This window comes from Macaca mulatta, chromosome 13 (assembly GCF_049350105.2).
Source record: "Macaca mulatta isolate MMU2019108-1 chromosome 13, T2T-MMU8v2.0, whole genome shotgun sequence".
Lineage (NCBI taxonomy): Eukaryota > Metazoa > Chordata > Mammalia > Primates > Cercopithecidae > Macaca > Macaca mulatta.
The window spans coordinates 72,642,136-72,786,314 of record NC_133418.1 but is presented as its reverse complement, the minus strand read 5'-3'; the positions used below and the strand labels follow the sequence as shown (position 1 = coordinate 72,786,314).

Sequence of the window (144,179 nt, the reverse complement as noted above, 5' to 3'; positions counted from 1 at the left end):
AAAATATAATTAATCAAAACAGTTATCTGCTTGCTTTTGAAGGTTTTGTAAGAAAGGGTTGGCAATGTAAGGATAAGACCCGACTAAATGAGCAAAATAGAATTATACTACATAAAGTCCAGTTTCTTTCTTCATTAAAACAATTATCTAGAAAAGGTTATTTATTTTCTCAATAATCTAATTTTTATTGTATCTGAAGCCAAAATTAGCAGTGAAGATAAGAACAAAGGTATAATCATTGGTAAGGTGGTAAGACTTTTTCCTACTTTAAACTTGAAAAGTCATGCAATTTCTGTGTCAATATACATCTAGATAACCTTTATTATGCTCTTATTATCAACCTCTTCTATTAAATTATCTTCTCCTATATTTGGCTGGTTCTTACTAGTGATATTTAGCTTGTAACTATAAGAAGTAGGATGTAGGAAGGAGGGAGAGAGAGAAAAAAAAAGAGAAAGGGAAAGGCTCTTGCCTTTACCATATCAGGGAGAAATACAGTTTTTTATGCTAGGTTTGTAGTACTGAACAAGACCCTATTTATTTAACATAAGGAGGAGGGAAAAGGAAGATTGCTTTTAAAATTAATTCAAAATGAATCATAGCTCTAAAGCTCTGTAAGAAGATGCAATAGAAAATCTACATGTCTTCTGGATAGGCAAATATTTCTTAGAGTATACACCATAAAAGATAGATGACATACTATAAAAGTTTGATTAATTAAAATGTATTAAAATTAAGAAATATGCTGATTAAAAGATATGATAAGAAAAAAACAGGCAAGTCACAGACTGGATCTACATTGACATGGAAATCATATAGCTTTTCAAATTGAAGATATGAAAAAATCCTTAATATTCTATCTAATGATTATAACAATGTGCTTATGTTTATGAAGAAAGAAACTTTAGAGTTTATAGAGTCTATAGTCTATTTTGCCCATTTAATCTCGTCTTATCCTTCTATTACCAAGCCTTTCTTACAAAACATTTTAAGAACAAATGAATTGACACGATGTATTTCTGACAGACAACTTATATTCAGATTACCTAAATAATAAAAGTTTTAAACAGATGTTTTCTAATAGAAGATAGACAGATGGCCAAGAAATACACAAAGATTCTCAACTAAATAAATAGCAAGAAATTTCAAGTTAAAATCACAATGAGCTACTACTTTACATTCACTACAATAGTTAAAATTAAAAAGATGGGCAATACCAAGTATTGGAAAACATTTTATCAGTTTGTCATAAGGTTATACCTACCCGTATCATGACTCAGCAATTCTTCTGCTATCCATTTACCCAAGAAATATGAAAATCTATGTCTAGATTTGCACACCAATTCATGGTACCTTTATTTAGAATAGCCAGAAACTGCAAGTAATCTGTGCCATTTGTCAGTTTATTACCTCTCAACTACGAATACACTGTTCATTCACTGCTCTGTGAAAATAGGGCTGTGTGCTTTAAATATTTCTCTTTCGAATAATAACACAATGTTAAGATTTCTCAGTAGAAGGTGCCAGAAGAAAGCACAAGGTGAAAGGACACGTGTTGATTTCAGCAGGCCCCTCTTACCAAGCTCCTTCTACTTGCAGTTTCACTAGTGATGGGCACATGGAGAGTCTAGCTTTTCCAATGTCCAGCCCCTGCTGCATACATTTCCCCCAGTGCCCAGCCCCCAGAATTAGGGGCTTCTCCAGGCACAACTTCTTATAATGACTGATAGCCATCAGGGACCCAAATCTCCCACCATACCTCTTACCTGGGTTGGTGAACTGATATCAATAGAGTCCCTCCCCAATGAACATCTTCACCTATAGCCCATCAGTTGATTTGTGATGAGTTCCAAACGTAGCATCTTTCTTGGCATGGCTTCTACCAGCACCAGAGAGGGTATATTTTCAGCAAGTTCCATGGGTGTCTCACTGTCTTCTCTGTCATCCAGTGAACCACGTCTATTTCTTCTCCAGTGAAGTCTGGATCTCAACCTTTGATGAAAGAATTCCTCTTCCTTGGGTACTCTATTACATCCCTTGGGATAGTTTGACTTTTCCACTGTCTATGGTTCTTATATTCATTTGAGGTCTCTCTACTTCTTGCTAGCCAATCACATGTTAATTCTATTCTTTGTTATATTTAATATTTTTTCATACTAAAACTTTCTCTGTTTAAATTACTGTTTTTTCCTCCTAGTTGGACCCTGACTGAAACACAACTAAATTGTCTACCAATTTAACAAGTGAATAGACAAATACATAATGGTATGTGTCTAAAAGTGACTACTACTTAACCATAAAAAAGAAGAATGAAGTAATATGCAACAACCTGAAAAATATCTCAAAAACATATTGAATGAAAGAAACCAAATGCAAAATAATTCTTACCATAAAATCCCATTTCTATAACATTTTAGAATAGGCAAAGCCAATACATAGGGAGAGAAAGCAGGTCCATGGTTGCTTGAGGCCATATATAAGGGGAGGGGGAGTTAACTGTAAAAGAGCACAAGTTTACTGTGTAGGGCGATTAAAACATTGTATTTGTTATTTATTATGTTGGTAGTTGCATGAGCATATGCATTTGTCAAAAGTCATCAAATTGAAGCAGGTGCATTTTATTTTCTCTAAATTATACCTCAATAATTTGGTTAAAAATTAAAATAAAAATTATTATCACACTAGTAAATATTCACTTACAGTGTTATATTAAGTATGATTGAAAGTCATGGTAATTGACTCTTCTACATCCATTTTGCCCCAGATAATTAGTCTAATCTCTTTGCATTTTGCCATCAATTTGTTAGAGAATAGGCATGTGATTCAGGACTGGTCAATGAATCATGAGTTGAATTATTCCAGAAGGGTTTGTGGAGAGAGTTTTCTAACTCCTGAAAAAGTGACAGTAGAAACATAATCTTTCTTTTCTTTCTATGTTCTCATGTCTGGAAATGGATTCTGTGAATGCCTATAAACATCTGATGGGATAAACAACCACAAATCTAACTCACAGACAGCTAGAAGTATGTATTGCTCATGCAAATGGGGCAACTGGCAGGGCAGCTCTGTTAATGTTGGCTAGACTTAGTTATATATCTGAGGATTGACTGGGCTATTGGTTGATCCAGACGTGCCTTGCTTAAGATGTCTGGGGTGACTCCATGTGTCTCTCATCCCCCAGCAGGCTGGCCCAATCATATTCTCAAGGCACAAAAGCAAGTCCTTTTTTTAAAAAAAACCCGTAGTTTATTTTATTAAGTTCTGGGATACATGTGCGGTACATGCAGGTCTGGAACATAGGTAAATGTGTGCCATGGTGGTTTACTGCACCTATCAACCCATCACTTAGGTATTAAGCTCTGCATGCATTAGCTGTGTGACATATGCTAACAATCTGCCAAAGCAAGTTGCACATCCAAATCAATATCAAGGTGCATATGCATAGAGTCCATCTCTTGATTAAGAAGCTGAAATGTAACTTGATAAATGATGTAAAGAAAGGATGAGACAAAAATGTAAGCTTTTAGTCCAGCTAATCTGCCAATTAAACTTATGCCTATCCTGTTCTAGATCTGTACTTGTCTCATGCAAAGCTGATATACATCTATTTCAGTCTCAAAATTCTCATCAAACCTTCCATGCCCTGCTCAAATGATATCCTCACCATGAATACATCTCTGATCTTCCCAGCAGGAATTAATCTTTCCCTGTCCTTTGTGTCTCCATGTTACTTTCTCCATATCTATAATTCAGCACTCCTTCTTGTACATTATTTTACTTATTTGGGCCTCTTTTCTCCCACCGTCTCAACCACTATACATTGCAAAATCTGACAGGTTGCCAAGATATTGAAAAATACTAGTAGACTTCTAACAAGGGAATTCTCTAAATTATTATAGAAGAGAGAGAGAGAGGGATGACATGTTTATGATTTCTATCCTTCCTCTCTGATTTTAGAAGTCCTTATGAAAATTTTATTTTCACTAATTTACTTTGAAAGCAGCCTCTCAAATCAAGGGTTACCAACCCATGGTGCTTGCACAAACTCTGTGCAATTTCTAATTTTGGCTTACCTTGATTTCCCAAGGTGCTACTCTGTGACAGAGTTTGCATTTTCCCTCCTCCCCTTCTATCACTTTCCCTGGTTTCCCAAGCATACTTACCATTGGGATAAACTAAAAGTCATTTTCTTGTAATTAAATGCATTCAAAATGTAGTTCACCAAGCATAAAAACTCCCCTAATCTTCTATCAACAAAAGCCCAATAAGGCAATCTGTATGAATGAGTTCTTAAGTTTAAACCCCACAGGTCAGGTGAGTGGGTTTCACAATTAGTTTTAAAATCACTGAAGTAGGAGACAAACATTTTACATACTATTAAAACATAGTAAAGTATTTGTAAAAGTGAAATCATGTAAAAATGTCTGACTTAAGGACATAAGTCATCAATAATGGCAGTAGGTACTTATGAAGCATCTACTGTGGCTTGGCACTGAGGTAGAGATGATAGGAAAGCTAAAAATGAACACGCAACCAATTAGCCAATATGCTACGTTCAGTGATGAGATGTGGACGAACACTTTACATTATCACTAAGGTGATTATAATCATTAATTTTCATATCTGTTAGCTTTATTCTTCTACTTCTGAAAGCCACTTGTGATTCTCTGAACACACATCTTCCTTTTTTACTGAGAAGATGCCAAAAAGGATCAATAACATCCTATTCCATAAAGATGCTGCTTCTTAAATGACATGATCAGAGTGATTTAGGGTATTTAAATGAATTGGTCCCAAGCAAGACAAAATATGGATTTTACCACTTTGAAAGAATTAAAAACAAGTTACTCTGGTTCTCGAATACACTTTTTCTATTACTGTGTGTATTAGTCTGTTCTTGCAGTACTACAAAGAAGTAACTGAAACTGAGTAATTTGTAAAGAAAATACGTTTAATTGGCTCACCGTTCTATAGGTTGTACAGGAAAAATGGCTGGGGAGGTTTCAGGAAACTTTTGATCATGGCAGAAGGGGAAGCAGGCATATCTTACATGGCCAGAGCAGGAGGCGGAGAGCAAAGGGGAGGTGCTACACACTTTTAAACAGCCGGATCTCATGCGAATCCACTCACTATTATGAGAACAGCAAGGAGCAAATTTGCCCCCGATGATGTAATCACCTCTCACCAGGACTCTCCTCGAACATTGGGGATTACAATTCAACATGAGATTTGAGCGGGGACACAAATCCAAACCTTATCACTGTGCATTCTGAAGTTCAATTTACACTTTGATTTATTATTATTTTTTTAAGAGATGACTGCTGCTTTTCGAAGGATCATTTTTTATGTTGCAATTTTGATACAAAAACACAGTGAGGTAGTATGAATAGATGCTACTATACTGGGTTATCCCCAAATTAGAGATGAACAGAGGGACAAGGATTTACGTGATAAGCCCAAGTTCACACTGGTATGCCCGGGAACAAAAGTGAGAGTTTCTAGTTTATGCTCAATGCCCTTTTCAATACAAAAGAGCTCTGGTTACTTTTATCAAAGCAGAACACCTGAGAATCTAATTATGCACTAAAAGTCTCAGACAGATGGGTTTGTGCTCTTTTCTTATATTTTGAAATTAAATCATCTCTGGATTTTATGGCAAAATATCCTTATCAAACACTAATATTGTGTATACAGTGTACATATTTTATTCGTTTTGTGGCTACCTTAGTCTCAACATCTTTAGCGAAGATCTATTTTCACTATATTGGCATTTTCACAAATAAATTAGTTAACTCGTGAACCTGAAGAAAATGACTGGATATAGAACCAAAAAACAATTCAGACAGAATAACAAAATGCTAATTGTTTGATTATGATGATAAATTTAAGATGATGATTTTCTATGATCAAGGGCAATGCCTCTGAAAACTGGCTGTCATAGTTCAGTCTAGGGTTGCTTTTTATTAGGTGTGGCTTGGGCTAAGTTATTAAACCTTCTTTATGTCTTAGTGTACTACTTTATAAAATTATGACAAAAGTTAATACCTAACTCATAAGCTTGTAGTAGATTAGATGAACTAATGTATGTAAAGCACTTAGACATGTCATGCATATAAATAAGTACTCAATAATAGTTGGATATTTTATTATGGCCCTAGTATGAAAGCCCACAGGAATTAATTATAGTTATTTTTTAAACTACGACTGAGATGTTCTTTTTCCATATATGTTTTACAATCTGTCCTATGTCTTTTTATCAATATTCTTTTACTCTCAGAATTTATGAAGATAAAACAGGCTTACAGAAAATTATGCAGCCCTTTATTTTTTATGAAAGATTGTGAAAAAACTTCTAGAGGAATAACCATTATTTAATGTTAAATGTTAGAATTTGAAAATCTAATAAACTCCAAGTTACGGAGAGTAGGGGTGAGTTGTTATTCTTATGCAGTCATCTCTCCTTCCCATTCTTTAATCCCCTCTTTTAATTACATTCCTCATTTTCATTTTATTCTTTTTAATATTTTTATCTCATCACCTTCCTTCTATATCATTTTGGTATACTCTAATGTCCTAGAGAATAATAAAAAATAGGTATTATTATTTTTAAATAAGTGTATATTTCTTTTTCTTACTTTTTATAATGTGTATACTACTGAGTATATGTCTCTTACAAATGATTCCTTATTTCTATTTGACTCTTGGCTATCTCTAAAGAACCTATAAAACTTTGCCGTAAATAACCTCCCAAAAGGGTAAAGTCTAATTTGCACTTAAGATGAAGGTAATCTTGATTTTACTAGTTTTTTTCAGCTTTTCCAATTCTTACTCCCACTTTTATATTAAAGAACTGCCATGATGTTCATTTGGCATTTGTTCTTCCCTTGAGAGCCTAGGAGATAACACTTACAAAGTAAATGATAATTTCCTGTTTCTCTGTTACTGTCTAGACGATCCTGTTCCTTGGGGGTCAGTAAAACACATGGTCAAATTGATTTTCTGAGGCCCCCAAATCTAAAGTCTTTGTGGTATTTCAGATAATCCTTTGATGCCATTGTGGTTTGTGAATGCTAAATGGTATTTTTGATCTATGCCAGTACTCATCCCTAGTCAGAATGTCATTAACTTTCTCCTTTGCTGCAAACTTTCATAGAAAGCCACATGGAGGTGATACATCAATTTGGAAATAGTTAATTAGCAGCCTGCTTCTCTTTGCAGTTCTCTTCAACAAGGTCATACACATTAACAGACATATTTTGTGGCACTAAGTCGCCATAAAATTTAGTTTGACAATTTTATTTCAGTATGGGTATTGGTCTTTTCCTTAGTATGTTCAATATAAAAAAAAACTGTGTAAAGATGTCAAACATTCAGCACATTAATAGAAGAGTAAGGCACATGCCTTAGAAATGAGAAAAATATACCAAAATGCTCTTTCACTGCTTCTACATTAAAAATACTAACTTGAGGGAAAAAGTCATGTTTTTATAAAAGATGGTTGAAAATTAAAATATATGTGATATTGTTTCAAAAATGGCTATGGCATAATTTTCAACCCATAAATAATGGGATTTTAAACATAGATGTGTGTGCTTTATTGAAAAATCAAGAAAAATTCTCTCATGCACTTGTCATTAAGGAGTGTATGAAACTGACACAATCAACACAGACAATAACCGGTAGTGATAACAATGGCTTCATACAGTGACATATACAACTATCATTACTGAGAATAATGACAAAATTTATGGTGATACATAGATTCTCAAGAGTCTGAAGAATTTAATATTTTGCCACATATCAGATATCTTACTCTAGTTCTCTTTAATTAACTTATAACAATCTAACATTTCTCAAATTTGCTTAGCTTTTTATTATGTTTGTTGACACAAGAGAGTTACATGAAATTAATTCATGAATACACCTATCAGAGGAAATTATGCTTATATGATGGGAAAAAATAAGATGAATGAGCGATGAGTGATGAGCGATGAAATGAGCAATGAAATGGGGATTATTACCAACATTCTTGGTGCTGAGACTTTATCATTTTAACAATCAGTTGCTGGTGCCAAGTGGAACAGGTTAGATACAAAACGAAAATTAGGAAATTGCTCATGTCTTCAATATTCTCAGCATCTATTTGGAGGAAAAATATAGAAGTGAGACTACTTCTAAATTGCATGATTTATTAGAGGCAAAATTGGATTACAGAAAAGTGGAGGTGTGACTGGAGTAAGGTAGATGAAAAGATTAATATGAGTGGTGAAACTTTCTAAGAAATAGTAATGTATTGCTAGGTTTCACCTAGATGGGGAAGTAGAATGATTTCATATTAGGAGAAAAGAATGCTAGAGGCAGTAAGAAAAAGTGAGAGTAACTGTGGTACATTCTGGGTATCTTACAAGAAGTTCCAGTTTTATCCAAGGGAGATTTTGATACCTAGAAGAGAAAGCATGAAATTTGGAATTCAAAAGGCCTCGTTTGAATTTCTTTTCTGCCTCTTACCATCTGTGTGACTTGAGCAAGTTAATTAATATCATTTAGTCTTAATTTTTCTCATCTGCAAATTAGAAGAAGTAACAAATAATTTAAAAGTATTTATAGGGGTTATATGAGGTAACAAATTTAAAAGTCCATAACAATATCTGAAAATATAATAGGAAATTCATAAATATCTTCTAATGATCCAAACTTGAATTCGTAGACAAAAATGTCAAAAACTGAGCTTATGTTTTGGTTATAGATTGGGAGATTCAACATAGTAAAAACGTCAGTTGTCCTCAAATAAATATAAAGGTTTAACATAATTTTCATCACATTCCCAGCAAGTAGATATAGATCATCCTAAAATTTATATAGAAAGGCAAAGAGGCTAAAATAGCTCAAATAATTGTAAAAGAGAAGAAGAAAGTGAGAGAAAAAAGTGTAACTAATTTCAAGCTTTTTCATGTACTACAGTAATCAAGGCTGTGGCAGTGCAAGAGGGACAGACACATAGATCTATTGGAATAAAATAGGTATTCTGGAAATAAGCCCAAAAATTTATCACAGAAATATGCCCAACAAATTTTTGACAAAGGTTCAAAAGCAATACAAGAGAGGAAGAATAGCATTTTCAACAAAACAGTACTGGAACAATTCACCATCAATAAGTAGAAAACTTAAACTTTTTAATTTAAAACTTATATTAAGTGTTCTGTGTTATACAAAAAAATAACTTTTAAAATGGATCAATGACTATTGAGGTTTAAATGTGTCCCCCAAAGTTCCTGTGTTGGAACTTACTCCCCAATGCAACAGTGTTTAGAGGTAGATCCCAATGGGAGAAACTTAGAGCCAAATAAGCCTCTATTGTTTATAAATTGCCCAATTTCAGTTATTTTGTCGCAGCAACACAAAATGGACTAAGACAATGATTTAAGTGTAAGATATAAATTTATGAAAAATTTAGAAATTATATAGGAGAAAATCTTCAGAATTTGGGATAAACAAAAAGTTAGAGTTTATACCAAAAGCATAAAAGGAAACATTGATAAACTGAGCTTCATCAAAATTTAAAACTCTCACTCACCAACTACTTGGTTAAAAGATAAAAAGACAAGCGATAGATAGAGCCAAATAGTTGCAAACCACATATCCAACAAAGGACTTTTACTTAGAATACCTAAAGGAGTCTCAAAACTCAACAGTAAAACAAAACAAAACAACAACAAAAAAATTCAATAAGAAAACTTCCAAAAAACTTACACAGATATTTCACAGAAGTGGATACACAGGTTTGTATAGGGAGCAAATTAACACATGAAAAGATATTCAACACCATTAGCCGGAAGAAAAATTAAAATTAAAACAAGAAATTATTACATATCTGTTGTAAAGGTTAAACTTTTTTAAAAGTCACAATGCCAAGTTCTCGCAAATATATGGAGAAACTATAATAGATCAGTCATAAATTGCTAGTGGGAACATAGTATTGCAGCTATTCTGAAAAATAGTTTTCCAATGTGTAAACAAACAAACAAACAAACAAAACTAAACATGCAGCTAACATACAACCAAGCAATTATACCACTGGGCTTTAACCTAGACAAAAAGTTATGATCACACAAGAACTTATACATGGAAATTTATGGAAGTTTAATTCATAATACTACCCAAATAGAAACAACTCAGATGTCCTTCAAAGGCTAAATGGTCAAAAACAAGCAAGCAAATAAACAAAGGAAAATAACTTAGGTACATCTATATAGTGAAATACTACACAACAAAGAAAATAAGCAACAACTATTGTTATGTGTACCAATGTAGGTGGTACAATAATGTACCAATAATGCTGAGTAAAAAAAATCCAAAAAGACTACAAAACGTATTATTGCATTTATATAACATTCTTCAAGTTACAAATCATAGAAATAGAGAATGGATTAAGTGGTTTCCTGGAGTTAAGTTCTGGGAATTAAGGGTACGTGGTATATAGTGACAACAAGTTGAGTATGGCTACAAACGGTCAACAGTCAGAATGCTCCTGGTGATAGAATGTTTTGTATATTGACTATATCAGTATTAATATCGTGATTGTGATATTATAAGCAGAATCTTACCATATACATTTTTATAACTGCATGTGAATCTACAATTGTGTTAATTTTTTATTTTTTATTTTTTTGAGAGGGAGTCTCGCGCTGTCGCCCAGGCTGGAGTGCAGTGGCCGGATCTCAGCTCACTGCAAGCTCCACCTCCTGGGTTTACACCCTTCTCCTGCCTCAGCCTCCCGAGAAGCTGGGACTACAGGCACCCGCCACCACGCCCGGCTAATTTTTTGTATTTTTAGTAGAGACAGGGTTTCACTGTGTTAGCCAGGATGGTCTCCATCTCCTGACCTCGTGATCTGCCCGCCTCGGCCTCCCAAAGTGCTGGGATTACAGGCATGAGCCACCGCACCCGGCTGTGTTAAAATTTAAAAGTTCAATTTGATTACAAATATATTACAAGAGTTATTTAATTTGTTGTTTTCTATTTCATCTAAAAGTTGGGCCATTTCAGTTTGCAGAGTAGCTCTAATCCAAAAGTTTACTCCGTTATACAGTTCCTTTTCATTTTTTTGTTGTCTCATTCCTGATCCTTATTTCCTTTTCATATTCCTTCTCTGCATAGCAAAAGCTTGATTGCTGCAATATTCACATTCAAACACTCACAACAAGGAAGTAAGAAAGATACAGTGAAAAATTTCTGCTTATGCAAGTGTGGTAGATTTTCTTATTTCATGATGATTATTTGTTGCCTCTTATATCTTTCCATGTTTCCCTATAGGTATATACTTCAGCCATTTTTACTTTAGACTTAGCCCTGTGACTTTCTTTGGTCAACGTAATGTAGCCTCAGCTTGCATTCATTCCTTACCTCGTATTCCATCCATCCACTAGAGAATTGCATGTCCCAGATAGTGTCAGCTCCTCTAGACTTGGTTTCTATAAGGAGAAGACAAAAGGTGGTCATCTTTAGCTGATCCATAGCTCTTTTGAGATATGATCAGAAATAAATAAATCATGAGATATCCAGACAGTTTGTTACCATGAACAAATTGTGTTGTTTCTTGGTTGAGTGACACAAGTAAGATGGATGTTGCTTGCCTATTTCCACTGAAGATCATACTAAGCTACAATAAGAAGCTATTTCTCACTAAACTTATGAGAAATAAGTTTTGGAAAAGAATTCACATACTCAGGAATAACTAAATCTGGTGAAAAAGAAGGAGTCTTCTACTAACCAATAGTCATACTGTACTTTTGCTCCACTAATCCATCTCCAAACTATATGATACCTTATGTTTTTGAAGTGTGTTCTAGAAGTGCTATTATTCCTTAGCCAAATTCTTTTAAATGTTCATAGTAGCAGGCAGAATTCAAAATTAGGGCAGATAAAAGAAAAATGATGAAATTATGTGAATTATTGAATAATTATATGAATAATATTAGAACAAGCTCTTACGATAAAAAAAATGAAGAACTGCATGTATGAGAAATGCAAAAATTCTTTTAAAGCTTATATTTATAATAGTGATTTGAGAAATAATTTATTTATGTTTTTTCTAACTGCCAACAAGTAAAACGCTCTGCCATGTATCTACTTAACAGAAAAAGCTTTTCAGTTGTTGACAAAGAATGTAAATTAGCCAAGTTAACTCAGGCTTTTAGAAAGCTAAACTGAAATCTCAGAAGTCAAATTTTATATAAACTTTAAATTGGCAGAATATGTGAAATCTTTTCCCTTTCTCTGAGAGGTGATGCTGCTTTTATTAGATGAAAACGCAAAAGGAAGTAGATGTTGCCAAGTGTTATAGGCATAAGAGTACAAGAACATAAATGCTGGAAACAATATCACAGCTCATTTTTTTGATAGAATATAAGGGGAAAATTATTAGCAGGTTATTCTTCAATTTAAGGCAACAAAATCAAATACATATAAGGCTTTTCAATCAGTCCTGAAATAAATGTCATCTTAAAGGTTGCAACATTTAATTTTTTAAGAAAAGAAACAAGTTTTTTAAAATGTTAGTGAAAGAGATAATCTTAAAGGTGGATAAACAGTAGGTAAACAAAAATACTTTTGCTTTCTGTCTGCAGCTACCACTCCACACTGAAAACAGTCTTAAAAAAGAGGTATAATGAGAAACATTCTTAAATAATATGAAAAATACACACACACACGGCTACACACACATACATACACATAACATACACACACACAAGTAAAATACTCTGCTATCATCTGCTTATCAGAGATACAGTTTATACTAGTTTAAGATAAATACATTTGTATGTTCTTTCATTAATTTAGATTTTAAACTAAGTTGGTGCTACACCCATCCTAAAAGAGTGAGAAACAAATATTGTTATATTGAATTAAAACAATATAATTGCACTGAGAAATAAAAAATATAAATACAACAAGACGGTTTACTTACATAATTGGCAGAATATAGTAAATTTAAACACAGAAGTGTACTAATAGAAAAGCTTAGGAAATCTTTTCCTTTTAAAGACAAATTTTAGAAATTATTATATTATTTACACACCAATTTTAAGCATAAAGACAAAAATAGAAGATCAACCTTTAAAATGTCATAACAGCAACTCCAAAGAAGAGATCAACAATAGATTCAGTGAAATACTCCCTCAAATGTGTTACAGTTGTTAAAACTAATTGAAGATTAAAATTTAGCTCCAGCGTTCAGGCAAATGCAGAACATTTTAACTTAAGATAGTAGAATATTATATAACTAGTCTTGGATCTAACTCTGTCATTTCTGGGTAAACGATAAAAGTGTTGAGCAAATGCCAGTGAAACATCATCTTTATGAAAAGTTTTTAAAGAGCAGTAAATCCATATTTACAATGTTATAGTCATTATAGAGTGCTGATATGTAATAAATTTTATATTTCAAAATCTTACTGGAAATGTTAAATAAGAATAGTTTTGTATTGCACTGCTTGGCAGAAATCCCATTCAAGATAGCATATGTTAGGACTCTGTCATGACTCAGCATTCATATGTTTCTTCTTAAATCATATAAAAATTAAGATGAGAGATGTGAGATGAATCATCTCATTTGCTGTTTATTCCTCATTTTTATGTGAAAAATAATCAAATACTTGTTGAGGAAACATGCACAGCTTTACACTAAAATTTTATATAGAATATAGAAATGACTGAAATTTATTCCTAGTGTTTAGTTACTTGATGTATAATAGAAGGCATAAAGATAAACCACACATATGAAATAAAATTTATTAAAAAAAAAAAAAGTTTCTCCCTGATGAAGTCAAGGACTATACCTTTTTAATCTTTGTTTTCTTGGTATACAATATAAGACATTTATTCAATATATGTTTGCTAAATAAACTAATGAAAATGATACTTGGATGTAAACTTTCGATTTCTCCATTATTGGTTGGGGGAGTATCTACACATAGTAGCTGAAATATTTCTGCAAATAATCTTTACCACTTCTCCAATTTTTTTTATTCAATTGTTTCTATCATTGTGAACTTACATTTTTTTCTTATATACATTGGGTTATAATCTATGACTGTCCTGTTAATTTTGTTGTTCACATTTTTCCAGACTAACATTGTGAGTTCTTCCAAATTGATTCTTATATCCTTTTAACATACCCCTATCTTATCTTTTTATTTTTTAAAGCACATCTTTATTTGCTTCAGGCCCATCTTATGTTTTCCTTTTTCCAGCAGTGGAATCAGCCGTTTATCCAAGAACCCCTTGGTTCTTTGTAGTAAATCAAAAATAAGACAAAATAAAAAATTTAAAAATGCTACACATAGGCAAAAATATGACCTGATACTTCTCAAAAGAATATTCACTAGTAAAAGAAATGCAAATCAGTATCACTACACACATATAAGGAAAGCTAAAACAAAAAATGACAGACCACGTATCAAGCTTTGGTTAGAATGTGGAGCAACTCTAACTTCAGACACATTGCTAGAGTAAACGAAAAGTTAAACAGCCACTGTGGAAAACGGTATGGCGCTATCACATGAGGTTTTATACGCACTTATCGTACTACTCAGAAATTTCATTTTTGAGTACTAACTCATGAAAAATAAACACAAAGGCATACACAAAGACTTGTATACTGAATGTTCATAGCAGCATGATTTATACTAGCTAAAACCACCCAATATACACCATCTGGTGAATAAACAAATTTGAGATACTTATACAATGCTATGGTTACTAGCAATAGAAAATAACAAAATATTGGGCCGGGCACGGTGGCTCACGCCTGTAATCCCAGGACTTTGGTAGGCCAAGGCAGCTGGTTCACCTGAGGTCAGGAGTTCAAGACCAGCCTGACCAACATGGAGAAACCTCTTTTCTACTAAAACATACAAAAATTAGCCGGGCATGGTGGTGGGCGCCTGTAATTCCAGCTGCTTGGGAGGCTGAGGCAGGAGAATCACTTGAACCTGGGAGGCAGAGGTTGCAGTGAGCCAAGATCACGCCATTGCACTCCAGCCTGGGTGACAGAGCAAGTCTCCATCTCAAAAAAAGAAGAGAAGAGAAGAGAAGAGAAGAGAAGAGAAGAGAAGAGAAGAGAAGAGAAGAAAAGAGAAGAGAAGAGAAGAGAAAAGATTAATACATGCAACAGCACGGAAGATACTCAAAAATATTATGCCAAGTGAAGGAAGTCAAACACAAGTGACACATGCTACATGGTTCCATTACTTGACTTTCAAGACAAACTACAGTGACAGATACAGATTAGTGGTTGTCTGAAGTTGAGTAGTAGAGAAGGGATTGATTGCAATGAGGCATAAGGCAACTTCTTAGGGTGATGAAACTATTTGATATTTTCATTATATTGGTGGCCAGATGATTTTATATAATTACAGATGATTTTATATAACTAAAAAAATTTACCTGATTCTAGAATGTTTTCTACATTATCTATATTTTAAATGTAGATGATGTTTATTGCATATAAATATGTCAATAAAGATAAAAGAAGTTACCTGTAGCCTCTCGATAATAAAATTATGTTAATATCTTAAGAAAATGTACGCTGGATGTCACTTTACCTATATTCCTAAAAATTTAATCTTTCAAATATCTTTTGGAAAGAGGAAGAGAGAACTTTTTTAAGCTGTCCCATTCTATTTATCTGCTATTCTTTATAGTCAGACTTCTCAAAAGACATGCATTCATACACTTTTCACTCCACTTTTTTGTCTTATTTACATTTTAATCTACTGCCATTTGGCTCCACTTCAATGAAATTCCACTTATGAGTGTTACCAAAACCCAAATGTTTAGGGACAATTCCAGTGGACTCAAACTCTCATCAGTATTCAACCATCAATTGCCCCTTATATTTTCAAACATTCTCTGTCTTTGTTTCCATGACACTGATTTCTCCCCACCTGATGGCTGATCTTTACAATTGTCTTCCAAAGATCTGTATTCACTGTCTAAGTGCTGAAGTACTTAAGGACTCATTACAAGGCCCTCTTCTCATTATATATTTCGCCTTTGTTCATTTCAAATTAGAATCTCTGACACAGACCCCTCCTAGCTTTAAATCCAAATATCAAGTTATCTCCTTAATATTCTTGACATGGATATAACATTCTCAAAATTAACAGTGACACAACTTAATTCTTTGTTCTCTTCCCACCCTTTTCCTCACCACCCCTCTTTTCTATCGCCATATTAATTTATCCCATGCACTTCCATCTAACCAAAAGCAACACCATATACTTTAGTAATCAAGCCCCATACTTACTTTCGCCATTTCCTAGTGCCTCATAATCAGACTATCAATAAATTTATTTTTATATCATTATAAAATATATCCCATATCCCTTTGGTTTTCACCCTTTCACTGCTACAGGCAAAGTACAAACAAGGTATTGAAACAATAGATTCATAATCAGTTTTTCTGCTTCTACTCTTGCTCCGCTTCATTTCATTCTCCAGAAAGTGGCCAAATTAATATTTAAAACACATAAATGAAATTAATGTCATATGCTATCCTACTTTAGCACTTACAATAAAGTTAAAACCTCTTACAGACCTATGATGCACAGCATGAGCTGGCTTTTGCCTTTCTCTCCAATCTCATCTCATCTCACAGCCTACCTTGTTCGGCACACTTCAGTCACACTTCCTTTTTCTCAGTTCATGTGCTATTCCCAGGTTTTCCCTTCCCCCATTGTGTTGCTTTGTTTGAAATATATACCCTGCTACTGTTTGCAGAGATTTCTCTGTCTCAGCCTTCCATTTTCAGCTTACATTCCATCTTTAGAGAAAAAAACTCAGAATTTGTCCTTTCTTTCACACCATTCTGCTTATTTCCTTCAGACCACATCATGCAATATATAAAACTTTATTTGTGTCTTTACTTATATATTGTCAACCAGTCTTGCTAGACTGTAGGCTGCGTGAGAGCATGTATATGTATATATGTATATGTATCTTGTTTCCCACCATGTAGTAATCATCTAACATTGGGCATGGTCATGTTAGCTACTCAGTAAAGACTTGTTTATTGGAAAGTTTTGTGTAAATGTAAAGAAAATAAAATGTTTCTAGACAGTACTATATATTTTTTCATTGTAACCGTTATGAGTATTTGAACCATTTTTTCCAAATATAATAGTGATATTGTATATTATGACTCACATTCATTTTTCTAAAATAACATGTAATTTTCTGTTTTACCTTTTATAAACTCAGTGAATGATTTTCGTATGATATTCAGTGGATTATTTAAAGTTTCCAAAATCCCATGAGAATGGAGATGGGAAAAATGTAAGTAAGAAAGAGTAGAGGGAGTGTACAAGAAAGAAAAGAAAGGCAAAATGAAGAAGGAAGTAGAGAAGAAGGCAAAAGGAAAGACAAATAAAAGATGCTACTTAATTATAGAGGGTTAAAATGTGAACATTTTTAAAATTAGAAAAATAAAACATGGTTATCTAATATACATGTTCTCTAATGCCAGTTGGATTTGCTCAACATTTTCCCAAAATAACCAAAGAAAAGTTTAAAAGTAGTATAAACTTTAAAAATAATAGCTCTATTTTTGGAAAGGGCAAAGGCAAGAGCTGTTAATGTTGCCACAGTATTGAGATTCTTTGGACATGTACCAATTTTTTTAGAGTACTTGACAAGAAAAGCTAATTCCATGCATATAGTTCTCCAAATTTCATGTGAAAGACCTGAAAATATGATCCCTTGTAAAAGTGTACATTTTTAGACCAATGGACCTGTGATCAAAACCATCATTATACAAGCTATAATCACATTTCGTTTGCAGCAGATGCAAATTATCCTTAAAGGTTCTTGGCAATGCATTTATTTGGAATAGGGACAAACTCAGACTTTCAAACACAGGGTTTTCTCTTGTGCATTCCCCTCAGTTCCCCATCATTTGTCTTCTATTTTTGCTTATAAATAGATCAGGAAAGACTTCCAAATCTTACTCTTTTTTAAATATGGGTAAGAATTTTTGTCTACAATTGTCTGGAGATAACCATGATCCCCCTCTTCCCCGCCCAAGAACAGTAGCTTTTGTTGTTTTAGAGGAAAAAATCATTTTTGAAATCTTTTTTTTAGGATAATAATCTGAAATAATGTTACAGGCCTCTTCACAAATGTTGAAAAAAATGATTATTCATCTCTTTAGCATAATGAAGTATAATAGTATACTTAGAGCATATTATTATAAAATGATTATACATCAGTTTACTAAATGTATACACTATATATAATAGTACTGTGTTGAAGCACTACCATATTTTCCTCACTAATAATTTGAAAATTCATGAAAGATATTATTAAAGTAGCAACTACTACTCAATGGGTGTTAACAGAGCAAGACCTGTTTTCCCTAGTTTCCGCTGAATTAGTAAGATACTTAATCTACCTCCAAAAAACAGAAAAAAAAATATAAAATTTTGACTTGATGATCCCCCAAATATGTCTGTTTTGGCACTATCAATGTCCAATGAGACTTCTTAGCACTTAGGAGTCCCAGGAGACACTATTTGAGGCTATTTTGCCTGTCTTCAGATTTTAGTCCAGCACTCTCCTCCACTACAGGAAATCCTGAAGAAAAGGGAAGATGTCTCCAATGATGATGAATATCACTTACATGAATTCCTGAAGCTACCTGCTGCTGAAAGAGTGGCCAGGAATAACCTCTCTAGTGTAAAAGCAATAGTGTATTCATATTCCAATTTTTAAGTTAATGTGCATTTGGAAGTAATGTTCCCCAGAAAGGATCAGTTAGTCATTCACTGTCCACTGTTGGTTTTAATAATAAATGCAGCATGATGAGAATAAATTACTACTATTTTGAAGCACTGTCACATTTTCCTCAGTAATAATCTGAGAATTCACTGAAAATGCTATTAAATAAGCTACAACTGTTGCTTAATTGACAATAATACTTCATTTATCCAATATTACTGAAAAATACTGTATTCCACTAAAGATTTGTCAAGTAACTGAGGCTTAGCCTTCTAATCAGCCGATGTCATTGGTAATAGACATCTTTTTGAAGTGAAAAGAGGAGTTGTCTAACATCTTGAGCCACAGAAGCAACCAATCGTGTTTATTTAATGAGGAAGAGGTTTATCTTACCTATTATTACAGCAGCAGTTGTGCTTGGATGCTGCATAGTGAGACATGGAGGCCCTGTGGAGTTGTGCAATCTTTCCTGCTTCTGCACTATGTCACTCTAGATGTTTCTGGCTATTGGCTTTCAATGACTGCTTTTGTACAAAAATTTAATTTTTCATCTATGTTCATGTCTTGTAGTTTTATGTTTGTTTCTATACATTTGTGTCAAGTTTCACCAAGGTTTGGTAAGGGAAAGAAAAAAAACCACATGAGAAAAAATATGATGAGATACTGATAATACCTTTATATAACCTGAAGGATGTTGTATTAGTCTGTTTTCATACTGCTATAAAGAAATACCTGAGACGGGGTAATTTATAAGGAAAGGAGGTTTAATTGACTCAAGGTTTCACATGGCTGGGATGCCTCAGGAAACATACAATCATAGTGGAAGAGGAAGCAGTCAGCTTTTTCACAAGGTGACAGGAGAAGGAAGAGCAAAGGAGGAACTTCCAAACATTTATAAAACCATGAGATCTCTTGAGAACTCATTCACTATAATGAAAACAGTATGGGGAAAACCACACCCATGATCCAATCACCTCCCTCCCTCAACACATGGGGATTACTGGTCCTTCCCTTGACCCATGGGAATTATAATTTGGATGAGATTTGAGTGGGGACACAGAGCCAAACTACATCAGATATATCATGACAAGAAGAGTAAAATTCTAATACTTTCTGGCTTTCTAGTTGTGAGAAAGTCTCTTATTTTGCAACATGACTGAGTTTGGGCAGGATGATCTGGTATCCCTGCAACTAAAAATGTGTGTATGTATGGTAATAGACGTACAAAAAAGACAGAGTATTATGACAGAAAGATTGTTAGCATAGTTCAAAGCAGTAATAGGGAGCCAGGTGAGAGGGAGGATCAGATAGGCAATCATCAACAAGATACTCTGAATTTAAGAATGACCACCACACAGTAAGAGAACTGGAATTTGGAGGAAAACTTCAGCTCTGTGAGTTCTGTCTCTCCCTAATAAACCTACCCTACTCCTCAGCAAACACACAAATGAATTAGAACATTAATAAATGTAGTGCCTTAGATTAGAACTCTGGAAGCCATGGATTATAGAATAAGAATTTTTTTCAGTAGTTCACGTGAATTCAGAATCCATTTCTAAGATAGATTCTTATTTAGGGGACGACATTTAAATATATTGTAGATTTTTTTTCTTTTTTTTCTTGAGATGGAGTCTCACTCTGTCGCTCAGGCTGGAGTGCCGTGGCACGATCTCAGCTCACTGCAAACTCCACCTCCCGGATTCAAGCAATTCTCTGCCTCAGCCTCCTGAGTAGCTGGGATTTCAGGTGCCCGCCACCAAGCCTGGCTAATTTTTTTGTAATTTTAGCAGAGAGGGGGTTTCACCGTCTTGGCCAGACTGGTCTTGAATTCCTGACCTCATTATCCACCCGCCTCAGCCTCCCAAAGTGCTGCGATTACAGGTGACAGCCACCGCGCCTGGCCTAGTGTAGATTTTTGAAGTCACAGAAGATTGTATTGTGTTTTAGTCCAAGACTGGATAAGGGAGGTGAGAATCCACTGCATTTTTTTGTGAATAGTGTTTTCTTGATCAGAAGTGTCAGAGAGTTTATTTTGGAAAACATGATTTTTGAAGGAGATGAGACTAAAGAGAAACATGGGTGATAAAATATAAAAATCAACTTTAATTTGCTTTTTAATTTTTTTAATGTTTTAAATACTGAATTACAAATAATTTATTAGAAATGTGTTCCTATTTTAGTATCCCAGCTAGTTTTAGCCAGTCAGTTTTTACCCTTGTAGTAACAGAGATATAAAGAATCAAAACTACCCTACTATTTGTATAAATGTGTTTTATAGATTATTGGCACTAGAAATAACTGATATGCTTCTTAAAAATGCTGTTATTTCTGCCTGTCTCCAATAGATTTGTATTCAGTAGCTGAGTTGTAACCCAAAAATGTATGTGTTTAATAAACAACCCAGTGTGATTTTTGCGATTGAAATTAGAGAGTCACTTAACTATATTTTGTAAGAGGTGATATTTAACCAAACCAGATGAAGAATTTATTCGTACCATCTCAGAGAAGAGGTTTGATATATAATTATATGATGCAGATAGGTAAAGAGAAAGTATTTTAATTTCCTTAGGAAATTTTCGATTGGATATTTTAGCACCATTTAAATGGAAAATGGATGCTGTTAATTTCAAATGGGTCTCATCTAGTCATTGAAGGTGATCCAGCTGAATCTCTAATTATAAAATGTTTGATAGCAATTAATTAAACTGAGTGTGTAAAAGAAATAAAATGGTATATATTTGGAATTTATAAATCATGATTGTCATTATTTGAGACTCAAATTTTTCCAAATAGGTTCTAATTAATAAGGTTATAAAATATGAGAAAACTCCCTCCAATATGTTCCCTTTAGAGATTTTAAGGCAACAAATTTTACACATAATATATAAAATTTATATCAATTTTAATATAACTTAATTTCTATGTATATTTCAGTTTTACATGTCAGCATACATCCAAATGTCTTATTCTCCTTCTGTAGTATAAACTCAGGTTTTTAAAAAATATATATTTAATGCATTTAATATGTTATCCTTGTGGTGTTACTGAAGATAATTTAAAAAAACAGTAGGGGAAATTATCCCTGAGTAATTGCTGTATATTTTCTTGTCTGCCATAAATAGAGACAAATGGGGTGGGAGATTCAAAACCTCAAAAAAACCAAAATTAGAATAGATGTATAGCAAGATATTTTGTGTAACTATTTTGTATATTTCATATAATTGATTATTACATTCACACTCACATGAAATAAAATATTCCTTACCGATGAATTCATGAATTTCTGTAGGAGCATGTAAAATAATCAGGAAAGAAAGAATAAACTCTACATTTAAAGACTTGCACATTTCTTGTGGTTTTATGTTTATTTCTGTACATTTGTGGCAAGTTTCACCAAGGTTTGATAAGGGAAACAAAAAAATACATTAAGCATTTCAACAGAAGATACTTTGTATAAGGTATCTAATATCTTTTTTGTAAAATATGGCTCAAACTTTTATTGATGGGGCTTTGTAAGGCTGTTGCTGGTACCTGGCTGGGAGTAGTGGGGGTGAGGGATAGGTTGTTGATGAGACTTTTTATAGGAATTCTTAAAAAGGCTAACATCTACAACCAACTGTCTCCGCTAGATGAAGTGTAGTTGGCTGAAACAAACTTCTGCTAGTGAGAGAAACTCTCCCTGCTGATACTGTGCTGAAGAGAAAGTACAGTTACTTCTTCCTGCCTGCCTTCCAGTCCTCTATACCCTCTGTTGGCAAAAAGTAACTGGAAGCCAGATAGCAAAGGTTTCTGGGGAATGTAATTTGCAGAGTTCAGTCACAGCACCATAGATCACAAAAGAGTGAGTCTGAAACTAAATGAAAATAAGTAGTAGCTAATGGATGTTGTCTCCATGAATGTTCAAAAGGACACTATTGTATATTTGTGATTATCCTTATGTAAGTGTTCTGAGATTAAAAAAATAAATAAAAGGCCAGTTAGGACAGATGGACATGTAGAAGATTTTATACTTCCTGCAAAAGGAGAAGAATAAATTCTTACTGTAACACTGGCCACATTTTTCCTTACGGTTACCTGACTGCACCCCTACCCCACATTAAAAAGTGAGTTTTCTATGTGATCTTAATATTCCTGGTGCAGAGCATGTTTGGGATACGTTAAGTGTCAGGAAATGTTGAATGAAATGAGGACACGGATTAACTCAGAATGTCATCTCAGATTTGAAGATAATAATAGCATATCTTTTCATAACACTAAAGGAATGAAATTTTCTGCTGTTCCTTCCTAGTTTCTACTTTTAACTAAAATGAAAAGAACACTCTTCCAATTAAATATTAAACAAATTCAAAAATATTGCAAGTAACATTTAGCCAAAATGAGAGGACTAAGGATAAAAATGTAGAAACTTTTTGTGCTCATTACTTTTGATTATATAACACTGAAAACAAATTGCTTATTTCAAATTTAGTAGCAGAATTCTTTATATCTGCATGTCCATCTATATGCAAAGCTTGGTGTTTATTGTGTGCAGGTTAATCAGCTCTTTGTTCCTTTTCTCCCAAGCAGTCACAGTCCCATTTTTTTTCTTTTCCATTACATTTGACTCCTAAGTCACTCTGCAAAGAAAACTTTATGCCTCCTTCCACATTTTTCACATTGAAACAATCTTCACGACCACCATATTTTTCTTTATTTTTTTTCTTACTGTGACTTGATTCTATGGTAAGCATGAACTCATCCAGTTTGAGTTTGAAACCAGTGACTTGTCTTGAACTTTAGAGCTCTATGCTCTATCTAGGTACCGTAGAATCTCAATTGGGAATTCTGTTTGCATCTTTTTGACTAAAATTGACAAGCATAAAGGAAACAATATTAAATAAGTTGATAAATCTATCCTGCCTCTGTTGTCCTAGTGATTTGTCTTTCTGATGTTATGATCAAACATTAGTAAGGCATATAAAGAACATAGATAAATGGGTTTTAAATATATTTTGTGTAAGATTGATCCTTACCTTTGCTCATATAGAATATTTGAGGTAGCACTGAAACTTTCAGTTACTATGGCTGCAAAGTTACTCTAGAACTTAGTAGCATACAACAAATTAAGTTCACAGATTCTGTGGGTCAAGTGTTTAGGTATCCACATCAGGGAAACATGTCCCTGGTTTACAATATCTGTAACCTCAGTTGGTATACCAAACCACTGGGGCTGGAAGAGCTAAAGTCTGAGGACATCTTTCTCTTTCTTTATATAGGCTTTCCAAGTGATCGCTCCAGTATGTCAACAACTAGAAGCCATATGTTTTATATAACCTAATTTCATATGCCCTGCATACAAGCATAGATGCTACCTCTTAATAGACAAGTATCAACATCATGTTTTAGTAAGTCCTATGGTTTCAGTATCCCCTCCAAAACTCATGTTGAGGCTTAATTGTCCATGAGGCATTATTGAGAGGTGTAACCTTTAAAAGATGTTTAAATCGTGTGGGCTTTACCCTCATGAATAGATCAATCCACTCATGGATTAATGATTAACAGGTCTGTGAATTAACAGGTTATCATGAGAGAGAAACTGGTGGCTTTATAAGAAAAGAAAGAGAGACCTGAGTTAGCATGTTAACACTCTCAGCCCCCTTGCCATGTGATGACATGTGCCGCCTTAGATGCTGCAGAGAATTTTTACCAAAAAAGGCTCTAACTAGAGGTGCTCCACTTTGGAATTCCCAGCCTCCTTAACTGTAAGAAATACATTCCTTTTCTTTACAAATTACTCAGTTTAAGGTGTTCTGTTATAAGCAATAGAAAACAGACTAAGACAGAAGGCATGAAGGATGAGATATAGATTGGAGTGGCCATTGTTGGAAAATACAATCTGCCACGGAAACTCATAATATTATCTGCTTACATGAGCCAGATACTATGCTAGTTCTCAAGAGGTTTATCACACTAAAAAAATTATGTATAGTAGTTGTTAATAGCACCTTTTATGATATGGAAAAGCTATGATTTAGAAATGTTAGGAATTTTTACAGTGATCAGTTCATTTGTAATGCATTTATTAAGCTATGTATTTGGCTTATTGACAGTATTTTAAAAGCCTCTCTATCTGTCCCATGATGTACAAAGTATATAACAGAAACTCAGTCTACAAGAAACTTAAAATGCAGTGAAAAATAAATTCCCAACGAGTATTCTTATGAAATGTATGTACTTTTCATTAAAGATGTAGACAAGGTATTCTGAATTTACTGGCTAAATATTGAAGGTTGAACTGAACTTAGCCAGTTAAAGTAAAAGAAAGAAGAATATAAGGAAGGAAGGATAAAAGGTAAGATTAAAAGGTAAGGTAGCTCATTCTAAACAGATAGGACTAAATCAGAAAGACTTGGTGGGAGGAAGTAGGAAGCATGTCAAGTTTCAGTAAACCTAAAGTAATTTGTACGGCAAGAATGGACAGAAGGGAGCAAGGGAGGAAGACAGTGTTAAGATCTTCAACACGCACATGAGGGAGACAGGCTTCATCCTGTAGGCTGTGGGGCAGGGAACACAGGATTTTGACAGAAGTGTGGTGAAATCAGACAGATCCCTGTAATTTCTATGTGGGTAATGAATTTAAAAGAGAAGGAAATGGGCAGGGGATAGGGAAGAGGCTGGTAGAGTTTGTGAGACCAATGTTTGTGCATTTGGGGTATGCACGTGCACGCCTGTATGTGTGTGCATAGGCGTTTGTGTGAGAGATGGGAGATATAAGTGACAGTTATGTAGAATATAGAGGAAACATTGCTGATTCATGGAGAGAGAGGTAATTTTAGAAATACTTGTCTACCTACTCTCTGATAAGGACTGTGTTGTTCGAGCCAGGGCACAGCAGTGATCTCACCAGGAGCACTGAGAGAAGCTTGGCATGAGTCCATCAAATCCTGTTCTACAAGGTGAAAAGGACAGACATCAGTAGATTGAGAGACTAGAAAATGAGAAGACAATGTAATGAGTACTGACACTTCTTTTGTATAAAAGGCAATGCCTTATGTCTGTGGGTCCGTGAAGAATGTGCCTCATTGGCACATTCTGAGAGGCTATAAATCTGCCACCAACACCCACCTTCCCTGAGTGAGAAGTGTCTTGAGTGTTAACTCTCTGGCATTTCTAGTGTGCCCTACAAGAGGGCAGATCACACTTCAATTGCAGATTTGCCTGTATGCAATATCTCCGGAATGTGCTGGCATTCCTGACAACTTCAGCAGGTGACCCTGTGGAAGGCTGCAAGGCTGGAGGCACAGAAGCAACCATGTCTGAGTTAGATGGAGAAAGCTAGGGCAACCACTACTCAGGTTTTCAATAGGATTTTTTTTTTTTAATAACTTCTTTGTGTGGGCTTGTCTTTTAAGAGAAATAAAAGAAAAAAAAGTTGTCTAAAGTGACAACTTCAGACAACTTCAGAAAAGTGCCTGAACTGTTTCTGGGTAGACAGGGTCTCAGATATGAGTAGGCTTAGATTTAGGATGCTGGGGCTAGGGAAAGAAGTGATTGAGCCGGCCCAGAAAACTGGAGCAAAAATCAAGTGGAATTAAAATATAGGGTCTAGGGTCAAAGGCTTTATAAATTAAGCTTTAATACAAAGGTACAGAAGAGAAGAAAGGGGAAAATCTGATATAAGAGTGTAAGCAGAGAAAACACATGAAAGCAAACCACTTCTGCAGAGAAGAGGGAATGGAGACAGTGACCAGGGAGGCCCTACAAGGTCATGGACACAATCAGGAAGGCATTTACCGTTTTCTTTTAAAGACCCTGTACTAAGAAGCAAAAATTGTTCTTAGTGGTAGACTGTAGGGTGCTGAATATTTAAGAAGAAAACAACTCTCATTCAAATAATGCATTTAGAGAAAGGTAAGGAAAATTTTCACCGAAGGACATGGTGAGGGTGAGTACATTTTCCAGGAAGTGTTGAAACAAGATCTGTAAGAAAACAAAATAAAACTTATTTTTTCTCCTTAGTTTTGAGCAGGAATAATCAGGTATACCAGTAAATCAAGATAAAGACCAGAAATAGAACAAGGATATGTGTGATTATGTCATTTCCACTGAAAATGGTATAAAATCAAGATAGAGAACTGAAATAGAATAAAGATACGTGTGATTATGTCATTTCCACAGGAAACAGTGTAATGTTCTCCATCCTCCTGCCCTCCACTGCAGCCCCAAGCCCTCCACAATATGACATTTCCTAAATATTGGCCACTGCATTGAAGACTCAGGTCAAGTTTTTTTTCACACAGACTGGCAACATTGTACTGCTCTGTTGAGTAGACACATTTTAGATAGTTCTCTGCTTGATTACTTTATCCGACAAATGTTTACTTCCATTTGAGTTGATTTCTGAAAGGGAGGTTGGGAATCCAGCTTTTTATGCCACCTTTCACAAACTAGAGGGCAGTCTTTTTATAGAGCTTGTAACCCTTGACCGTGAAGGCAGGAAGCTCTCAAGTAGGCTTAGGAAGTATTGAGCATATAGGTGAGAGATGGGCAGGAACAAAGAAATCAGCTCTCATAAGACCAGATGGCATGGGGTGAAGGGCTAAGTGGAGAGACAGGATTAGAGTTTTAGATGGTAAATATTATGCTTCTCCATTTTTTTCTGCAAAAATTTTTAATTTTTTCCCATTTGGTTTTGGATATCCTCTTCTATGTGGTTGGGGCAATATAGATGATCACTGTTAATGTCCTCAATTTTCTACAAAGTTGTAAGAAAGCAGTCTATTTAGAGTGAATGGAGACAGATTGGAGGTGCAGTGCTAAGATTTTAGAAATTATTGAGAATATTGGGAAAAATATCAATGAGCAGAATAATTTCAAGAATTGTCAAGAAAAGCTAAAAGATCTCCTGAATTTGGAGACATTTAGTTCATAGCAGTTCCAATTTATCTATTTCTTTTTTATTTGTTTACTTGTTTTTGTTTCTTTGTGGTTTTCACTTTTGGTATTAGTTCAATGAGTTGATATTGGTACAGAGAGAAAAAAAGTGGTTTTGAAGAAATGAATTTACAAAGTTAGAAGGACCCCAAGGAAAAAGTTACTTTTTTGGTATCTGATATGGTTTGGCTCTGTGTCCCCACCCAAATCTCAGCTTGTAGCTCCCATAATTCCCACATGTTGTGGGAGGGACCTAGTGGGAGATTAAATTATGGAGGTGGGTCTTTCTTGTGCTGTTCTTATAATAGTGAATGGGTCTCATAAGATCTTATGGTTTTAAAAAATGAGAGTTGTCCTGCACAAGCTCTCTCTTTGCCTGCCACCATCCATGTAATATGTGACTTGCTCCTCCTTGCCTTCCACAATGATTGTGAGGCTTCCCCAGCCACGTGGAATTGTGAGTCCCATTAAACCTCTTTCTTTTGTAAATTGCCTAGTCTCGGGTATGTCTTTATCAGCTCAACATAGAGCTCAATCCGTGGCTTCAGAGGGTGTAAGCCTCAAACCTTGGCAGCTTTTACGTAATGTTGAATCTGTGCATGAACAGAAGTGAGGAATCGAGGTTTGAAAACCCCCATCTACATTTCAGAAGATGAATGAAAATGCCTGGATGCCCAGGCAGAGGTTTGCTGTAGGGGCAGGGTCCTCATGGAGAACCTCTGCTAGAGCAATGCAGAAGAGAAATGTGGGATTGGAGCCCCCCTACAGAGTTCCTACTGGGGCACTGCCTTGTGGAGCCGTGAGAAGAGGGCCACTACCCTCCAGACCCCAGAATGGTAGACCAATTGACAACTTGCGCCATGCACCGGGAAAAGCTGCAGACACTCAACCCCAGCTCATGAGCTGCCCAAGACTATGGGAACCAACCTCTTGCATCAGCATGACCTGGGTGGGAGACATGGAATCAAAAAAGATCATTTTGGAACTTTAAGATTTGACAGCCTGCTGGTTTTCAGACTTGCATGTGGCCTGTAGCCCCTTTGTTTTGGCCAATTTCTCCCATGTGGAATGGGCGTATTTACCCAATGCCTGTATCCCCATTGTATCTATGAAGTAACTGATTTGCTTTTGATTTTATAGGCTTATAGGTGGAAGGGACTTACCTTGTCTTGGATGAGACCTTGGAGTGTAGACTTTTGAGTTAATGACTTTGGGGGGCAGTTGGGAAGGCATGATTGGTTTTGAAATGTGAAGATATGAGATTTGGGAGGGGCCAGGGTTGGAATGATATGGTTTGGTTCTGTGTCCCCACCCAAATCTCATCTCATAGCTCCCATGATTCCCACATTTGTGAGACAGACCCGGTGGGAGATGATTGAATCATGGAGGTGGGTCTTTGCCCTGCTGTTCTCATGATATGAATGGGTCTAGTGAGAACTGATAGTTTTAAAACATGGGAGTTGCCCTGCACAAGCACTGTCTTTGTCTGCCACACTCTGCATGAGATGTGACTTGCCTTCTGCCATGCCTTCTCCTTGCCTTCTGCCATGATTGTGAAGTGTCCTCAGCCACATGGAACTCTGAGTCCAATTAAACCTATTTCTTTTTAAATTGCCCAGTCTTGGGTATGTCTTTATCAGCAGTGTGAAACAGACTAATACAGTACCCTTACACATAAGAGATTTTAGGGAAGCTTTTGCTGCTGCTGTTGCTGTCACAACCTCCATCAGCATCATCACTATTGCTATTAATATATTATCTTAGTTGTTTTGTATTGCTTCTTAATCAATAAGAATTATATTAAACATACCCTACTATTTTACAATTACATGACTAAAAACTACAATTGAATTTGTCTCTTTTTTCTGTCATTATCTGGTTCCATAAGTCTAAGTTACTGGATAAAGGCACATTGCTAGAAAGCCCCAAAGCCAGGATTAGAATTCCATAGCTTTTTTTTTTTTTTCCCCACTATACCAGAGTATCTAATCACTTATTTTTCAAGAGTCCTAAATCCTTACAGGTCTCTCAGAGACTTGCAGAACTATTTCTAACACAGAAAAAAAATTATAAATCAGGACTTTCCAATGTGTGTATGAGTTGCAATGAGAAACCTGTGTGACAGTTCCTCATTGTTACTGTTATTATTGATGAGTCTTGTTATTATAAATGTTATATATATGAAAATGCAAGTGTATTTTGTTCACACAGGAGATTAATACAAAGACATTTTCTCACTTATTAATGTGTTTTGAAGTTTTTTATATATTAGCATATATAGATTTGCTCCATTTATTTTAAGAACTGCATAGAAACCTACCATATGGTAATACAATGACTAATTTGTTGATTATTCTTTCCGTCTTGAAACACTCTACTCCAGACTTTCACAACACTTCTAATTCTTCGGAACCTACTATCATGTCTGCAATTCTACTTAATATTGAATTAGCCTTGGATAATTATTCCCTGTCTTCCTCTATATATACCCTCTTCCTGAATAATACCCAATAAACCAATGGCTTTAGATATCACATCTTATCCAAATGACTTCCAAAATTCTATTTCCAATGGTAGCTCCCCTTGCAGGCCGAGTCACTGGTAGCCATTTCTGGAAATCCAGATTAGAGCCTACTCCTCTAAAATTTTTAAAACCCTTAATTTTCCTTAAAATCTCAGTTCTGTTTGAAAGACCTGGCATGTTTGTTTTATACCAGGGCAGAAAACTTACTGAAACCAATATTAACTATTCTTTATTACTGTGTCTTTCAACTGGCTCTGATCTTGAACACCTTACCCTCAAACATTGCAGAGACTCCTTCATGGTATCCTTTAGCTTTCAGCTGAATTATCATCTTCTCAGAAGAGTTTTCCATGAATACCCAATCAAAACTATTCACTCATTATATAGTTGTCATATTGCCTTATTTATTGCATTAACAAAATTTACCATTATAAAATATGTTATTTCTCACAATTCTAAAGGATGGGAAATCCAAAATCAGGACAGTGACAGTAATTGGTGAGGGCCTGCTACCTCATAGAGAGTGCTGTCTAGCTGTGTTCTCATATAGTGGAGGGGGCAAAGGAGCTCTCTAGAGCTTCCATTATAAAGGCACTAATCTCATTCATGAGGGCTGTGCCCTCATGACCTGCCCAAGGGCCCCACCTCCTCATACCATCACCTTGAGGGTTAGGATTTCAACGTATGAATTTTGGGACACAAACATTCAGACCTTACCAGCATCTTTACCAAGAGCATCTTTGCATAATAGGGACTGCAAGGTAGCAGTCTAGAAGTAAGATTTGAGGAGTAAAAGAGCACACATACTTTAAATTTTAGTATTTATTACCTAATTTCTTTCATTAGTTTCCATTGCAATGAATAATATGTGAGTGTCCATTTAACCAGCATGAGCCACAAAATAAATGTCAAAATTTTAAATCGTTGAGAACCTGAAAGATAAAAGGGTTTTCATTATAATATATTTTCTTATCTTTTAAATTCTAAGTTAGGTTAAACATTTATGCTGATTAACATTTTGTAGTTATCTTTATAACTAGATGTGGATCACTTATTTTCTATATTTTTGTGTGAACTCTGTTCATTAAGACAATTAGTGTTTGTCACATATTTTGCAATTTTTTAAATCTTTTGATTTTGCTTTAGATAACATTTTTCCTTGTGGGTGCTCTTATATTTTTTAGGCATTAAATTTATTACTTCTCTTTTTGTGGGTTTTGGTTCAATTATTATTCTCACAACAGTATTTTTTGATAGATTTTCTGTGTTTATTTTTTATTGTGGGAATCTCAGCCATGTGACAAATTTGTATAAAGATACAGCTGTGTGCTTTTGAGGGTAAAATTTTTGCTTGATTATGTAAAGGCAGTCATTCTAGCATAAAGTTCAGATCAACTTTAAATGAGTTCCTATTTTCTCTGACTTTATTTCTCCCTTTGTTGTCCTTCCACTTTTATTATGTGCAAATGACTCTTTGTTTATATTATTTAAAGCTTAGCTGTGAGAAATAATCAAAATAACGGTAGCATAAACAATATGAAAATCTATAGGCAATCAAGAGCTAGTTTGTACTCTATTCTGTTCTATGAACTCATTGGGCACTCAGGCTCTTTTCAGTTCTTTTTTTTCTTTTAAAAATATCATTAGGGTGATCTTTGGATCACTCATGTGGACTAAGTTGTAGACAGATATCTATGTTATGGGAATAAGAATGGAGAAAAGCATGGTTAAGAAGGGCCTGGGGCTGAATATTAGCACTCTCTGTAAAGGAACACTTGGAAAGCTTCTGCAGGACATTTCTGCTTTAGATGGCATTAGACAGAATTTAGTAACATGTCCACATCGAGTAATTCTAGAAATTGTCTAATCTCATTGACCATTTTACTTGCAATAAATGAAAAAAATAAAAATAGTTAATTTTGTCTGACAAATTAATTGTCTTTCTTTAAAAATTTTTTTTTCTACCAAGCTATTCTAGGTTTTCTGATTTCCCCTCAAAGGCCCAGGTGATATTTACTGACAATAATGTATTTTTTTAAATTTATTTAAGCATATTTATCAAATTTAAGCATAGTCAACACAAATGAAAGGGCCAGAATTAACTAGTATAATGAGAAACTCATTTTTAATTTGAGTATATGTATCAACCACCCGCTTTTTTTCCCAAGACAGCTCCAGAATATAACTAGTAAAACACATAATAATTAAAACAAATTAATAAACTGTTTGGAAAAAAGGATATCCTGTACTAGACTATGATCCAATTTAATGTTGTAACAAATTGAAATTATAGCTTTCATATGACTTGCTTAATTTTGTTGATAACATTTTGATATGGCTATAATTTATGGGCACTATCACATTTATTTCAAAAAGTAAGATAAAATATATACAGCTTGTTTTGTTCCCTAAAATTTACACATAAACTTTAAAACAGTTTTGAAGCAGAACTACTAAACACGCTTTTCTATGTTGTTGGGAAATCAAATAAATTCTCTCAGCTTCAGTTGCTTCACTTACATCATGGGAACATTTCACTTTAAATCCTTGAATATTTGCTTTATAACTAGATTATCTTTTACATTCCTTCCAGTAATAAACCTTTTGTTCATGTGATTTATGAGTTACATTTAGGTATAATTTTCTGTAAGCACTTTTGCTAATGTCAATATAAAATGACTACGCAATTTATTGTAACTCAATTTTCAATTTTCCCAACTGAATGAGGCAAATAATTGAATGCTTACAAATATCTTCATTTTGCATTCTGCAACTGTGCTAAATATTCACCTGTAGTATCCTAATTAGAAGATATTATTTCAGGAACTAATGCTACAGGTTTAAAAATAATGACTGCTATTCTTGTGTCTCACTTGTTCATTTTATAAAATATTCAAAGGCGTTTGATCACATAGAATTATATTCTGCCAAACTTGTGCTTCTCAGAAACTCACTTGGAGACTAATAAATATTATTTCTAAGATAGGTGTAGTTTGAGTTTTATCATTTGCTAACAATTTACTCAGCATTAAAATGGGGATCTACCTCAGGGCTACCGCACTGAAAGAAGGGGAAATCTATCTGTACAATCTTGATTGTCCTGGTCTGTGTTAAACAACTCTGAGTGTGGAATGATAAGATTGTTACTTGCTCACGGAATTTACTAGAGAACAAACAGGTTATTCTCAGGAATCTACTAACATAATTCCTTTTTTAGAGTTTGGGCCTCTAATAATGAGGATATCTGGGGAAAACTACAGGAAGGTCCTGATGTCTGGATGTCACTTCCTTATTATTTTATTATCCTTTTGAGATTTTAGATCATTTCTCACTGTCTTTTCACACATAAGCTAATTTAGTGTGCTTTAGATATAAATAACTGTCAGTTACATGATAGCAATGAATAAACTATCTTAGAGACCCAGATTTCCATACCTCAGTGTCAAAGAATACACAATTCAAGATTATATACATTTATGTTTCCAAAATGCTTTGTAAAGTTTAAATGTAAGCATTAGGTAATAAAAAACTAATTAAAATATTATTGCATGTCAGTGTCATATAAATCATTGAAATGTGATTTCTGATTTCATGCAACTTTGACATAAAATATTTCAAAAATAACCTTGTTCAGAATGCTGAACTCAAAAATAGTGAAAACATAAAATAATCTCTAAGAGGGTTATTTTTCTTCTTTCTTTGCCTTCTCCCCAGTATTCAGTTTATTAGCAAGTCATTCTGACCAGAAAATATAGATTTTCTGACTTCCTAAGTTTGTCAGACTCATTTTATTTGTGAAGCCTTCACAAGTGTAAAGTCAAATTTTTTAAATGTGTAAATGTTTGCTAAAACAAGAAACACCAGGATATGGTGAAGTAGAGTAATATATAACTTGCTGGAAATAAGAAGTGAGGCATAATATCAGGCCAGAACCAGGAAATACTTCCATGAATGCATAAGGAAATGCAGTACATATAAGCTATGTTTTACTCAAAGGTAGCAGAGCACTGAAAGGTAATCAAGTGAACAACACAATACTTAAGCGAGATATGTATGATATTCTCTAAACTGATTTTTCAAACACTTGTTTATATTGTAATTCCTTTCTGTTTGACACACAAAATTCCATTAGTCAAATGTGCATCTCAAGCACTTAAAGGTTGAGTACTGGTATTCTATAAACGTGAAATCTAATTGGAGAAACAGTAAATATTTTACCAACAATACAAGGCATTGGTTTTAAGTTGCAAAGTGAAAGACACCAATTGAAGCTGGAAATGTAGAAAAAGGCAGATCAATGTGGGTTGCTCTTATTTTGTTTGTTCTTCAAAATACTGTAGTGTAGTGATAATTGAATACATTTTTAAGGAATTAATTAATATAAAAACATTTTTATTGGTAACAGAATAAAAGACATTTCTGTGTTCTGTGTAGAATAATGTGGCAAAGGCTTGGTTTTAAGCCTCAGAGTCATACTGAATGGCAGTGAATATACATATGATTTAATAAAAACAAAAGTGAAAGCACAGAACCAGAAGCCATATTGAGAGACAGGACTAGCTGGATTTCCTAGGCCGACTAAGAATTCCTAAGCCTAGCTGGGGAAGGTGACCGCACCTACCTATAAACCCGGAGCTTGTAACTCAGATCGCACCCAACCAATCAGGTAGTAAAGAGGCCTCACTAAAATACAAATTAGGCTAAAAGCAGGAGGTAATGAAATAGTTAAATCATATATCACCTGAGAGCACAATGGGAGGGACAATGATCAGGATATAAACCCAGGCACTGGAGCAGGGAGCAGCAACCCCCTTTGGGTCCTCTCCCATTGTATGGGAGCTCTGTTTTCACTCTATTAAATTTTACAACTGCACCCTTCTGGTCCATGTTTGTTATGGTTGGAGTTGAGCTTTCACTCACTGTCCACCGTCCACCACTGCTGTTTGCCGCCATCACAGACCCGCTGCTGACTTCTACCCCTCCAGATCCAGCAGGGTGTCCACTGCGCTCCTGATCCAGATGAGGTGCCCATTGCTGCTCCTGACTGGGCTAAAGGCTTGCCATTGTTCCTGCACATCCAAGTGCCCAGGTTTGTCATAATAGAGCTGATCACTAGTCACTAGGTTCCATGGTTCTCTTCTGTGACCTACGACTTCTAATAGAGCTATAACACTCGCTGCATGGCCCTAGGTTCCATTCCTTGGAATCCGTGAGGCCAAGAACCCCAAGTCAGAGAACAAAAGGCTGGTTGCCATCTTGGCAGCAGCCGCCACCATCTTGGGAGCTCTGAGAACAAAGACCTGCCAGGAACAATATGGAGAGAATAAAAAGACATAAATAGACATATATAGCGTGTGTGCGTGTATGTATTATCAGCCCTTACACATATGAAGAAATGCTCAAATTCAATCACAAATCCTGGAATTTTAAAAACTAAGACACTAAGAAACTTTTTCTCCATCAGATTGCTGAAAATCAGCAATTATTTGAAAAATATATTGATTTACATTTGCTCTACGACTTAGTATTTTTAGAATGCTTCAATTTTGTCAATTGATAAGTACAAAATAGTAACTTCTTTTGGTGTTTATTAGCATTTTTCTGATTGCTTTTGAGATTGAATTTTTTCAAAATTTTTATTAGCCATACATATTTCCTCTTTAGTCTAATGACTGTTTATGACTTTTGGTCATTTTTATTCTTTTCCTTATGTGTTTATAAGCATTTACTAGGACACTAAAACTTTTGAGAGTTATATCCATTGAAAGTATCCCAGCCGGGCGAGGTGGCGGGCGCCTGTAGTCCCAGCTACTCGGGAGGCTGAGGCCGGAGAATGGCGTGAACCCGGGAGGCGGAGCTTGCAGTGAGCTGAGATCCGGCCACTGCACTCCAGCCTGGGCTACAGAGCGAGACTCCGTCTCAAAAAAAAAAAAAAAAAAAAAAAAAAAAAAAAAAAAGAAAGTATCCCCTTCCACTTTCTAGCTCTATTTCTTCACTCTAGCTGAAGTTTTCACGGTCAATTCTTACCTTTAAAATATTCAGATTTATCAGTCTTTTAAGATTAGTGCTTTTTGTGTGTGGTTTATGAAAACTTCCCAATGTCTAAATTAAAAACATATATATTTTCTTGTGTTTTAATATTTTTATTTTGACATTTAAGTAGAGTGGTTGGGTAAAATACCGGACATGAGTTATATTTGATTCCAGATAAATGACAAAGAACTTTTTAGTGTTACTATGACCCGACTATTACCTGGAAAACACCCATACAAAAAATTTATCTGAAATTCAAGTTTAACTACTATGGTCTATTTTTGCTTACTAAGACTGTCAGCTCTACATTTAAATCTTTACTTCCTCTCTCCCTCTGTGTCTCTCTCTCTCTCTCTCTCGCTCTCTCTCTCTGTTTCTGTGTGTGTGTGTAATATAAGGTAGAGTCTGATTTTCATTTTTTTAATTTTGTGTGCTATTTTTCCTGCTTTATTTGTCCTCAGTCCCTTTTTCTCTAGTTGTCTGACATGCTAAATTTGAAGTCAATACTAGTTCCTGTATTAGTCTACTTTTGCATTGTAATAATGAAATAGCTGAGGTTGAGCAGTTTACTTAAAAAATGTTTAGATGGCTCACTGTTCTGTAAGCTGTACAGGAAGCATGGTGCTGCCATTTGCATTTGGTGAGAGTCTCAGGGAGCTTACAATCATGCCAGAAGGCAAAAGAGGAGCCAGCACATCACATGGCGAGAGACAAGCAAGAGAAGAGAAGGGGCGGTTCAGACTTTTGTAAACAGCCAGAACTTGCATAATCTAACTGAGCAAGAAAACTTATTCATCACCAGGGGGATGGCACTATGCCATTCATGAGAAATCCACCCCCCATGATTCAGTACCTCCCACTAGACCTCACCTCCACATTGCAGATGACATTTCAACATGAGATTTGCAGGGGACAAATATCCAAACCATATCAGTTCCATATATTTTAATTTAACAATACAGAGGTAGATTGTCTAGGCTGGTGGGGATGTTACCATCTTCAACTCTTGTCTTCACATTTTGTCCAAATGACTGGCCCAGCTCTTTGTGAAGTCTATACTTAGAGTGGCAGGAATGAAGAAAACAAGGGAAAGTATATCCACATTCATTTTAAGACCATGCATTAGAAGGGAAACACATCATTTCTATGCATATACTGCTACCCAGCATGTAATCACATGGCCACATCTGGACAGAAAAGAGGTCATGGAACATTAGCTGCACAGTCAATCCTTATTCCACTCTATCATATAGAAGTAGGGGAAAATGGCTTTTGGAGAAGTGTAATAATCTCAATCGCAGTCTTCTTTTTACAGTATCTTTTGTGACACCAGGGAATACCTGTAAGCCCATATTTCACTTAAAAATCTATTATCTCAGATTCAGGAAACCCACCCTCATATCAGCATGGCGTTTATACCTTTTAACCTCTAGGTAAGTAATCATTTCAGAAACATTTCACATCTTAAAGTTAACTGAGGTAAGAAGCAGCATCCATACTCAGGCCCTTAAAACTATACAAGCATGATTTTCCCTAGAACTTCGTCTCTTACATTTTTTTAAGTGTACAATGTTTCCAGATCAGACACACTCCAATGACAGCTGATAATTAGATTTCTAAATACTTTAATTTTATCTCAGGCTGAGCTCTATCTTAATAATGTAAATTATTTGTAAAGCTGGTATACCTAATCTCGTTAAATAAAAAGTATCTTTATTATTGAAGCAACTACAAACTTAGATGTTTATAAAAGGTCTCTTACAGGGTTTCAAACAAAATACAACAAAATACATTTTGTTTGAAACCTACTTAACTGTATTCATTCTACTGTCAAAATTACTCCTTAGAATCAGGGATTTTTCCCTCTGTGATTGAATTTATCAACTGATAAGGGCTCAAAGAACATAATGAAATGACTTCCTCTGAACACTTAAATCTGAGGCTTACATGCTCAAATGAACATATTTTAAGTGTCATCATTTTCACTTTTTAATATTTACTACAAATATGATACTATACTAGACATCATGATAAATATGGAAATGACTCTTACGTCATACCAAATATCCAAGTAACTAATGTGAAATCAAAAGGTTTTAGATGGCCAACTATTATAAGAGAGGTAGTAATTGCAATGTGGGGAGAGTGAGAAAGAGATTATTTGTGGCTTTGAAGGTATCTTGGGGAAAATGCAATTTGATGAGGGTGTTGAATGATTGATGCATAGGATGTGATATGGAAAATGTTCATGACCTTCTAAATCAGAATTTCATAAAATCTCTTCCGTGCCCTAGTAATTCAAAAAGCAGATAATTCCTAGACAAGCTATCAAAATGAGGTAAAGACATCCTCACCTACCAACCATCACATCATGGGATTAATTTTATTTTGGTATTGGAAATGTTATTTTACACAGATTCTTGTTATTTATACAAAGTTTAATTAAATCACTATCAAAAATGTTTAAGAAAATTGAATACATATTGAAGGTTAACTTATTTGGATAATCTTGCATCATAACTGACAATGTAATAGTATTAAATGTATCCATTTTTAGAGGATTATTTTATTTTGAAAATATTTTTGTTTCACCTTTATATTTGAAAGACATTTCACTAGATTTAGAATTCTAGAATAACAGGTTTTTTTTTTTTTGTTTTAGACCTTTAAAGATGTCATTCCTTTGTCCTGTGGCCTCTATTACTTCTGACAGGTATTTGTCCATTTATTTATTTAGTTAGTTAGTTAGTTAGTTACATGAGTAAGTTCTTTAGTGGTGATTTGTGAGACTTCAGCGCACCCATCACCTGAGTAGTATACACTACACTCTATTTTTAGTTGTTTATCCCTTGCCCCCCTCCCACTCTTCCCCCAAGTCCCAAAAGTCCGTTGTGTCATTCTTATGCCTTTCCGTCCTCATAGCTTAGGTCTCACATGTCAGTGAGAACATACGATGTTTGCTTTTCCATTCCTGAGTTACTTCACTTAGAATAATAGTACCCAATCTCATCCATGTTGCTGCAAATGTCATTAATTCATTTATTTTTATGGTTGCATAGTATTCCATCATACAACTACACCACAGTTTTTTTATCCACTCATTGATTGGTGGGCATTTGGGTTGGTTCCATGATTTTGCAATTACCAATTGTGCTGCTATGAGTGTGCAAGGATCTTTTTCATATAATGACTTATTTTCCTCTGGGTAGATACCTAGAAGTGGGATTGCTGGATCAAACGGTAGTTCTACTTTTAGTTCTTTAAGGAATTTCCACACTGCTTTCCATAGAGGTTGTACTAGTTTATATTCCCACCAGCAGTGTAGAAGTGTTCCCTGATTACCACATCCATGCCAACATCTACTGTTTCTTGACTTTTTGGTTATTGCCATTCTTATAGGAGTAAGGTGGTATCTCATTGTGGTTTTGATTTGCATTTCCCTAATCATTAGCGATGTGGAGCATTTTTGCATGGTTTTTAGACATTTGTATATCTTCTTTTGAGAATCATCTATTCATGTCCTTAGCAAACTTTTTGATAGGATTGTCTGTTTTTTTCTTACTGATTTGTTTGAGTTTGTTGCAGATTCTGGATATTAGTCCTTTGTCAAATGTATTTGTTGGGAAGATTTTCTCCCACTCTGTGGGTTGTCTGTTTACTCTGCTGACTGTTCCCTTTGCCAAGAAAAGCTCTTTAGTTTAATGAAGTCCCAACTACATATTTTTGCTTTTGTTTTGTTTGGTTTGCTTTTTCTGAGATGGTGCGATCTCAGCTCACTGTAACCTCCACCTCCCCTGTTCAAGCAATTCTCCTGCCTCAGCCTCCCAAGTAGCTGGGATTACAGGCATGTGCCAGCATGCCCAGCTAATTTTTGTATTTTTAGTAGAGATGGGATTTCACCATGTTGGCTAGGCTGGTCTAGAACTCCTGACCTCAAGTGATCTGCCTGCCTCGACCTCCCAAAGTGCTGGGATTACAGGGTGAGCCACTGTGTCTGGCCTTTCTTTTTATTGCATTTTCTTTTGGGTTCTTGATCAGTAAATAAATCCTTGCCTAAGTCAAGGTCTAGAAAGGTTTTTCCAATGTTATCTTCTGGAATGTTTATAGTTTCAGGTCTTAGGTTTAAGTCTGTGATTCATCTTGAGTTGATTTTTGTATAATGTGAGAGATGAGGATCCAGTTTCATTCTCTTCCATATGGCTAGCCAATTATCCCAGGACCATTTGTTGAAAAGGGTGTCCTTTTCCCATTCTGTATTTTTGTTTGGTTTGTCAAAGATCAGTTGGCTGTAAGCATTTGGCTTTATTTCTGGGTTCTCTATTCTGTTCCATTGGTTTATGTGCCTGTTTTTATACCAGTACAATGCTGTTTTGGTGACTATGGCATTATAGTATAGTTGGAACTCAGGTAGTGTGATGCCTCCAGATTTGTTCTTTTTTCTTAGTCTTGCTTTGACTATGAGGGCTCTTTTTTGGTTTCATATAAATTGTAGAATTGTTTTTTCTAATTCTGTGAAGAATGATGATGGTATTTTGATGGGGATTGCATTGAATTTGTAGATTGCTTTTGGCAGTATGGTTATTTTCACAATATTGATTCTACCCATCCATGAGCATGGGTTGTGTTTCCATTTGTTTGTGTCATCTATGATTTCTTTCAGCAGTGTTTTGTAGTTTTCCTCGTAGAGGTCTCTCAACTCTTTGGTTAGGTATATTCCTAAGTACTTAATTTTTTTTTTGCAGCTATTAAAAATGGTTGACCTGTTTATTTGTTTCTCCACTTGGTCACTGTTAGTGTATAGAAAAGATACTGATTGGTGTACATTAACCTTGTATCCAGAAACTTTGATGAATTCTTTTATCAGTTCTAGGAGCTTTCTGGAGGAGTCTTTAGGGTTTTCAAGGTAAACAATCATAGTGTCAGCAAACAGGGACAGTTTGACTTCTTCTTCACTGATTTGGATGTCCTTTATTTCTTTCTCTTGTCTGACTGCTCTGGCTAGGACTTCAGTACTATGTTGAAGAGGAATGGTGAGAATGGGCATTCTTGTCTTGTTCCAGCTCTCAGAGGGAATGCATTCAACTTTTCCCCAATCAGTATTATGTTGGCTGTGGGTTTGTTATAGATGGCTTTTATTACATTGAAGTATGTCCCTTGTATGCCGATTTTGCTGAGAGTTTTAATCATAAAGTGATGCTGGATTCTGTTGAATGCTTTTTCTGAATCTATTGAGATGATCATGTGATTTTTGTTTTTAATTCTGTGTATGTGGTCTATCATATTTATTGACTTGCCTATGTTAAACCATCCCTGGATCCCTAGTATGAAACCTACTTGATCATGGTGGATTGTTTTTTGATATGTTGTTGGATTAAAAGTTAGCTACTATTTTGTTAAGGATTTTAGCATCTATGTTCATCAAGAATATGAGTCTGCAGTTTTCTTTTCTGGTTATGTCCTTTCCTGATTTCAGTATTAGGGTGATGCTGGATTCATAGAATGAACTAGGTAGGGTTCCTTCCTTCTTTATCCTGTGGAATAATTTCAAAAGTAGTGGTACCAGTTCTTCATTGAAAGCCTCATAGAATTCTGCTGTGAATCCATCTGGTCCTGGGCTTTTTATTTTTGGTAATTTTTTAACTACCATTTCAGTCTTGGTGCTTGTTATTGGTCTCTTCAGGGTATCTAATTCTTTCTGATTTCAGCTAGGAGGGTTGTATTTTTCCAGGAATTTATCCATCTCTTCTAGGTTTTCTAATTTATGTGCATAAAGATGTTCATAGGAGCCTTGAATGATCTTTTGTATTTCAGTGATGTCAGTTGTAATAGCTCCTGTTTCTTTTCTTAATGAGGTTATTTGGATTTTCTCTCTTATTTTTTTGGTTAGTCTTGCTAATGTCTATCAATTTTATTTATCTTTTCAAAGAACTAGCTTTTTGTTTCATTTATTCTTTGTGTTGATTTTGTTTTCAATGTCATTTAGTTCTGCTCTGATCTTGGTTATTTCCTTTCTTCTGCTGGGTTTGGGTTTGGTTTGTTCTTGTTTCTCCAGTTCCTTGAGGCGTGGCCTTCACACGTCAGTTTGTGCTCTTTCAGTCTTTTTGATGTAGGCATTTAGGGCTATGAACTTTCCTCTTACCACTGCCTTTGCTGTATCCCAGAGGTTTTGATAGGTTGTGTCATTATTATTGTTCAGTGTAAAAAGTTTTTAGTTTCCATCTTGACTTCGTTTTTGACCTAATGCAAATTCAGGAGCAGTTTAATTTCCATGTATTTTCATGGTTTTGAAAGTTCCTTTTGGACTTGATTTCCAGTTTTATCCCGCTATGGTCTGAGAGACTGTTTGATACAATTTCAATTTTCTTAAATTTATTGAGGCTCATTTTATGGCCTATCATATGGTCTATCTTGAAGAAAGTTCCATGCACTGTTGAATAGAATGTGTATTTTGTGGTTGTTGGGTGAACTCTTCTGTTAAGCCCATTTGTTCCATTGTTTAAATCCATTGTTTATTTGTTGACTTTCTGTCTTGATCACCTGTCCAGTGCTGTCAGTGGAATAATTTCTTCACTCTTACTGTGTTGCTGTCTATCCCATTTATTAGGTTTATTAGTAATTGTTTTATAAATTGGGGAGCTCCAGTGTTAGGTGCATATATATTTAGGTTTGTGATAGTTTTCTGTTGGACAAGGCCTTTTACCATTATATAATGTTCCTCTTTGTCTCTTTTAACTGCTATTTGTTTTGTCTGATATAAGAATAGCTACACCTGATCACTTTTGGTGTTCATTTGCATGAAGTACCTTTTTCCACCCCTTTACTTTAAGTTTGTGTGAGTACTTATGTGTGAGGTTAGTCTCCCGAAGGCAGAAGAAAGCTGGTTGGTGAGTTCTTATGTATTCTGCAGTTCTGTATCTTTAAATGGAGCATTTAGGTCATTTACATTCAATGTTAGTATTGAGATATGAGGTACTATTGCATTCATTGTGCTATTTGTTGCCTGTGTACCTTGGTTTTTTGGGGTTTTGTTTTTGCTTTTGAATTTGTATTTTTGTTTTATAAGTCCTGTGTGATTTATGCTTTCAAGAGGTTCTGTTTTGTTGTGTTTCCAGAATTCATTTCAAGATTTAGAGCTCCTTTTAGCAGTTCTTGTAATGGTGGCTTGGTAGTGGCTAATTCTCTCAGCATTTGTTTGTACCGAAGAGACTGTATCTTTTCTTAATATATGATGTTTAGTTTCACCGGATACAAAATTCTTGGCTGATAATTGTTTTGTTTGAGGAGGCTGAAGTTAGGACCCCAATCCCTTCTAGCTTGTAAGGTTTCTACTGAGAAATCTGCTGTTAAATCTGATAGGTTTTCATTTATAGGTTACCTGGTGCTTTTGTCTCGTAGCTCTTAAGATTCTTTCCTTCATCTTAACTTTAGATAACCTGACGACAATGTGCCTAGGCAATGACCTTTTTGTGATTAATTTCCAGGTGTTCTTTGTGCTTCTTGTATTAGGATGTTCTAGGTCTCTAGCAAGGCCTGGGACGTTTTCCTCAATTATTCCCCCAAACAGGTTTTTCAAACTTTCAGGTTTCTTTCCTTCCTCAGAAACACTGATTATTCTTAGGTTTGGTTATTTAACATAATCCCCGACTTCTTGGAGTCTTTGTTCATATTTTCTTACTCTTTTCTCTTTGTCTTCGTTGGATTGAGTTAATTTGAAGAACTTGTCTTTGAGCTCTGAATTTCTTTTTTCTATTTGTTCAATTCTATTGCTGAGATTTTCCAGAGCATTTTGCATTTCTGTAAGTGTGTCCAATGTTTCCTGAATTTTTTAATTTTTTTAAGCCACATATTTCCTTGAATATTTATTCCTTCACTTCTTGTATCATTTTTTGAATTTCCTTGCATTGGGCTTCACTTTTCTCTGGTGCCTCCATGATTAGCTTAATAAGTAACCTCCTGAATGCTTTTTCAGTTAAATCAGGGATTTCTTCTTGGTTTGAATCCATTTCTAGTGAACTAGTGTGGTTTTTGTGGGATGTTAAAAAGCCTCATTTTATCATATTACCAGAGTTAGTTTTCTGGTTCCTTCTCATCTGCATAGGTTCTGTCAGAGGGAAGGTCTAGGGTGAATGCTGTTGTTCAGATTCTTTTGTCCCATGGGGTGTTTCCTTGTTGTAGTATTCTTCCCCTTTTCCTATGGATGTAGCTTCCTGTGAGCCAAACTGCAGTAATTGTTGTCTCTCTTCTGGGTCTAGCCACCCAGCAAGTCTACCTGGCTCGCGGCTGGTACTGGGGGTTGTCTGCACAGAGTCCTGTGATGTGAACCATCTATAGGTCTCTCAGCTGTGGATACCAGCACCTGTTCCAAAGGAGGTGGCAGGGGCGTGAATGGACTCTTTGAGGATTCTTCGTGTTGGTGATTTAATGATCTATTTTTATGCTGGTTAGCCTCCTGCCAGGAGGTGGCACTTTCCAGAAAGCATCAGCTGTGGCAGTATGGAGGGGAACCAGTGGTGGGCTGGGCCCTAGAACTCCCAAGATTATATGACCTTTGTTTTCTGCTACCAGGGTGGGTAGGGAAGAACTATCAGGTGGGGGCAGGGATAGGTATGACTGAGCTCAGACTCTGCTTGGGCAGGTCCTCCTGGAGCTGCTGTGGGAGATGGGGGTGGGGTTCCCAGGTCAATGAACTTGTGTAGCTAGGAGGATTATGGCTGTCTCTGCTGAGTTATTCAGGCTTCAGGTAGGCGGGTGGGGGAAGATGGCAGTCACAGACTTCACCCAGTTCCCATGCAAACCTAAGGGCCAGTCTCATTCCCACTGCATCCCTCACTAACAGCCCTGAGTCTGTTTCCAGGCTGTGGGCAAGCGGGGCTTGAGAATTTGCCTCAGGCTACCTGCCTCCCAGCTGTGAAAGAAAAGGGCTGGGTTCTTCCCGTGCCTGTGGAGTCTGCTCACCAAATTTGCGCCCTCCCCTGAGTTCTGGCCAGGAGGTTTCTCGCCCCGTTCAAATTGTTACAGAGTTCAGCTGGAGATTTCCTTCTCCCTGTAGGGTTCCCCACCCCCCAGCTCCTCTGGCCAGTCTTCTCGATGGATCGCTGTGGTGCCAGGCAGGAATGACCTGCCTGGGGATGCTGCGAGCTCCCAGGGCCTTACCCACTGCTTCCTCTACCCAGATATTTCACTCGACTCCCTAAATTCCTTCAGCTCCAGGTAAGGTCAGAAACTTCTCCCTCAAACAGATCTTCAGTTTCTCCAGTGGGCTTATGTATGTGTTTGCGTATGTGTTTGAGAGAGGAGGATCTCCCTGTCCCTCTTCTGCAGTTGGGGAACTCACAGTATTTGGCGGGGTGATCTCCCGGGTCCTGCAGGAGCAGTCTGCTTCCTTCAGAAGGTTTGTGGGTCCTCTCAGGATTGCTGGTTTGTTCTTACAGTTGATCTAGAGCTAAAATTCACACGCAAGCCTCTGCAAGCTGCTCTATTCATCCAAGTCGGAGCCGCAATCTAGTCCTCCCTCCTGTCCACCATGATAATCTAGAGGAGAAATTTATCCAGGATCCAAATAAAAAGGAGCTGGATTCTCATTTGTAAATTTTTAAATCATTTATAAATTCCCATGGCAGATTTTCGTCTAAGAAATGCTCAGGATTAGGCTTATTTCACTGATCTTTCAAAATTAGGGAATTTTTTCAGGCCATCTTATTCTCGTAACCATGTAACAGAGGCAAAGGCTAAAGACGGATTCTATGACAAAACGCAGTAAAATAAGAGCCTTTAAATTCAGAAAGAAAGCTTCAGTCAAAAAATTAAAACATAAAGCAACACAAAAAACTACAATTAATAAGACCACCAATTTGATCATAATCTTCTATAAAAAGTTGTATCCACATCCGCCTCTCGTGTACATATTGTATTTACATTTCTGTCAGCACCCTACCTTCAGTAAAACATTATCTATCATCAACTGCATTGTCAGTGGATTTTTTTGTCTGACTTTTTTGTTAGGTTCAGAGGGTACATGTGCAGGTTTGTTACATGAGAAAATTGAAAGTCACTGAGGTTGGGGGCATAAATGATCCTGTCACACAGGTAGTGAGCACAGTATCGGATGAGTAGTTTTCCAACCCATGCCCACCTCCCACCCTCCAGATCATTCTGTCAAAAAGACACATTCATTTGTATGCTCGTTGCAGCACTATTTGCAATACCTGAGACATGTAATCAACCTAGATGCCTATCAACAGTGGAATGGATAAAGAAAATGTGATACATATACTCCAGGGAATACTATGCAGCCCTGAAAAGAAGTGAAGTCATGTCCTTTGCAGCAACATGGATGCAGCTGAAGGCCATTATCCAAAGTGAATTAACATAGGATCAGTGAATTTTAATGACGAGCAAAAACTACATTGATTTCGTTATGTGACTTTCAGTAGGAATGGCACTCCTCTTCAGTGAGGGTTGCTATGTTCTGCCCATTCCTTTTTATGCTAGACTTGGAGAAGCTAAGAATTTGTTTTACAAGGCTATAATTTTCATCTAAAACTGTGTCACCTGTCCCAAGCCTTAGAGGTGAGGGCCAGCAGGGGGAGAAAGAAAAAGGTAACTTCCCTAGTAGTTAGAGCCAGAATACAAATGGAAATGGAAGAATTAACTTTAGGAAAAACGAAGTCAAAAGGAAAAGAGGTAAGATTGAATGCAGGTGCCAATATAATGTTCAGGTGAAGGTAAGCAGAAAGTTTTAGCAAATCTCACCTGACAGTCCCTATTTTCTCTGTGAAGTAGAAGCAAGGATATGTCTCAGCATGAAGGTAGAGAAGATGGAGGAAACAGAGCAGGACCTGCTTTTAAGAGTCATTGTGGGAACTAAGAGGGAAAATGAATAGCATAATTTGTATAACTGTATGATCTAGGATTGAGTGATTTGTCCAAGCAAAAGTATCAATGTGAGAGAAAAACATGAGAGACAGAATGTATTTTGGAGTCATACTGCTCTGGTCTCAGATATCTGCTTTTCTTTCTTTATAGCTAGGTTTTCTTTGGCAAGTTACTTAACATGTAAACTCCATGTTCTCTGTTGGTACTAGTGGAATAAGAGTGCCTAGGTTATAGGGTTATGTGAGGATTAAGTAAAGGAATGCAAAGTGCTTGTCATATTGTAGATGTTGAATAACAAAAGCCACTGTATTAGGAAAATAAATGGTCAATAATAAAAGTGTAAATTTGTGAGTATTCAATGGATTTAGAAGAAAAATACAAAATGAAAGTGAAAATACCAGATGAAAATGAATTAAAATAATCATTTGACATTAAGATAATTGGGTTTATAGGCAAGATAAGACTAGTAGTAGTTTGTTGCCATGATGTAACAGCTGATTTTATTCTATCAGTTAATTTCAAGTAAAGTCATAAGTTTAGCTTTAAAAAGTATACTTTCATTTTTAAAGAGCTTTTTGTTTGTAAAATATGAATGTAGAAGTAAAAATATCTTATTATTTAAATTTTATATAAAGTAAGTAATTAAAAATTCAATTTCCTCACTCCCCAAACTCTTTTTGCTGAGCTCATTTAATTCTTCATTGCAAAGGAAAACCAATTTTCTTTTCTCTATCTTTTATCAACAATTATATCTAAAAAATTTGCTGTTTTTTGAATCATTCTCCTCTATACTGAGGGCTGGCGAATGACCACCTATAGGCTAAATGTAGTTTTTATAAATAAAGCTTTATTAGAACACCATGACCCTCATTCATTTACATATTGCCTATGGCTGCCTTCATAATAGGACAAGGTTGAGTAGTTTTGACTAACCACAGGGCTGTGAAGCCTAAAAAATTTACTGTCTGGCCTTTTACAGAAAATCTTTGCTTACCCAGGTTTACTTTGGCCTAATCTGTTGCTTACCTTTCTTTACTTAATTTGGTGTTATGGTTGTCTCTCTAGGTCAATATATAGGTGTGTTTTATTTAAATTATTTCAGATTATACTCTGAAATTATTCATGTTAATTTGTTTAATCACCATTGGAAGTTTAAATCGTTTTTAGTTTTGAAGATATACTAAAGTCACATTTACTAAGTACATATTAACAATTGCTAGAATGTGGTATATATATTTTAGAATGTTATAAGAAAGTAACAGCTTTCTCTAACATATTTAGAGATACTATGTTCCATGAAGATTCCAGTTCATTATAAAATAAAAAGTAATGAAACCATGAGGAAAATTCAAGTGAGTAAAAATAGTATTATGAAAATGACTATTAAATTAAAATAAAATTAAATAATGACTCTCAAATTTGAAGGGTATTGTATCATAGAGCATATCAAAATTAGTGATTACTAGTTATTTTCTCAATAGAAGTCCTGCTCCCCTTTTATTCTTATGGATAGAACTCCAATTTAGCTATGTTCCATTTAAACATACTTGGTATCCCAGTCTTCAGTGCAGTTAAGGGCGGCCTTGTAATGCTGCTTTCCAAGTAATTATGGAAAGAAATGCAGACAGGACACCTACAGTTCCAACAACCATCTGATAACCTTGATTTGAGAAGCACAGTTTTAAAGGCTTATATTTTGACATATGATGAAGTGGGAAGCCAGAAAATCATGTGTCCTAATCAGGCCCTTCAGCCATAGTATTAGCCTTAAATTTACTTGTCCCTGACATTTTGTGGTATGGGGCAATTTAGCCCCTACCTTTTAAAAGCACAGTAGGAGAACTTTCTGTTATTTGAAACAGATGCAGTCCTAACAAGCAACCAGCAATCCATAATGTGCTACAGTAAGTTTCGTTTAGTCCAGAATTAACTTTCTACGTAAGCATGTTATTTTCCCCCCAATTACTGTAAGAACATTGAACCCAGGAAGTTTTTATAAAGTCGGTGTGTAATACATATATCCACAGCTTTAAATCCTATTTATACTTCACCACTCCCAAAATTTCTGTTTCTCAACCAAAATTATCTTCTCAGATCAAGCTTTACATAACCAACAGATTTTTGTCATTTGGATGTCTGACACAAATTTCAAATTTAACACATGCAAAAACTCAGTGCTTAATCTTACCTGCCAAATCTCTCTCCTCCTTCAGTCTTCGAAGTCCCTATCCACTCTGTTACTTAGGCAGAAACTTAGGTCACTTCCTGTTCACACCCATCATTACCAAAATTCAATATGTCACCAGAGTCTCCGAAGTCGGCTTCCAAAATCTTTCTCATCCCTCCATTTCAGCATCATAGAATATGCCATCAACCCCCACCACTGCGTCTGCAATTCTCTCCCTAAATGACACACTCTGCTTTTCCTTTCTGCTCCCTTCATTATATTCTCTATACTGCCATGATCTTTTAAAAATATAAATCTATTGTTACCCTACTTTACTTTCAAAGGTTTTCTATTTTACTAAGAAAAATGGGATCTAAAAATGCCCTGCATGATCAGCTCCTGCCAACCTCTCCAACCTTATCTTGTATCATTTTCATACTTGTTCTTTATGTTCACAGCATCCTGTGTTCCTTCAGTTCCTAAAACACTCTCCGTCCTTTTCTACTCATCAGACTCTATACATGCTGACCCCCTTCATTAAATGTCTCTCTAGATAATTTTTACTTTTTCTTTAGGTCCCTTTAGTTTTATAGAAAGATGTACTAAATTAACATTAATTAAGTACATATTAACAATTTCCAGAGTATGATATATATCTTTTAGAATGTTACAAGAAAGCAAACAGCTTTCTGTAACACATTCACAGATATTATGTTCCATGAATATTCGAGTTCATTATAAAATAAAAAGTAATGAAACCATAAGGAAAATTCAAATGCATAAAAATAATACTATGAAAATGACTATGACAAGAACTAAAATAAAGTTAATGGGCCGGGCGCGGTGGCTAACGCCTGTAATCCCAGCACTTTGGGAGGCCGAGACGGGTGGATCACAAGGTCAGGAGATCGAGACCATCCTGGCTAAATGGTGAAACCCCGTCTCTACTAAAAAATACGAAAAACTAGCCGGGCGAGGTGGCGGGCGCCTGTAGTCCCAGCTACTCGGGAGGCTGAGGCAGGAGAATGGCGTAAACCCCGGAAGTGGAGCTTGCAGTGAGCTGAGATCCGGCCACTGCACTCCAGCCTGGGTGACAGAGCGAGACTCCGTCTCCAAAAAAAAAAAAAATTAAAAAAAAATAAAATAAAATAAAGTTAATGACCCTCAAATTTGAAGGGTATTACACCATAGAGTATACGAAAGTTAATAATTACTAGTTATCTTCTAAACAGAAGCCTCCCACCTGTTGTATCCTTATTAATAGAACTCCCATTAAGTTATGTTCCAGTTAAACATACTCAGTATCCTAGGTGTCCATGCTGCTAGGGATGGCATTGTAACACTGCCCTAGACAACTATTACTTTTTCTTTAGTCCTGGTTTTAACATTATTTACTTCCTCAGATGGTCCCTTACTGTATTGGTCCATTCTCACATTGATATAAAGAACTGCCCAAGACTGGGTAATTTGTAAATGAAAGAGGTTGAATTGACTCACAGTTCCGCATGGCTGGGGAAGCCTCAGGAAACTTACACTCATGGTGAAAGGGGAAGCAGGCAAAATCTTACATGGTGGCAGGTGAGAGAGAGTGTGTGTGAAGGAGGAACTGTCAAACACATAAAACCAGCAAATCTTGTGAGGACTCACTATGATGAGAACAGCATGGGGGAAACTGCCCATATGATCCATTCACCTCCCACACATGAATATTATGGGGATTACAATTCAAGGTAAGATTTGAGCGGGGACACAGAGTGAAACCAAATCACTCACTTATACTCAATCTAAATTAATAGCTTCTTCCCATCTGTCCCTACTTACACAGTTAGTACCTTTGATAGCTCGTAGCACAATTACCTTTTCCTAAGCAACACTTTATTAAAATGGCTGGGGCCATCTCCATTTGCTTCTTTAGTTCTTAAAATACATAGTAATTGCTCAGTAAAAATATATAAATGATAGACAAATGAATGGCAGAGTGAGTTTCCTAAAATGTCTTGTGAATGGCTATATTAAAGAACTTCAGAACAAAGAAGTCACAATGAATGATATGAAGATATTATTCATTTATCTGGAATATTTTAATATTATAAAATCAGAATCCTTAAAATTTCATGGAAATATGATATTCAGTATTTGATTCTGGCTGCCTCTCTTTTTCTTTCTTACAGACAGTTATAAAATAGTTATCACTTAAGAGGTAAATTTATAGTTCAGGAAACTTCCCCTGATTACTGTGTACAGTGCAGCCTATGATTTGCCGTCAAGCTCCTGGATAATGGTAACCATGTGAAATGGGGTTAAGGACATGGTTGAATAATTGGAGACACTGACCTAAAATTTGCTCGCAAAATATGTTAAACATTTCAACAGACTTATATTAAATAAAATTAAAATCATGCAGTCAGCATGAAAATCATCCCATGTTCTCTGAATTCATGAATTTAGCAGTATTAATTCATCCATTCACACAAAAAGTATAAAAGGAGACTAAAGGAACACAGTTTAGGATTGTAGGTTATTTCAAATGTCAATTTTGACAGAGAATGAATGTATGATACATTTGTCCTACTTTCCGAGTGAAGCAACAATTTCTTTTGTTTAGTTTTCCCATACACACATAGAAAATATCTTCTTCAAGTTACGGTTTATCTTACGTGTATTGAATGTTATTGATGAATATGAACCTTAATGTGATCTAGGTAAAATGTTGGCTAAATTGATTCATTTATCCCCTTCAGCATTTGGTGCTGTGTTATAAATCTTCATTGTTTCACATTTTGTTGGTTTTTACCTTAATGAAAAAAATAGGTTCAATTTCTTTCTTCATAGTAAATATTTTCCTCATTCATATGCTTTATTTCTTTGGAATAATAATTTCTAAGAATTATGTTTTTGTTAGGCATTACTAAAATGTATTATTATGCAATCTGATTTAGTCTGCCAAAAGGCCAAGTTTGAATTACTTCACTAAATAATCCAACAGATATTTCCCTTTATAGATAGAGAATATTGACTGTAATGACGTTTTTGTAAAGAACATTCACAATAAAATGAACAACTCAAGAAATGTAAGCAAGCTATGTAGATGTAAGAGGCTAAAAAACATAAGCTACAGTATTTTTTTGAGACAGAGTCTCACATTGTCATTACTGTATTTCTAAACTGATTATTATACCTTTTATGCATGAATTCACTTAGATTAATGTCTTTATATTTTTAAAAGTAGTTTTCATTTGGGATGGCTACTGTGAAAGATTTTATCCATTTTTCTTTTAGATTTACAAAAATCAATACAGGATTAATATAAGGAACTTAAAATATAGAAGCATACAGCATGAAACTTAGGGCCCCTCATCATTTCACTCTCCTCAACCAGGCACAATTTAAGTAATTCAAATTATCCTATTAGAGATTGTGTTAAATGTTTGATTTTTTTTATTTCTAGATAAATCAGAATAATTATGATAGAGAAAAACTGCAAAAACGTAACTGCCATGAGCAAATGTACATTAATTTATCAAAGCATGTGACATCTACGGTTCTGGCTTTCTGCTAAAAGTTGAAATCAATGATAGCAGATTTTCCTCCATGAGTCACTCTCTCCTAAATTTCTCTGTAAACTCTTCAGCATTCTAACAGAAAGTTATGTGGTCCTTCAGTAGTCTTTATCTCAGTCATATATGTGGGTGTAAGTATATATTTGTGTACAGTGACAAACATGTATGTATACAGAGAAAAAATGTACATGTGAGTCTCCTTCTAATATGTGTGTGTTGTGTATTTGTGTATATATGTAAACACATACTCACATATATATATGTTGCCATTAATGTACCTAAATCCAATTCAACTCTCCCCAAATTTTCATTCAGAAAAACACTTTTTCTTCAGAATAAATGAGCACACTTTTATAAAAATAGAAGGTCCTAGGCTTTCCTTTCTAGTTCCCTTATTTCATGATAAATAATACCTCAGTTTCTTACTTATTAATCTCTTCATTGTTTTGACATAAAATAGATTGTAAATGTTCTCGCTAATTTATATTTTAAAACAAGTAATAGATTATCAAATATTCTCTATGGGAAAAAGAAATTTTTTAAGTGAGGCAGTATTCTACAGGATATAATTTTGAGTATCTTTTATAAAGTCTATTAAAGTAAACAAAATAAGCAAACATTTTTAGTTGGAATCTGTGTAATCATTGTTGATGACAATCAGCAGTTTCTTCCTTCCTTCTTTCCTTCATGCCTCCTTTCCTTTTCTCCCTTCCCTTCCCTTCCTTTTCCCTTCCCCTTTTCCCTCCCTCCCTCCCCTCCCCTCTCTTCCCTCTTTCCTCCTTTCCTTCCTTCCTTCCTTCTCTCCCTCCCCACTCCCTCTCTTTCCTGCCTCTTCCCTTCCCCCCTTCTTTTCTTCTTTTTTTAAATTTTAAATTAAATTACTAAGTCCTACCCTTAGAGGAATCAGGTGATATCCATAATGCCAACTCTTGCAAATTTTACATAGTTGAAAGGCAATGTTTCAAAGAGTTTTATTAAACTTAAGCTATAATTGCCATGCCATTATATGGGGTTCCTTGCTATGGCATACAAACAGGCCAATAAAGAAGTTGTGACCCTAGCAGGATAATTGACACTGTTAGTCTTAACAGCTATAACTGCTGCTCTACAATGAACACACACAGGAGTGTGTTTTGTTCTAAAGAGAGTCATTGAGAGATATTTTCATGTTTGTAGGAACTGTGGCCTCAAAGTAGACAGGAACATTTGGCTTAGACCTCAGTGATGAAGGTATGTATGATTATCCTCAGAGGACTATAAACCTAATACATCAGTAATTGCAGCTTTTGTTTGGTTTATGCTCAATAAAACCACTTTGAGATATAAAAAATTTCTTTTTTAACCATGTTATTGAGGAACAATATACATAAATAGGCTGTACTTATTTCATATATACTACTTGATGAGTTTTGAGATAAGTACACACCAATGAGATCATCACCATAATCTGTGTCATAAATATATTCATCACCTCTGGAAGTTTCTTTCTTCTTTTTTAATTTTTTTTATTTTTATTTTTATTTTTTTCACGATGGAGTTTCCTCTTGTCGCCCATGCTGGAGTGCAATGGCGCCACCTCGGCTCGCTGCAACCTTCACCTCCCGGGTTCAACAGATTCTCCTGCCTCAGTCTCCCAAATACTTGGAATTACAGTCACCCACCACCACGCCTGGCTAATTTTTGTATTTTCAGTAGAGACGGGGTCTCACAATGTTAGCCAGGATTGTCTCGAACTCCTGACCTCAGGTGACCCACCCACCTTGGCCTCTCAAAATGCTGGGATTACAGGTGTGAGCCACTGTGCCTGACCTCTTTCTTTCTTTTTTGTTTATACTATCACTTTTTAATGATAAAAAACACTTAACATAAGATTTACCCTCTTAGCAATTTTTTAAGTATAATATTGTTAACTGAAACACTGTGTTGTAAAGTAGATCTCCAGAACATATTTATGTTGGATAATTGAAACTTTCTATTGTTTGATTAATACCTTCCATTCCCCCCTCTCCATAAGTACATTTTCATTAGTACTCTTATAAGATGCTCATTTTCTCTGTTGTATTGTATTACATTTTATGGCCATAAAAAATAGCAAGTTTTCTAGGGAAAGCAAGATAAATGTTTCTAAGATGTTCAGTTACACACAATGCTACCATGAAAATTCTTGTATGTGCTTCTTGTAGCTTATAAGCAAGACATTCTCTGAAGTTTTCAGAGTCATAAGATATATATATTTTCATTTATATGATAACACTATATTTTTTTCCAAAGTGATTATTTCAATCATTTCTACCAGCAGTGAACAGTTTCCAATACTCTCCATCTTGACAAACATCTGAGCTAATTCACTAATTTAATTTTCTTTTATATTTTTGACAAATTAATTTATTTTCTATTTTGTCTCTTTGTGGTTGCAATTTGCATTTTCTTGATTACTAACGAGGGTTGATCTTATCTTTTTAGTGCATATTTGTGTTTATGATTCCTGAATTATCTGTTTATGTTTCATTTTTGCCTACTTTTGTCTTTTTTTATTTGCATAATTTCAATTTATCCAATATAAATTTGCTGGTTTATAGTTTCAAACATTTTTACCCGGTTTGTAACTTTTCTTTATACTGTTTTTTGTTGTCACGTCTTTTAATGAACAACAAAAAAAAATGTATAATTTTACCTTCCTGCATTTTTCAAGCATTTATTTTGTAATTTATAGTTTGTTTTTTCTCTTAAGAACTTTTCTACATGGTAGTCATACAAATATTATCCCCTATACTCTTTTAAAAGTCTTAAAATTCTGTTTTACATTTGGATCTTTATTCAACCTGAAATTAATCTTTGATTAAGGTGTGAGTTAGAAATGCTCAAGTATTATTTTTTCTATTTGTATAATAAATTATGTTATTCCTCCTTTGGGTAATTTTTTTCTTGTTTTTTTTTTATTTTTTTTTATTTTTTGTTTTTTACTATTAATGCTTTGTGATATTTCCTTCCAGTTTTTTACCCATCTCTTTAAAAAAAAAATACATGTTTACATAGATAACAGAATACTGTGTCATAGATAGTATTACAGATTATTTTTGCATAATCATATAACAAGCATTTCTTTATAGTTTTACAAAGTCTTAAAAATTCAGTTTTAATTGCTTTAAAAAAGCACATCATAAAGATATTTCAAAATTGTATTACCTTTCATTTTCTTGCTATTAGATATTGAAACTATCTCACATTTGCTTTTTTTATTACACATATTTAAGGTGTACAATATGATGTTTATATATATGTAGTAAAGTGATTACTAAAGTCAAATAAATTATATTCATCTCTTTACATTTTTTTTTACTTCCTTTTGGTAGTGAGAGCACCTGAAATCTATTTTCTTAGAAAAATTTTAGTTTATAATACAGCATTATTAACTCTCAACATCATACTATACAGAAGCCTTGTACAATGTTAGTGAAAAAGTAGATTAGTACAGCAACTATGAAAAACATTATAGAGATCCTGTACAAAGTTTAAAATAGAAATACCATTTGTCTAGCAATTTCTTTTCTGGTATATGCCTAAAGGAGTTGAAATCAGTACCTCAAAGAGATGTCTGTGCTATGTTCTTTGTAACATTTTTCACAATATCCAAGATATGGAAACAACCTAAGGGTACCTTAAAAGATGGTGAATAGTCTCTCCACCTTGAAGAGTGACAAGAAGCTCCATTTTGAATTATCAGAGCAAAGATCCTTTTCCCTTTGCTCTTTAGCTCTGCCATATTTCATAATAATTTTTTTTGTATTTCAAGAAAAGAGATACACATATTTAGTATAAGATAGCAGTTGAGCCAGGAGAACGGACTGTTCACTCAAAAAAGTGTTATAATTTAAATATAATATTGGAGTAATAAATTTCTTTAATTTTGTTGAATATGGAATATGGAACATGGAAAGCTTCCCCAGAAAGAAAGAGTCTGGATCATTTGCTAACCCATCAGTGTCGTAAGTTAGAAAAAGAGTATGTGGAGGTAGATAGGCTATTATTGAAATGTGGCCTTTCTGAACTTCAATTGGGAACTAGAAGAAAATAACAAAAGATTACTGTGTTCATCGAAAAAAAAAGTTATAGTTAGTGTGGCATACAATGCATATAACGTGGCATATAATGCATATAATGCAACAGATAAGCTTTGGTAGACATCTATTGTTTTAACTTCCATCTAAGACCCTCAAACAATTTTAAATGCTGATTCCAGATCTTGTAGTAAATACTCAATTACTTTTCAATACCTATTAAATTAAAAACAGGTAGACATTCAGATTCCCTCACAATATTGAAAGGAACATGTTTTTCAATTTCTTAGATATTTGCTTGTGCCAGGCCTTTCTTAAACCTAAAATATATCTTCCAAATTTTGCCTGAAAAAAAAAATCCCACCTAATCCTTAGCAGTAGCATTCCTGAACTCCATTACTGTGGGATATAGCATCACCTTCTAGATATCTATATCTCAATGTCACTTTAACTGTTTTCTCCCTGATTGTCTGTTAGCTTTGTCACCAAATAGACTAAGCTAATTGAGAGCAGGAAATACTTTTTAATTGATACTTTATTGTATTAGTCAGGGTTCTCTTAGAGGAACAGAACTAATAGGAGATATATATATATATATATATGTATATCAAACATGGTCCCACAATAGAGTGTCTGCAAGCTGAGGAGCAAGGAGAGCCAGTCTGAGTCCCAAAACTGAAGAACCTGGTGTCTGATGTTCAAGGTTAGGGAGCATTTTGCATGGGAGAAAGATGTAGGCTGGGAGGCTAGGCCCATCTCTCCTTCACATGTTTTTCTGTCTGCTTTATATTTGCCAGAAGCTGATTAGATTGTGCCCACCAGATTAGGGGTGGATCTGCCTTCCCCAGCACACTGACTCAAAGATTCATCTCTTTTGGCAACACCCACACAGACACAGCCAGGATTAATACTTTGTATCCCTCAGTCCAATCAAATTGACACTCAGTATTAACTATCACATCTATACTTATATGTATTTATAAACTGTCTATAGATAAATATTTATCTATCAATAGGAAGAGTGTGTGAGAAAGAAGAGTGAGAATGAGAAGTGAAAGAGCAACTCTGTACCAGCGTTCAGCTAAGTGCTACGCACACACACATGCACACACATACACACAATATTTAAAGGTAAATCTTTGCTGTTCAGTTAGTGTCATTAGGCTGTACTACCCTGTTCATTAAAATTCATAAAATCTTAGAAACATCAGAGCAATAAAAGGGCATCAGGAATCATCATGTCTAGGGGATTCAGGAATAGCAGTTGTGGAATTTAAACATGTACATTTACGGGCCCAGTCACAGAAGTTCTAATTCAATAGTGTAGTGGTGAAGGCCTAACACTTGCATTTTGTTTAATTCTAAAAGCTGACGCTGATGCACACTCTTACTTGAGAAATTCTGATCTCTTTGACCATCCCCTTCCCACCCTTCTTATAAATTAAACTACTATCATGAGCAGTAAATCATACCAGGTCACTGGAAATTTTGAGGATGGAAGTAGAAGTCAGATGTCTTGTGACATCTTGAAATGATCTTTCTTTCTTTTCCGCTGATATTAGCTTCCTAGTACAGGAAACTAACAGCAATCTGATATTTCTTGATTTCTTCCTATTTTGCTACTACCTTTGTAATTTTCCACAGGCAATGTCATTTTTTTAACTGCAGCCTTGAAGTTTTGAGGCTGTCAAAATCACCAGGCAAGAACAGTGGCTCTGTGGCAAAAGTTGATTCTGGAGATGATGCTTCTGATTACACCTGAGGGAAAATCCGTGTTTTTTTCCATTGAGATATGGGGTTGCGCTAGCATTTTCTTCTGTCTCAACTCAGATAAAAATATGAAGACAAGCAAGATAAACTCACTGTTTCACAGACAGAATATTCATATGTATGTCTTCTAAATAGGTACTCTACCCATGGGAAAAAGGAAACACTAAATTCCATAGTATAGCTGGAATGACTCCAATCTCATTAGATGTTGTCACCTTTGATTAATTTTCCCCATTTTCTAAAATTATTAAATATGTAAATTATTCCATAAACTCATCTTTAGCAGAATCAGGGTAAGATCTGCTTAATAATGGTTATAATGCATTTCAGATATGGACTCTGTAATTAAATATATATATATATATATTTGTGAATTGTTTCTTTTATTTTGAAACAGCAAATCACAAGAAATAGCTAATTCTACCCATATCTTATTAAACTCCCTGAAAGTGAATATTGTGATTGTAATTATTGAAGAATTTGATATCTACAAACCTGATCCTGGCACCTATGAAGGTATCTTGAAAGGAGAGATAGGACACAGATTAATGCACAGAGCCAAGATAACTACCTCAAAATTTCCAAGGGGAACAGATTCTTCCTATAAAGTTAATAATCCTAGAAGGAGAGCTCAATCCGTAAAGGAAAAGTTAAAAGAAGATATTTGTAAGCTTTCATGTTTAAAGTTAAAATTCATCATGGATTCCTTTTAATAATCTCATCCAAAAATAGAAGGAAGTATTAATTCCATTATTACTAAATTATTATTGAACTTGGGGCAATCAATGATTTAAATCAAGCTGGGCTAATTGAGAGTGAATTATCATCATCCTCTGTGAGAATATTGCTCATAAATTACTTCTGAAGTCCAAAGAATTATTATGCATTTATTCTTATAAATTATGGCTTCATGGTAAACTGGATGAGATTTTAATATTTTAGCATTCATTAGATTGTAAAGGCTTAGAGCCAGCATAGTGATCAGCAAGCTTGTTTTGTCCTCTAATGAGAATAATTCTGTTACAGTTAATTGCTATAATTATCACAAATGTATATAAATTCAGATTAACCTATAGAATTAAAGTTAATATTTAAACTGCATATTTTATCTTAGAATTAAAGAGTACAGGTTTGGTTTCTGCACTTAAACACTTAATATAAAGAACTTTAACATGTGCAATGTGGATAATCATTTTATTTTAGACTTAGCATGCAAAGTACATAATTAAAAGCTAACTTACATAAGCTTATGGAAGCTTATCTGAACTGTTACTTAGTCTGTGTCATTATGTGCTCATTTGTTTTCACACTTGTAACCAGTAAATAATTCTGCTGAATGACTGCAGCAGCTGGAGGAAAGGGTAGCTTCTCTAGAGGCACAAACACTTCATGAGAACGAAGTGAAACCTCATGTAGATGAAGCGCACATCTAAGCAAACATAGAATATAGAATTGTCTCTCATCTGTTCTACAAGTCACTCATTTATTTATTTAACAAGTATTTATTACTAATTAACTTTATTTAACAAGTATTTATTACTAACCTACTCTTTGGTTGGTATTTCAAAACCAACAGATGAAGGAAACTAACGTTTACTTTCTGTCCTCACAGACATCCTAGTCTAGGAAGAAGTACTCATAATCAGTCACTTGTTATAACTGTCTGTTAGAAATTATAGATAGTGCTATGGTTTGAATGTGTCCCCCAAAGTTCATGTGTTAGAAACTTAATTACCAGTGCAATTATATTCAGAGTAAAACCTTTAAAAGGTAATTAGATCATGAGGGCTGTGCCCTCATGAATAGATTAAAGTTATTATCACAAGAGTGGGTTAGTTATCACAGGAGTGGGTTCATGATAAAAGGATAAGTTCTCCCCCTTCCTCTCTCATGCCTGTGCACACTCTCTTGCCCCTTTACCTTCCATTATGGGATGACACAGTCAAAAAGGTCCTTCTTGACCTTGGACTTCCCAGTCTTCAGCACCGGGAGCCAAATAAATTTCTGTAAATATAAATTATCCAGTATGTGATATTCTGCTATAACAACACAGAACAGATATGGAAGTAAATACTAAGTTGAGATCCCAATAGTGAATAGGCATTATCTTTATGAAGAGAACAGAGGAGAATTTGTATGCTAGGTAGAGTGACAGACATTAGACTGGATAGACTTTGCCACTTTTAAAGTTCTTTTTGGTGGACAATGTATTAGGGCACAGAAAGAATGAAGAAGGATAACCTAGGCTGAAAAGCCAGCAATGGCTGGAAAGGGTAGAGCTCTGTGAACCAAGTTAACGATTAGGTCATGTGAGAAATGAAAGCAGCTTAGGGCTGTGGTGTAGACATTCAAACTAAGGAGCATGTAAAAAGATGTGAAATCAAAGGGTACCAGAATGTGCACTCCAAAATATGCCACTTTATATTCTGTAAGGGATAAACATTTATTTTTCCTTCTACCCTTCTAAGATATGCCATCTAAGGATGATTTTGAGCTAAAGGCAATTGAGAATCGGAAGATACACAAAAAGCTCTTTAGCTCCCCCTAACCAACTAAAAGTAAAGTTTAAATTTCTCCTTCAGTAAAGGAAATTGACATTTCTAAAGGAAATTTTTATTTGTACAGCTGTCTCCCCTACACTAATGGGGCCACTCCAGAAGGCAGGCTTATCTCGTGAGAGACTCTTACTAGCATAACAAGAGAACTCTTATTTACTATCAGTCTCTTCCCCTCAGCTTCCCACAATTTACCTCCCTGACCTAGAAGTTCAAAATCCATTTTCTTCTGGTTAGCCTAAAACGTATATAACCCTCAATCACCTGGCCACTTCTTTAAGCAACAGTTTTTTTTCTGAAGTCCCGTGCTTATATTTATAATAAAGTTGTTTTCTTTCTTGTTAATCTGTCTTTCATCAGTTTGAGTTATGGGCCCCAGTCACTGAATCTAGATGGGTAGAAGAAAAAAAGACTTTTTCACCCCTAGAGAATATAATTAGTAAATACAGTAGTAGAGTTTAGTCGTCTTTTACTCAATGCTCAGAAAAGTCCAGTTTGGCAAATGTAAGAGCTGGTGGAGTTTGTTCAAATTCACTCAAAATGTCCTAGAATAAAATTAAAATCCAGGTATTTGAGTAACAGTGCCTGAGAGTGTCTGTTCATGTGTGTGCACTCGAAGGTACATATCATGATAAATAAAAAGCACATATTGAATTTAGCACCTTGAAAGTTACCTTTGGGAATGTCATTGCTTTGTTTGTTTTGGTTGTTTGTTGAAGTATGTATGTACCCGAGTCAGACATTTTTGGTTTGAATCCTGGCTTTGACATCTAGCAACTATGTGACCTAAGGACTGTAACTGAACTCTTTGTTTCTTCACCTATAAAAACTGCATAACCTTATTTCCTAGGTTATCAGGAAGTTAGGAGCATTAAATGAGTTAGTAATTGTAAATCACTGTCTGGCCTACACTATATGTTCAGTATATGTTATTGTGCCAGTGATGATAATGGTGATGACTATGATGGTGGTGGAGATGAAGGCTGATAAGCTAGCTTTTATAGGTTTTAAGGGTAAAAGAAAGATAAACAAATACAAATTAAAAGTATAGGTAACTCTTTTTTTTTTTTTTTTTGAGAGCGAATCTCGCTCCGTTGCCCAGGCTGGAGTGCAGTGGCTGGATCTCAGCTCACTGCAAGCTCCGCCTCCGGGGTTTACGCCATTCTCCCGCCTCAGCCTCCCGAGTAGCTGAGACTATAGACGCCCGCCACCACGCCTGGCTAGTTTTTTGTATTTTTTTTTTTTTTAGTAGAGACGGGGTTTCACCATGTTAGTCAGGATGGTCTCAATCTCCTGACTTCGTGATCCGCCTAACTCCGCCTCTCAAAGTGCTGGGATTACAGGCTTGAGCCACCGTGCCCGGCTGGTAACTCTTTTCATAACTAAATTTTTGAAGTGGTGCATGAGATCGGGCTCTAGTTGGTAAAAATAATCTGACCTTCCCCAAAGAAAGATATCTGCTGTTTGCCTTCAGTTTCTTGGAGTTAATTCTTTTTTGTCTAGAGGACTTGGGGTAGCCAGACAGAAACAATGTGATTTAGGGTGAGGACTGGCCATGCCTGACAATCAATATATGTAACAACGGCATTGGTTCAGTCCAGAAAGGCAGGGATAACTCAAAGCAGGGAGGGGGCATCCAGGTCACAGGTAGGCGAGAACAAATGGTTATAGGTGTCCGACATGCCTCCTTATATCTTCCTCCTGTTGGAATTCAGGCAACCTGACCAGCATTAAGACTAGAATAGAGAACTTAAAACTAATAGACTCTTTAAGTCTGATAAGAGACACTCCCTTCTATGGATTCTGTCTTCACGATGGGATCCTTGGCCTCCACAATTCTTCATCTTAACCCATTTATGCCAAAGGTTGCAAATGTTTTCTGTGAAAATCAGAACTTGGCAATGACCTTGAACAGCAGGATACAAATAACTCCCACAAGCTTAGCGTTCCAATAATGGAACACTAGGCATAAATGAGTTAAACCAGATATTCCCTTCTATTGATTCTAGATCTTTAGACAATAACTTAACTCTTTAAACCAGTTGCCAGTTAGCAAATTCCTGAATCAACCTATGACCTGGAAACCCCTTCACTTCAAGTTATTCCACCTTTCTGGACTAAAACAATGTACATCTCACATGTATCAAATGATGTCTATGTCTCCCTAAAATGTATATAACCAAGCTGTAGCCCCACCACCTTGACCCCACGGTTCTCAGAATCTCTTGGGGCTATGTCGCCGGCCATTGGTTACTCAAATTTGCGTCAGAATAAATCTCTTCAAATATGTTACAGAGTTTGACTATTTTCATTGACACAAATCATCATCTTTTCTCAAGAATAAACTCACTAAATTTTGAAAGAATTATGAGAACTATTGAAAATTTAAGTACTTTAAAAATTGTTGTTTTAATATACTTGGCTTTGATATACTCCTTTAAATTACAAAGACATTATGAAAAAAATTACAAAGAAATTTGTGCATTTAGAAATATTACCAAACACTCTGCTCTTACATCCTGATTACGTGCTTAAATTACTTTTATTTTAAAGGTAACCACCATTCTCCAGATTTCTAAACTCAGCCTTAAGTCTAAGTGGTTTCCTCTCAAAATTATTCATTTTCAATGGCTTCCTCATTTCTGAATTTTTTATTTTGTACATGTCTCGGTTGACTGAATTTATCATTGATTTTCTTCAATAATATCTGTGAAAGGAAAACCTCCAGTCCCCAAAATTACTAAGCTAAGGAAAAAAGTCAAGCTGGGAACTGATCAGAGCAAAGCTGTCTCCCATTCTATTCCAACTTCTCCCTCTGCTCATTGAGATAGATGCATATCTGATTGCCTCTTTTGGAAAGGTTAATCAGAAACTCAAAAGAATGCAACCATTTGTTCTCACCTACCTGTGACCTGGATGCCCCCTCCCTGCTTCGAATTGTCCCCGCCTTTCTGGACTGAACCAATGTAGTTGTTACATATATTGATTGATGTCTCATGTCTCCCTAAATGTATACAACCAAGCTCTGTTCCGACCACCTTGGGCACGTGTAAGGACTTCCAGAGGCTGATTCACGTCCTCAACCTTGGCAAAATAAACTTTCTAAATTATCTGAGACCTGTTTCAGATGTTTGGGGTTCACACATCTAATAAATGCAACCGTCCAATAAAATGTCTTCCGATTTACTTCATTCACAATTTGCTGATATAATATCTAAGATGACAATTTATTTTCTCATAGTTTTGGTAATAACATTTTCATCTAGGCTTAAAAGTTGTGCTTAATATGATGCCAGTCTTATCCTCTAAAGTAAAAATTATTTGATGAACATATTTTTAACAGATAATTTATTCATTTCAAATAGAAAAATGTTAGGTAGTTTTCAGACTTTAAAGGGATGAAGTTGAATGTAATACTCATTGATCTCTAGCTAACAAATTTCAGAATTTCAACTATCAGAAGTAAAGAATAAACTACTAGGAGGTATTTGAAATTTATTTTCAATAAGAATTAGAAACAGTAGCAGCAAAAAGTACAGGAGTAGTCTGTTTTCACTCAGCTGTGTCAGCATTGGGTTTATACTTGACAATTTCTGAAATAGGTTGTGTGTCAGCCAGAGTGATGTCAATCAGTTAAAGGTCTCAAAGCTGAGAGACAACTTGCATGGGAAAAGATCAACAGAAAAATCTGAAACATCAAATACCTTTACTCTAGTTTCCTTTCAAACAGCATTATAACTTCAATTGTCCCCACAACTTCATAGTCATTACCACTCAGAAAATAAATTTTAAATGTATGACAGTTATGGTTAACAAAACTAAATCAAAATCAAATCAAAACAAAACCATGAAGGTACTTCCTAGCATTACTTAATAATCTATAGTCAGAATTGTCATGCGCGTCTGTGTGAAGAGACCACCAAACAGGCTTTGTGTGAGCAATAAACCTTTTTAATTACCTGGGTGCAGGCGGGCTGAGTCCGAAAAGAGAGTCAGTGAAGGGAGATAGGGGTGGGGCCGTTTTATAGAATTTGGGTAGGTAAAGGAAAATTACAGTCAAAGGGGGTTGTTCTCTGGAGGGCAGGGGTGGGGGAGTCACAAGGTGCTCAGTAGGGGAGCTTTTGAGCCAGGATGAGTCAGGAAAAGGAATTTCACAAGGTAATATCATCAGTTAAGGCAGCAACAGGCCATTTTCACTTCTTTTGTGGTGGAATGTCATCAGTTAAGGCAGGAACTGACCATCTGGATGTGTACATGCAGGTCACAGGGGATATGATGGCTTAGCTTTGGCTCAGAGGCCTGACATTCCTGTCTTCTTATATTAATAAGAAAAATAAAACAAAATAGCATTGAAGTGTTGGGGTGGTGAAATTTTTTGGGGGGTGGTATGCAGAGATAATGGGCAATGTTTCTCAGGGCTGCTTCAAGCGGGATTAGGGGTGGCATGGGAACCTAGAGTGGGAGAGATTAATCTGAAGGAAGATTTTGTGGTAAGAGGCAATATTGTGGGGTCGTTAGAAGGAGCATTTGTCGTATAGAATGATTGGTGATGGCCTGGATGCGGTTTTGTATGAATTGAAAAACTAACCAGAAGACACAAGGCCCGAATAACAGAAAGAGAAAAAAACAGGTATTAAAGGACTAAGAATTGGGAGTACCTAGGACATCCAATTAGAGAGAGCCTAAGGGGGTTCAGCATAATTACTTGCTTGGTGAGTTTTTATGCTTTATCCAAGTTTTTGCGGTGTAGTTCAAGTTGGGCTGGTGTCTAGAATGAGACTGGGACCTAATAAAAAGGAGTGTCCACGCAGGAGCTCAAATGGGATATAACCTGTAGCATTCCGAGGACAGGCCTGAATTCTGAGAAGGGAAAGTGGTAAAAGTACTGTCTAGTCCTTTTTAAGTTGGTGACTGAGCTTGGTGAGGTGTGTTTTCAAAAGACCATTAGTCCGTTCTACCTTTCCTGAAGATTGAGGACGGTAAAGGATATGAAGGTTTCACTGAATACCAAGAGCCTGAAAAACTGCTTGGGTGATTTGACTAAAAAAGGCCGCTCTGCTATTAGACTGTATAGAGATGGGAAGGCCAAACTGAGGAATTATGTCTGACAGGAGGGAAGAAATGACTGTGGTGGTCTTCTCAGACCCTGTGGGAAAGGCCTCTATCCAGTGAAAGTGTCTACCTAGACCAAGAGGTATTTTAGTTTCCTGACTGGAGGCATGTGAGTTAAGTCAATTTGCTAGTCCTGGGCGGGGTAAAACCTTGAGCTTGATGTGTAGGGAAGGGAGGGTGCTTGAGAAGTTCTTGAGGAGTAGTAGAATAGCAGATGGAACACTGAGAAGTGATTTCCATGAGGATAGATATCTACAATGGAAAGGAAATGAGAGGTTCTAAGAGACGGACTAGCAGCTTGTAACCTACATGCAAGAGGTTATGAAATGACGACAAAATAGAATGGGCCTGTGAGGCTGGAAGGAGATATTTTCCTTGATCTAAGCACCATTTGCCTTGTGTAGGAAGAGATTGATAGGTGGAAGTTTCAGCGGGGTAGTAGGTGGGAGTGACCAATGTGAAGGAGAAAAACTGACCGTGAGGGACAGAAGCTGGAACTCTAGCTGCCTTTTTAGCTAACTTATCAGCATAAGCATTGTCCTGAGTGATGGGATCTGATGCCATTTGATGGCCCTTGCAGTGAATGACTCTAGCTTCCTTTGGAAGTAAAGCGGCTTTGAGAAGCATTTTTATTAAAGAGGCATTAATGATGGAGGACCTTTGCATAGTGAGGGAAATCTCTTTCAGCCTACATAACAGCATGGTGGTGCAGAATATGGAAGGCATATTTAGAGTCAGTATAAATATTGACACGTAGTCCTTTTGCAAGAGTGAGGGCCTGAGTTAAGGCAACTAGTTCAGCTTGCTGAGAGGTAGTGGAGGGTGGCAGAGCGGTAGCCTCGGTGATAGATGTGGAAGATACTATAGTATAGCCTGCCTTTGCTGGTGAGTGGCGATTAGGCCTGGTGGAACTGCCATCAATAAACTAAATGTGATCAGGGTGAGGAACAGGGAAGAAGGAAATATGGGAAAATGGAGTGAATGTCAGGTGGATCAGAGAGATGCAGTCATGAGGGCCAGGTGTGGTATCTTGAATAATGTGGGAGGCTGGATTGAAGTCCGGTCCAGGAACAATGGTAATTGTGGGAGACTCAACAAAGAGTGAGCATAGCTGAAGGAGCCAGGGAGCAGAGAGTATATGTGTCAGGTGGGAGGAATAAAATAGATTTTGGAAGTTATGAGAACTGTAGAGAGTGAGTTGAGCATAGTTTGTGATTTTGAGGGCCTCTAAAAGTATTAGGGTGGCAGTGGCTGCCACACGCAGACATGAGGGCTAGTAGGCTAAAACAGTAAGGTCAAGTTGTTTGGATAAAAAGGCTACAGGGCACAGTCCTGGCTCTTGTGTAAGAATTCTGACCCCACTAACCATGCCTAGGAAGGAAAGGAGTTGTTTTGTAGAAGGGATTGGTGTTTGGGAGATGAGCCTGACACAATCAGCAGGGAGAGCACGTGTGTTTTTATGAGAATTACACCGAGATAGGTAACAGATGAGGAAGAAATTTGGGCTTGACTGAAGTAATGGGGGCTGTCTGTGAAGCCTTACGGCAGTACAGCCTAGGTAATTTGCTGAGCCTGATGGTTGTCAGGGTCAGTCCAAGTGAAAGTGAAGAGAGGCTGGGATGAAGGGTGCAAAGGAATAGTAAAGAAAGCATGTTTGAGATCTAGAACAGAATAATGGGTCGTTGGGGGAGGTATGGAGGATAGGAGAGTATATGGGTTTGGCACCATGGGGTGGATAGGCAAAACAATTTGGTCAATGAGGTGCAGATCCTGAACTAACCTGTAAGCCTTGTCTGGTTTTAGGACAGGTAAAATGTGGGAATTGTAAGGGGGGGAGGTTACAGGCTTTAAAAGGCCATGCTGTAGCAGGTGAGTGATAACAGGCTTTAATCCTTTTAAAGTGTGATGTGGGATGGGATACTGGCATTGAGCCAGCTAAGGGTGATTAAGTTTTAATGAGATGGTAAGGGGTGCATGATCGGTCACCAAGGAAGGAGTAGAGGTATCCTATACTTGTGGATTAAGGTGGGGAGATACAATGGGAGGATGCGAAGGAGGTTTTGAACTGGGGGAAAAGGCAGCAATGAGGTGTGGCTGTAGCCTAGGTATAGTCAGGGAAACAGATAATTTAGTTAAAATGTCTTGGCCTAATAAGGGAACTGAGCAGGTGGGAATAACTAAAAAGGAGTGCATTAAAGAATGTTGTCCAAGTTGGAACCAGAATTAGGGAGTTTTAAGAGATTTAGAAACTTGGCCATCAATACCTACAACAGTTATGGAGGCAAGGGAAACAGGCCTTTGAAAAGAAGGTAATGTGGTGTGGGTAGCCTCCATATTGATTAAGAAGGGGATGGACTTACCTTCTACTGTGAGAGTTAGCTAGAGCATCTGTGTGATGGTCCTGTAGGCTTCCGAGGCAATTGGGCAGTGTCAGTCTTCAGCTGCTAAGCTGAGAAGATTTGGGAAGGAGTCAGTCAGAGAGCCTTGGGTTAGAGTTCGAGGGTCTCTGGAAGTGGCTGCCAGGTGAGTTGAACAGTCCGATTTTCAGTGTGGTCTCACACAGATGGGACACGGCTTAGAAGGAATCTTGGACTGTGGACATTCCTTGGCCTAGTGGCCAGATTTCTGGCACTTATAGCAAGCTCCTGGGGGAGGAGGTTCTGGAGGAACCTCTGGTAGCTTCAGTTCAGACATTTGGAGTTCTTGTCCCCTGGAGATGTGGCTGGGGTTTCTCTCACAGTGGAGGCAAGGAATTGCAACTCACAAATGTATTGCTATTCGGCTGCCTCTACTTTAAGGGGTCACGACATGGAGATAAGGGGTCAGGAGGTTCTTGCCCTCCAGAAAAGTGGGAAAGGGGTTGGGAGGTTCTTGCCCCCTAGAAAAGTGGAGAAAGGGTAGAGACAGGAAGAGAAGGGGTTAGGGGGTTCTTGCCCCCCAGAAAAGCGGTACTTGCCGCTAAGGGTGAAGGACCAAGGCAGGTGTCCTTGCGTGGTCAGACACCTCTGAAATGTGGGTGAATAATCAGGCAGGTGTCCCTGCGTGGTCAGACACCTCTGAATTGTGGGTGAATAATCAGGCAGGTGTCCCTGCGTGATTAAACACCAAGGGAAGACTGTCTTTCTGAGTCTGACTGGTGCCGCCGTTTGGGGTCTACAGATAAAACGCATCTCCTTTGTCTCTACCAGAAAAGGAAAGGAACTGAAATTAAGAGAAGGGAGAGATTGAAGTGTGACACCAAGATTGAAAGGGGAAAGAGGTTGAGGGATAGGGAGAGAGGTTGGAGAAGAGATTTAAAAAGAGGCCGCCTACCAGATTTAAAATTGGTGAGATGTTCCTTGGGCTGGTGGGTCTGAGGACCCGAGGTCATAGGTGGATCTTTCTCATGGAGCAAAGAGCAGGAGGACAGGGGATTGATCTCTCAAGGGAGGTCCCCTGATCCGAGTCATGGCACCAAAATGTCATGCGCGTCTGTGTAAAGAGACCACCAAACAGGCTTTGTGTGAGCAATAAAGCTTTTTAATTACCTGGGTGCAGGTGGGCTGAATCCGAAAAGAGAGTCAGCAAAGGGAGATAGAAGTGGGGCCGTTTTATAGGATTTGGGTAGGTAAAGGAAAATTGTAGTAAAGGGCGTTGTTCTCTGGAGGGCAGGGGTGGGGGGTCACAAGGTGCTCAGTGGGGGAATTTTTGAGCCAGGATGAGTCAGGAAAAGGAGTTTCACAAGGTAGTCTCATCAGTTAAGGCAGAAACAGGCCATTTTCACTTCTTTTGTGGTGGAATGTCATCAGTGAAGGTAGGAACCGGCCATCTGGATGTGTACCTGCAGGTCACAGGATATGATGGCTTAGCTTTGACTCAGAGACCTGACAAAAATGTAAATGATTGATCTTTGATTTCTTGCTCATTTAGTAAATAGCCCTGATAATTTAGGTCACTTAATCTTTTTCTCTACTCTTAATTGTTCTTATCTACCACACAACAGATTCAAGGTTTTTTGAATTGCATTCTACTCATACCTAGGTTTTGTTTTTGTTTTTGTTTTTGCTTTTTTAAATTGAGACAGAGTCTCACTCTGTCACCCAGGCTGGAGTGCAGAGGCGTGATCTCAGTTCACTGTAACCTCTGCCGCTGAGGTTCAAGTGATTCTTCTGCCTCAAACTCCCAACATACCTAAGTATTTTGCTGAATTGCTCTGGGTGCTGAGCTGAGCAAAGTTAATAAAATAAAACTGAATGTGGATTTAACCACTTTTTCCATCTTCATTAGTTTTGTAGTTTTAGTCCTGCTTGTTAATCTTATTCAAAGGAGAATGTAAGGTCTAGTAATAAATATAAAGTGCAAGATTCATTTTAGCATTCAACTTCATTATATCAGGTTTTTTTCTTATAATACAGAATACAATTTTGGCATAGAAATCATATGGAATATACAGTTACTTAATCAATCAGTCATTTGTAATACATTTTCTTTTCACTCTCCATGCTTTCCTGAATACTGGCCTCAAATCCATTATTCCTTAGTATGTGACATCTTCACGAGTTTCACTCACGTCCATGTGAAAAGACCACCAAACAGGCTTTGTGTAACCAACAAGGCTATTTATTTCACCTGGGTGCAGGTGGGCTGAGTCAGAAAAGAGAGTCAGAGAAGGGAGATAGAGGTGGGTTGCTTTATAGGATTTAGGTAGGTAAAGGAAAATTACACTCAAAGTGGGTGTGGTTCTCTGGCAGGCAGGGGTAGGGGTCACAAGGTGCTCAGTGTGGGAGCTTCTGAGCCAGAAGAAGGAATTTCACAAGGTAATGTCATCAGTTAAGGCAGGAACAGGCCATTTTCACTTCTTTTGTGATTCTTCAGTTACTTCAGGCCATCTGGATGTATGCCTGCCAGTCACAGGGGATATGATGGCTTAGCTTGGGCTCAGAGGCCTAACAGGGAGATACCATGATTGTTTTCAGATTTTACTGAATGTAGTACTTGTCTCAATAAGAAGGCCTTTAAGGTTGAATACTGTGTCTGCATTTTTATGGTGTTCAATATACGAACCATACAAACCATACAAAGTAGAAGTTTGAGATTAATCACTGAATCAAAAAATATAATGAAGAAAAGCCATGAATTCATGTCCATTGGCTACATGAGTCAGTATGAAGCAAGAATTAATTCTCTCCTGATCTAAAACTTGAGCTGAGAATTATGTGTAAAACATGCACTGTGGGAAAATATTGTGCGGACTCCTTTGCCTCTGGATTATTATTTATTATTTTTATATTAGTAGTAGTGCAAACTAATTATTGCCTTTATATTCTAAAAGACCAGGGTATGAGAAATAGAATTTATTCATTCTAATTATGCATATTAAAGCTGATGAGATTACCAAAATATATTCAAGAGATACAGTAGGTGTTCCTCAATAGCTGAAAAGTTTAATATTTCATTTTTGAGAAAGCTTAAGATTACGGAAAAGCTCTTCTTCTCAGAATGTTGTTAATTGCAGTTGTGGTGCAAATGTTTTATTTCCCCTGTGTCCATCAACTTTGCAATGTAGCCTCACAGTCCATTACAACTGGATCAAGTTGACTTGGCCCACCGCTTGACACTGGACTATACAATATGACTTGACTATACAGTGAAACTATACCATTCTCCAATGGTGTGTTAGATTGTGCACTGGGTTTTGCTCTCTTGTATCTCTGTCATCACCATGAAATCATGCCCAGACTAATCTACTGAAAGATGAGAGACATGTGTAGCATAGCCAAATTATCAAAGTAGCCCTAGCCAAAACCAGTGTAAATCAGCAAACATTCAGCTGTTTTAAGTGAGCCTGCAACATAAGACCAAGGCTAAAGAAAAAGGGAGTGAGCAAAATTAGATCAGAAAACCTGACTAGCTGATTATAGCCTATATTGTCAACATGGGGACTAGTGGTTTAAGTAAATGCTGAATATGCTAAGCCACGGAATTTGAGTAATAGCTAACATGGGAATAAAAGTCCTAGTGTTTACTTACAAATCTAGACACAAAGTGAGATGTGTTTCCCAACACTACATCTTTTTATCTTAGGAAGTAATTATAATATTTGTTGTAAAATTTAAAGTAATATTATGATTTAAAACATAAAATCAGTCTTGTATTGAAATAAAAGGTATTTAATTTAATAAAAAGCATTTTTTGTATTGATCCTAAAAGGCAATTTCAGTTTTAAATGAAAAGAGCATTTTTAAAAGAGCATTTTTTTGTATTGATCCTAAAGGCAATTTCATTTTTAAGGGAAAATTACTGCACTACAATGAGAATAAAGCAAAAAGGGGTCCTAGAATTTTATTCCTGACATGAATTATTCATGTCAGGAAGATGATGGTCAAGAAAGCTCCAAGTCCTCATTTCCTCATGTACACATAAAATTAAAAACTACAGATGACTAAAATAATTTTATAGGTGCTCTGGAAACCAGTCAAATACCTACAGCAATCAAGGAAATACCCAATCAAGAAAAAGCCATATTCAAAATGGTAGGAAATTTCATGATGCTTCTACCTATCCTTGTTCCACCATTCCCCAGTGTGCAAGGTATAATACAGTGGAAACAGCCTAATATCCAGTTCTCTCTGTCAGGATGGAAGAAACAGTGAAACTTGATTGAAATGTTCCGGCCTGTCTGTGGGTTGCCCTATTGACTGGTTTCTCTCTCACCTAACCTGGGGGCTCAGACAGTGAATGAGGGCATCATCTGAATCTCAGGCTGGAAACTGCAAAAAGCCGTGATGCTCACTGAGGCGCATGAGAACTGCAGGAAAACTTCAGACCTGCAGCTATCTGGTAGTAAGACATTATAGGTAGAGGGATACAACAGAGTATCTAAGATCCTTAGAAGAGATTGGGATGAGATTTTTGGGGGGGATTAAGACATTTAAAAGCAGTGAGGGAAATAAAAATGAAATCATAGATACATACATAAAGCACATGCACAGGCCCAGACAGGACCCAGGCCCCAAAGACCCAGTAAAATTTTAAGCATTTACCCCAAGCTGATCTTCAGACTCAGGGACCTGAAGAATTACTGAAGGTCTTCTATGCTACTCTACGAAGACTAGGAGAGGTAGCTATTTTTTTTAAATGGTCAGTTTTCAACAAAAGACCACAGTACAAACAAAGAGGGAAATACAGCCTATTCAAAGGAACAAAATAAATCTCCATTAAAAGCCTTAGAAGAAACACCACCATAATACTTACTAGAAAAAGAATTTTAAAAAACTGTCTTAAATATGTTCAAACAACTAAAGGAAAATACCGACAAAGATCTAAAGAAAATCAAGCAAAAAATATATGTAGCAAATAATAATATCAATAAATATGTGGAAATCATAAAAAGAAGAGCCTAACAGAAATTTGAGAGCTAAAAAAATAGAAAAAAATCACTAGCAGGACTCAACGACAGAAATAGGCAAAAGAAATAATCAACAAATTTGGAGGTAGGTCATTTTAAAACTATAAATATGAAGAACAAAAGAAAACTTATTAAGAAAATAATAAAGCCCAAGGGGCTTATAGAATATCATCAAGTGTACCAAATTTATATTAGGTGAGTGCAAAGACATTTGCAGTTTTTATATTATTGGAGTCCAAAGAAAAGAAGAGAGAAAGGGAACGAAAGAACATTTGAAGAAATAATCGCTGAAAACATCCGGAATTTGACATAAGAGATGGATATACAAATTCAAGAAAATAAACTTCAAAATAGATGCAAGGAAAATCATACTGAGTAACATAAACAAACTGTTGAAAGAGAAACCCAGAGAATCTTGAAAGAAAAAAGAGAAAATGATGGGTTACTTACAAGGGATATTCAATAAGCCTGTCAGCAGATTTCTCAGCAGAAACAGGCCAGAGACAAATGTGATGATGCATTTAAAGTACTGAAAGAATAAAAAGAAATTCAGCTGAGAATTCTATTGTTGACAAAGCTGTCCTTCAAAACTTAGGGGGAATTTAAGAAATTCAAAGATAAACAAAAGCTGAGGGAGTTTATTACTAACTAGCCTTTCCCTACAAGAAATATAAAAGTGATTTTTTCAAGTTTAGATAAGAGGGAAAGGGCCAAGACAGTAACTCCAAGACATGTGAAAGCATAAAGTTTTTCAACAAAGTTAAATACACAGGCAGGTATTAAAGTCCTACTGCAATTTTGGTTTGTAACTTAACTTTTTGCTTTTTTACAAGATTCAAAAAGCTAATTCATCAAAAATGATTACATATCTATGTTGATCGATACACAATTTATAAATATGCAATTAATGACATCAATAAACTTGGTAAAGGGATAGAGCTGGGAGGAAATAGAGATTTGGCTGTAATTGAGTTGACATCAATTTAAAATCGGTGATCAGAATTTTAGGATGTTACACGCAATCCCCATGGTAACTACAAAGAAGAATATATAAAGTATACACAAAGAGAAATAAGAGGCAAATAAAAATATTTCACTACAGTAAATCAATACAAAGGAAGGCAATAGGGAGGACATGTGGGACAAAATGACTGTAAGACATACAGAAAACAAAGAACATAATGGCAAAAGCATCTAGTTCCATATGACTAGTTACTTTAAATGAAAATGGGTTTAGTGTCCAAATGAAATGTCATAGATTGGCAAAATAAATAAAAGGATCCAACTCTATTTTGTTTACAAGAGATTTACTTAGATGTGAGAACATAGCTGTAAAGTGAAAGAATGAAAGAGGTATTTCATACAAATAGTAGCCAAGGTAGAGCACGAGTAGATGTTGTAATATAACACAAAAGAGACTCTAAGTCAAAAACTTCTACAAGAGACAAAGAAGAACAGTATTAAGTGTTAATTCCTTAAAGTGCTAATTCATCAAGAAAATATTAGAATCATAAACATATAGGCACTAATTATCAGAGATCCAAAATATATTAAACAGCATTGATAAAACTGAGCAAAATAGATAGTTTTACAAAAATAGTAGGAAACTTTAATACTTCATTTTCAATGATGGATAGAATAACCAGACAGAACATCAGTGAGAGAAAATAGAACCTTAACAATACTGCAGACCAATAGGAACTGACAGAAATATATAGTATACTCCACTCAACAAAAGAATTTATGTTTTTCTCAAGTGTTTGTGGAACATTCTCTAGGATAGATAATATATTAGGCAGCCAGGTGCCATGGCTCATGCTTGTAATCTCAGCACTTTGGGAGACTGAGGCCGGTGGGTCACCTGAGGTCAGGAGTTCCAGAGTAGCCTGGCCAACATGGCAAAACCCTGTCTCTACTAAAAATACAAAAATTATTTAGGTGTGGTAGCAGGCATCTGTAATCCCAGCTACTTGGGAGGCTGAGGCAGGAGAATTGCTTGAACCCAGAAGGTAGAGGTTGCAGTGAATATATGAATGGATTTATCCATTCCATATATGAATGGATTTATCCATTCCTTATATGAATGGATTTCTATTAAAAATAAATATTTTCCTCTCAAAGAGACCTGTCAAAAGAAATCTGAAGCTTTTTCAGATAAGTGGGACATTTCTTTCTTGCAGAAACAATTCCAGAACACTTAAGAATTTGAAAGACTAGATATGCAATATTCTCCTGTGTGTTCGTGTGTTTGTGTGTGTGTGTGTGCGAGTCTGCCTTGCTGTTTGTCTCTCTACATGTGTATGTGTGTGGCTTTGTGCTTTGCTTTTAGAATTTAAACCACTGAATATGTGAGTGTTTATGTTCACGGACAACCATTCAGTTTCTTAAAAACATGGTCAGGGATCTTAATAATCACATTCTTTTTTATGGTTTTACTCTTTTTTTTTTCTAAAATATTGTCTTAAGTGTCCATGGAGAGAAAAGGATTCCAGAAATGTATCTTGAGCCAAATACTCACATTAACCACTTTCTTTACTTCATGTAGCAGTTATTGCTGCAATAGGGCTGAATGACTCTCTGAAGTACCAGAACATCAGAAGGAGAAACTGTGGCTGGGTTCCATGGCTCATGCTTGTAATCCCAACACTTTGAGGGGCTAAGGTGGGAGGATTGCTTGCCAGGAGGTCAGGACCATCCTGGGCAACATTAACTGGGTGTGGGGGTGCAGTCCTTCAGTCCTACCTACTCTACTCGAGGGGCTGAAGTTGGAAGATTACTTGAACCCAGGAGTTAGAATCTCACCACTCCTCTCCAGCCTGGGTGGCGGAGAAGACCCTGTCTCTCACGCACACACAAAAAATTAATTAATTAATTAATTAAGGAGGAGCAGCCGAAAATGTAATTTAGCCTGAAACAGTAGACCCTAAATGTCTAATACACATACACATAAAGTCCTCATAGGAAATACTTTTCTATGCTAGATAAACAAGATTAAATAAAAATTATCTGTTTATCATCTAATTTATCTCCAAAATGATGTAAGATACTGTGTAAAAATATATAATCTATATCCAAATTACTTATTTATATGTCTTTGAAGAAAGTAAGAAAAACTTACTATAAGAGAAATATATTAAGGCAAGATTTAGACAAATGCATAGAACATTTAGATATAAACTAAGATATAAATAAATATTTTCTAGAGTTTAGAGTACAGACCTGGAAGTATGTATATATTGTTGAGTTATAGAATGCAAGAAGAAACAGGTTTCTGCACAAATATTAAGGACTTTGGTCTTCATCCTAAAAGCAAGATGACAACATTGATAAAATTAGCAGAAAAATGAGATATATGATTAGACACAAGTTTAAAAAGCTACTCTGCACATGACCTGAGTAAAAATTAAAGATAAAAAAGGTCAAAATGAAGAAATAATTGAAAAGAAGCCAGTAGAGCCCACTACTTACCGCAGAAAAGCACTGCAAATTTGTATTTGTTGAATGGGATTGGGGGAAAGTGAATCATGAAGGTTAGACTACAACTTTTTGGCTTGACACATACACACACACACAAGAGAGAATACAACTAGTTAGTTAAATACTAAGTGGGAAAACAATTAAATGTATGTTTCTGTTACTGAGAAAGCTAAACAATAGGGTATTTTTTTTTTCCTTTTTGTCCTTCTGTAGACTCTCCAGCAGTTTTGTCCCTTTTGCTAGAAAACAAAATGTCTTGATACAGTGTCTACTAACTGTGCATGCCTCCCCACTCGCCCCCACCTCTGCCTAACTCTTTCCTTCTTGCAGAGTCCCAGGAGCAGGTAAATTAAAGCAGAGTCTTCTGACTGCGAAATTAAAAGTAGTAATAATGAGGCTGGGTAAGCTGTAGTGTATTATTTGTCTGAAAGAATGACACTCCCATCAGAAAATGATCTTCAGTTCTATTCAAAAAACTTAGCTGTAGTGAGAAATCAAATTAACAGCTTTGTGGATGCTTTGCCACTGGGAGAGCATACATTAATAAAAAGCAGAAAGGTTTGACATTTAAATATGGATTTTATATCTGAAGTCCTTGTTTCCCTTCATGGCTGCAGTTTCATACCTGGTCCATAAAGCCCATACCAGTGATTATGTACCTTAAACACTACACATCACATTACTATTAGTGCACTTTCCAAGAGCTTGTATGTAACTTTGTCTGCAATGAAGTTACCTTAATATAAGCATTAGCATATCTACATACAATACCAAGATTTGGGGCAAAAAATGTATAAAGTTAAAGAAAATGCATATCAACAACAACAAAAGCTTCCAAATAACAAGTGATTGATTCTTTTCTAAGCTTCCAAATAACAAGTGATAGAGCTTTTCCCAACAATTGGAAAAGGGATGTTAGTAAAGCTTGGATTGACTAGAAATGAACATCTGTCACTACATTGCAATGGTCAGTAATCTCTCATGCTTTTAGTTGAGCCTTCAGGGAACAGAAATTATCCTTTTAAATTAACAAATAATAATTTCACATATTCATGGGGTACATATGATGTTTTGACACATGTAAAGTATAGTCATCAGATAGGACAGAAATGATCTTTAATCAGTATCACATGTTAAAATGTAAGCCCATGGCCTTTTTCAGTAAACAAGTAAAATATTTCCAGTTGCTCAGAAATCTACTTTTGCAAATCCTTTTCTTTAGCACTTGTTCTTAATTTATCATGCCACTTGCACATCTCATATACTTGGTTCACACTCATATTATCTGTATTAGAGTTTTGTAGTTTAAGAGAATCTTTGTGTGCTTATAGTGACTTGATTCCTGACAAAAACTCTATAGAAGTAGTACATAAATGATAAAGTTCTGATGCTTTTGTGATCAATTTTCTTCAATTTTATCAACTGTTGAATTTTGCCTCATACTGAACTCACACTTTTTTTGTGTGTGCATGCATGTTTTAGCTGTGACTGTGGCTAAACAATAGAAACACTTAAGGAAGGGGACTAATAGTTAAAATGAAAATTTAAAAAATATTGCATTGGTGGTAAATAATTTTTCACATTTGTCAGTGCTTAAAAAACTGCACACTGAAAATAGAAACTTTTACTGAAAGTCAATTACACATCAATTAAAAATAAGTAAACAAAAAAAGCAGATTTTTTAGTAGATTTTGAGCCAAATGGCCAATTTCTCATTCAAAATATTTTTCACCATAAATATGTATGTGTGTGTTAATTGTATGTGTCTCTGTCAACTCTGAAAATAACAATTACCCTCCAGATAAGTAACTTGACAATATATGGAAAGTTTTTATGGAGTCTCAATGTGTTACCACATACTCCTTTTCTAACAGGTCCCAGTGGATTTGATAACTGCTTATTTGTTCAAGGTGTGTACAATTGGCTGTCTGTACTTGGATGTAGAAAGCATTTGTAGATTCAAATAATTAAGTCAAAAATATTTAAGAAAAAATACGATAAGACAACAATAAAATAATACAAATAAAAATACAGTATATCAATGTTTTACATAGCGTTTACATTTTATTAGCTATGATAAGTAATCTAGAGATGACTCAAATTGTATGCAAGAGGGTGCATAAGTTATATGCAAATACTACACCATTTTATACAAGAAACGTGAACATCTGTGGGTTTTAGTATCTGCATTGGTCCTGAAATCAATCCCCTGCTAATACCGAGGGACGACTGCATTTTCAACTATGAAATCTCGATTGTAGTTCTCCTCTTTTTACACCAAACAATCCACAAATAAACAATTGCTCTTCTTAAGCTTTTATCTCCCTCACAACTGCAAGCTCCTTGAGGAAAGAATCTGAATTTCATTGCTATTTTTCTAGGGTTTAACACCAGGCTTGTGAATAATGCTTAATATATGTTTGATAAATAGCTTTATGCACAAATGAAAGACAAGGGTATGGAATTATGGAGACTATTATAAATCTCATAATTTTTCTTCTTTTGCATTACTGTCAATTTGTACTTGTAAACTATTTTTTATATAAAGTGACATCTTAATTGTTAGTGTAGCATAATTTTTGAAAGGAAGTGCCTTAGAATTACATACAACTGAGTTTTTATTCTAGATCTGCTTAAAGGTATGTGGGTATTTAGTGTCTATAAACATTGGTTTCCCCACCTAGAAATAATTATTGTCATAAAAGTAAATGCACTAATAAAATGAATCTCCTAAGTAAATGTTATAATAAAAATGAATCTCCTAAGCACACTGCCAGGCACTTGGCAAATGCTTGATTCAAGAAAGACATTGTTATTTCTCCCATGAAATCCACTAAAAAACATATTTCTATACAACTAAAGTTTTATGAAAATAGAATGTAGTATATTTTTCCCTTCACATTTTTTTTTCTATAGTGGCTTAATTTTCATTCAAAATTTTTACACAGACGTTAATAGTCACATAAAGAAGAGTTATCAGCAATCTGGTGTTTGACATATAGATATCTTAATGATAGTGAATATCTGCCATTTATTTCAATTGCTACATGTTTATAATTAAATACAGTTTGAACTAGATTTTCAACCCTCAAAATGGTATTAATTGCTAATCATTTCATTCATTTGTTTAGATAGAATCAATTCTTGAAAAGTGCAATTGAAATTCAAGGAGCAGATAGATCCTTATCTATTAAAGAAAAGTGGACCATGCTTCTTTGTTATCTCAGTTACCATAAGAGTAAAATATTCCTAGCAAGATGTCTGCCTTTGGAGGAGGCAAATGAAGCATGTGAGAAGGAGAGCATCTGGGTAAAAGGTACAGAGCTTGTGACACTTTATGTGAATATGGAAATTAGACCTTTAGCTTTATATCAAGCATTTAATATTCTCATACAACTCCCAATTTCTCATTATGAGAAAGAAGAAATTCAGAATCCAGAGCATTGGTTCTTAATATTGGAAGCATTTTACAATTATTTAGGAAACTTTAAAAACTACTTTTGTATGTCCTGTCTCTAGAGCTTCTGATTTAATTCACATGAGGTGTGGCCTGGGCACTGGGCTTGTTACAAGCTCCTTGAGTGATTCTTAAATGCATTAAAGTTTGAGAACCACTGACCTAAAGAAAAGGGAATGAGGCCGAGTTCAAGTAAATACTACAAAGCTTCTTCCCCAGTACCAGTTTGGAATAAGAAAAGCAGTAAAATATGGTGATTGCCATGTGAGTAGCTGACTTTAGTTTACATAGTATGTTTCTTGATGATGTAACTTGACAACTTTCATCAACAAAGTTGTGACATATTGTCTAAAAAGCTTATTTAGCTCACTCAGACTTTTCCTTTTCTAAATTAGCCTATTCCAAAACATATTAGTCTCCAGTGTGACTATAATTTGGGCAATTTAAAGAACAATGTTTTCTGTCATAAGTAGTGGACACCAGAGGGGAAATTATGATATTCGAATTATAACTTCATCTCTACAATAAGACAGTATAGCTAATCTTTCACCTTTAAAACATTGTAATATTCTTGACAACATACTAAACAGTATAGTGTGAAGTGGATCTACTTATTTCTTCCCTGATGTCAGAAAAAATTGTCTATTTTAGAAGTGATATTCATGGTAAAAATTCCAAATATATGGGAATCATTACAATTCTTGTTCTCCACACCTCTGATTTCTGTATTAAAGTCCATTAAAAAGCACGAAGGTGATGTATAGTGTGCCCTCAAAGCTTTCAGAGTGAATAATATCCAGCTTTTCTGGTGCTTAACACACTGCCTGGTGATAATGGTAATGATGAATTTCTATGCAGACTCCCTGAGATATTAGGAAAATGGTTTCCCTTAACTCGCATTAGATGCTCAAGTTTTACATCAGTTGGCTGTCTTTGAGAAATACCCCTTAAGAGCCAGAAATATTACTTCGCTTAGACAACTGTAGGTATTTTGCAAACAACACACCATGACTGGGAATTACAAATATAAAGTAAAATAAATAAATGTGCTCCTTGTAGGTCTGGGCTTCATGTTAGGCAGAGAAATACTAACATGGTTTAAACTAGAGCTGTATCTCAATTTTATGAGCACCTGATTTTGTAGCCACAGTAAAGTGTTTGAGAGATTTATATCCACATTACTTAAAAAAATTTTCCATACTCTCAGCTTGCCAATAAAAGAGTCTTTATTTGAGAAGTTCAGACTAAAGTTGGGATGGATAAAACAGGTAGAATAATGCCAACATAAAGAACAACAAAATAATTGCAATGTGTTCAATATATCTAACAACTAGTAGCTCAATTTTGTTATTTTACTCGGAGAGGTATAAAACACACAAAGATCCTTTATGGTCACCCATTTTGTAATCTATGTCATTTCCCTTCATCTCTGCTGAAATGACCTTAGTGGATTCTTAACATTTTCACATACAAAATACTACCATAAGGACGTCATTCTTCCTGCCTCTTCATTCACATTCATCTTGTATGCTACTGCTAGAGTTTAAATCATATACATTATTCATCTCATCTATTTATTAAACATACTTTTATTAAACATTGTTTAAGTTCCATACACTATATGAAATATATAGAATATAATGGTGGGAAATAAATGACAGTTTTTCTGCCTTCAATGTCTTTATAGTCTCAACATAAAAAATTGGTTAAAAAAAAAAAGTACTACAAACTTAATTTCAGAACTCCGTTACTGCTCATAGACCCATTGATTTTAATATTGCCCAGTTACAGGTTTCAATTAGAAAATATGAAAACTAATACTGTTTCCAATAGGATTAACGAGAGCAGTAAGAAGATAATTTTTGGAAAGTATCTGGCACACTGGAGTGCTCTAAAGCTGGCATTTGACTTTGATGTAAGTTTTCAAGTACTCCTATTTTCTACTGGATAAAGTCATATAAGAGCATGTCAGCAATACATTTTTCACACAGTACTTTTATCATTTCCCTATAAATGCCTTCAATTTAATCTGATTGGTCTAATGTCCATCATCTTAAATATACTTGTACATGTTTTCATTTTTAGTTTTGTTTATCTTCCCAAACTACAACTGTTTCCATCTTCTGTGAGATTCTTCTCCATAACTTGATGTAAACTATGTTCTTTCTTTGACCTGAAAGTCTGTGTAACTACTTTTCTGTACCTGTTCCTTCTCAAATCATATACTTTGATAATGTCATGATGAATCCTGCTACACTATCCAAATACTAACCTTTTCTAGAGCAGAAGCAAGCACCTCTCTGCACCTCTTTTACTAGTGTATGTATGGAAGGAATTACAAGGTATCTGTTGACTGACCCATTACACACAAAATAATGATTAAAATAAAATAGTGAACCCACTTTGTAACCTGATGTCATATGGTATAGAGTGAAGAAAAATGTACTAGTTTGCACAATAAAAAATGCATTGAAGTTGAAATGAATGGTCTGGGTCTAGAGACCTATGTCTATTTTTAATAACATGACATTGTCTAGATGTTTGCCCCTCCAAATCTCATGTTGTAATGTAATCCTCAATGCTGTAGGTGGGGCATGGAGGGAGGTGTTTAGGTCATTAGAGTGAATCACTCATGAATGACATAGTGCTGTCCTCATGATACAGAGTGAGTTCTCATGAGATCTAGTTGTTTAAGAGTGTGTGGCACCTCCCCACTCTCTCTCTCGCTCCTGCTTTTGCCATGTAACATGCTGGCTCCCTGTGGCCTTCTAACATGATTTTAAGTTTCCTGAGGCCTCATCAGAAGCAGATGCCAGCACCATGCTACTTATAAAGCCTGCGGAACTATGAGCCAATTAAACCTTTTTTTCTTTATAATATACCCAGCCTCAGGTATTTCTTTATAGTAATAAAATGGCCTAACACAGAATATTGGTACTGAGGGGTGTGGCATTGCTATAAAGATACCTGAAAATGTGGAAGTGGCTTTGGTAGTGGGTAATGGGAAGAGGTTTGAAGAGTTTGGAGGGCTCAGAAGAAGACAGGAAGATAAGGGAACGTTTGGAACTTCTTAGAGACTTGTTAAATGGTTGTGACCAAAATGCTTATAGAAATATGGACAGTGAAGGCCAGGCTGATGAGGTCTCAGATGGAAATAAAGTTACTGGAAACTAGGGTGAAGACACCCATGTTACACTTTAGCAAAGAGCTTGGCACATTGTGTTTATGCTCTAGGGATCTATGAAGTTTGAATTTAAGAATGATGTCCTACAGTATCTGGTGGAAGAAATTTCTAAACAATGTGTTCAAGATATGGCTTGGCTGCATCTAACAGTCTATAACCAAATACAGGAGTAAATAAATGACCTAAATTTGGAACTTCTATTTGAAAGGTAAGCAATAACAGTTTGGAAAATTTGCAGCCTGGCCCTATGGTAGAGTAAAAAAAATCTAAACAGGCTGTGGAGCAACCACTTGTTAAAGAGATTAATATGACTAAAAGTGCTAATATCCAAGACAATAACAAAAAGGCCTCAAAGATATTTCAGAAATCTGCTAGGTTGTCCCTCTCATCACAGGTCCAGAGGCCTAGGAGGAAAGAATGGTTTCAAGGTCTAGGTCCAGGGCACCAATGACCTGTGCCACCTTGGGAGGATGCTCCCCACATCTTGACTGCTACAGCTACAGCTGTGGCTCAAAGTCCTCAGGTACAGCTCAGGCTGACACTCTGGAGGGCACACCCATAAGGCTTAGTGGCTTTCATGTGATATTAAGTCTGCAGGTGCACAGAATGCAAAAATGAAGGAGGCTTGGTGGCTTCGACTTAGATTTCAGAGGATGTGTGAGATAGCCTGGGTACTCAGGCAGACTACTGCTGCAGGAGTGGAGCCCTCACAGATAATCTCTACTAAGGCAATGACTCGAGAAAACATGGGTTGGCATACCCACACAGAGTGCCCACTGGGGCACTGCCTAGTGGAATTGTGAGGAGGCTGCTGCCAGAACCCAGAATGGTACATATACCAGCAGCTTGTACCCTGCACCTCGGAAAGCCACAGACACTTAATTCTAACCTGTGAGGACAGCTGTGGGAGCTACAGCCTACAAAGCCACAGGGGCTGAGCTGTCCAAGACCTTGGGAGCCCACCCCTTGCAGCAATGTGCTCTAGATGTGGGCATGGAGTCAAAAGAGATTGTTATGGAGCTTTAACATTTAGTAATATTCCTGCTAGGTTTCAAATGTGCATGGAGCCTATTTCCCCTTGCTTTTGGCCAACTGCTTCCTTTTGGAATGGTAATGTTTATGCAAGGCCTGAACTACCATTGTATCTTGGGAGTACATAACTTATTTTAATTTTGCAGCCTCATAGGTAAAAGGAAGTGTGTCTCAGGTGCAAATTAGGATCTTAGACTTGATGCTGGAATAGGTTAAGACTTTTGGGGACTATTGGCAGAGGATGATTATATTTTTCAATGTGAAGAGGACATAATATTTGGGGGCCAGCAGTGGAATAATATAGTTCGCATGTTTTTCTTCTGTCCAAATCTCATGTTGAAATGTAATTCCCAATGGTGGAGGTGGGACCTGGAAGGAGATGGGTCATGTGGGCAGACTACTCCTGAATTTCTTGGTGCTGTCCTTATGATAGTGAGTGAGTTCTTGTGAGATCTGGTTGTTTAAAAGTGTGTGGTACCTCCGCACTCTTTCTCTCTTACTCCTCCTCTTGTCATTCTGGCTTTCTGTGGCCTTCTGCCATGATTGTATGCTTCCTGAGGCCTCATCAGAAGCAGAGGCCAGCACCATGTTTCCTGTATAGCCTTCAGAACCATGAGCCAATTAAAACTTTTTTTCTTTAAAATTTTGCAGTCTCGGGTGTTTATAGCAATGCAAGAATGGCCTAATACAAAAAACAACAAAGAAATGTAAAATAATGCATAGCTGAAGAGAAGGGATCATTAATGATGCTTTGGAGAAGATAATCATATTGTATGTTCCTTTCTTGGAACATCTGTATACCTGCTACAATACAGTGATATGCATATGTTTCATATGGACATGCCAAACTTCTTAATGACAAAGGACTTGTTTTCTTTTTCCCTTATGTCTTTTATTCTCTTTCCCCTTCTCTCAACAACATACACTCTTCCTTTCTCTCTTCCTGTTATATAGTAAAGTCTTTGGCATGTGGCAGTTGCTCAATCGGCTCAAGAATTAAGTAGCTAATGGTTGCGGAGTGCATGAAAAGAATGAAATTTTTCTTTTTTGTTCTTCTTTTTTTTTTTTTTTTTTGACAGTCTCACTCTGTCACCCAGGCTGGAGTGCAGTGGCCTGATCTTGGCTCACTGCAACCTCCATCTCTTGAGTTCAAGCGATTCTGGTGCCTCAGTCCCCCAAGTAGCTGGGACTACAGCCATGGTGATGCCAGGCTTTTTTGTATTTTTAGTAGAGACTGGGTTTCATTATGTTGGCCAGGCTGGTCTTGAACTCCTGACCTAAGTGATTCTCCTGCCTCAACCTCCCAAAATGCTGGGATTACAGGCGTGAGCCAGCATGCCCAGCCAAATCTTTCTAGATTGAAACATTCAAACCCAAACCACTGTTAATCTGATCCTTATTACAAATGTTAATGTCAAGCTAAGAAGTTTGCCTGAAACTCATGTGTAGGGGTTATTTTCAGTAGAGATATTGGACTTTTAAATTTTTTTCTCAAGAAATTCCAGAATAACTTTCCTCATGTCTTCTTAACTTGCTTGTTAACAAGCTGCAATGCTCGTCATTATATATAACAGATTATTTGGGATGTCTTACTTTTACTCACCTTATTTGACTTCTCATTTTGAAGTCTTCTAAAACTAAAAAGAATCCTGTGCTATCTGTAAAATGAGACATGAAAAGTGCTCCTTCAGTTCAAGCATCAAATCCCATGCTCTCTCTATAGCCAGTAAACTGCTAAGTTCACTAACCCCATCAATATGTTAAGCATTTACAGGTCTGTTAAATATTTAGGGACAAAAATATTTGTTGTGTTATTTTAAAAGTAGTTGTAGAAGTAGCCACAGGTCTTCTAAGCTTGCCTCTTCCAGTGTGATACCACCTCCTCCAAGCCAGAGATAGGGCTACATGATCTGTAGTATTCTCAATGGCGTTGGATCCAAGGTAGAGCCTCCATCCCACAATTGGGACAGAAGAAGAAAGCATTAACTTCTTTGCTGCATTTGCCTGGAATTTAATCTTACCAATAAATTGCTGATGACACTATGAGAAATGCTGGCACCTTGATCACAGTAGTAGAAAGCCCTCCTACTGAGAGCTGGAGGGAGAGAAAACTCCGTGTTCTTGGCCACACCAGATTGGAGTACAGTTTCTGTATTGCTGAGTTGGGAGCACAAAGAAAGTAGGTCTCAATTTACATACTACAGATTTTCACTGTTCTTATCAAGTTTTAGTTGATTTTCTTGTATGGATGTTTCTTCATCTGCTGCGTGTGCATAAGACCATTTCCAGAGACTTTAAAATGTTTGTTTTTGCTGTTTATTCATTGGAAAGTATGTCCATGGAGCTCCTCATGCTCTCATGCTGGAAGTGAAAGCCTTGAATCTAAATATGAAAAGTAACAATTATGGATGGTTATTTTAAAAACTATTTTCTATAGAAATTACTGTAATCATAGGGCAATAAAATTGATTGAATCTCAGCATGATACTTTATGTGAAGAATAAGATTAATTCCTACTATGAAATGAAAAAAAGATGCTGAGATTTTAAACATCTGAGCTGCATTTTTAATAATTTCTCATTCTAAATCAATGTCTTTTACCATTCATAAAAGCAATTAAAATTTTTCACTTTACTAAAATAAGTTACCACATTATTTCCAAAATTTAAAAAAAAAAAAGAAACATTTTTAAGTTTACAATGTAAATTATAAGTCAATTCATCTTTTAAGACTGGTTTGTCAAGGAGTTCCAAGCAAGGAAATTTCTTGAAAAATAAGAGAAAAGAGCATTCTATATACTTCATGGCCTGGAGAAAGTTAACTACTTTGATTGGTTCCTGAACAATTTAAGAAACACAAAATCATACAAACGATGTTACTTTACATGATCTAATATAATTTTCACATTTTTAAAGATGAGAATACTGTTTTCAAATATGTGAAATTGTTGGTTGTTATATACAAATCTATAAACATGTTATTAACAGAATGTTAATATGTTAATATAAAAATGTTCTTCATTAGCAGAATGAAGGACAAAAAACAAATAATAAAGGGCACATATGAAAAACCCATGGATAACATTATACTCAACAGTGGAAAACTGAAAGTTTTTCCCTCAAGGCCTGGAAGAAGACAAGGATTCCCACTTTTCACCATTTCTATTCAGTATAGTACCAAAAGTTTAACCAAAGAAATTAGACAAGAGAAAGAAAGAAAAAGGCATCTATATTAGAAAAAAGTTTTTTTGTCTATATTAGCTGATGACATAATCACCCTAAAGATTCCATCAGAAAATAGTAAGAACTAATAAGCAAATTAAGTAAAATTTCAGTATATAAATTCATAGAAAAATCGGTAGCATTTCCATACACTATCAGTGAACTATCTAAAAATGAAATCTAGAAAAAAATCTCATTTACAATAGACAAAAACTAAAAATAAATTTTAAATGGAAGTAAAATATACACTGAAGTTTATAAAATATTGACAAAGGATATTGAAGAAGTCACAATTAGAGAGATCGCCTATGTTCATGATTTAGAATATTGCTTAAATTTTCATACTACCCAAAGCAATTCCTATTAAAATTCTAATTTGCTTAGAACCACAAAAGACTCCAAATATCCAAAGCAATCTTGAGAAAGAAGAATAAACTGAAGGCATCACACTATATGATTTTGAAATAATCATAAATTTATAATAACCAACACAGCATGGTACAGTCATAAAGACTGACAAGTAGACCAGTGGAACAGAATGGAGAACCCAGAAATAAATTCATATATTTATAATCAGTTAGTTTTTGACAAGATGCCAAGGACACACAATGTGGAAGACACAGTTTTTCAAACAAATGGTGTTGAGAAAACTGGACATCCTCATCCAAAATAATAAAATTAGACTCTTGTCTCACACAATATACAAAAATCAACTCAGAATGGATTAAGACTCAATCATAAAACCTAAAACTGTAAAACTGCTAATAGAAAATAAAGAAAAATCTTCATTATATTGATCTGGGCAATCACTTTTTGTCTATGACCCAAAAAGCACAAGCAACATAGACAAACAGAAAAGACAAATGTGATTATATGAAATAAGAAGCTTCTGCACAGAAAAAGATACAATCAACAGAGTGAAGAGACAAGCTACAGAATGAGAGAAAATATTTTTGAACCATACATCTGATAAGGACTTAATATAAATTATGTGAGAAGCTCAAACAACTCAACAGCAAGAAAACAAATAAACCAATTAAAAAATAGGCAAAGGACCTGAACAGACATTTTTCAAAAGAAGGCATACAAATGACCAACAGGTAGATTTAAAAATTCTCAATATCACCAATCATCAGAGAAATGAAAATAAAAACCACAATGAGATACCTTAAACTTGTTATAATGGCTGTTATCAAAAAGACAAAAGATAAGTGTTCACAAGGATTGGAGAAAAGGGAATATTGGCATCCTGTTGGCATGTATGTAAATTAGTGCAGCCATTATGGAAAACAGTATGGCAACTCCTCAAAAATTTAAAATAGAACTACTATATGATTCAAGCAACTCCACTACTTGGTACATATGCAAAGGAAATAAAACCTGTATATTGAGGAGCTATCTACATTCCCATGTTTATTCGGGCATTATTCACTATAGTCAATGTAATAATTGATCAATAGATGAATAAATAAGAAAATGCAATATATATATATAATGGAATACTGTTCAGCTTTAAAACAAAAGTACATCCCGTGATTTGTAACATGGATCAACCTGGAGAAAATAAAGTGAATAAGCCAGGCACGGAAAGACAAATACCATGTGATCTCACTTTTATGTGGAATCTAAAAAACTGAAAGTAACAGAAGCAGAGAGTAGAATGTTGGTTACCAAAGGTGGGCAGATGAGGTAGTGTGTGGGTGGAGGAGATGTTGATCAAAGAACACAAAATTTCAGTTAGATAGGAGGTATAAGTTCAAGAGATCTACTGTACAACTTGATGAGTATAGTTAATAACATTGTATTATATTCTTGAAAATGAGTTAAAAAATAGATTTTAAGTGTTCTTGCTACAAAAATGATACATATGAGGCACTATAAATGTTAATTAGCTTGATGTAGCCATTCTGCAATATGTATATATTTGAAGGCATCATGTTGGACATGAGAAATACAAACAATTTTTCTTCATCAATTAAAAAATAATCAACTAAGAATCATGCATCTTGTCAAATTGCATATAAAATGACACACAGTAGTCAAGTCCAAACTCCCAGTTCTGAGATAGCAGTCTTGCTGTCATGTGTTCTCATCATTCTTATTTCATATGTCAATTAAACACTCTTTCTTACCCATTTACTCATATTACATAAGTACAGCAGATCTTTACTATTTCTTTACATAGCTTTTTAAAAAATTGTTTGAGTGGCATAATGTATTTGTCAGCTCTGGCTGTCTTAACAAAGTACCATAGACTCTGTGGCTTAAACAACAGAATGAATTTTCTTACAGTTCTGTACACTGGGTGTCTATGATCAAGGTGTCAGCATAAATGATTTAAGGCGAGACCTCTCTTCCTGGCTTGCAGATAGCCATCTTAACAAGTTAGTTAAGATGCAAGTATATACAAGTAACCATAACTGTTAGTCACAGGTCGAAGTTTTTTTAAATCTACGAAGGCTATTTTATTATTTCTAAATAGATCTGATATATGAATTTATTGTGGACAGCTTTGTATAGGAGACCAAAGGATTGTTTTATCTTTAATATTTTAAAAAAATATTTGGCCAGGTGTGGTGGCTCACGCCTGTGATCCCAGCATTTTGGGAGGCCGAGGCAGGTGGATCACCTGAGGTCAGGAGTTCTAGACCAGCCTGGCCAACATGGTGAAACCTGTCTCTGCTAAAAATACGAAATTATCCGGGCAGGCACCTGTAATCCCAGCTACTCGGGACGCTAAGCAGGAGTATCACTTGAATCCAGGAGGCAGAAGTTGCAGTGAGCCAAGACTGCGCCACTGCACTCCAGACTGAGTGACAAAAAAATAATAATAATAATAATAAAATAAAGGAATCACCTTTGAAAACCCAAACTATTTCAGTCACAACCAAAGGGTAGGTCAAAGCTTAAAAGAGTTCAGGGATCTTCTTTTTCTTTTTTCTTTAAAAAAAAAAAATTGTTTATGAAGGACTTATGCAAGACTCAAAAAAAAATCATTTCATTATTGATTTAAATATCTTTAGAAAGAGGTAAAAGATAAAGCCAAATTGGTAAATTCCAACAATATAAAAGCCTCTGAAAGCAATTTCCAGATGTTTTAGTGTAAAAAAATCTGAATTTACTCATTAAATACTAACTCATTTCCATGATGTCTATGACAGTTAATAAAGTTTATAGATTGACTTATTTCCCAAATATGCAAAACCTGGTGCTTGAGTACATATAAAACATTATGAAAAATAAATTACAAAATAAGATAGTTGAGATAATTTTTTTGTTTTGTTGGGAGCTTGCAATAGAATGAGACATTTTACTGAGAAAGAGAAACAGAATAATGGGTTTCTATTGCAAAAGATCACAGAAACATATAAAATAATTTTGCATTTAAAAACTTTTATAGGGGATGTGTCAAGCATCAGGAGTATAGTGAGGCCCTATATAAATTGTCTTTTTTGGCCATGAATTAAGCTACTAAAGGATTGCATGGGTGACTAGTGAATAGAGAGCAGGATATCCATTCATATTATTCTTGTACAGATTTGAAGTAAATAGTGAGAATTTCCATTTCCAAAGGCTTAAAATAGAGAAAAAGGAAGGTGGTGAATTTGGGGATCACTAGATGATAAAATATTTAGAGTCTATCAGAAAATGCATAGCTATGACTGTACTCCAGGTTGCACATTGGGCTACATTTTACAAGACAGAGAATACAAAGTATTAGTAAGGATGAATAGCAACTGAAATTCTTGTATATTGAAACTGAAAGTGTAAGTAGGCATGATCACTTTTTAAAGCTATCAAATTATTTGTAAAAATGGAAGTACCAACACGATATGATCCATTCATTCCCCTTCTATATATATATTCAGTAGAAATGCCCACCAGTGTGTCTCAAACGGCATGCACAAAATGTTCACTGCAGTAGTACTCATGTATCCTTTTGAATTTTATAATTTTCCACCAATGAACTATATAGTTATACATGTATGTACATATATATACACACACTATAATTTATACATATGTATAAATATATACTTACATACACTACTATATATTGTATATAATATGTAACTATATATATATAAGATATATATATAAATTTATTTGCCCACTTTCAGTGAACATTTAGGTTATTTGGGTTTTTTTTGAAATTATAGTGAAAACTCAATGTTGGAATCTTGTTAGCATTCTGATTTTCATCTTTTCCCTCTTTTGTTTTGGTCCTTATGTGTTTCCTTTACTTTTTTATGAATAGAACTATGTTCTCTGAATGTTGTTGACCACACTTTACCCATTTTCCTAGGATTAATTATTACTTTGAGGAAATTTCAGAATATTCACTTTTAAGAGAAGTGGAAGATATTGCCTTGTTTGTAATTACAAGTATTCTTGAAAATCCAGTTGTTGACCATATATACCCATCGATTTTAACCTTAATTCTAACAAACACCTCAATTTTCACCCTTCTCCCCTTATTTGCTGAATGGCTATCTTGTCTTACCTGTCCTCATTTCCAGTCTCTGCAGTTTCCCAGTGATTCATTCCCTCTTAGTAAATGCAGGCACCACGTCTTAAACAGCCCTCTCTGTTTCCTCCATAGTATCTACCTAGTATAGTGTTTTGACTAGAGTACGACTTTCAAGACATCTTGATTGATTTTTAAATTTACACCAAAAAATCCATCTGAAACAAAACTATTTATATGATGTAAGGTTGTTAAGTGAATTGAATTTAGGTATTTTTAATATAAATAACATGTGAATTCACTCTGCTACTAGCTAGACACTGCATGACATATGAGAGCCATTTTCTCTTTAGATTAACCCTCTTTATTATAACACTACTTTCTATTCATAACCTACACTCTTTCTGACTGCTCTTGGAATTCCAGGGCACTCTCACTAGCTCCCTGTTAATTTAAACATTAACAAGGTCATCACGTAACTGAAGGGTACCAAATGGTTTTATTTATTTATGTATTTGTTTTATTTTTGATGCAGGCTCTGAGTCAGGAGGGGGCATGTGCATTTTGAGTTAAATTCAGAGACACTGGAAATACCAAAGAGATACTCACTGTTATTTTTCACAAATGCATTGGGCTGACAGGTTGTTTAATATCAACAGAATAATGTGCGCCCTGACATTTTCAAATTGTCTAGGAACTTTTAGAACTGAATACTTCATCATGCCTTTAGTTCTTCAGTGGTCTTTTCAGAAAACAATTCCTACCTGAAATAAGTGTATGACGTTAGATTTCCTTCTAAGAAGAGCACAAATAAATCTCCCTTTTTAAGAATGATTTCCAGGGTTCAAATCAGATAGAAATTTCAGGCAGGCCTGAATATACATTTATATTTATATCAATTTAACATTTATATGTATCAGATAATTGCTTTGATAAGATAAGAATGAAGGTTAACTAAATTTTGGAGGGTTGGAAACAAGCTTTATTTCCAACAACCACCTTACTTATTTGTAATGTTCAGTTTCACGAAAGCACATGCATCAAGTATACAGAACAGCTTTACTTTAGGAAACAAAATAAATGAGCTTTACTTAAGAAATGAGAGAACAATTTTTAAAGGAATGAATAGTATTTGGTTTGCTGTTTTATCAAAGTATAAATGTAATAAACAAATGCCACCTTACCATTGTACATGGTTAACGAAATTGAGTGTAACTAACACAAACACACACAATCATTTAAAAATAATTACTTGTTTTATTATATCTGTTATTTTCTCATGGCTTCATCCACAGCATCTGCAACAATTATAGGTCTAATATCATGCCAGTTCAGTTACATTGTATTAGCTGGACAGCTGTTTAAGGGTTTATGAAAATATTCATGCTGTCATCACAGCAGTAGCTGATATATTTAATTTTTATGATATGCAAAATTACCAAATACTCCCTGAAAATACGTATGGAACAATTAAACATTCTGGGCCATGGGTGCTGAAGAAAACATTAAGGATGAAAAAGGCAAAATAAAATATTAGGCTTTCATTCCCTAACTTCTGTCAAAAAAAAAAAAAAAAACCAGTCTTCATGGATCTTAACAGAGAAGTTCTATCATGATCATAAGGTCAAACATCGCATAGTGACCTGCCTTTAAAATGTAAGACACCCGACTGGACAAGTTTTCTGTACTTCTCTTCTCTGTAGTACTAACTTAGCACTTCACTCACACTGGCTTGGTTATCAGCCAGCTTTTCACTTGTAAAGGCTTGCTTCTCAATTTGCCTATGATTTCCGCTGTGATAGGCTTTTATCTTTTTGTAATCTCCACAGTACATAGAATGAGATCTTCAATGTCTTAATTTTAGTAACTATTTGTTGATTGATGTTTGTGTATAGTACGGGAAATACATGGTAGGTCCTCTGAGATAAATAAGAAAAAAAAAAATCTTTAGAATAAAAATACGGTCTCTGCAATATGGACCCAGAGTGTAATGGTCATTCTGGGAAATGAAGTCAATAAGACTCCACGAACAGAGTATCCCCAAAAGGAAACGATGGGCAATACTAGTGCATTGGGAGAGGGAGTAAGCTGCACGTAAGGAATTCTGAAACATTGGGACGAGTATTAATTATGATTCCTTATTCCACTCTTGGCTTCCTGAAAGAAAATGGTTTTATTTTTGAGTTGTCAAGAGTGTCCTCTATTATTAGTGCGGGTTGATATGATAAAATTAAAACAGAAAAATCCCATGACAACAATATTAACTGTTTAGGGCTAGATTGAAACAAAACAAAAATGTAAGCCTAAAATAATACAATTAAAAGCTCATATTCGCTTATTTCAGGTAATCGTGATATTGGCATTGCTTTGGATATTTGTTCCTGACTGCAAGATATGGGCAAATGTTTTCCATAAAGGGTAAGATAATAGATATTTTAGGCTTTTTCAACCACATGTTATCGCTATCACTTATTCCTGTCTTAAAAAAAGCAATTTAACAATGTAAAAATAATTCTTAGCTCAAGGGCCATAAAAATACTTCCAGGGTATACTATGCCAACACTTCCTTATTGCTGTTATAAACTACAGGATATAAATATTAAAGGTTTTAACAAATGCCTTTTACTCCTCTAAGTATATGCAGTAGCTGGCTTCCAAGATGGACCACAATGATCCTTGCCTTCAGATATGTACATTCTATTGTAGTCCTGTTACTGACAAAGCCAGACCGTGAAAAGATGGGGCCTTTCCCTGTTCAGTGTCATGAAGCCAATACATGAAACCAAAAGTGAGTGCCAAGCAATGCAGGATTTATTTAATGGCCATGAAATCGAGAGGCAGCTTGGCCGACAAATTGACTTCTCCACTCAAGTTTCTCTAGCAAAGGGGCTGGACATTAAAAGCAAGGGGAGAAATATTCATGTTTCTGGAAATGGGTAATAAACTTCCTGGAACCAGAATGCCACCTTCCTTTTTATCCCTTTATGGCTTCTTCCAGTCACTGTCATAGTGATTATCAACTGTCCTGTTCTGGTGGGAGTGTCATTTAGCGTGGGAATGAGATGATAATGAGGTCTGTGGTCTTTTTGAAGTCGTTTGGTTGGCTATCTCGGTTATAGCCAATCTTAGCTGGTCTGGTTACTAAGGGAAATTTTTATTGCAACTGTCTTATTTCTTAAAGATAAGCAGAGTTACGGCAGGGTAGAAATTCAGCTGTATAACATAGGCATTACCGTGGATAACAGTCTCTTCTTTTTCAGTGTAGGATAGAACTAGTGACTCACTTTTAATAAGTAAATAAGGCAATAGTACAGTGTGTGACTAGGATACTAGGTAGGCCATTTTAAAGCAGTGTGGCTTTGTACTCTGTATCTTAGACCACTTGCTATGGAAAAAGCCAGCTGTTACATCATGAACACTTACATAGAGAATCCCATGAAGCAAATAACTGAAGCCTCCAGGTAATAGCCATGTGAGTGGACTTAGAGTCAGAACCCCCAGCTGTAGTCAAGCCTCACCTGATTGAAGCTTTGACTGACATCTTGGTTGTAGTTATATGAGATACCTTAGGCTGAACCATAAAAAAACTAATATAGAAATAAATTGCTACTAATTTAGAGATTTGTAACTAAAGTATAGTCGTATTTAGAGACATGCACACCAGGTTTAGGAAAATATTTTTTAAGAAGCATTCCTTAATAATAGATCTTCATATTTAATATAAAATATCTGTTAATTACTCCTAAATTTAAAATAACTTATTCCCCAGACACCAGTAATATTCTTTTTCAGTCATCTTAATGCCAGTTTACTTAGTAAATACTTGACATAAGTTAGTATGAGCAGCGTTCTGCTCATTGCTTCTTTACATACTAAAGTCTGACACTGATTTCTTACAGTAATTATGTTTACCCTTAAATTATATCGGGTTAATTGTATTAGTTTACCATATCTTAGCTCTTTCTATCCTTTGGGACTATTCAGCAGAATGATCTGAATATGTGAGTTGGTTTTAAGGAACTAAAAGAGAAAGAGGACCTGTGTACTTTATCTTTAAGGATAATGAGTTAACAATCACCTGTATGCATTAGAAACAGATGAAATAGAAATCCTGACCTCAAAATAATTTTCTGATTTCCAAATAAGACACGCTGAGGAAGCAATGGACATAGGCTAGAAGAAAAGTTATCAAACTTATTGTTAAATTATTTATAAATTAGGCATTCAAAATATAACACTTTTTTGACTTTAAACATATAATATAGTCTCCTAGGGACCGCATAGTATATTTATAGTGGTCTTCCCCCTAGCTAATTGAAATAGCAAATGTTTACCCTGGATCAACTCATGACAGTGCCACAGTTTAACAGATTAAGATTTACAGATTGTCACTGCTAATGGCTGCAGCTGCACTATTTTGGTGGCCCAGGAAGTGTGCTTGGCCAGGCAAGCACTGCATCTGCATGTTTAGTGTTAACACTCAGGCCTTTTACAGATTTAATAAAATTGACAATTTATGCACAGACTTGCCAGAATCTAGAGCCAAGGAAGACAAAATCACTAAGGTTGAGGGGTAAAAATTCAAGCTGCCTGCCAGAAGCATGTGCAGCTGTATTAGAAACAGGAAGAAGGTTCCATCGACACACCTGCTAGAGATGCCTAGTTTGCAAAATCTCTGCTTTTTTCCTCCAGTACACAATTGTAGCACCAAGTTCATTATTGCTTACCTATCTCTCCATGTGAGATTCAGAGTCAGGGATTGTGTTATTGATTCAATTTATTCAACAGGAGACATAACCCACTTGAAATCAAGTTACTTTGCCCACGGTTTTCAAAACTCAGGAAGACATTATGTATGTGTAGTATATCATCCTTGTCTTTCTCAATCCCACTTCTCCAGTACAGCAAAGCTTTGTTGTGGAAAATACAAGCAAATGGGAAGCTAGCAGCCACTCCTTAAATTTCTAGATCTTTCCTTGCTATTTTGAGCCTTTCACATCTTGCTGCCTTGTGGGAAGTTAGTCTGCAGTGGTACATTGTGTGATCTAAGAGAAGGCCCCAGTGTATCTGTGTGAGAATTGCTGAGTGCCCGAATTCAAGCCATCACATTTGATTCAATGAAGTCAGTCCAATCTTATCATTTACAAAATGTGATGGTAAAGGCAGACATTTCTTTCCAACACCCTACATTTCTGTCAGGTAGAGGGAACTCATTAGCATATTAAATCTGCTTTTTAAAATAATGTGGCATAAGAAAGTGACCATGTATTGCTCCATAAATTTGGTGGATAAATCTTTCTAATTTCATGAAATTAAAATGAAATCTATTTGCTCAGAAATATAAACCACATTGTCAGATTTCAGAAAATGGTCTCAGCCTACAACTTTGTCTATTAGTCTAAAATCAGAAAGGAGAAAAGAGTGACATCGATTGACTCTCTCGAACCTGAACAGTTATATTTTTGAGAGTTTGAAGCAAGAATAGATATACATTATAAACAATGTGGTAAAGTGTTCACTGTTTCTGGTTCCTGTCTAATACATGAATGAACTCAACTGGAGAGGAACGCTATGAATGTAAGGAATGTGGGAAAGCATTGAGATTTTCCTGTCTTTTAAAACACATGAAAGGACTCACACTGGAGAAAGACCCTATAAATGTACCCAAATGTGATAAAGCCTTCAGTTATTCCACTTCCCTTCATTACTGTCAGGCCTCTGAGCCCAAGCTAAGCCATCATATCCCCTGTGACCTGCATGAATACGTCCAGATGGCCTGAAGCAAGTGAAGAATCACAAAAGAAGTGAAAATGACCGGTTCCTGCCTTAACTGATGACATTCCACCATTGTGATTTGTTCCCTCCCCACCTTAACTAAGCGATTACCTTGTGAAATTCCTTCTCCTGGCTCAGTAGCTCCCCCACTGAGCACCTGGTGACCCCCGCCCCTGCCCTCAAGAGAAAAACCCCCTTTGACTGTAATTTTCCACTACTTACCCAAATACTATGAAACAGCCCCGCCCCATCTCCCTTCGCCGACTCTTTTCGGACTCAGCCCACCTGCACCCAAGTGATTAAAAAGCTTTATTACTCACACAGCCTATTTGGTGCTCTCTTCACATGGACGCACGTGACAGTTACCATAGAAGCATTTATACTGGAGAGAGACCCTATGAATGTAAAAAAATGTGGTAAAGCCTTTAGTCGTTTCCGTTCCCTTTGTAACTATAGAAGTACTCATACTGGAGAGAAACTCTATGAATATAAAAAAATGTAACAAAACCTTCAGTTGTCTCAGTTCCCTTTACCTCCATGAAATAATTCATACTGGGGGAAAACCCTATGAATGTAAGACGTGTGGTAAAGCCTACACCCATTCCAGTCACCTTATTTGCCATAAAAGAAGTCATGCTGGAGAGGCTGGTACAGTGGCTGACACCTGCAATCCCAGCACTTTGGGAGGCCAAGGTTTGTGGATTGCTTGAGCCTAGGCATTCACAACCAGCCTGGTGAACATGGTGAAACCTTGTCTCTACGAAAAATAAAATAATTAGCCGGGCATGGTGGCACAGGCCTGTAGTCCCAGCTACTTGAGAGACTGAGATGGGAGGATCACTTGAGCCTGGGAGGTCCAGGCAGCAGTGAGCTGAGATCCGGCTGCTGCACTCCAGCCTCCTGGGCTACAGAGTGAAAACCTGTCTTAAAAAAAAAAAAAAAGAAAAAAAGAAAGAAAAAAAAAAAGAAAAAAAAAAGAAAAAAGAAAGCTGGGTGTGATGGCTCATACCTGTAATCCTAGCACTTTGAGAGGCCGAGGCAGGCAGATCACTTGAGGTCAGGAGTTCGAGACCAGCCTGCCCAAAATGGAAAAACCCATCTCTACTAAAAATAAAATAATTAGCCAGTCATGGTGGCACATGCCTGTAGTTCCAGCTACTTGAGAGACTGAGATGGAAGGATCACTGGAGCATGGAAGGTCGAGGCTGCAGTAAGCTGAGATCCTGCTACTGTAGTCCAACCTGGACGATAAAGTGAGACCCTGTCTCAAAAAGAAGAAGAAGAAAAGTTATACTGGAGAGAACCCTTATGAATTGTGGAAAAGCATTCAGTTGTCTTAGTTCTTTTTCAAAGACATAAAAAGCCACAGGGGAATAAAAAGAAAAGAAAAAAAAAGCCCTATGCATGTAAGAAATGTGGTAAGGCATTTACTCTTTCCATTTTCCTCATAAACATGAAAGAGCTCACACTGGAGAGAAACCTTAAAAATGTGAGAAATGTGGTAAAGCCTTCTGATTTTCTTTTCTTTTTTCTTTTCTTTTTTTTTTTTTTTTTTTGAAGGCTTGGGAGGACTCACTGTGAAGAAAAGCCTTTTGAATTTAAATTTGTGGTAAGGCTTTCAGTTCTTCTAGTTCCATTTGAAGACACGAACTCATTCCTGAGAAAAACCTTATGAATATCTAGAATGTGGGAATGCTTTCATTTCTCTCATATCCATTCAAGGACATATGGAAATGCACTCTATAGCTGGATCTTGTAAATAGACGAAAATACATGGGATTAAAACTCTAATAGGTTGGAAACTGCATGAAAGTTTTCACTTTTAACATTTACTTCAAAAGTCATGTGAAAACTCCTACTGGAAAGAAATTCTATAAATGATGTTTTTCTAATTTGGAAAGCCTGATGCAAATTAATTATCGTACGGTGCTTAAAAAGAATGCACATGGATGAAATGTTATGTAAGTTGTAAATATATTGTTTTTATCAGTGACTCGTTCTTCAAAAAGGTCTGGGGTATGCATTTCGACTTATACTGGAGGAAAACATTGAGGTGAGAGTTCTGTAAATGCTCTTTAAGCAGTAGTACTTGAATTTAATAGGTAATGATGTTTTCTTAAGTTTGTTGGTAGAATTTTTGTCTATTCATTTGATAATGTGCAGGATTCAGGGTTGAATTTTGATGTTTTTCTAATATGTAGGTAAGTTTGATTTTTATGTATTGTCCTGTAATTAATGGATCAATAAGTAATGAATGTTAATTGTTGGAATTTTCTTACTTGTCTTATTTGGCAAATTTTGGTTATCCTTTGTCCATTATACACATTCTATCTTTTTTTTGTTAAGCGAAAATCTACTCTTGGTGTAAAGATGTTTATTTTATTTTTTGCTTATGATGACTTGGTGTTAATTCCTAAGTACATAAAGTTTATCACGCAGTATCAAAAAAAAAATAGCTATACAGTAGAAAGAGAAATATTGTTCAAAATAGAATTTGAACATTATGGACTTGGTCACATTTTAATTTTATGTCATAAGTTTCTGACATTAGGTAACTGTGAGGAGGAACAATATAGGAAATAACACAGAGAAACAATGTCTTATTATCCCAGCTCACAGTTGATCATTTCTAAATGCATTGTGTATTCATTATTCAGATTTAAAAAGAAAACAGTCTATCATTTTTGGAACCACCTAGTAGTTCAAATGAGAAGGTAGTCATAGAAAATAAGAAGTCAATGCTTTGGACAGGAAGCAAGCAAAGCTGAAGTTTCTCATGGGTCATGGTGTATGATTTCTGCCAAGGACAGCATGGTACAGTCTGAATAAAAAGCTACGTGAGGCTATTATTCAGCCTAACATGCCAGAATATTCTTTGCAATAAGACAACCCTATGTAGAAAATAACCCTATGTTGAAAAATCTTAGGTATCATGAGATCTTTATTTCTAAAGATTTGGGGTATATCTGCATGCTGTTACTTCCTTTGTTGAAGCCACTGTAGCCCTTCATAGACACTCACAGTAAAATTACCCCCATTTATCTCAAAATATTTGGTTTTCCACATATGATCAAACAGCTCTTTTAGAACATGGTGTCGTTATTTTATCAGTTATAGTGTTACTTGTGCACTCTTTATTCTCTTATATAAATTATAGTTTTATGAAGCTAATTCACATACAAATTGAATAAATAAAAGTATTTTTTAAATAATAATCATTGCAGCAACAAATACTGATTATTTTCATTTACAATTGGTCTGTCTGTATTCTTCCAATCTGACTTCACATTTTTAGAGTTTTTATTTCTTTAATCCATCCTACATCAGCATAACAATAGTCTGGATGATAATCATTCTTCTTTTATGTATACTTAGTGGCAGGAAATGGTTGCAACAAACAAGGTGATATTATAAAATAATGGGGCTACATACTTGTGCTCACCACTAAATTGAATAAATTAAATTGAAGGCACGTGGAAATGGAGATAACCCCTCATTAAGTAAACAAATGCTGAAAAATCCACTGTTGTTAGGGAGACCGTGGATAAAAAATGCTCTTTTTTCTTCTCAATTACAAGCTATCTCCAGAGAACCATAACACACACACACACAAACACACACACACACACATTTATTTTTCTAATGACAGTATTGAACCAAAATAGGGGAAATTATTCTGTGAAGAATTGAAGCTAGTATAAAATTTTCCTATCTCTACTAAGAAATGAATGTAAAAGGCTTACTCATATTTTATCATTTTAAGGTTTAAAGTAATAAACATATGAATGTGTCAGAATAAATGTTTGATACTTCAAATCTGTGGAGAGAGTAATTTGTTCTATTTGAAGGTATGGAAGTAGTATAAATAGCTTGAATGATCCGAAAAGATTAATGTGGTTTGAGATACAGATACAGACAAACTCTGATCGAAAAATTGACTATTGAAATAGGTTTTAAGAGTGATTCATCACATATTCATCATGTATACTTCATGTGTAGTATATTCAGTATCTATGCATTTATAGAGAAACATCTTTGTTGCGTTCATCCTAAGACTGTGGACATTCTGTGCTTGTCACTATAGTCTTTTCGTCATATTACACAATAGACATTTTAGAGATAATTTGTGCACAGGCTTACCTGGGGGTCTTCTGTCAGTCCTTTGAGTCTCCTCTATCTGTGCTATCGAGAGTGCCAGAATAAAATGCTTGCTGGAATGGATCAGAGTCATAGATGTCATCTGAAAGCATGGAAGTAAAAATGTTCATCTTTGATAAAGAAAATAGAAGTTAATATTATTAAAATCAAACTCTGCAAGTAAATTGCAAAGTCTACCAGACCTAGATAGAATTCACTCTCATTCTTTGCATTCTATGTTTTGCAGGTCTTCATTGTTGTGTTTTGCTCCTCTTGTCCACAGACAAGGTAGGGAAAGTCTGCCATTACTGAATATATTCAATACTACCTTGAAAGAAGAAATGAGGTGCTCACGGGAAAAGAGTCAAATATATGATTGTTGCTTAATTTAACCTTGGTGGTCATTTTCATAGCCAGTATAAATTGACAGAGCCTCAGTATTTCAAAGAGACTGTACCTTTTTTTTTTTTTTTTTCTTCTAAGACCTCTAATGGTATTGGAAGCTAACTCTGCCATGGAAAAGGTGTGCTTACAAATATTTTTTCTTGAGTTTTAGGCAAAGTTTAAATATCTTTTATCCTAAAGATATTATTATATTTTCACACAGAAATTAGCAAATTTCGCATGCAAAATACCAAATAGTCATTGGAGAAAAAGTGAATATGAGAGACCATAGCATCTAGAATAATCCCTAGTTTAAAGAAAAGGTAAATGTAATGTCATGTATTTAAAATGTCTATTTACGTGTTTCATCACATTACAAAATGAAGATGCAACTCAAAACCATGCATTCCTAATGTTTTTTACATAGTCAACGGAACTGATAACCCATCCTGAGTTTAGAAACAAGGAAACAAAATAAGGAAACTCCCCATCCTAAAAGTATCATTTGATGTGATAGACTTCACTTTTAAAATGCAAATACCCTGAAGATGTTATGCCATTACTTATTAGCAATTTCTGGGGCCATATTAATTGATAATTTGTTTGTTTTGCATTGAGCTTCAAACAGTAGCATCAATCAAAGGGCAAGACTAATGCTTGAAGGAGAAGTAGGGCAAGAGGGGAAAACCTGGACTTAAAGGAAGGCTGTTATGAAACACAATAGTCAGCTCTGGATACTTTGCACGTGGCATGAGGATATTAGCTGCCTAGAGATTAAGACAAGAATGATGTCAGAAAGTGAAAGAGCAGAAAGAAGCAGGGCACACCCCAAGAACTTATTTTGTTACTTTTGTAAATACAACTGAACCAGTCAGAGCCACTACCCAGATTTACTATATATCCATAGCAGTAAAAATAAAAACAAAAAATAACAAATATTGAATCAACACATCATATTTATATATGTACTTATTTATCAATATCTGTGTATAATCCTTCCTATAGTGAATAATTTGGAATTCAGTGGCTTTGGGGATGGACTAAGGAATCAAAGAACAGCTAAAAATCCTAGCTCTAATTATTTGTAGCCGATTATTCTTGTATGAGATATACAATCTTTTTAAACCTAAGTTTTTAAAAATTTGGCTTGTAAAATGAGGATGATAATACTACCTAAATTATCGACTAGCTGAAAGGTGAAATGGCATATCCCATGCAAACTGCTTAGCACACGACTTGCTCAGTATAAATATTCAGTGAAGGCTGCTTATTTTGTTATAGGTCAGCAAGAGTTCTGCTTGTCTCTGGAACACATTGGTAATGACTGAAAACATGCTTAAAAGTATAGTTATTAAGACAGAGTTGGTCTTCGCCTTGCCCATGCACGCTGTTACCACCACCACACAAACCACTAAGATTCTAAAAGGAGAAAGCAAAAAAAGCAAGTCCCATCAGGCTTTCTGTTCTATTTTTCTAACTCATGATTACGAGAGATGAAGCCCATGTAATTTATTTGCATTTATTTATTTCACTGTTTGACACTATGTTTAGTTCCTTTTCTGTTAATTTATTGTTTGCTGCTGGTCCCCATGGAACCCTTAGGACACACTTCAAAATGAAATATTTTTTATCCCTATAAAATATTTTAATGAGTTAAAATCCTAAAAGTGCTTGATGATGACCAACAGCACTATCTTATACAATGGAAAAGAGTTTCTAGAGGGCACAAAACTGTGATAAAGAATCAGCAAAAATGATACCCTAGCTCATATATTTTAGATGAGATGACTGTAACATCAGGAAATATAACATAAAAATTTAATGTCTATGCCTGAAAATATTATCTTGCTTATCCACTGCCTTTATATATGGATACAGGTAGGCCTTTTAAAATTAGTGTTTTTATTTTGTCTTAAGAGAGGATGCTGCATTTGCAGCATCTCTCCCCAGAGTCTCTTTTTCATTAATACTAAATATTATGCTTGCTAAATTTGTATTGTGAACACAAACTTGTATCCCATCTACTCTAATGTAGAACTCCATTAAACAGTAAAGGTTTTATAGAGGGTTTATATCACTCTCTTACTACTGTCCCAAATTAAATATCAAATATTTTAATAACTGTCGTAGACTTTATTCCAAACAAGGCCAAAATCTAGAGATCACCTCTTGCAGTCTAGAAAGTACAATCAGGAGAGAGTCTGTCCCATCAAACCATTACCCCTTTACCACTTAAGTTCTCCTGAGGAGGGACTTTTTACATTAAGGATACATCTAGCTAATCTCTTTCCAAACCTTTATTCACTTATTCAATTAGAAAATGTATGGGAAAACCTGGGCATCTAGGCTCAGCCCCAGACTGTCCTCCTCTTTAATTTGTTTTCCTCTAGCAGCAGTCATCCCCACCTCGTTGCCTAGTACTGAAGTTCAGTGTTAGGAAGTCCATTGATCTCTTACCTAAACCTGCACTCTCTAACATCTGTTTAATCCATGTGAAAGTTGATATTTTCACCTTTATATTATTTCCTAAATTCTTCAGGACTTAGGCAAGAAGTGTGCTCTTTAGCAGCTCCATTGGAGACCTCAAAAAAGCTAGTGAGGTGCAGTGAGAGAGGTGAGGCACTGGGGCACAGAGGGACTGGTGAGTGAAGCTATGATGGAGCCCAAGAAATGAGGCCCAAGAACAAAAGAGAAGCAAAACTGATGGAATTATAATGCACAGTTGGAACCTGGTCAAAAGAAACTTAGGACACTTATCACTGCATCACGAAATTAGTGTATTAAGTTGGAGTGGGTCATCCAAAAGATTAACAACACAATGAGCAAAATGGCCATTTTAATGATAACCATCAACACACCCACTAACACTAGCACTTATTGAGCAATTAGTGTGTGTGGAGCACTAGGTTAAGAGCTTTAATGCATTAATACATTTAATCCTTAAGCCACCCTGATAGTTAGGTACTTAGCTCTTAGCCATTACTGATCAAGGATTTATTAAATTAGCCCCAGGTCAGAGCAGAGCTAGCTGAGAATCTAGAAAAATGTTAAACATACAGGTAGGAGGTAAGTGGCCATAATTTTAAAGGTTACAGGCGTGACTCATTATGGTTAATAATTCTTTGTGGACTACAAAGGTAGAAGCCCCTTGTGAATTATAGAACCACACATGCTAAATTGTGAAGAGACCTCGTGTGCTCTTCTGACTTACTCTTTGATCTTTAGACATTATCTCCACTTTGCAGAGGAAAAAATCTGAGGCACAGAGAGGTTAAGTGACTTGTTGAAGATCATACAGTAACACTGATGAAAACTATAAAATCATACCTTATTAAGTCTTGGAAACCTATTGATAACCTTTTGAGTAACAACTATTTGAAGAGCCAAATTAATCTTTTCTAGAATGTGCACTATTCATGGGTTTTTTCTTCCCCCCACTAGAGTTCAGACACTTGGAGCTTGCTGCTTAAAATAACTACCTCCCACACCCACCCTGTTCAGCATGATGACTGCTGGATCCATTTGCAGTCCGTATTTCCCTAGGAGGTGCGAACTCCTGCAGCTTTCCTCTCTGTGAACTGAAGTCTCCATCTATACAATTTCACTGCTCATAAAGACGAGCAAAAAGGAGAGCACAAATGAATCCAATTTATCCATTTTTTGGTATCTAGAGTACATGTGGAGTCAAAATTGGTGGTTTGCCTCAGCTCTACCTGCTAGGATAATTTGGGGTGATACTGCATCTAAATATTATGTTTAAACCATGCCAGTCACACTGTGCATTTTAAAGATCACATTACAAATCGCATTACCTTTCTAAGATATCTGAGAATATGAGTAAATTTCAAAGAAAAATGGCTTCCATGAATATAAAATTATGTCACCCTTAATTACACATTGTTATTCAAGGTACAGAGAAGCCCCGTTTGTTTCACCTTGCCTCTACTTTGAGATGATTTTCACGGAGGATGAAGTTTTTCAAATGCATTTGTTTCAAAAGTTGTTTGTCTTGCTCTTCGTGCTTATGTATAAACATATTAATATACTTTTCCAATCCCTAAAATGTATATTGTTGATCTGTGTTTCTAATTTTCTCTTCTTTAAAATTAAATATATTATCAAGTCTTGGACATCTTTAGTCACAAACTAATATAGACTTTTCTCGTGTGTGTGTGTGTGTGTGTGTGTGTGTTTTAAAAAAAATTTCTTAGCAATATTATTTGCCTCAATGTGGATGGCTGCTGACTGATCAGGGAGGAGGTTGTTGAAGGCTGGGGTGTCTGTGAAAATTTCTGAAAATAGGACAACAATGAAGTTTGCCCTATCCACTGACTGTCCCTTTCATTACAGATTTCACTATAGCATGCAATGCTCTTTGGTAGCATTTTACCCACAGGAAAACTTCTTTTAAAATTGGAGTCCATTTTCTGAATCCGTGCTGATATTTTATCAACTAAGTTTAAATAATATTTTAAATTACTTGTTGTCCTTTCAACAGTTTTCACAGACTCTTCACTAAGAATATATTTTGTCTCAAGAAACCACTTTCATTGTTCAACCATAAGAAGCAACTACTCATCTGTTCATTTTATCATGAGATTGCAACAATTCAGTCATATCTTCAGCCTTCACTTCTAATTATAATTCTCTTGCTATTTTCACCATATCTGCAGTTACTTCCTCTATTGAGGTTTTGAACCCCTCAAAGTCATGCAAGAGGGTTGCAGTGAACTTCTTCCAAACTCTTGGTAATGTTGATATTTTGACCTCCTTCCATGAATCATGAATGCTCTTAATGACATCTAGAATGGTGGATTTGGTGGATTCTTTCCAGAAAGATTTTAAGTGACTTTACCTAGATCCATTAGATAAATCACTATCTCTGGCAGCTATAGCCTTACAAAATATCTTTCTTAAATAATAAGACTTGAAAGTCAAAATTACTCCTTCATCCATGATCTAAAGAATGGATATAGTGTTAGCAGGCTTGGAATAACATTTAATTCGTACATCTCCATCAGAGCTCTGGGGTGACCAGGTGCAATTTCAATATGCAGTAATATTTTGAAAGGAAACTCTTTTGCTGAGCAGTAGATCTCAAGTGGATTAAAATTTTTCAGTAAACCATAATATAAACATATATGCTGTCATCCAGACTTCATTGTTCTGTTTATAGAGCGCAGAAAGAGTGGATGTAATATCATTATTACGGACCACACCCCTCATATTGTCTTAGGCCCAATTTCTGCCTCCAAAGAAAGAAGAAGTAAAAACTAAAAGGCAGAAATGAAATCCACAGGCAGACAGCCCGGCACTGCACCCTGGGCCTGGTAGTTAAAGATCGACCCCTGACCTAATCGGTTATGTTATCTATAGATTACAGACATTGTATAGAAAAGCACTGTGACAATCCTCATCTTGTTTTGTTCCATCTAATTACTGGTGCATGCAGCCCCCAGTCACGTACCCCCTGCTTGCTCAATCGATCACGACCCTCTCACACACACACCTTAGAGTTGTGAACCATTAAAAGGGACAGGAATTGCCCACTCGGGGAGCTCAGCTCTTGAGACACGAGTCTTGCCAATGCCCCCGGCCGAATAAACCCTTCCTTCTTTTTTTTTTTTTTTTTTTTGAGACGGAGTCTCGCTCAGGCTGGAGTGCAGTGGCCGGATCTCAGCTCACTGCAAGCTCCGCCTCCCGGGTTCACGCCATTCTCCTGCCTCAGTCTCCCGAGTAGCTGGGACTACAGGCGCCCGCCACCTCGCCCGGCTAGTTTTTTGTATTTTTTAGTAGAGATGGGGTTTCACCGTGTTAGCCAGGATGGTCTTGATCTCCTGACCTCGTGATCCGCCCGTCTCGGCCTCCCAAAGTGCTGGGATTACAGGCTTGAGCCACCGCGCCCGGCCAACCCTTCCTTCTTTAACTCGGTGTCTGAGGAGTTTTGTCTGCCACCCATCCTGCTACATAATCAGTGAGTCAGCTTGTTCTTTGAAGCTTTGAAACCATGCACCTCTTGTCTCTAGCTGTGAATCCTGGGTGGCATCTTTCCATACAGAGCTGTTTCATCTACACTGAAAATTTGTTTAATGTAGCCTTCTTCATCAATGATCTTAGTTGATCTTCTGGATAACTTGCTTTAACTTCTACAGGAGCACTTGCTGCTTCACTTTGCATTTTATATTATGAAAATAGTTTCTTAACCCAGTCTGTCACTGATGGACATTTGGGTTGATTCCAAGTCTTTGCTATTGTGAATAGTGCTGCATTAAACATACGTGTGCATGTGTCTTTATAGCAGCATGATTTATAATCCTTTGGGTACATACCCAGTAACGGGATGGCTGGGTCATATGGTATTTCTAGTTCCAGATCCTTGAGGAATCGCCATACTGTTTTCCATAATGGTTGAACTAGTTTACAATCCCACCAACAATGTAAAAGTGTTCCTATTTCTCCACATCCTCTCCAGCACCTGTTATTTCCTGACTTGTTAATGATCACCATTCTAACTAGTGTGAAATGGTATCTCATTGTGGTTTTGATTTGCATTTCTCTGATGGCCAGTGATGACGAGCATTTTTTCATGTGTCTGTTGGCTGCATGCATGTCTTCTTTTGAGAAGTGTCTGTTCATATCCTTTGCCCACTTTTTGATGGGGTTGTTTGTTTTTTTCTTGTAAATTTGTTTGAGTTCTTTGTAGGTTCTGGATATTTCCCTTTGTCAGATGAGCAGATTGCAAAAATTTTCTCCCATTCTGTAGGTTGCCTGTTCACTCTGATGGTAGTTTCTTTTGCTGTGCAGAAGCTCTTTTGTTTAATTAGATCCCATTTGTCAATTTTGGCTTTTGTTGCCGTTGCTTTTGGTGTTTTAGACATGAAGTCCTTGTCCATGCCTATGTCCTGAATGGTATTACCTAGGTTTTCTTCTAGGGTTTTTATAGTTTTAAAACATTTTCTTTCCTTAAACTTCATGAACCAACCTGTGTTAGATTCAAACTTTTCTTCTGCAGTTTCCTCACCACTCTCAACCTTTACATAATTGAAGTGTTAAGATCTTGGTCTGTATTGTCCTTTGGCTTAGGGGAATGTTGTGGCTGGCTAGATCTTCTATCCAGATCACTAAAACTTGCTACATGTCAGCAATAAAGCTGTTTCACTTTCTTATCATTCACGTGTTCACTGGAGTAACACTTTTAATTTCCTTCAAGAACTTTTTCTTTGCATTCATAACATGGCTAACTGTTTGGTATAGGAGGCCTAGCTTTGGGCCTGTCTGGGCTTTCAAGACGCCTTTCTCACTAAGCTTAATCACTTGTAGCTTTTGATTTAAAGTGGAATGTATGCAACTCTTCCTTTTACTTGAAAACTTGGAGGCCATTGTAGAGTTAACTAACCTAATTTCAATATTGTTGTATCTCAGGAAATAGGAAAGCCGAAGGAGAGGGAAGGAAGTGGGGAAATGGCTGGTCAGAGCAGTAGCGACAACACATATCATGTTTATCAATTAAGCGTACTGTCTAATATGGGTACATTTTGTGGCATCCCAAAGCAATTAGAGTAGTACTATCAAAATCTCTGGTCACAAATAACCAGAAAAGATGTAATAATAATGAAAAGTAATGAAATACTGCAAGTATTACTCAAATGTGACACAGAAACATGAAGTTAGCCCATGGTGCTGGAAACATTTGCTGATAGATATGCTTGATGCAGGGTTGCTACAAACCTTTAATTTGTTTAAAAAAAAAAAAAAAAAAAACCACCATATCTGCAAAGCACAGTAAAGCAAAATGCAATAAAACAATTGTGTGTACATAATTAGCATTTGTTAATATTTTTTATTTGACTTTTTTAAAGAATTTGTTTTCTGTTATTTATGGTGCAACATACAAATCTATTAACCTACTAATTAACAATGGAGGCTTCTCAGAATATCATAGTCCATGTGGTCTTTCTTAACTAAATGCCAGAGGATTTTTATGTTTTGTTTTGTTTTGTTTTCTCTGCTCCTAAAAAATACTATCTCTTGGCTGTTTGTTGTGCCTTATCTCTCCTAATATAGAAATAGTGCATTTGCAACAAATACACATGGGGAAGACGACATAAGCGAGGAATAAAACTTAGATATATTGAAATGCTAATATTTGATCTTTATTTTTTATTGTAGCATATTTATCATTTTCTGAATTATACACATACCTCCCAGTCACTGAAAATGTTTCACAAAATTCAAAACCACGAAGTGTTTCCTTATTACCATACTAGCCCCTTCTTTTTCCTGCCAGTACATTATATCTTGTTCTTCATAGTTTTGCATCATTCATTTACCCAGTTAAACTGCCACTGAAACTTTATTGTATGCATACTCAACCTGGTATTATGTTATTTACCAGCAAAGTCATATTAACAAAAAATATTTTACTGATATTTAAACTATGATTTTGGCTATGGGAAATAATTTACCGAAATCCAAATAAATTGAAGAATTTACATTTTTTCTCTATATTTGTACCTGTATTTACGTATTTTACATTACTTTTGAGAGCTCTCTTGGATCATATTTGCATTCTGCTTCATTTCTCTGATCCTTTCTAGTTCCAGGAAGACCAATAATAAACAGGAAGTTTAATGTTTTTTCTTTCCAAATACTGGACGCATGTAGACTCCACAAATTTTTATAGGAAATAAAATTTATTTTAAACTACCCAAAAGTTTTTATTATATAGCTTTGTAAAAATCCAAATATTGAAGGGCCGTTGTTCTTTAATAATAGTTTAATAACAAGTCAATACAATGGAAGTGACAAATAATGGAAAATTATCGATTGTTTTCTAAATTGACCCATGTTGCTATTATGCTAATCTCTGGACTAAAAGAGTATTACTATGAAAGGTAAGAAATGTTTGGCTAAATCTAAAAACTCTTCTGTAAATAATATATATTTTTAATATTCTTAAGGTCAATAGAAATGAGAATACTACTGAATAAATGTTTTAAAATTATGCCTATTCTGAGTTTTGTCCTATTACAATACATTTTCATAATGGAAGATGTAAAGCTGGGATATTTAATCACAAAAGATTTCATGGAAAACTTAGAAAGTTGAATGAATTTCTAAATATGAATAGATTTCTAAATGTGTTGTAAATAATAGTCTAATATACCTGTACAGAAAATAAAATGTTGCTAGAATACATTCAACTCAATACTTTTGGCAAATATTATTTATTGCTAATAAAAAGGTTAGATAGAAGACACACTTGGTGTGCTTCGGTCTTGATTCAATCTATTGATGAGCTTCTACAATAACACATTTTTTTATTGTGTCCACTGTATTTTATATAGAATGTGTCATTCTGCCTATGATAACAAACTACATTAGCAGGTATAAAGATAAATGATTTGATATTAAGACAGAGGCTATGCAAAAAAAAATTAAAAAGCTAACTTTAAAAAATTATTTTCTGACAAGCTAAATGTAAATGTTTTACTTAATTGGTGCTTTGAATAAAGAGCCAGATTGTGGTGACACTAGCACTGTGAAACTGTCAGCATTTTTCTTATTAACCCTATTTTTAAAATGACATTATATTTTTACTTCAAAAATAATATTTAAATTACTTTGGATAAATTTGAGCTGACTTAAAAACATCCTTGGTTATTTTATTTTACCAAAGAAGGCAGAAAAACAATATTCTTTCTCAGAAAGAAAAAATTTGAAAGATAACTTTCAATAACTCAAGTATAAGAGTATCACCTAATTGTGTCAATAACAGTAATATAAATATACACAACTCCAGGAAGGCATGCAAACAAGCACAGCCTACTACACCAGCTAAAGCTACAGACACATAAGCCTGTACAGTACAGTGAAGGTCACATAAAGGACACAGGGAAGCAAAGGGAAGGCTTCTAGATTCAGAAGGTTAGGACTCTAGTCCTGCCAATCAAAACCTTAAGGTCAGTTGTAACGAACTTCTTAAACTTCCCTCTAAGTAAAGATTTATTAAACTGCAAAATAAGGGTTTAAACTGGAAGACTTTATTGGTTCCTTTTAAACCAGGAATTCTCTGGTGCCCTATAATATCTTCATTTTTATCTGCTTCTTTTTTTCTAGATACCTCTTATAAAAAGCAAAATAGCATATATCAATAATCCAGCTCTTTCAAGTGATGATTATCTACCACTTAAAATAGAATGGAGTACTTTGTGATATACAACTGCTTTTGGCAAGAAAAAAGTAGATTAAGTGAAAAATGATAGTTAAAACAGAGGAAGACAACCCTGTTTAATGAAATCAGAGCATTTTTGAAGCAAAAAGCCTTTGATAGATAAAGATTATAGAGTGAAGGAACAAGAGAGTGGTGAATTTACAATCTGAAGACATAGTTTGTCCTATGAATATTCTATGAGTCTCTGGACTTTTCCTGTGCAGAAGGCCTCGCTGAGTGATACAGAAACTAGCAGAACTTTTGGTAGTCTTACATACTAGAGCAGAAAATGGTGTATTAAAAAAAAAAAACAAAAAAAAAAACCTTAAAAGAGGTCCCTTACCTCTGTTAAGGGACACAGGTACACATTTTCAGCTTTGCAGCTATAGAGTCTCTGTGTCAACCACTCAATTCTACCATTGTAGTGAAATTTGTCCAGATAGTATGTAAGTGAATGAGTGCGTTTATGTTCCAACAAAACTAGTGAAATTTAAGTGTCATAAAATTTCACATTTTATGAAATATTTTATCCCTGAACTATTTAAAATGTAAAAATAATTCTGAGTTCATATGCTGTCAAAAAAGTCAGTAGGACAAAGAAACAGACACCTGTACAAAAGAGACAACTTTGGAGATTTGTATGGTTTCAGTCAATTTTTCTTTTAAGACATTAGCCAAATTCTGAAGCTGTATGAGTTGGGAGTAAAAGGTTTAGCTGAACATTCTGAAAAGCAGAAAAGTGTTTTCCAGAGTACCCTGGTGGTGGTGGTAAGACACGGGAGCAGTCCTGGTGAATTCACTGAATTCTAAATTTAAAATTTTAAAATCTATGTCTAAGGATTGGAGTAAGAAGTAGACTAAATCTTCATAAAACTGCAACACTGCCTCCACTAAACTCCATCCAAGAATGGAATAAGTTGATTTTTTTGCTAGTCTATCCACCTGGAAAAGGAAAAGATAAACTTCCCCTGGTTGAAAAACACCATCAGCTGGAGCCTCTACATTTCGTATAAAACATGGCTAGAAAAAAAAAAAAAAAAGTAGGCATGTCAAGAGTAATGAGATCAAGAAAAAAAATCAAGAGAGTCATCAGATGATAGCTACATACCCAACTTCACATGATCTAGATAATTGACTTCACTGACTATGACTTTGATATAATTATTATTAAAATATTCACGTAAAAAGACAAAAGATAGGAGAACTACATGAGAAAAAAATTAATGATTCTGTTTAGACTTTAATTTCAACCTTACACAGATCTCTTAAAATTACTACACACATGCACATACACATAAAATCAGGGTGATTATTATAAGTTTGGCTTGATTTCTTAAATGTTTGAAAGACTTTTCTAGTGAAGCAAACTTTTTTTTCTGGGGAGGGTTTTAATAATAGATTGTATGTTTAAAAATATTTGTAGGGCTATTCAGATTTTCTTTTCATGTGTCAGTCTTGAAATATACTATTCAATGAGTTATTTTCTTAAAATTGTCAAATATATTAGTAAAAGTGTCAATAATCTTTGTTTTCATTTTCATGTCTTCAGTGATAAAAATATGAAATATGGAGTGATATTTCTTCATATTTCTGATGTCAGTAACTTGTAAATGTTCCATGTTTTCATTGATCAGTCTTGCTAGCATTTGATTAAGATTATTCATATTTTCAAAGAGTCACCTCCTCCTTGTTTTAATGTACTCTTTTGTGCATTTTCTCTTTCATTAAGTTATCTTATCTCTATTATATTCTTCTATTTACTTTTGTTTATTTGATTTGCTATACATTTCCTAGCATCTTGAGATAGAAGCTTAAATCATTAATTTTCAATTTTTGTTCTTTCCTAATATATGCATGTAAGAATATAAATTTCTCCCTAGACAGTGATGTTGCTATTTCCCACAAATATTCATATGCTGTGTCCTCATTATCTTTTTGCTTAAAATATTTTCCAATTTCTATTGTGATTTCTTCTTTGACCCATGGGTTGTTTTGGATTGTGTTGCTTAATTTCTAACAATTGGAGACTTTCTAATTATCTTTTCCTCATTTATTTCTAGTTTAATTTTCTACAGTCAGAAAACATCTAAATATGATTTCACTCTTTGAATTTGTGTTTAGATTTGCTGCATGATCTAAGACACATAAAAATATATCTTCTATACTCATTAAATAAATACTTTTTTCTTTTTGGGCTAGATGTTTACTGTGATTGTATGTATACATTTTCAGTTGTGTTTTTAAAAAATGTTCTGTCTTTACTGTATTTTTGTTTGCTCATAGGCTTTTTTTTTGTTTTTTTTCCGAGACGGAGTCTTGCTCTGTCGCCCAGGCTGGAGTGCAGTGGCATGGTCTCGGCTTACTGCAAGCTCCCCCTCCTGGGTTCATGCTATTCTCCTGCCTCACCCTCCCAAGTTGCTGGGTCTACAGGTGCCCGCCACCACGCTCGGCTAATTTTTTGTATTTTTAGTAGAGACGGGGTTTCACGGTGTCAGCCAGGATGGTATCAATCTCCTGACCTCTTGATCCACCTGCCTTGGCCTCCTAAAGTGCTGGGATTACAGGTGTGAGCCACCATGCCCGGCCTGCTCATATGTTTATGAAATATTTGATTAAATATCTCCCACAGTGATTATAGACTTTTTAAAATTTATTTACATCAAATATTATTTATCTACATTAAACTATCAGTGGCACACTTATAATCAACATATCTACCTGGGGAATTGAGTCCTTTATTATAAAATGTCCATCTTTATCTCTAGCAGTGCTTTCATTAATATCAACATTGTTTGATATTAATATAGCTATACCAATTTTTTTATTTCTGTTTTCATAGTATATTTTTAAGGTCCACTTTTCAAATATTGTGCATTCTCATGTTTAAGGTGTGCTCTGAGAAGCAATACATACTTTAAAATAATTCAGACTCTTAATGACTATTTGGTATTTTTAGAATATATGTAGCAACATATAATTAGATTTATATCTACTATTTTCATTTTGTGTTTCTATTTTGTAATTCTTCTTTTGTCTCCTATCTTGCTATCTTTTGAATTAATCAAATATAGCTTATTATTCCATTTTCTTTTATACTTACTATGTTCCATTAATTGATTTTTTTGTGGGTACATAGTAGGTGTATGTAATTATGGGGTACGTGAGATGTTTTGATACAGGCATGCAACATGAAATAAGCATGTCAAGGAGAATGAGGTATCCGTCCCCTCAAGCATTTACCCTTTGAGTCACAAATAATCCCGTTACATTATATAAGTTATTTTAAAATGTAAAGTTAAATTATTATTTACTATATTCACCCTACTGTGCTATCAAAGTGGGTTTTATTCATGGTTTCTATTTTTTTTTTTTTTTTTTTGGTACCCATTAACCATCCCCACCTTCACCTCTACACCCGACTACCATTTTCTTTCTCTGGTAACCATCCTTCTACTTTCTATGTTTATGAGATCAATTGTTTTGATTTTTAGTTCCCACAAATATATGAGAAAATGTAATGTTTGTCTTTCTGTGCCTGGCTTATTTCACTTAACATAATAATCTCCAGTTCCAACCTTGTTGTTGCAAATGACTGGATCTCCATTGTGTATAAGTACCAAATTTTCTTTATCCATTAATCTATTGCTGGACTGTTGGTTGCTTCCAAATCTTAGCTATTGTAAACAGTGCTACGACAAACATAGTAGTGCAGATATCTCTTTGATATAATGATTTCTTTTCCTTGATGTATGTACCCAGAAGTGGGATTGCTCGATCATTTGACAGCTAGATTTTTAGTATTTGGAGAAACCTCCAAATGGTTCTCCATAGTGGTTGTACTAATCTACGTTCCCACCAACAGTGTACAAGGGTTTTCTTTTCTCTTCATCTTCGCCAGCATTTGTTACTGATTGTCTTTTGGATATAAGCTATTTTAACTGCTGTGAGATCATGTCTCATTGTAGTTTTGATTTGCATTTCTCTGATGATCAATGATGTTGAGCATCTTTCCATGTACCTGTTTGCAATTTGTATGTGTTATTTTGAAAAATGTTTATTCAGATCTTTTGCCAATTTTTAAATCAGATTATTAAAGTGTTCCTCTATAGAGTTATTTGAGCTCTTGATATATTCTGATTATCAATCCCTTGACAGATGGGTAGTTTTTCAGATATTTTCTCTCATTCAGTGGGCTGTCTCTTCACTTTGTTGATTGTATCCTTTGTTGTGTAGAAACTTTTTACTTAATGTGATTCCATTTGTCCATTGTTGCTTTAAACAATAACCCTTAAGCAATATCTCTGTACTTGTGGGGTATTGCTTGAGAAATGTTTGCACAGAACCATGTCCTGGAGATTTTCTCCCAATATTCTTTTTGTAGTAGTTTCATAGATGAGGTATTAGATTTAAGTCTTTAATCTTAAAGACTTGATTTGATTGTTGTATACAGCACCAGATAGGGGTCTAGTTTTACTTTTCGGCAGATGAATATCCAGGTTTCCCAGCAGCAGTTATTGAAGAGACTGTCTTTTCCCAAGTTCATGTTCTTGGTACCTTTGTAGAAAACTAGTTTACTGCTGGTGTGTGAATTCATTTCTTGGTTCTCTATTTTGTTCAATTAGTCTGTGTGTCTATTTTTATGCCAGTACCATGTTGTTTTGATTATTATAACTCTGTAGTATAATTTGAAGTCAGGTAATGAAATTCCGTAAGGTTTTTTTTATTTTTTTATTTTTTTTCATTCAGAAAGCTTTGAATATTCTGGGTTTTTTTGTGGATTCTTATATATTTCAGAATATTTTTCCTATTTCTGTGAAGAATTTAATTGGTATTTTGATACAGATTATATTGAATCTATAGATTGCTTTGGGTAGTATGGACATTTTAACAATATTTTTCAACTCATGAATATAGAATTTTTTCTCATTTTTTGGTTGTCTTTTTAAATTCTTTCATCATTATTTTATAGTTTTCATTATAGAGATCTTTCACTTTTTTGGTTAATTCCTAGGTATTTAAATTTGTGTATGGCTATTGTAATGGGATTACTTTTTTAAACTTCTTTTTTAATTTGTTCATTGTTGGCATATAGAAATGCTACTGCTATTTTTATGTGATTTTGTATCCTGCAACTTTGCTAAATTTGTTTTTCAGTTCTAATAGGTTTTGATATGGTTTGGCTGTGTTACCACTCAAATCTCATCTTGAATTGTGGCTCCCATAATTCCCTCATGTCATGGTAAGGACCTGGTGAGAGGTAATTGAATCATGGAGGCAGTTTCCCCCATACTGTTCTCATGATAGTGAGTGAATCTTGTGAGATCTGATGGTTTTATAAAGGGAGTTCCCCTGCACATGCTCTCTCTTGCCCAACACCATGTAAGAAATCCCTTTGCTCTTCCTTTGTCTTCCACCATGATCATGAGGCCTCCCCAGCCATGTAGAACTGTGAGTCCATTAAACCTCTTTTCTTTATAAATTATCTAGTGTTGAGTATGTCTTTATTGGCAGTGTGAGAATAGACTAATATAGCAAATTGGTACCAGGTAGTGGGGCACTGCTGTTAAGATACCCAACAATGTGGAAATGACTTTGGAACTGGGTGGCAGGCACAGAATGAACCATTTTGGAGGGCTCAGAAAAAGACATGAAGATGTAGTAAAGTTTGGAACTTCCTAGAGACTTGTTGAATGGCTTTGACCAAAATACTGACTGCGGTATGGACAATGAAGTCCAGGTTGAAATGGTCCCAGATGGAGATGAGGAACTTCTTGGGAACTAAAGTAAAGATCACTTTTCCTATGTAAAAAAACTGGTAGAATTTTGCCCCTGTCCCAGAGATTTTTGAAACTTTGAGCTTGATAAAGATGATTTAAGGTATCCGGTGGAAGAAATTTCCAAGTGGCAAAGCGTTCAAGAGGAAGCAGAGCATAAATGTTTGGAAAATATGCAGCCTGATGACATGATAGAAAAGAAAAACCCATTTTCTGGGGATAAATTTAAATTTAATCGGGTTTTCTACTGTGGAAATTTGCATAAGTAACAAGGAGCCAAATGTAAATCACTAATACAATGATGAAAATGTCTCCAGAGCATGTCACAGACCTTTTCAGCAGCCCCTCCCATCACAGACCAAGGGGCCTACGAAAAAAAATGGTTTCGTGTGGCGGGCCCAGGGCCCCCCTGCTGTGTGCAGCCTAGGGACTTGCTGCCCTGCATCCCAGTCACTCCAACCATGGCTAAAAGGGGCTAATCCACAGCTTGGGCCATGGCTTCAGAGGCTGCAAGCCTCAAGCCTTGGCAGCTTCCATGTAGTGTTGAGCCTGTGGGTGCACAGAAGTCAAGATTTGAGGTTTGGGAACCTCCATCTACCGATCAGAGGATGTATGGAAATGCCTGGATGTCCACGCAAAAGTTTGCTGGAGGGGTGAATCCCTCATGGAGAACCTCCACTAGGCCAGTGCAGAAGGGAAATGTGGAGGTGGAGCCCCCACACAGAGTCTCCACTGGGGCACTGCCTAGTGGAGCTGTGAGAAGAGGGCACTGTCCTCCAGATCTACCAGAATGGTAGAGCTACCAATGGGTTGCACTGTGTGCCTGGAAAAGCCACAGCCACTCAATGCCAACTCATGAAAGCAGCCAGAAGGGGATCTGTACCCTGCAGACCCACAGAGGTAGAGCTGCCCAAAGCCATGAAAGCCCACCTCTTGCATCAGCAGACCCTGAATGTGAGACATAGAGTCAAAGGAGATCGTTTTGAAGCTTTAAGATTTGAATGGTCTGCTAAATTTAGGATTTGCATGGGGCCTGTAGCCTTTTTGTTTGGACCAATTTCTCCCATTTGGAATGACTGTATTTACCTAATACCTGTACCCTCATTGTATCCAGGAAGTAACTAACTTGCTTTCGATTTTATAGGCTCATAGGCAGAAGGGACTTGCCTTGTCTCAGATGAGACTTGGACTGTGGACTTTTAAGTTAATGCTGAAATGAGTTAAGACTTTTGGGGACTGTTAGGAAGGCATGATTGGTTTTGATATGTGAGGACATGAGATTTAGGAGGGGCCGGGGCAGAATAATATGGTTTGTCTGTGTCCCCTTCCAAATCTCATCTTGAATTGTGGTTCCCATAATTCCCTCATGTCGTAGGAGGAACCAGGTGAGAGGTAATTGAATCATCTCACATTGTTCTTGTGATAGTGAATAAGTCTCATGAAATCTGATAGTTTTATAAAGGGTAGTTCCCCTGTACATGCTCTCTCTTGCCCACCACCATGTAAGAAGTCCCTTTGCTCTTCCTTTGTCTTGTACCATGATTGTGAGGCCTCCCCAGCCATGTGAAACTGTGAGTCCATTAAACCTCTTTCCTTTATAAATTACCCAGTCTTGGGTATGTCTTTATTAGCAGCATGAGAACAGATTAACACAGTTTTCTTGTGGAGTCTTTAGGTTTTTCCAAATACAATATTATATCATCTGCAAATGAGAGTAACTGGACTTCTTTCATTCCAATATGGATGCCTTTTATACCTCTCTTTTGTCTGATTGCTCTAGGTAGGACTTCCAGTACTATGTTAAATAACACTGGTCCCATTGGGCATTCTTGTCATGTTCCAGATATTGAGGAAAGGCTTTCACTTTTCCCCATTCAGTATGATTCTAGTTGTTGGTCTGTCAAATACGGGTTTTATTATGTTGAGGTATGTTCTTTCTATACTAGTTTTTGGAGATTTTTATCATGAAGGGATGTTGAATTCCATCAAATGCTTTTCCAGCGTCAGTTTAAAGGATTATGTGGTTTTTTCCTTCATTCTGTTGATACGATGTATAACATTGACTTGCATAGGTTAAACCATCCTTTCATCTGAGGGATAAATCCCACTAGGTCATGATGAATGAACTTTCTAATGTATTGTTGAATTTGGTTTGCCAGTATTTTCTTGAGAATTTTTATATCGGTATTCATCAGAGATACTGGCCTATAGTTTTCTTTCTTTTCTTTCTTTCTTTCTTTCTTTTTTTTTTTTTTTGATGTATCTTCATCTGGTTACAGTATCACGGTAATACTGGTCTCATAGAATGAGTTTCAATGTATTCCCACCTCTGTTTTTCAGAAGTGTTTGAGTAGAAATGGTATTTCTTTCTTTCTTAAATGTTTGGTAGAATTCAGCAGCAAAGCTGCTTTTCTTTATTGGGAGATTTTTCATTATGGCCTCAATGTCATTACTTGTTATTGGTCTGTTTAGGTTTTGAATTTCTTTCTGTTTCAATCGTCGTAGGTTACATGTGTCTAGGAATTTGTCCATTTCTTTTAGATTTTCTAATTTATTGGCATATATAGTTGCTCATTGTGGCCACTAATAATCCTTTGAATTTCTGTGGTAAATGTTGCAATGTCTCCTTTTTCATTTCTGATTTGATGTATTTGGATCTTCTGTCATTTTTTCTTAGTCTGGCTAAAGGTTTGTCAATTTCGTTTATCTTTTCAAAAACTCAAATTTTTCATTTTATTTTTATTTTTTTCATCTCAATTTCACTTATTTCTGTTTGATTTTTGTTATTTTCTTTCTTCTACTAATTTGGGTTTAGTTTTCTCTTGCTTCGCTAGTTTTTTAAGATGCATTATTACATGAATTATTTGAAATTTTTTCTCATTTTTGATATAGCCATAAACTTCCCTCTTGGTCCTGCTTTTGCTGTATCCCAAAGGTTTTTGTATGTTGTAGTTGTATTATCATTTGTTTCAAAAATTTTTCAATATTCTTCTTAATTTCTTTATTGACTCATTGGTCATTCATGAGCATATTGTGTAATTTCCATGTATTTGTATAGTTTCCAAAATTCCTCTTGTTATAAATTTCTAGTTTTTTCCATGTGGACAGAGAAGATGTTTGATATTATTTCAATTTTTTCAAATATTTTAAAACTTGGTTTGTGACCTAACACATGATCTATCCTTGAGAATGATCCATATGCTGAGGAAGAAAATGTGTATCCTGTAGCCATTGGATGAAATGTTTTGTAAATATCTATTAGATTCATTTGGTCTACGATGCAGAATAAATGCAATGCTTCTTTTTTGATTTTCTGTCTGAAGATCTGTCCAATGCTGAAAGTGGGGTGTTAAAGTCTATAGGTGTTATTGTATTGGGACCTATCTCTCTTTTTAGTTCTAAGAATATTCCTTTATATATCTGGGTGCTCCAGTGTTGGGTGCATATATATTTAAAATTGTTATTGCCTCTTGCTGAATTGACCCTTTTATCATTATACAGGGACCTTTTTTGTCTCCTCATATAGTTTTTGTTTTGAAATCCGTTTTGTCTGATATAACAACTCTTCCTCTCTTTTGGTTTCAATTGGCATGGAATCTCTTTTTCCATCCCTTTGTTTTCACTCTATATGTGTCATTATAGGTAAAGTTTGTTTTTGGTAGGCAACAGATCAGTGGGTCTTGTATTTGTATACATTCAGCCAGTGTATGGCTTTTGATTGGAGAATTTACTCCTTTTACATTTAATGTTATTATTGTTAAGAACTAATTGCTGTCATTTTGTTATTTGTTTTCTGTTTGTTGTCTTCCTTTCTTCTTTGTTACCAGTTTTCCTTTATTGAAGGGAATTTTCTCTGGTCATTATATGATTTAGTTTCTTGCTTTTTATATTTTGTGTAACATTTTTATGTTTTTTGGTTAGAGGTTATCATGAGACTTGCAAATACTATCTTATTACCTATTATTTTAACCTGATAACAACTTAACACTATTTGCATAGACAAGCAAAAGAAAACTAATAAAAATTCTACACCTTACCTCCATCCCCCCACTTTTTAACTTCTTGTTGTTTCTATAGTCATATATACCTAATTTAACCAATTATGTCTTGAAAAGTTGTAGTTGTTATTTTTGATGGGTTCATCATTTAGTCTTTCTACTTAGGATCAGAGTAGTTTATACACCACAGTTACAATGTTATAATACTTTGTGTTTCTCTGTGTACTTACTATTATCAATGAGGTTTATACCTTTAAGTGATTGGTTATTGCTCATTAATGTCCTTTTCTTTCTGATTGAATGACTCCCTTTATTGTTTACTTAGAACAGGTCTAGCATAGATGAAACCTCTCAGCTTTTGTTTTTCTGGGAAGGTCTTTATTTCTCTTTCATGGTCAAGGAGTATTTTCACCTGGTATACTATTCTAGGGCAATTTTTTTTTTCCTTCAGCACTTTAGATATATCCTGCTACTCTCTCCTGGCCTGTAAGTTTCCCACTGAAAAGTCTGTGCCAGACATATTGGAGCTCCACTGCATGTTATTTGTTTCTCTTCTCTTGGCTGCTTTTAGCATCCTTTCTTTATGTTTGATCTTTGAGAGTTCTATTGTTAAATGCATTGTGGTAGTCTTCTTTCAGTTAAATCTGCTTGATGTTCCATAACCTTCTTGTACTTGGATACTGATATCTTTCTCTAGTTTTGGGAAGTTCTCTGTTATTTTCCCGTTATATAAACTTACTACTTCTATTTATTTCTTGATCTTCTCTTTAAGGCTATTGACTCTTTGATTTGCTTTTTGAGGCTAATTTCTAGATCCTGTTGACAGAATTCATTGTCTTTTATTCTTTCTTCTTTTGTCTTATCAGACTGTATGTTTTCAAATACCCTGTTTTCACACATACTAGTTCTTCCTTTTGCTTGATTAATTCTGCTATTAGAGGACTCTCATGCATTCTTCATAAGCCAGTTGCATTTTTCAACTCCAGAATTTTTGTGTGACTCATTTAAATTATTTCAGTCTCTTTGTGAAAACAGATAGAGTCTGAATGCCTTCTCTGTGTTATCTTGAAATTCTTTTAATTTACTCAATGCAGCTATTTTCATTTATCTGTCTGAAAGGTTACATATCTCTGTTTCTCCAGAATTGGTCCCTGGTGCCTTATTGAGTTCATTTGGTCAGGTCATGTTTTCCTGAATTGTGTTGATCCTAGTAGCTGTTATTCTGTGTCTGGGCATTGAGGAGTTACTTATTTATTTTAGTCTATACAGTCTGGGTTTATTTGTACCCATCCTTCTCAGGAAGGCTTTCTGGATATTCAGAAGGATTTTGGTGGTGTAATCTAAGCTGTATCTGTTTTTAAGGGATACCCCAGGTCCAGAATGCTCTCGTTCTTGCACTCATAGAGGTACTACCTTGATGGTCTTAGACAAGATCCAGGATAATTCTTTGGATTATCAGGCAGAGATTCTTATTATTTTCCCTTACTTTCTCTAAAATAAACAGTCTCTTTCTCTGTTCCAAGCCACCTTAGGCTGGGGGTGGAGTGATACAAGCACCCCTGTGGCCACTACCACTATAACTATTCTGTGTCAGGCCTGAAGCCAGGAGAGCTGTGAGTCTCACCCAAGGCCCACTGTAACTTCTCCCTGTATACTGCCTATGTTTGCTGAAGGCCCTGGGGCTCTACAGTCAGTCACTGGCAAAGCCAGCCAGGCTTGTGTTCTTCCTTTCAGTTGGCAAGGTCTCCTAGAGCCCAGGTCAATCTAGAGGTACCATCTGGGAGTCAGTGACCAGAGTCAAAAACCTTAGAAGTTTATCTGGTGTTCTATTGTACTGCGACTAAGCTGGCACTCAAACCACAAGATACATTCCTTCCCACTCTTTCCTCCCACTTCCAAAAGCAGAAGAGAGCCTGACCCCATAGGCATCACCACCCCAGGTCATTAGGGGTACTGCCAGATTACTGCTGACATTACCTTTGACCTTAAGGTCCAAAGGCTCTTAAGTCACCTTGTAGCGAATGCTGCCTGGCCTGGTACTTGCCCTTTGGGCAGTAGGCTGCCCTCTAGCCCAGGACATGTCCAGAAATACTAAGAGTCAAGTCCTGGAATCAGGAATCCTAAGAGCCTGCTTGATGTTCTATCCCACTAAGGCTATTGTGGTACCTAAGGTGCAAGGCAAAGTCGTCATTACATTTCCCTCTGCTTCTCTCAAGAAGAAATGGTTTTTCCTGTAGCCACAACGGGTAATGTGCTGAGTCTCATCTGAAGCCAGCAAGTCTCAGAGGCTCAAGAAAGGCCCCCAAGATAATACCTGGCTATTGTTACTGATTATTCAGGGCCCAAGGGCTCTTCGGTTAGAAGATGGTGAACGCTGCTAGGACTGGATCCTTTCCTTCAAGGCAATGGGTTCTCTTCTGGCCCACAGTGTTGTCTAGAAATATTACCTGGGACTAGGGTTTGGAATGGGGGCCGTGTGGTTCTGACTGGTGTCCTATCCTGCTGTGACTGAGCCGGTATCCAAGGTATAAGACAAAGTCCTCCCCATTCTTCCCTCTTCACTCCTCAAATGGAAGGAAGGGGCCTCTCTTGGAGATCTAAACTGTGCAGCCTGGGGTTAGGGGAAGGGTGATGCCAGCACTCCCTTGGCTGCCCCAGCTGGTGTCTCAGTATTTCACATGCCTCCTCAGTCCACTGTCTCTAGGCCTAGTTCAGTACTAGGACACGCATAAGAGTTCTGACCACTGGGATCTGCAATTCCCCTCTGCCTATGGCTGGTTTAAATGTTCACTTCATGGCCAGCCATCATCTGAGTTTGGTCTGGTTGTCCTTTCTACTCTAAAAGGACAACGCTGAGTTTAATGCCTCACAATTGCTGTGTTCTTCCTCCTTCAGTTCCCAGAAATGCTCTCGGCACCGTGAGAGTAGTGCAGGGAGAATGTGGGCGTGGGTGGGAGTACGTCGGCTATTTAAGACTATTTTCTCTGTCTCTTTAGTGCCTCTTTCAGTGCTATGGAGTTAAAACCAGTTACTATGAGTGCTCACCCCTGTTGGGGGATGATTGGTGGAGACTTCTATTCCACCATTTTGCTCTGCTCCTTCAAAACACAGGTGTTTTACATTAATTTAATATTCACAGTATTAAGTATTTTAATATTTTAAAGGTTAAAAAATACATATTTGACATTATAAATATGTAAAATTTTATTAATTCATAATGACTATGAAAATACTAAAGCTTTGAACATTTTGCTCCAATTACTTCTCAGATTTTATGTTAACAATTTTATTTTATACGTTTTTATCCGTAAGCTACCGTAATTGTTGATTGGTAAGACAATCTGGATCACATTCACTAATATCTTTCCTGTGTTTATGTGATTTTTTTCTTTTGTCTATAGTAATTCCTTTTATATATCTAATAGTGAATGCATCTATTGATGGTACATTCATTTTCTCCTTTTTGTTTTTCAGCATGAATAGTTTATTTCTCTTTATTTTATAAGGATATTTGTTTCTCAGCATAAACTTCTAAATTGACAATTTATTTTTTACTTTTATAGTGGTCTTATTCCATTTTATTCTCTCTTTCATAATTTCGGGCATCAGCATTTTTATTAAGAGAGTAGTGTGTGTCTTTTCAGGAGTCTCGTTTTGTTTTGTCCTACTTTTAGTAGTTTTATTATGTTTGCTTATATGTAGTCATTGTTATGTGCTTATTGTTGGGATTCTTATAACTTTTTGAATCTGTGGGCTGGTGTATTTATTGAATTTTCAACATTAGTTCTTCAAATACTATTGATGACTATCTTTTTCTTCTATTCTTTCTCAAACAAGTACACATATATTAGGCTGTTTTACTCTAACCCATATATTCCTAGTGATGTTTTATATATTTTCCATTTATATTCCTTGTTTTGCTCAATTTAAAAATTATTTTATATTTCTCCCAGTTTATTTGTTCTTTCTTTTGCTGTGTTTAACGTGCTATGAAAACTGTATAAAAAGTTCTTAACTCATGAATTGTATTTTTCAGCTTCAGAGTCTTTATTTTATTATATTATATAGATTTGGATTCTTTGGCGCAATTGTCTTTTAGTTTATTTTCAATGCCTTTTCCTTCATATCTGTGACATATTAATTCTTGGCCAGCAAACTCCACTGTAGTTATGTGTTTCTATTGTCTATTTTCAAGTTGGTTTCTAGTCACATGATATTATTTTTGGGTTTAAATAATTTTTATTATATAATAGACAGAGTATAAAAATATTAAGAGGATTTATATGATGGTATTTTTAAATGTACAGTATTCAGAAAATATCAATAATCCTTAAAAATGTAACTTTCTAAAAGTAGGCATCCATGAGAAATAAGGGTAGTTATTGTAAAATTTCAATTTCATTAAATATACTTAGCCTATTTTACTTGACATCACCACTAATAAGTTAGTAAGTTAAAAATCCCAATGTATGTGTGCCACATTTTCCTACACCATGGAATACTATGCAGCCATCAAAAAGGATGAGTTTGTGTCCTTTGTAGGGACATGGATGCAGCTGGAAACCATCATTCTCAGCAAACTATCACAAGAACAGAAAACCAAACACCGCATGTTCTCACTCATAGGTGGGAACTGAACAATGAGATCACTTGGACTCGGGAAGGGGAACATCACACACTGGGGCCTATCATGGGGAAGGGGGAGGGGGGAGTGATTGTATTGGGAGTTATACCTGATGTAAATGACGAGTTGATGGGTGCTGACGAGTTGATGGGTGCAGCACACCAACATGGCACAAGTATACATATGTAACAAACCACGTTATGCACATGTACCTTAGAACTTAAAGTATTTTTAAAAAAAAAAAATCCCAATGTTCCTAACCAGCATACATTTTACAGGAACCTCGTAAGTGTATGTGGTAGGGACCTATAATAAAAAGGGACCAATGACCAGAATCTAGAAATTGATTATTTTATTGGCTAGTGACTTACCTTATAGTATCGTAAGGCTTGATTCAGGCTTGAATTTTTTTAAAGGAGGGTGTGTTAACCACCTTGTTCTCATAGAGTATTATTGCATTTGTCTTTTAGTATGTCTTAGATGAGCTAGGTATCAGTGTTTTAGTGTTAAATTTTTATTCTATTTGAAGCAATAATCAAATGGTATTTTGATTTATAAGAGACAAAACTTAAACACTAGATAAATGTAATTAGATAAATTACATATGTACTAATGATGAATTAAATTCTCAATTGCAATATTAAAAATAATTCACTTGTGAATTAGAAATCTGGAAATAATAAATTGAGGATTACATTCCTTTTCCTTGTGATTGAGTGAAGCCTCATGTCTAGTATTGTCCAATGTGCAGTGAGCAGAATATATACCACTTCTGGACTGAGGGAATAGAAAATCCATGCATAGTTGTCTACCATAGCAAAAGCACATGAATGGGTGTGTAATAATTGAGCAATATGGTGATGGCACCCACAGAAGTTTGGATATATGACTCTTAAGTATAGAACATAGTTATTTTAGAAAATCATTCAGATATGCAGCAGGCTCTGTACAAGTGAGAAATAAATGTTTATTTTATTAGTTCAGTGACATTTTAGGATTGATTTGTTACCACAGAAAAAATTAACCTATCCTAATTTATATAGAAACTTGGAGAATGTCACTGAGACTAAAGGACCTATATGAGAGTAGAAGTAATAGTGTTTAGGCGCTATCTGGGGAACGAGATATCAGGCTGACATTACCAAGACTAATTACACATCTCTCCTACTCCTATTGACTTTCCTATCTGTCTCTTGGTCTAAATTAATGCAGATGAAGTTAACACTCTTATAATTAAGTAGATTTTTAGGAGACAGGTTAATCGAACATTATCATAGGCTGAAGAGAGCTTACAGAAGATTCTTATAAAAACCTTATTAGTGACTTAAAAATATCATGATATGGTTAGTTTTTTCTTGGTTAAATTTATAGTTTTACTCATCCATATTTTGATGGAATTATATCTATAATAATTAAATACAGATGATATTTATTTCTAGCATACAAACTAATTAGCACCATACTTACCCTTTCTAACTACAGATTAGAATGCCATAGGGAGGTTTAATAATTTCATTGCCCAAACACAGAGATTCTGATTTAGTTTTTCTAGGGTGGAGCCAAGCCAATATTTTGATACCTTTCTAAGTGGTTCTAATATTTAGTCAAAACCACTACCATATATGGTAAAAGCAGCCTACAATGTGACTAAATAAAATCATTTTTTGCCAGAACCTTTCATCATTCTTGGCCCTTTCCACAATACCTCCTATAATAGAGAGAGTCCTTCAAATAATTTAATTACCTTTGCATACATGTCTGATTAAGGAAGATATCACCTATGCCAAAATAGGAGAATAAAATCTAATACTATTGGATAAACACAGAATGCTGAGGCTGATGCCACGAATTGCTTAAGACTCTGCCCCAAATGACACAACTGCAGGCCTTTCTGACTTTGACTTCAGTTTGACTAATCAAATTTTTGGTTAGGGCTATGCACACCTCATCCTGTGCTTATTGCTGAAGATAAAAAAATACCTAAGATTAAGTTTTGACTCTTAAGGTAAGCAAAGCGTGTTACAAAATCAAAGGAAAACTAAAATAATATCACTATCCTATAATACTTCGGGTTTCTGCTTGGAGACACAGTAAGCTGAAAAGAGTTATATCTATATCCATACAACAACAAAAAAGATGGACAAATAGCAAAGATTAATGTGTCTGAGAGATGATTCTGAGAGCAATCAAATAGACTAAGATCTAAGGAGACACAAGTGTTTGCAAGGAGCAACAGGATATGAGCATGTGCTTACCTGAGGAGGACGCAATGGGACATGGGACACCAGCACGAAAACTCAGGTAAAAATTGGTGAAAACTGAATGTGGGATGGTGAGAGAGTTTGTTGCCTCCAGGGACCACATGGGGGTGGCTTCATACTCTTTTGAAGGCTTGTTCATAAATGTGTATTTATTTATGCACACTAAATTCTTTTACATCAATCTATATTTCCATACTTACACCAATACCACATTGTTTTGATTAATGAATTTTGAAATTGGGAAGTTCTCCAACTTGTTTTTTAATTTCAAGATTGTTTTGCTATTCTGGCTTGCTTGCAAATCCATAGAAATTTTAAGATGGGCTTGCCAATTTCTGCAAAAAATAAATCTAGGGTTTTGCATGAATTGAATTGAAACTATAACTTATTATTATTAAGTATTTCCATTAATATCTTTCCTTATTTTTATTTATTTATTTATTTTTGATGGAGTCTTGCTCTGTTACCCAAGCTAGAGAGCAGTAGCGCCATCTTGGCTCACTGCAACCTCTGCCTCCTGGGTTCAAGTGATTCTCCTGCCTCAGCCTTCCAAGTAGCTGGGATTATAGGTGCACACCACAATGCCCAGCTAAATTTTTGTATTTTTAGTAGAGACAGGGGTCTCACTATGTTGACCAGGCTGGTCTCAAACTCCCGACCTCAAGTCATTCACTCACTTCAGTCTCCCAAAGTGCTGGGATTACAGGCATGAGCCACCATGCCCGGTCATGTCTTTCATTTTAGTTATATGGTCTATATATCTTTTTCAACAATGTTTTGTAGTTTCAGAGTATAAGTTTTGTGCTTCTTTTTATTTCTAAGCATTTTTAAATTTTACTCATAATTCTATTATAAATGGAATTTTCTCAATTTTATCTTAGTTCATGCATTGCTACTTTATAGAAATACAATTTTTACATTGAATTTATATCTTTAAATATTTCTGAATTTATCAGTGCTGTTTGTTTTATAAACTCCTTGGTATTTTCTGTTACATACAGGACATGTAATCTACAGGTAGAGATAGTTTTGCTTCTTCCCTTCCAATCTGGCTGCCTTTTATTTCATTTCCTTGAGTTATTTCTCTGACTAGAACCTCCAACAAAATGTTGAATCAAATTTGGAAACAAATACTTGTCTTCTCCTGATTTTAGAGAGAAAGCGTGTCTTTTTTCACTATTAAGTAAAATGTTAGCAGTGTTTGTTTTTTGTTTTTGTTTTTGTTTTTGTTTTTTTGGTAGATGTCCTTTATCACACTGATGAAGTTCTGCTTCTCTTCTATTCTTAATTTGTTGAGCGCTTTTATCAAGAAAGAGTGCTGTATTTGTCAATTGCTTTTTCTGTGTCTGTTAATATGATCACGAGTTATATCCATTGTTTTATTGTATATTACATTAATTGATTTTCACATGTTTTTTATTGTATATTACATTAATTGGTATATTACATTAATTGATTTTCACATGTTAAACTGACCTTGCATTTGTAACACAAATCCCATTTGATTACTATATATAATTCTTTTTATATATTGCTAGACTTTACTTGCTATAGTTTAGTGGAGAAGTTTTGGATTTGTATTCAAAAAGATATTGGTCAGTAGCTTTTGTTTCTTCTGAATAATTTGTCTGGTTCTTGTCTCAGGCTAATAATGGCTTTATAAAGTAAGCCGGAAGTGTTATGTCTTCTATCTTTTGAAAGACCTTTTGAAGTATTAATTCTTCTTTAAATATTTGGTAGGCTCCTCAGAGAAGCTTTCTAGTCATAGAATTGTGTTGTTATTGGAAATATTATGGATATAAATTATAACATTTTTCTTGTGATATATCTATTCAGATTTTCTATGTCTTGCTGGACCAGTAGTTTATTTTTTTTGAAACAAGATCTCACTCACCAAGGCTGAAGTACAGTGGCATAATCACAGATTACCGAAACTTCAAGCTCCTGAGTGCAAACAGTGGTTCCCCCCTCAGCCTCTTTGGTAGCTAGGACTATCGGCATGCACCACATCTGGATAATTTTTTGTTTTTGTACAGATAAGGTAACACTATGTTGCCAAGGCTGGTCTTGAACCCTTGGCCTCAAGTGATCCTCCCACCCTGGCCTCCCAAAGTTTTGGGATTACAGGCATGAAGCATGGTATCCACCCAAGGTCAGCTTTGATAGTTGTGTCTTTCTAGGAAATCTAAGTAATCTAGTTTGTTGTCATATACTTATTCATATATTTTCTCAATTTTTTTTTCAATTCTCTAAGATCATTAGTATGTCTTCTCATTCATTTCTGATTTTAGTAATTTGAGTCTCCTATTTTTTTCTTTGTCAGTCTAAAAGTTTCTCAGTTGTATTGATCTTTTCAAATAATCAACGTTAGTTTCCTAGATTGTTTCCATTGTTATCTAATCAAATCTCTATGAATTTCCACTGAAGATTTTATTACCTACTTCCTTCTTTTCTTTTTTGAGTTTCATTGACTTTTCTTTTTCTAGTTCACACAAAAATTGGGCAGAAAATAAGAACTTACAGAGATTTTCCATATACTCCATGCCCCAACACATGCATTGCCTCTCCCATTATGAACATCCCCCACCACAGTGGTATATTTATTACAACCGATGAACCTGAATTGACATCATGTTAATCATTCAAAGTCCATAGTTAACATTAGTCCATAGTTTACATTACAATTTATAATTGGCACATACTTACCATTACAGTATTATACACGATATTATGACTGCCCTAAAAATCCTCTGTGCTCTAGTCATCCCTTTCTCTTCCCAGTGCATGGCAACCATTGATCTTTTTACTGTTTCCATAATTCTGCCTTTTCCAGCATGCCATATAGTTGGAATCGCATAATACACAGCCTTTTTAGACTAGCTTATTTTACTTGAGAATATGTGTTTATGGTTGCTTCATGTGTCTTCGTGGCTTTATATCTCAGTTTTTTGTAGTCCTAGGTAATATTTCATTGTGTTAATGTACCACAGTTTATGTATCCATTCACCTTCTGAAGGACATCTTGTTGGTACCTAATTTTGGCATTTATTAAGAACGCTGCTATACACTTCTGTGTGAACGTTTCTATGTGAATGTATTTTTAACGTCTTTGGGTTAATACCAAGGAACACAGTTACTGGATCATGTGTTAGGATTATATTTAGTTTTGAGAGAAACCACCAAACTCTTACAAAGTGACTATGCAATTTTGCATTCCCACCAGCAATAAATGAAAGTCCTTGCTGTTCCGTATCCTGACCAGAATTTGGTGTCAGTTTTCCAGATTTTGATCTTTCAAGCATGCATTTTCCTGATGACATATAATGTGGAACACCGTTTTATATGATTAATTGTCATGTGTACATTTTCTCTGGTGAGATATTTGTTAAGCTCTTTGGTCCATTTTTAAATAGGAATGTTTCCTTTCTTGCTGTTGAGTTTTAAGTTTCCCTTGAATATTTTGGAGTATAATGTTTTGCAAATATTTTCTCCCAGTCTCTTGCTTTTTAAATTCTCTTCATAATGTCTTTCACAGAGTAGAATTTTTTAATATCCATGAATTCCAGCTTCTTGGCTTCTTCTTTCTTTTATGGTTCATTCTTATGTGTTATATATGTGTGTAAAGAATCATTACCAAACTCTGGGTTATATAGATTTTCACCTATATTATCTTCTAGGAGTTTTGCAATTTGGTATTTGACAAATAAGTTTTAATCTATTTTGAGTTAATTTTTGTAAAGAATGTATGATCTTAGCCGGGCACGGTGGCTCAAGCCTGTAATCCCAGCACTTTGGGAGGCTGAGACGGGCGGATCACAAGGTCAGGAGATCGAGACCATCCTGGCTAACACGGTGAAACCCCGTCTCTACTAAAAAATACAAAAAACTAGCCGGGTGAGGTGGCGGGCGCCTGTGGTCCTAGCTACTCCGGAGGCTGAGGCAGGAGAATGGCGTAAACCCGGGAGGCGGAGCTTGCAGTGAGCTGAGATCCGGCCACTGCACTCCAGCCTGGGCGACAGAGCCAGACTCAGTCTCAAAAAAAAAAAAAAAAAAAAAAAAAAAAAAAAGTATGATCTTTGTCTAGATTCATTTTTTTTGCATGTGGATGTTCAGTTATTCCAGCATCACTTAATCAAAATATTATATTTCCTCCATTGCATTGCCTTTGTTCCACTGTCAAACATCACATGTCTATATTTATGTGGGTCTATTTCTGGACTTTGTTCTGTTTTATTTATCTATTTGTCTATTCTTTTGCCAATATCACATTGTCTTGATTATTATAGAATTACAGTAAGTTTTGAGATTGGGCAGCGTGAGTCTTCCAACTTGGTTCTTCTCCTTCAAATTGTGTTGGCTATTGTATTAGTCTATTTTCCTGCTGCTAATAAGACATACCTGATCCTGGGCAATTTAAAAAAGAAAGAGGTTTATTGGACTTACAGTTCCACAGTTCCACATGGCTTAGGGGGTCTCACAATTATGGTGGAAGGTGAAAGGCATGTCTCATATGGTGGTGGCAAGAGAAAGAATGAGAGCCAAGTGAAATGGGTTTCCCCATGTCAAACCATCAGGTCTCGTGAGACTTTTCACTACCACAAGAACAGTATGGGGGAAACCACCCCCATGATTCAATTATCTCCAACCACATCTCTCCTATAATATATGGGAGAGATTTGAGTGGGACACAGAGCCAAACAGTATCAGCTATTCTGGGTTTTTTGCCTCTGTAAATAATCTTCAGAACCAGTTTGTCAATATTTATAAAATAACTTAATGAGATTTTGATTTGAATTACATCGAATCTATACATTAAGTTCAGAAGAATTTACTTTCTAATAATACAGAGTTCTTCTGTCCATAAACACGCAATGTCTATTTTATAAGTTCTTTGAATTTTTTTATTAGAACATTGTAGTTTTTCTCATATAGACGTTAAACATATTTTCATAGATATACACTTGAATTTTTAATTTTGGGCTGCTAATGTAAATGGTGTTGTGTTTTATAATTAAATTTTCACTGTCCTTTGTTGGTAAATAGAAAAGTAACTGACTTTTGTATATTAACCTTTTATCCTGCAAACTTGCTGTAATTATTATTAGGGTCAAGAGCTTCTTTGTTGATTCCTTCAGATTTTCTATGTTGATTATTTGTCATTTGTAAGAAAAATCAGTTTAATTTATTTCTTTCCAATCCATATACCATTTATTTACTTTTTATCTCATCCTTGCATTAACTTGGATTTCTGATGGTTGTAAAAATCAGTAGCGAGAGGGGAATCCTTTGCTTCATTACTGATCTTATTGGAACAACTTGCAGTTTTTCACCATTGTGACATTAGTTTTAGGGTTTTTTTTTTTTTTTTTTTTTTTTTTTTCCTATTCTTTAACTAGTTGAGGAACTTTTTCTCTATTCCTAATTTACTATGAGATTTTATTCTGAATGAGCATTGGATTTTTTTTCCAATTTTTTTTTTTTTCTGTATCTATCGATATGATCATGTGAGTTTTCTTCTTTAATTTAGCCTGTTGATATGATTTATTACATTAATTGATTTCTGCCTTGCAAACCTGTAATAAATTCCACTTGGTCATGATTTATAATTCCCTTTAAACCTTTTTCATTCACTTTGCTAGTATTTCATTGAGGATATTACATTTCTCTTCATGGGAGAGTTGCTCTGCAGTTTCCTTTTCTTGTATCATCTTTGTATGTTTTGGTATTAGGGTGATACTGGTCTCATAGAACAAATTTGAAAATATTTTCTTTGCTTCTAACTTTCGAAAAATATGGTAGAGAACTGATACAATTTCTTCCTTAAATGTGTGGTAAAATTTACTAGTGAACTCACCTGGGCCTTGGGCTTCCTGGTTTTGAAGATTATTGATTGATTGTTGTTGTTGTTGTTTTTTTTTTTTTAACTAGACCTAGGCCTATTCAGACTATTTCTTCTTGTGTGAATTTTGTCAGATTGTGTCTTTCAAGGAATTTGCCCACTTCATCTAGGTTATCAAATTTGTGAGTATAGAGTTATTCATAGTATTCCATTATTACCCTTTTAATGTCTACAGTATCTATAGTAATGCTCCCTCTTTTGTTGCTGACATTAGGAATCTGTACCCTCTTTTTTCTTCTTTGCTAGCCTTGCTAGAGTTTTATCGGTTTTAGTCATCTTTTCAAAGAACCAGATTTTTGTTTTATTGATTTTCTCTATTGATTTCATATTTTCAAATTTTTGAATTCTGCTCTCATTTTTATCATTTATTTTCCTCTACTTACTTTGGATTTAATTGGCTATTTTTTCCTAGTATTGTAAGGTGGAAGCTTATCTTGATTTTAAATCTTTCTTATTTTCTATTATACGCATTCAAGGTTATATAAATTTCCCTGTAAACACTGCCTTAACTGTATTCCACACATTTTGATAAGTTGTGTTTTTGTTTTCATTTAGTTCAAAATATATTTTTTTTAATTTTTGGATTTATTTTTTCACCCATTTGTTAGTTTTACTGCTGCTGTCATTGATACTACTTACATATATACATACATAAGCATATACATACATATATATACACACACACACATACCTTGTGAAATACAGTACAATTATGATTCAAAATGAACCATTATGTGGTAAATCAACTAACAATAAGAAAGATTAGAGTTATTCTACCTTCAGTTATTCTTTTTCTAATGTTTTTCTTTTCTTTATGTAGATCAAAGTTTCTGACATACATTATTTTTCTTGTCTCTAAAGGAGAACTTTCAGGCAGAAAACTAAAAAAGAAATTCTGGATTTAAACTTGACACTTGCCCAGTTGGTCTTAATAGACATCTAAAGAATACTCCACCCAACAACTACAGAATATAGATTCTTCTCATCTGCAGATACAACATACTTTAAGATTGACTGCATGCTTGGTCAGAGAGTCTCAACAAATTCAGAAAAATTAAAATTATACCCAACATATTCTCAGGTCACAGTCAAATACAAATACAAATTAATACCAAGAGAAATTCTCAAAACCACACAAATACATGGAAATTAAGCACGTTGATCCTGAATGACCTTTGTATAAGCAAGAAAATTAAGGCAAAAATCAAAAAGTTATTTGAAACAAAAATTTTGACACAATGTAACAAAACCTCTGTGATGTTGCAAAAGAAGGGATAAAATTTGTAGCACTAAATGCCTACATCAAGAAGAGAGAAACATCTTGTTAACAACCTAACATTACACCTAAAGAAACAAAGAAAGAAGAACTAAATTCTAAATGAAGAACCCAGTTCTAGCAGAAGAAAAGAAAGAAATAAAATCAGAACAGATCTAAGTGAAATTGAGATAAAGAAAACTATTCAAAGGAAACTTTCAAAAAAGTTTGTTTTTTGAAAGGCTAAACAAAATTAATAGACTGCTAGATAGATTAACAAAGGAAAAAAAGACTGAAGATCCAAATAAGCACAATCAGATATGACAAAGGTAACATTACAGCTGATCCCACAGAAATATAGAAGTCCTCAGAGATTACTATGAACATCTCTGTGCACACAACTAGAAACACTAGAGGAAATAGATAAATTCCTGGAAATATACAACCTCCCAATATTGAATCTGGAAGAAAAAGACACCCTGAAGAAACCAATAATGAGTTATAAAATTGTATAAGTAATAATAAAAAAAAACATACTATCCAGAAAAGCACTGGACCAGATGGATTTACAGCCAAATTATACCAGATGTACAAGGAAGGTATGGTGTTAATCCTACTGAAACTATTAAAAAAAAAAAAAAAAAAAAAAAAAAAAAAAACTGGGGAGGAGGAATTCCTCCCTATTCAATTACTCATTATTCAATTCAATTATTCAATTATTCATTCTGTGGAACCAGTATCATCCTAATATCAAAACCTTCCAACACAATAGGCCAGGCATGGTGGCTCACACCTGTAATCCTAGCAACACAAAATTTAAAAACGTCTTTTAACATTTTGCAAATCGTATTTACATGCACAATTCCTTAAATATATCTTTGTCTGAGAGAGTTTTTATTTCCTCTTCGCTTTTGAAGGGTATAGAATTTATTGGTGAGACTTTTATTTCAACACTTTAAACATTTTGCTCTGCTCTCTTCTGCTTTTATTGCTTCTGAAGAGAAGATGGGTGTAATTATTATCTTTGCTCCTCTATAGATATTACATTTTTCCCCATCTCTGACTTCTTCCAGGAATTTATTTTTTATTCTTGATTTTTATAGTTTGACAATAATATGCATAGATATAGTTTTTTTGACAGTTATCCAGATTGCTGCTCTCTAGGTTTCTTGGGTCTGTGGTTTGGTGTCTGACATTAATTGGGGGAAATTTTCAGTTGTTAATGTTTCCAGTACTTTTTCTGTTTCTTTATCTCTACTTCTAATATTCTCGCTATGTTTATGGTACATCTTCTGTAGTTATGCCACAGCTTCTGTATTTATGACACAGTTTGTGGATATCTGTGGCTTTTTTTTTTTTTTTGCTCTTTTTTTTTTTTTTTGGTTTGCTTTTTAATTTTGAAATTTTATATTGAGATATCATCAAACTCAGAGATCATTTCCTCAGCCATGTCCAGTCTTCTAATGATCTCATCTTAGGCATTCTTTATTTCCGTTATAGTTTCTGATCTCTAGCATTTATTTTTGGTTCTTTTAACACTGTCTTTATCTATCTCTTTATCCATCTGTTCTTATATGCTTGGATTTTTTTATCCATCTGTTCTCGTACGTTGTCTTCTTTAGTTCATAGTTGTTTTAATTCCTAGTCTGATAATTTCTGCATTCCTGTGGTACCTAAGTTGGTTTTTGAAACTTTCTGTGTCTTTTTCAATTAGGGTTTTTTTTTCTTTTATCCTCCTTTTAAAAGGTGTGTGGTGGGGGTAAAGGATGTTTTTTATAGACATATTATTAGATCTATGACTTTTAGTGAGCCTGTACCTCTGGAGTGTGAGTTTCATATGTGCTTCTGAGTTTCTCATCACCCCCACACCGTGCCCCTTAGTTGGGACAGGATGGCTACAGTGGTCTGGAGATGGGTGTTCTTATTCCTCGTGGAAGGCTAGATGAATCTGGAATTACTTCCCTTTCCCCAGGTCAGTTAGGTTCTGATGAAACCTCAGCACTTCAGGCTCTGGTTAAGTAACTTCTCCTGAGGGCAGATCTTGATAAAAAGAACAGAGTACCCTGGCATATCTGAAAATTATTCATTTTCTTTTCCCCTTGCTGGAAGCATAAATATATTATTTTTGCAATATTCATTGTAAGAACCTAGTAGAGCTCCTGGAGATGAAACTGACACATGTGCCCATGCTCCCCATAACTCGTTCTCACTGAAGATTTTAATTCCCAGAGTTCTCCACACAACTTTCAGCATTTGTCAATTTTCTAGTAAGTTTTGTTTGTTTTAATGTATTTTTTTTTATAATAGTTTATTTTCAACTTTAATACTTAGCTTTCTTAATACTTTAGCTCTCTTATGGTTGCTCTTTGAATCATGTATTGCTTTCTATATTTTATTTTTAATCTGTTTGCATCTTTAAATCTAAAGTTTGCTAAATCATGTGTATTAATCTGTTCTCACACTGGTATGAAGAAATACCCAAGATGAGGTAATTTACAAAGGAAAGAGGTTTAATTGACTCACAGTTTCACGTAGGTGGGGAGGCCTCAGGAAACTTTCAGTTACGGTGGAAGGCAAAGGTGAAGCAGTTGCTTTCTTCACAGGGTGGCAGGACAGAGTGAGTGCAAGCAGGGGAAATGCCAGATGCTTATAAAACCATCAGATCTCATGAGAGTCACTATCATGAGAACAGCATAGGGGAAACTGCCTTCATGATCCAATTACCTCTACCTTTTCCTGCACTTGACACATGGGCATTATGGGGTTTATGGGGATTACAATTCAAGATGAGATTTCAGGTGGCAGCATAGCCAAACCATATCATGTTTTTTCTTATTTTAAAAAAATTATTTGTAATGATTCTTTTATTCTTTTCTCTGTTAATTTTACTTGACCCCTCTACTTGCATTTTTTGTAGCTTGATTTTTTTTCTGTGTATGAGTCACACAATTCTATTTCCTTATGGATTATCAACTTTTTTGTTAAAAATGAAAAATTTAAATAATATAGTGTAACAACTCTGGATACTAATTTATCTCCTATTCTCTTGGCTCATTTTTATTGTTTTTCCTCCTTGATTTTTGATTTGCCTAAACTATTTTATTAAATTCTGTTTCCCCCACAGTGTGACATCTTTGGTGTTACCTCTCAGAGGGTGACGCCTTTGGCATACACAGTCACCCTAGAAGGACAGTGGTTTTAGCAGGATTTTTTTGAGTGTCTCTTTTTATGATCTCCCAATAAAGCTATATATCAAAATTGATAGTACACCATGCACACTAAGCTCTGCTAATTATCAGCTGATTGCTTTATTTTCTCCAATATGCCAGGGTATAAATTTTTCAGCAGTATGACAAAATTATGTTTGGACAGGGAGAGTTTTTAAAACCAGTCTTTGAATTTGTTCTGACCTCAAGAAGGCTTTTTTTCACTGGCTCTTCCCCTAGTTCTCTCTGGTTAACTAGTTGGCATATGGTTTACCTGATTACTTTTACAAAACAAGGGGTATGTTTTTGAGAGCATGCCTAGATTTGAACTTACCACAGCGTGTTTCAACACTAATCAAGTTATTTAGGGAGAGCCTTGACACTCCCTATGCTTATGAACTGCTTTTCTCTCTGGCAACCTCTCTAAGACACTATTCTGGTCCCTAAGCAGTAAGGTAACCTCTGATCTTCTCATTTTGCCTTTTCTGGTGTTGGTCTGCTCTAAGAGCAACCTGGAGTGATGGACACCAAGACTCCAAGATTTTCAGTTCACTCCAATTGGGATAGATCCTATACTCCATGGTTAGAAGCTGGGTAGAAGAAGGTAGCCTTCAACCTCTTGACCACATTCACTAGGAACATGGCCTCTTCAATGTGGAACTGGAGGGATGAGGAATATTGATAACCCATCCCACCCAGTAAGATACAGTTAGCTTTCATAAGAGCTGAGAGGGAAGAGAGCCCCCATCTTCTTGATTATTTTCACTCACTTGGAGCCTTTATCAAACCAGCTTGGGAAAGTCAGGGAGAATAGGTCATGGCTTGTGCATTCTCATTGTTCTTACTGATATTTAGCAGAGTTTCTGGAAATAATGTGTCTGTATTTGGATTATGCTTTTAAAACATTTCCAGAGACTTCAAATTGTTAGTTTTTTAAAAAGTAGAATTCACCAGTTTTGCTTGTTTTACTGAAAAGTGGGTCGGGGGACTTCTTCATGCCTGTTATCTTGAATGTTAATCTTTTTTAAAAAATATAAGTATATAAAGCCAATTTTTTCTTCTCTAAGCAGTGCTTTAAATCTATTACAAAAAAGGTGTTGCATTTTCATTTTATTCTATTTTCTAATTTTCCTTCTTCTCTTTTATTTAAGATTCTGTTATTTAATTTTCAAATACTTACAGGTATCTATATAGTTCCCTGTTAATGTTTTCTATTTAATTCCAGAGTTATCAGAGATTATATTATGTGTTATTTTAATTATTTTAAATTGATCTATATTCATTTTGTGGCCTAGAAAACATTTTTTCTTACAGAAAAATCAATGTGAATGTAAACAATTTGCTTTTTTCCATAGTTGATTGAAGTGCTCAATAAATATGAATTGGCTATGGCAGATGATATATTGTAAAACATTTCTATTTATTATTAATTTATCTGCTCATTCTATCAATTATTGATAGATAAATATCATTGTATTCAACTATATTTGTAGATTTCTCTATTTTGTTCTTAGATTTTATACATTTTGTTTCATATATTTTAAAATTTTTGCATTGGCTGCAAAAATATATAGAATTTGTATTCTATTTAAACCAACTTTCTTGAAGATGGCATATAGTTATTAATTCTTTTTGTCCAGTGTTAGGTCTATGCCTTTAATTGTAGTCCTAAATATCACTAATAAGTAACAATGATGTAGTGTAATATAATTTTCCTTAATAGTTATTAAGATTAGCCTTAAACTTACAGTCTTATTATACAGTGTTATAAACTAAATTCGTATTCCTGAAAATTTACATGTTGAAGCCACAGCCTCCAATGTGACTGAATTTGGAAATTGAAAGTAAAGAGCTAATTAACACTAAGTGATGTCATAGGTTGAGGTCCCAATCCAATAGGGTTGGTGTTCTCATAAGAAGAGGAAGAGACACTCAGTCCATGCACATACAAAGAAAAGGCCATGTGAGGAAACAGCAAGAGGGTGGCCATATGTAAGCCACAGAGAGAGGCCTGAGAAGCAATCAATTCTGCTGGCCCCTTCTTTTTGAAGTTTCAGCCTCTAAAACTGCAAGAATATAAATTTCTGTTGTTTAAGTCACCTAGTCTGTGGTATTTATTATGGCAGTCCTAACAAATTAATATATATGGTATCTATTTTCCCCATCTGTGCTTTTCTGGTTTTCCTTTCTCTATGATTTTCAAAAAGGTATTCATCATATTTACAAATTTCATTTTATGTCAACTATTGGCTTATAAATTATATTTCTCTATTTTTAAATGGAAATTGTCATTGCATATACTACTTTTATCTTTTTTATTCTGTATTCATTTGTGAAGATCCACATTTATATTTAGTATCATTTTCCATTGATCGAACAACTTCATTTAACATATTTTTAGCATAAGTCTAATGGTTATAAATTTTCATCTTCTCTTGTAAAATATTTGTTTTACCTTCATTTTTGAATAATTTGGCTGTGTATAGAATTACATGTTGATAATTATACTCTATCAACTTACTATAATTTTTTTTTGTTTTTGTTTACCTTAAACATCTTTAAAGATGTTTTTCAATAATCTTCTGGCCTACAAAAATTTCTTTTTTGTTCTGCTATATAAAATGTTTCTTCTCTTAGTGCTTTATGATTTTTTAAAAATGTACAGATATTTATCTATTTTATTATTGTGTGTTTTTTGTTATTTTCTTTGCATTTAGTCAGTAGAGCTCACAGAGGTCTTGAATCTCTGGGTTAACAGTTCATATAAAAATTTGGAAAGGGCCAGGTGCGATGGTTCATGCCTGTAATCCCAGCACTTTGGGAGGCCGAGGCAGGTGGATCATGAGGTCAGGAGATTGAGACCATCTTGGCTAACACGGTGAAACCCCATCTCTACTAAAAATACAAAAAATTAGCCAGGCGTGGTGGCGGGTACCTGTAGTCCCAGCTACTTGGGAGGCTGAGGCAGGAGAATGGCATGAACCCGGGAGGTGGAGCTTGCAGTGAGCTGAGATCACACCACTGCACTCCTGCCTGGGTGACAGAGCGAGACTCAGTCTCAAAAAAAAAAAAATAAAAAAAAAATAAGGAAAATATTTGACAACTATTTTTTCAAATATTTTTCTATTCCCTGTGTCATTCAGAGATTTTATTTGCACATATATTAGAGTGCTGAACATTGTTTTATTTATCTAGAGTGCCTAATGTGCTTTTAATTCAAACCACGTATTTAAGATTTTAGTTTTCATATTGAGAGGTCCCTTTAGCTTTTTTAATATCTTCCATATTTCTCCTCACTACTTGCCTTTAAACACTTGAAGTTATAATTACTATCATAACATCTTTGTCTGCTAATCCTGTCATCATGAGATCTGGTTTCATTGAATAGCTTTTCTCTTGGCAATAAGTCACATTTTCTTGCTTTTTGGAATACCTGGTAATTTTTTGTGTATATTTCATATTTAGAACTTTATCTTGTTGAATATCTGGGTTTTATTGACTTCATTCTAAGAGTTTCAATTTTATCCTGGCAGGCTGTCAAGCTATATGGAACTCAATCAGCTTTTGAAGTCTGTTTTTAAACTCTGTTAGGCACCAGGTATGGTGGCTCATGCCTGTAATCCCAGCACTTTCGGAGACCAAAGCAGGCAAATCACTTGAGCCCAGGAGTTCAAGACCAGCCTAGGCAACATGGTGAAACTCCATCTCCACAAAAAATAGAAAAAATTAGCCAGGTGTGGTGGTACATGACTGAAGTTCCAGCTACTTGGGAGGCTGAAATGGGAAGATCACTTGAACCTGGGAAGTTGAGGCTGCAGTGAGCTGAGAGCATGCCACTACACTCCAACCTGGGCAATAAAGCAAGGCCCTACCTAAAAACAAAAACAAAAACAAACAACAATGACCAAAAAACCCAACAACCCAAAGCTCTGTAGAAGCAGTTCTTTAGTGGTAGTTAAACTCCACCACTGTGGTGGGTTCCTTCTGTACTCTGGATTGCATATGCCTGATGATCAGCAAAAACTCTCCAGTCTGGGTGATTGACAATTTAATGTTTCCCAAATTTGGGTAAAATTTAGAAAC

At 35.5% G+C, this 144,179-nt stretch overlaps 1 long non-coding RNA gene across 3 annotated transcripts; it reads right to left on the bottom strand.

Annotated features, from left to right (window-relative positions):
- Window positions 1–69,734: 69,734 nt before the first annotated feature.
- Window positions 69,735–139,505, bottom strand: LOC144333606 (uncharacterized). 3 transcript variants are annotated; one of them, XR_013402494.1, is made up of 8 exons: window positions 139,414–139,505; window positions 102,486–102,585; window positions 98,666–99,606; window positions 86,903–87,263; window positions 86,485–86,539; window positions 76,951–77,034; window positions 74,182–74,260; window positions 69,735–70,164 (listed from the first exon to the last, which is right to left on the bottom strand). It is a non-coding gene; the product is annotated as an uncharacterized LOC144333606 (long non-coding RNA). The 3 variants fall into 3 exon arrangements; XR_013402492.1 differs by lacking the exon at window positions 74,182–74,260; XR_013402493.1 differs by lacking the exons at window positions 74,182–74,260; window positions 102,486–102,585; window positions 139,414–139,505 and having other exon boundaries at window positions 98,568–98,688.
- Between the last annotated feature and the right edge of the window lie 4,674 nt (window positions 139,506–144,179).